The sequence below is a fragment of the Catharus ustulatus genome, chromosome Z (genome assembly GCF_009819885.2).
Source record: "Catharus ustulatus isolate bCatUst1 chromosome Z, bCatUst1.pri.v2, whole genome shotgun sequence".
NCBI lineage: Eukaryota > Metazoa > Chordata > Aves > Passeriformes > Turdidae > Catharus > Catharus ustulatus.
In genome coordinates, this window is record NC_046262.2 from 19724198 (window position 1) to 19868376 (window position 144179).

At 40.6% G+C, this 144179-nt stretch overlaps 1 protein-coding gene across 1 annotated transcript; it reads left to right on the forward strand.

Moving 5' to 3' along the window:
• Positions 1-3775: 3775 nt before the first annotated feature.
• On the forward strand, positions 3776-113860 carry ZSWIM6 (zinc finger SWIM-type containing 6). Its single transcript, XM_033085188.1, has 14 exons — positions 3776-4285; positions 66981-67337; positions 76283-76431; positions 76932-77082; positions 92056-92235; positions 93757-93933; positions 94227-94373; positions 96878-97024; positions 99151-99411; positions 103154-103289; positions 107747-107904; positions 108434-108597; positions 109648-109729; positions 111258-113860. Exons 1-14 carry the CDS (start codon positions 3778-3780, stop codon positions 112118-112120), a joined length of 3480 nt encoding a protein of 1159 aa, XP_032941079.1. The 5' UTR covers positions 3776-3777; the 3' UTR covers positions 112121-113860.
• Positions 113861-144179: the final 30319 nt, after the last annotated feature.

A 144179-nucleotide genomic window follows, 5' to 3' on the forward strand; every position in this document is an offset into this window, starting at 1 on the left:
CTTCAATGAGAAGTATTCACTCCTGATGAATGGTAGATGAAAAGGTGGATCTATGAGCTCTTCCACCTGCTTTTCTGTGGGATTTCTTTAGTGAATTAAAAAAGTTCTGCCCAGATCTGTAAAGAAGACTAAGTTGAGATAACTGACACAGCCCAATCTGCTTATTATGGACGATTTGTTGTTTGTTGCCCTTCTTCTCATTTTTCTTGGTTTTTAATTGTAAAGTTTCTCAACTATGATGTGAAGAATTCTTCCAGTGGCTTTAGTGTTATTTTTATTGCAGTAGGTGGCTAAGACATGGTAAAGAACAGCCACAACCCAATTTGGAAGAGTATTTTTTACTGACTTGCTAGATGCTTATTTCAAGCAGAAATACTGGTAGAACAGACAAGAAAAATTGCTTTGACATGTGAACAATCCCTACTTATGAATAAGTGATAGAGTAAAAAATAATTTTCCTCTCCTCTCATGCACATGTAATCATGAAGTTCTTTTTTTTTTCTATCGTGTATATATTTAATATCTCTGGTTTCAGAAATGGTGAGATGAAAGCCATATTAATAGTAAAAGAAAGTACTGCAAGCTCATCTCTGGTCTGGAGCATTCAGGCTCCCTAACACTTCCAAAATTCTGTAGGAGTTAAATTTATAAATCCAGCAGAACATTTATAAAACCTAAAATGAGAAACAAGAGAGTTAATATTCCAGCAAGCTATCTATGAATTTATGAAACTGGTATCTCAAGAGTAACTATTTTGTGAAGTCCATAGCCGGAAACACAAGCATCAGTTTAAACTAATTTCTTACACAGAAGGTGAGTTTCATAACACTGAAGGGAAAACCCCCTAACTCACAGTATATACAAAAAAAAAACAAACCCCAAAAACAACTGTGCAGAAAATAATTCTGCCCCTGTCTGCAGTTTAAGCTACAGTAATTTCACGAATACAAGCTGCAGCAATTTGACAAAAATTTTGGTGGAAACCCGGAAGTGCGGCTAATAGTCGGGTGCGGCTAATATATTAATAATTTTCTGACATTTACAACCCCAGACGTGCCAGCCAGAGTGCCGAGCCAAGCACCGGCCAGTAAAAGCCGGCATTCCGCGATTGTTACAGTGTTACCGTGTTGCCCTGGCTCCCTGCAGGCAGCACGGGGGGCGGGGAGAGAGGCAGGAGAGCTCTCTTCTTCCCTCCTCTGCCGCAGCCCGGGGGGGGGGGGGCGGGGGGCCGCGCCGCCATTGCCGCGGCTCTGGGAGCCGACGGGAGCCCTGCGCCGCCATTGCCGCGGCTCGGGGAGGAGGCGGGGTGCTTTGTCCGCGCCCGCCGCCGGCGCCACGGGCGCGGGAAAGCTCCGTCCCTGCCCGCCGCCGGTGCCACGGGCGCGGGAAAGCTCTGTCCCCGCCCGCCGCCGCTGCCGTAGGAGCGGGGGAAGCTCCGTCCCTGCCTACCACCGCGGGGCAGCGCCGATCCGGGGTGACCGAGCCCAGTGGCAGCGGCGGCCGGCCCCGAGCGGCAGCACCGTGCTGGGCCACCTGGCCCCGTCAGCGGCCCCTAGCGGGCCGAGCCTGCACAGCCTTAGCTCAGCCAGTAAACCCCGCCCTCCCGCGGTTCTGTTACTAATTGCACGCGGGTCCTCGCTGCGAACGACAGAGCGGCTTATATTCGGGTGTGGCTTATCTATGGACAAAAACCGAAATATTTGCCAACACCCAGAGATGCGGCTTATACTCAGTGCGGCTTGTATTCGTGAATTTACTGTACTTGGCTAGCAAGCATCTGTCATTTTCTTACTATGAGCAACTGGCAGCAAAAAAAGCAAAAAAACCCCAAAAAACCAAACACAAACGAACAAACAAACCTCAAACCACAAAACAAACACAAAAGCAAAAAAAAACCCAAAAAAACCCAACAAACAAAAAAAAAGACCCACCCAAAAACCCCAAAGACCATCTCCGCCAAAAAAGCACAACTCTATACCTAGATGTAAAAAAAAATTCTCTACCCGTGAAATTTTCAAATAGTGCTACTGTTTAGAAGCTTAAAAGCACACACACCCCCAGTTCTCCAATACGTGAAAATTCTAAACCATCTTAGGTTTCTGCCAATCTTCCTTTAAAAATCAGTCAGCGAGTCTGATAAGTTTCGTTCATTTTCCCACCCCCTTTTAATGGAAAATGCAGTTTCCGCAAAGCTTTTCAATCGCTTGACTACAAAAATAAGCTCCTGTTCCAGTCGGGGGTGGGGGTTGGTGGAAACGAAAAGGAGACGACAAAGTTTCGAGCCAAGGCAACGCTGTTTGCACCTCTGAGATCTCAGCCTGGCACGCTTGACATTCCCCCGCCGCATTCCCTGACGGAACCGCCTCCCGGCCGAGGGCAGGCTGCGCTGCATCATGGAAAATGTAGTCCGTCTGGGAAAACCAGCCGGCCGGAGGGAGCCGCTCCAATTACGGCTTCCACACGGCATGGCATGCGGGAGAAGGGCTGCTCGCCCGGCGAGTATGCGCTGCTTGCAACTACGAGCCGCCAGCAAACGCCGCTTGTAAGCTATACTTCCGAAATAAAAAAACCCGAAAGGTTTTAAATTTGGTTAATAAAAAAGGGTGATGCTGTACCGTGCCGCATCAAAGCGCAGTCCCGTTCCCGAGATGAGGAAGTGCCAGCTGCCGAGAGTGCCAGCTGCCGAGCAGCGCCCGCAGCCCGCACACAGCCGCTGTGCGCAGAGTGGGCTGGGTCCGCTCATCCCGGCCGCGCGCCGCTTCCATGCAGCATCTGGGGACCCTACGCATTTGCATAGTTGCATATATATATATATATATATATATATTTTTTTTTTTTTTTCCGTTGGAGGACACTTAATTTGAGGCGCCGGCACGGACACGAACAGCACGGTTTTTGAAGATCGCCGAAAACACCCTGACCCTCCGCTCTGTCACGACATCCTCACGACCCACCTGGGCAAACACGGGCCCTTCATCGCCGCCAACTGACTCACTGCGGGTCCGTGCCGCCCTGCCCTGCGTCCCGGTTCTCCCGGAGCGCTTCCAAGCCCCAACATCTGCAGAGCCAACCGGCTGCTGGCGCCGGGATGACGACCTTTACCGTACTACCTCTAATAGAAGGAAAACTAACTCCCACAAAACTCAACACCAACACATCTGGGGGCGTGCCTCACTCGTGTAGTTCAAAAGCTTGTTAAATGCAAGCACCTGGCTCCTGCTCAGAGGCGGACGGGAAGGGCCCGCTGCGGCCGGTCTCTGGAGCGGTAGTGCAGGTCTTTCCCCCGGCGCGGCCGCAGCCGATACCGCGCTTCCCGTCCGCGCGGCACGGCACGGCACGCCCCGCCCCTCCGGCTTTCCCGGCAGAGGTGACCGGGTTCAGGCCGCGGCGGCGCCCCGCCCCCGCATTCCATTCCCTATATGGTGGCAGAGCGGGGGGCGCCGCCGGCCACGCCCCCCCCGTTCGCACCACGCGCGCGAGGGCGCGCCCGGGCTTGCGCGCGTGACATCAGCTGGAGAAGAGGCTGGGAAGGCCGGGGGGCAGCGCGCGCCATCCTCCCCCCGCCCCCCTCCCCGCCGTTCTATTTACGTTTGTGACGCTGATTTGCATAAAGCCCCGCCCACCCGCAGCGGCGAGGCCCCCCCCGCGGCCCCGCCCTCATCGCCACATAAGGGCAGAGGGGGGCGTGTCCCCGGGGGCTCGCGGGCGCTCGCTGCCTTCCTGGAGCCGTTTATAGGGTACAGCCACTTCCGCTGTCGGCTTAGAAGCGGCGCGATCATGGCGGAGCGCGGTCAGCTCCCCCACCCCGCCAAGCGCCTCTGCTGCAGACCCGGCTATGGCTCGGGCTGCAGGCCGGGGCAGCGGGCGGGCGGCTCCGGGCCCGGCGGCGGCACGCTCTGCGCCGGACCCTCTTCCGCAGCTGCTGCCGCCGCCGCCCTGGGGCTGCTGCCGCTCGGCAAGACCCAGAGCCCCGAGTCCCTGCTGGACATCGCGGCTCGCAAGGTGGCGGAGAAGTGGCCCTTCCAGCGGGTGGAGGAGCGGTTCGAACGGATCCCGGAGCCGGTGCAGCGCAGGATCGTCTACTGGTCCTTCCCCCGCAGTGAGAGGGAGATCTGTATGTACTCCTCGTTCAACACCGGCGCCGAGGATCCCGCCGCCGGCCCCGGGGGCGCCGCCGCGCCTGGCGGGGCTATGGACGCCGCTGCCGCCGACGAGAACCGGCTGCCCTTCCGCAGGGGCATCGCTCTGCTCGACGGCGGCTGCGTCGATAACGTCCTGCAAGTCGGTGAGTCACCGGCCGGTTCCGCTCCCCGGCCAGGCCGCCGCCGCTCGGGGCCGCGGGTCTCCCCGTGCGTGTCACCCGCTTGCCGTCCCTCTCCGCTGCAGCTCCCCGCCTGCGGCCCGGCCCGTACGAGCCCTTCACTCCCTGGCTGAGCCGTGGGCCGGGCAACTTCCTCCGCCGGTCTCCTCCCCCTCGTGCCCGGGACGCGCAGTGGCTCCCTGGCTCCGTGACACGGACGCGGCTGCTGCCTGTCCCTTTAACTCGCAGCCCTGCACCGCGCCGTGCCCGCTCCCGGTAATCCAGCCTGTGTAATCCCGTTTGGCTCTGCCCCCTACCAGCGTCCACCCCCGGTAATCCGGGTCACCTCTTTTCCCCGAGCCACAATAGCGAGGAGATGCCGCCCCCCCCATCCCGAGGGGGACCGCCGGTGGAAATGAATCAGCAGAAGGGCGGCCGGCGGGGGAAGGAGGGGGGGTGGGATGCGCCGCCGTCCAAAATAAAGACATAAAAGCGGTGCGAGACCGTGGCAGCGGGAGTGCGGGGGGGATCCGCGAACAAAGGCATTTCTAGGGCAGCGGCGACGAGCCGGAGGGAGGGGGGCGATTCGCCCCGCCGGGGGTGGTATGGCGGGGGGGATTGCTTTAGGATGAGCGGCTTCGTGACAAGAGGGGGAAAGCAAAGCTCTTCCTCCTACTGGAACAATACCCCCCTCCTCTTCCTCATCCCCAACCCAGCCGCCTGCCGCTGTTCTTCACCCGCTGCAGGCTCCCTTGGTTAACTCCTCCCTGCCAGTGTTTAAAGGGCTGCAGAGGTGGGTATTCCCCCACTTTTCGGAGGCTGTCTGCCGGGGGCGGCTCCCCTTCCATTCCTTGAATGAAAGAGGAGCCGCCCCCGGCAGATAGTCCCCTCCGCCGGTGGTGATGCTCTTTGTGCAACCCGGCCACTTTGTTCTCATTTTCATGTTTATTTGCGTCTTTTTTTTTTTTTTTTTTTTCCCCCTCTCAGTTTTCTGTCGTTTCCCCTCCTCCTCCCCTGAAAAGGGGAAGACAGACAAAAGAGACTGCTGCTCGCCTTTTGTTGACGGCGGCGGCTCGGTGTGTGTGTGTTTGTGTGTGTAGGGCGCCGGGGTTCCCCCTTTCCCACTTCTCCAAAACCTCGGTGCTGCCTGGTGCGGGTTTGACTTGGCGGGCACCTTGCAAATGTGCCATCAGTATTTTTCCCGAAGGAAAGATGTGTCCCTGCTTTTAAGCTCAGTGCCCTTCTCTTCTACCTAAGAGGATTTTCTTTTCTCTTTTCTTTTCTTTTCTCTTTTCTTTTCTTTTCTCTTTTCTTTTCTTTTCTTTTCTCTTTTCTTTTTTCTTTTCTTTTCTCTTTTCTTTTCTTTTCTCTTTTCTTTTCTTTTTTCTTTTCTCTTTTCTTTTCTTTTCTCTTTTCTTTTCTTTTCTTTTCTCTTTTCTTTTCTTTTCTCTTTTCTCTTTTCTTTTCTCTTTTCTTTTTTCTTTTCTCTTTTCTCTTTTCTTTTCTTTTCTCTTTTCTTTTCTTTTCTCTTTTCTTTTCTTTTCTCTTTTCTTTTCTTTTCTCTTTTCTTTTCTTTTCTCTTTTCTTTTCTTTTCTCTTTTCTTTTCTTTTCTCTTTTCTTTTCTTTTCTCTTTTCTTTTTCCTTTCTCTTTTCTTTTCTTTTCTCTTTTCTTTTCTTTTCTCTTTTCTTTTCTTTTCTCTTTTCTTTTCTTTTCTCTTTTCTTTTCTTTTCTCTTTTCTTTTCTTTTCTCTTTTCTTTTCTTTTCTCTTTTCTTTTCTTTTCTCTTTTCTTTTCTTTTCTCTTTTCTTTTCTTTTCTCTTTTCTTTTCTTTTCTCTTTTCTTTTCTTTTCTCTTTTCTTTTCTTTTCTCTTTTCTTTTCTTTTCTCTTTTCTTTTCTTTTCTCTTTTCTTTTCTTTTCTCTTTTCTTTTCTTTTCTCTTTTCTTTTCTTTTCTCTTTTCTTTTCTTTTCTCTTTTCTTTTCTTTTCTCTTTTCTTTTCTTTTCTCTTTTCTTTTCTTTTCTCTTTTCTTTTCTTTTCTCTTTTCTTTTCTTTTCTCTTTTCTTTTCTTTTCTCTTTTCTTTTCTTTTCTCTTTTCTTTTCTCCAATTAACTTTCTTAAAATTTCATCTTTTTACTTTCTCTTTCCAGGGGATCTGAGGTGCATCTATGATTTCTCAAGACTGGCAAAACCAGAAGTAGGGCTTCTTTAGTTTGGTTGGCAGTGCTGAGATTTTTTTTTTTTCCCTTTTACTTGCACTTGATTCTGTTTGCAAGCGATTAGGAATGACAGGAGTGCACATAGGGAGGGTTTCTTGGCTGATTGCATTTAAGCCAGGAATTCACTGTGAAAGTAAAGCCAAGGGGCAATAAATAAAAAATGCAGTCTCCTCTAGGAGGCAGACACCCGGCATGGACTTTGCTTTGCTTGCTTTCAGCAGTGGAATAGGCCTCAGTGGGTAGTTGTGGAAAAAAAAAAAAAAAGTAACTTTTTGTGAGTCTTCAAAGGGAATAATGTTGGCAAGGGTCAGTATGAAGAAAGAAAATATACGTAAATATGACTTAAGCGTTGACTGCATTTTCTGGAACTTAAATGCATTTCAAACAAATATTATTCCTACTGCTGAAAATATATTTGCTTTGTTGTATTCTTCCCCCACTCCCCTCCCCAGCCTTAAACCTTACGTCAACTTCCTTTGAAATTCTGTGCAAAAATAATAGTGGAAACTAGTGTTATGAAAGATGTCAATTGTTTTGACGGGGCCTTTGGCGAGGATGTTGGGGAGGACTTGGGTGGGCTGTGTTCCTGCTGTAGGAAAGTTCTTGTGTAATTTGGGTAGGTAGCTGTGTCATTAAGACCGGATCTTGCTGACAAGATGTTCCTTGTGAAGCAGAAGAGTGCAACTGTTAAAGGCAATTCAGCTCTCAAGTGAGTTATGTTGGGCAGAGAATGGAATTGGTTCCATATAATACAGTTGAATATGTAGCATTGATGAAAACTTTGACTTAAGTTTGTGTAAGTGCATGTTTAGTGACTATATAAATGTGAACTTATGTTCTTTGCAGTATGAGTAATGGAAACTCTGTGAATGTTTACTGTTGAACTATGGAAAAGTCCAGTTATTGGACAAAATACATTTTATTACGTATCAGTTCTAACAGTCTTACTTGTAACCTGAAGGTTAACGATAAACCGAATACAGGACTTGATTTGAGAGATGCATAAATTTCAGTTCAGCGGTAGTTAAAGGGCACCATTTGCTTCTGAATTTTGCATGTTAAATTTTTTGGTCTAGCCCTGAATAAATATTCTGACATTTTTATCATGGTAAATAGTTTTAAAGAGGAAGATTGCACAAATCTTGTATCTTAAGGTTTGCTAAAAATCTTCATATGATCAGTGATACACACAAATAACATTCTTGGTAATCAGACAGTAGGATTGTCTGCTACCCTGTTCTGTAGTTTATTGGTGCTGTCCTAGCATAATAACTAGTAGTTTAAAAGACTTTTCTCCAAAGAAGGCTTCAAATTCAATTTGCTTCTAATTTATTGATAAATTTATATCTTTTTGATATGCTTCAAGTGGACATGGAGGTTTTTCTTTTTCAGTTTATTTTTAAAAAGCCAGAGAATGCAGGCTCCTAAGCAAACCTTCCCAGCTGCATAAAATGACTCTTTTACCATACTTGTGTTTAACTTATTTCAAACCAAGTATTTTTAGTAAAAATTACAGTCTAAACAAGAAAACACTTTGTGAGTAAATATAACAATCTGGAAGGAAAATTAGAAATTGACTATGTTTCATTTGGCCAAATATGTGAAGATGCCAGGAGCAGGCAGACAGTTTTACATGGCGAAGTGTATATTTGGTTTCTGAGGTTAGTCCTGAATTAGTGCACAGTACTGTATTGTCGTCACAGCTGTGGCTGTCAGGGTTAGGAAGAGGTGTGATCCCTCAATAGCACAGCTGACCTGGCGAGAGTCCTTAATGCAGCTATTCTAGGAGAAGAAATAAACCTCTATGCCTCTGCTGGTATGACTCTTGCTTGGGGAAAGACAGAGGTTGGCTGTAGTGCTGTAAAACTCAGCTTCAGTGCTGCAGCTGCAGCCACATTGAAAATTTTTTGGTGTGTCATACAAGTACTCCTACAGTATCCATGTCTGTTGGCAGCTTGAGGTAGGTTTGTCTTTGTTCTGTAGACCCTGCCTGCTCATAGGCCTCTCTTAAAAGAAGTTACAAGCCCTTTCCATGGTAGCATAAAGCTCTGTGGTAAGTCATGGCTTTTAGGTATGAATGGCAAGGGAATGAGTTGGAGGGAAGGGGCTCCTAGGGAAGGAAAATATAAAGACTTCATTGACTGGCACTTGCCACATCTCTAGAATATGATGTTAATATTATAAATAGAAAACTGCTGTGTCTGTGAAAGGAGGTTCATTTGCGGAGCATCGTTAGCTTGGAGCTGCAGGCTCATGTTTTGGAAGCCTCTCAGGGATACCTGATTGGGGGATGTAACCAAAATGTTTCTTGGAGAAAAGCAAAGTAAAATTTTTCTTTTGTTAAGTAGTGGTTGAAGACTGCTGATATTTCTTTATTTTTTTCTTAAGTTAAAGACTGGAGATTCGTTTTGCTTTCAATACCAGGAGAAATAATTTTTTCTCAGCAGAAGCAAGTGAAGGCTTTAGAAGACTGTATTGCTACCTGCATGTAATTCTGCTGGAATTTGTATTGTAGTCATCAGATTTCAAATCCTTTTAGTGGACAATGATTTAGATTTTGGTTCTTCCTTGCAATCTTTACTAAAAAAAAAACCCAAAACTTTCTGAAATTGCAAAGCAAGTAAAACAAGTGTAATTTTCTTTTGGGACTCAGTTATTTGAGGTGTACCATAAACCGTTGTTTTTTTTCTGTTGATAAAACCATACCGAGCAAAGCTAGCACAAATGTTATCCTCCGCTGTGAGTTGAACAACGACTTTTAGCAGATATGGTGATCCTCAGTGATGTGTGCAATATATGTAATTGATGAAACCTGTGGGACAGGTGTATTTTAGTAAAAGGGTTTACTTAATGAAACTAATACTACACTGTGTGACAAAATTGAAGCTGTTATTAGCGGCAATGCAGGCACTGTGTTTAGTGTTAAAATTTTTTTGACCTGTGATACCGAATTGTACTGGTATGTGTAGTGACGTTATACGAAGGGGAAAACGTGTTAAATTCTGCCTATTTGAAGAGGAGAATTTTGTGTGCTAACATGCTGAAAGAACAATCGTGTTCTTCTGCAGTGAGCTTAAGCTGGAGTTTGGTTAGGAATGTATGAATAAAACAAGTAATCCAGAATTTGTTACTACAATATTGTGGTATGGGCATAAACAAATGATGTCCGACTTTTTGCTGGACTTTTTTTGACATAGTTCCAAGACTAGCAGAGTCTTGTAAAAGTGCCTTAATTGATTCCAGTTTTAGTTTGCTTTAAGAAATAACTATTGATGTTTCCAAGTTCCAGAACAGAAATTAGTAAGCTAATTTTAAATGTTTCTTCCTGAAAGGGAGACATCTAATGCATTCCAGTTTCCTTGTTAGATTTGGAATGCGACACATTAATATGCATGGGGAATATGCAAGCTATTTTCTGTGTGTGTGCTCTGTCTAATACACTATCCTTGACCTTGAATAATTTATTTGGAAATCCTGAAAACTAAAATGAAGCTAAAGAAGTAAAAAAGCTGTCTTTCAAGACCAGATTGCTGAAGGTGGGGAAGTTTTGTAAATCAGCTCCTGCCTTTAATTCAGGCTTTCTAAAAATATCTAATCTGGTTTTCAAGAGAATGTAAGTATTTTAGAGTGGTTTCAAGATATGAAAATAAAATTTGTGTGTACCATGTTCCTATGTAGTTGTGAATAGTGGGATAAGTGTAATCGGACAATGTCAATACTGCTGTAAAAATGATTTATTTTTGAAGGAAAATAATTGCTGGTTACTTGCCATCACAATTTTTACAACAAGAAATCTTTTATACAGGAGTGTTGTATTTGGTTCACGTAACAAAATATTTTGTTGTTTTAGATCCGTTTTCGTTCCTTATTTTCTGTTTTCCCCTCAGTTTCAAGGCTTTCCTCTCTTCCAAGGAAACAATTTTCTTTTTCAAAGCTACCATTCCTTTCAGAAAGTGATTCCTTTTTTGTATATCGTCCAGTGTTTTGGTATGTAGCAATGTGTGAATTTGAGCCACTTGTCACACCAGCAATTGATGCCTGCATTTGCTCTCTATGCTACCTTCCAGTGGTGAACTATTAATTAAACATAAAATCTGTGTGTGAGGGTAGGCTGGTACTATTTAAAAGTCAGCATCAGACAAACTGGTTTCCTTAAAAATCATTAGCTAGTTGCTACATTTTACTGTATCATTTGATTTTATAAATGAACTTGTTAAAATCAAACCATTACTTGCAAGTCTGAAGTTCTAATTAAAAAAATTCAAGTGAAAAAATGTGCCACACTTTTATGTGCAGTCCTTACTGTTGAAGGATGAGCTATAGTAGATGGCATGCTCTAGGACAGGTATGCATGAGTTCAATTTAAGTGTTACCTACTGTCTAGGTAATCCAGTGCTGTCAAGATAAAGTCTGAGGTTTTGTAGTGTAAATATGAGTGCGAAGTTACAGTAGTATAGGAAAGCAGCTGACATTCCTTAGCTTGCTTTCTCTTTAGCTTATTTTCTCGAGGGGTTGGGTAGGAGAATTTACTGCATCTTTAAAAAAAAACCAAAAGCCAAGTCCAAAAAGGACCACACTATTTTAACTGACAGAAGCTATTCTAATTTATGAATATGCTGTCTGTGACATGAACTAATTTGAGATCTTAAAAAGCTTTCATGTGCAGCAAGGATACAGATTTAATGTGAATTCTGATTGCCTGGAATGCAGTCAGCCTGACAGCACGTGAATACTTGAGTGCTGTCCAACAACTGCACTTGTTCTGAGAGATCTGTCTCCTTGAACTTCCAGTTTTTCCTCTTGGTTTACTGTCCAAGATGATGTATGTAAAAAGTTCTCAGCTGGGTATGTGTGCAACCCTTGAAGTGGCTTCATAACCTTCTGTGACCTGGATCACTAGCGATGTTGGCTGGTGCTGCACACTGGTTTGCATTCTCCTTCCAGCTACATGCCAATTACCATGATTTATGTGATGGCCTTGCGGCACACTACCCTGCTGTCTCTGAAACAGCAACATGTGTCTAGTCTTTGTTGCCTTGGCTCTGCTGTGGAGGGCCAGAAAGTCTGGAAAAGCTGAGATATAAATCACCATCTTAAAATAGTTGTTTTCTGACTGAATTCTGCAAACGTGCAAACAGACGGAGGGAGTCAAGCCTTCTAATAGCAACTAGTGTAGGGAATTCCTTTGTGGTTAAGTCAGAACTGATAAAAAGCCTGCTGTAAGAGCTGAGTGGCCATACAAAAGACTTTTTTTGATGTGACACAATTCAGTATAGACTAAAGAGTCTCCTAATGTGGAATTTTTACCCACACTTTATTAAACACCTCTGAAAAGGGAAAACCAAATTCTCAAAGAGGGCAGATTTCTGCAGCATTTACATGTATTTTAAAGTAATTGTGATGCACGTATTATGTGCTTTTAAAATGAGTGTGATTTGTTATTTGTGGCTTTAAAGGTTATGCATTTATTTATTATTATTTTTCATTCTAAGCCTCCATTCTTCTTTGCAAGTGAGTGTATTTGACAGTCTTGAAATACCTGGAAGTTTTGCTTTGGAAATGCATGGGCGATGGCTGAGGAAGTCTGACACTAATTGGAAGGATACAGTAAAACCTGTCAGTAAGTTTAAATTTGCATTAGTAGAGTTAGCTGATCAGATAAATAGGAAGCTCATTTGTTGAATTAATGTTCTGAAAATTCAGGTGATTTACTTTTTATCATAGTATATTTAACAATCCACCTGTTTATGTAATTTATCTTCCATTGTTAATTGGTATCAGACTTTTAATATTTTGGCATCATTGGAAAAGTAATGGAAAATTACATAGAAATGGTGTAGTAAGATACTTCACACAAGTACCTGTTAATATGTTTTTATATATAACAATTGTCTTTGTTTATTTTTTCGAAAAAGTCAATTGCATTCAAATTATTGTTTTAAAGGCCTGAAAAATCAGCTGTTGCATAGCTGTATGACTTCTAAGAAACGAGACACTTTGTTGTATGTGTGCCAAGTTTTACTGCTAACTGGTTATTGACAGCCAGTAGTAATGCAGTGACAGTGCAGGAACTATGCAGGAATTGTGCAGCTGACTGCAATGTTTAATTTACACTGACTAATGGAATAAAAACCATTAGACCATCAAGGCATTTAAAATTGGATAAACCCATGTAGCGTGTGAGGCAAATGTACACCCTGTAACAGCGTAGAGGATCAAGTCTGCATGTATTCTAATTATTGAAATGTTTTTAAGCTTGTGTTAAAAGCTTGGCTTTAGGTTAAAGGCTTCAGCAGTAGCTCTCATTTGTTTCTGTATGCTTGGCATTTTACTCTCTTTTTTATGCTAGTGGTCTACCTTCTTTCTGCATAGCAGTGCTGCACTGTTTGTGCAAAGCCTAGTGGCAGCACAAACTTTCTAAACTCAAACACTTTAGCTTCTAGCTTACCTTTGTCAAAAGTGGCTTCTGAGCTTTATTATTAGTTTTTAACTTCTACATTCAGCTTCAGTATTTTGACTAGGCTGAAGTGCATGGAGCACTGATCCATATTCAGTGATTAATGATGGGATTGATAGTATGTTTGTCAGCACTATAAATAAATACTGGTAGCGTGGTCTTCAGAATTTCATATGCTTGACTGTTGCTCCTTTCTTCCACTTATGTGGAGCTGTGGCTATGAGAGGATAGCTGATAAAATCTGTGTTAAGAATTCATTACCAAATGCACTTAGAGATAACCTTTTTGGGATCTTCTGGATAATGTGAGGAAATCAGTTGAATGGAGAGCTGCGCTGTTGGTTGCGTCCACACCAGTTCCATCAGACTTTGCTTCTGCTGTTGGTGGAATCCAATGCAGTGTTTTGGGAGGGTGGAAAGTAGTCTTAGTGAAACACTCATTTGCTTATTTACAGAGCTGGATTTAGTGCTGTGCTTACTGGATTAAACATGGCTTGTTCTTCTTTAGGACAATTCTGCAGTCTACTGATTTTAAAAGTTCAAGAACAGGGAAAAGTCAGTAGTTTACATGAATGGTTTAATATATTAGCTCAAGAAAAAGGAAAAAACAGAACACTTTCATTCTGAAATACTGTTATTACTAGTGACAGCTGGGACAACTGGCTGTGCTGCTTCTGTGGTACATACAAAATGAGTCTCAGTTCTTCCATTGATTTAAATCATAAACTGAAACCTTGGAAACTGTCTACAATTAGTGGTCTTGGGGTTAAAATATCAAGTACATTATATTATGTTTCTGGATTTAGTGTGACTATATTACACGGAAGCCCAAAACTTCAATTTTGCTTCCTCCACAGAAGGGGGTAAGGATGTCATAAAATGCGCAGCTGTTTTTTATCTTTTTGTTAATGCAAACCATGATGTGAGAGGTGCATCATGCACCTTTCCTGGTCAAGTATGAATGCATGAAGTGATGGAGGTGACTTTAGCTCAATGTGCTGATGCATGAATAGCAGGCAGTGACTAGGACCGGGACCATGATGTTACAGATGCTGTGAAAGCCTGATGGGATAAGGAAGCCGAGAATATATTAGTCTTATGTATAAATTTTAGAAACAGCATGCCATTTAGTTTGCTGGAGTTTCAGGTGATCAGTTTTTAAATTGTCATGTATCCTGGCAGTAGTTTACAGGTTTGATTTCTAGATAATTTTGTAGATGATAAATGTGACTATTTGGTAGCAGGGAGCAAAGATGTGTTTGGGAGTAAACAAGAGTTTGTCTTATTGAATAATATTTACTTGAAGAGAAGAAAGGTGGTAAATGCTGAGTAAAATGCTTTATAGATGAGAAGCCAAGAAGAGAAGTGGGGAAGTGGTAGTAAGATAGAGGTCAAAGACCTCACTAGATACCTGATGAGGTATATTTAAGGAGGATGTAGTCTGAATGACGGCTCCCTTTATATACTCTACTTTTAATGGGTATTAGCAAAAGCATGGAAGCTGATTGATTTTTTCCTACAAAATAAAACACAGCTTTCAAGATGGAAAATAGGTTAGCAAACAGTAACTTAGCTGTTCTGTAGCTTTTGAAATTGTAAAATATTTTAAAGTTATGCAGTGGGTGTCCTCTCACTCTTTTCAACCTTTTGTTCCAGTTTCAGTTTTGTAAATAAGATGTATCTGGTGCACAAAGGTAATGCTCTGATTCTTCAGATAATGATGACTTTCTGTGTATTTGAAGGGTATTTGTTAGATTTGTTAGATTTTACTTTAGCAGAAGCTATTTTTGTTATGATGGAAGCTTGACCAGTGGTATAACAAAACCGTTGATTTCATCTTATACAACTGTTTGAAAAAGATTTTTTCATAGCATTAATTATTCATTGATTGAAATTGTAGAGTTAACTGAATTTGAGTCACTGTAAGCCATTTCTGAATTGTAGTTAAGTTCTTCTGAGCAGATATTAAATGGCTTAGTTTTAAAGCATTGTATATTGCAAAAAGAGACTTGTTTTCTTATTTTGGTCCCCTGCCCCCAGTAGCGAATATTTATGGTACCCAGATTTTTGAACAATAGATTTTTTTCCCCCTGGAATCTATGTATTGCAGTGACCTGGGATGGGAAGTGCAGACAAAGATCTGATGAAGGTGATACACAGCTTCATTGGACAATTCTTCAGACAAAAGTAGGAAGGGGAAGGAGGCAGACAACTGTCAGAATTGCTGCAGTGGTGATCAGGACTAGAGAAGTTTTTCCTGCTGATAAGAGGCCATATGGAAGACAAACCTAATAATGATATGGGTATAAGATAAATTGTGAAGACTAAAAGCATAGGACAAATGTGATCATTGTAATCTCAGTAACAAAGAGATCTGAAGTCATCTTGTACATAAAAGGAAGGACTTGTGTCTGCTCAGCAGGACAAGGAAGGGTGCTGCTGTTGTCAGAAAGCTGAATATTCCTTGTATGTAGAATATGCTGAAGAGAGCAAGATGTCAGTAAGATCAAAGCTGCTCCTTCCTGATAGTCAGAGTGTGAAATGATGGCTAGTGAAATAATAGAATGGATGAGTGGAAAGAGATGTGAATCATGGGCATGTGCTTCAGTGAATCCTGCCTGTTTTGAGGTCCATCTTCCCTTCCTTCATTGAATAACAAAAGGGAGTTAAGAAGTAGAGATCAAGTGTTGAGAAACATCTCAAAGGTGGAAGCAGAGTAAGATGACAGTGCAATGATTTTAGGAAGCTGTGATTTTAGGAAGTAAAAGCAGAAGCGTGAAGATCTGTAGAAGTCTAAAGTTCTGGGAGGGGAGTCAAAGTTTTCTGGAAGCGCTGAGCACTACAGGAACCTAAATCCAGAAGACATCACCACTGGGGACGATGGTGAGAGCCATCCCAGTGTGATGCACTGCACTGGAGGCAACCAGCACACAATGGCAGAACCACATTCCAGGCAAGGGCTTTGGTGTACTCAGTGACTTCGTTGTGGGAGAGAGGGTGATGTGGGACAAGGTGGTGGTGTGATATAATGAAAGCACCTCAGGCAAAAGTTAATGGGTGTGTGAGGTGGGAGAATCAGCAGCATTAGAGTGCAAGGACTGTATATTAGCCTGGCATGTGTATAGCTTGATTGGTAGGCATGGGGGGTTTTGTATAGCTGTTTTGCTCCGGGAGGTACAGCATGTCATGCGGGCTTTGTGAGGCAGTAAGTGTTGTGAGCCTGGGGATTGGGGTGTGTGGAGTTTGCATATGACGAAGTCAGTAGCAGATCCACTTGTACTGATGCTGGTTTAAAGTACCAGAAGCAGAGTGGGGATGCTGTATTTGTATGGTGGACTGGAGGTGGGACTGCTCCAGCAGGAGCCTGCAGTTTAGTCCTTCATCAGTAGCTAGGTACAAATAATGTGAGTCAGCGGCAGCATGTTCATTGCGGGCTGGAGGGACCTTTGACGGGCTTACTTTCTGCAGAACACACTGCCCTCACACCACACTCTGCATTGACCAGGTGCTCTTGCACAGGCAACAGCAACTTTGGTCAGCTGCCTTGTCAGGAGTGGGTGTATTTGCAAGCAGGGGGCTCTTGCAATGTTTGTGGGCAGTAGGTACTGTAGATGTCTAACAGTGATGTCCAGTGTGGTGGTGACAGCTCACAGGCTCTGATGTGGTGCAGCAGCACAGGGCCTCCACTGACTTGAAGGATGCATGCCAGCTGTTCAGAGGCTCTTGTGCCAGCCTGCAAAACTTGTGTAAATGTATACTGAATAAGGGCTATGATCGGTAGTTTCTAGTCTTTGTAAATATTGATTTCAAGCACAACTGCAGGCCTGATATCTGTCTTCTTTTAAGGCTAGTAACCTTATGTTGCCCGGCAAAGCTTATAAGTGACAAAAACCTTAAACTCTGGCGGAAATTGTAACTACATTTCCAGTTATTCCTTTTCTTAAGGAGGGGACATATTCTTGGTTGACCAAGCCTGCTGCCCTAAGGAAAACCACTGATAGGGAAACACAATGTGGCATTGAGCACAGGAATTCTCCAAGAGCCTGTTTCAGCAGGCTTACAATCTCTTGTCACCAGTGAACTCCTCCAAGGACAGGCTACAAAACAGGCCTATCAAAATAATTCTTTTCCATTGTGAAATACTTGTCATGAATATGGTAAATGAAAGAACTGACTCATTTGCTAAGCCATGACTCATTTACTTCTCTGTGCCTCATTGTGTAACTCTTAGAACAGAAAATGCACGTTGCTATGCTTATAAACTTGTATTTTGGAAAGGTTTTCTGTGATTGCCATTTGCGAACTTCACCTGCTGTGATGACCACTGTGTTATTCACGCTGAAGTTACGTGATTGCTTTAGGCTGGCTTACATGCAGACTGCTTCAAAGGAATACTGCAGTTCTCAAGCTTTCAGCTTGTGCCAGGGCTTGTGGAGCTGCATGGTGAGCCAGACGACTGGCCTGCTTACGAATTCACATTTCGCCTGGTCAGTTTTACCTGGTTTATTGGCCAAGGAAATGCTACTCTTGATGCAAGGGAGAGAAGATTGCAAAAGGGAGCACTGAGAAAGGTAGGGCTCCTTTCTGTGTCAGTCTCACTTTGACTGGCCTTAAGTGGATATGAAGCCATAACTGCTGCCTGGGTAAAGGAGATTGCTATGCTTGGGAGTTCACCTGTGGTGAAAGGCAGCCTGTTTGTTTCAGAACCATGAGGACAGGCTTTTCCCGAGCTCAGCATACATGAGTGTGCCAGATATGAGTGTGTTAGGCATATGAGCGAGCCATTTTCCATATCACTTAATGTGGTGTTGGTTTTCTTTTGTGGCACAAAACCTTGGCTAAGTGATGAGTCCCCCTCCCACACTCCAACAGTGGTTAAAACAAAGCCAGACAAATGTTTACTATAAGAGTATAGGCAAGGGGAAGGAAATACCTAGCCATTGAGTCCAATTGTGCAAATTCATTTCTGTATATATTTGCGTAGCTGTTGCAAAAGGTACTTTTTGCCTTCCAAATTCATACATTTCCTCTTCTTTTGTAGCAGAGTTGAACTTCAGCATACTTATAACATAGACTTTTGAAGTAATTTTTCTCTTTATTATGCTGTTATTTGGTGTCCAAATTGTGTGTTTTGTGTTTATTTTCATAGCTGTTGATCTATTTATTTTCATCATAGCTGTTGCTAAAGTAGAGTGTTCACAGCTTTTTGTGTGACTAGACCTGCTGAGCCAACATAACTAAGAATGAGAAGTCTTTTCTTTGGTTCTTCAACTTTGATCTGTTGCCACTCAAGTCACTGGAGGTTGCAGGGTTGTGGTAGTGTAGCAGAGACTTTAGGTATCTGGCATGGTCTTTTTTTACTTCAGTAATGCTTGAGAAAGAACTGATGGAGTGCAGCGTGGAGATTTCAAGCTGAGTTTGTAAGGCTGACTGGTAGATGAGAAAAAGCTTTACTGCTTGTAAAATAAGTGGTTTTGACATGGATTTACTGAGAGCCTGAAGTAGCTTTATGATGTTCAAGTATCATTAGTGCTTCCCCAAGCAGTATAATAATTGAGCAGAATGATGCTTTTGTATAACTTCCATAGTGTGGAAGCTAAATGACAGACAGCTGCTTTGGTAAGTGAGGTGTTTTTAGTGAAATGATCTGTTTTCAGGACTCAAAGTCAATGTGTGGTCTATTCCAGGTGGAACTAACTAATGCAGAGCATCATTTGCATGTAACTGGTGGAGGGAAGAAGTGTGTGAAAGCCTTGTTGCACACTTCGAAGTGCAGATGAGACCATTTTTAGGGCAGAAATGGATGGCTATACCATTGAGAATTTTTGTGGGACTTGACTGTCTGGGAGTGGGTGCTTTTGCTTTCTCAATTGCTTGCATGGTGAGAGATTTAAGATTATTAGTGGCTTACTTTTAACAGTACCCTTCTTCAGTGAGGAGGGATTCACTAGGCAGTTGCGGCTGTCAGACTGTTCACAGGCATTCATGAGCAAGACATGAGTTCCTTAAATTGTGCAAAGCTTAAGCAGAGCTCTTTAACTCTCTGGGTTGTCTCCTGGTAGAAGGGAACCTGCATAACCTCCAGCACTTCCAAACCTGTGCAGGTAATGTTCATTGTACATGTTTGTCTAGGCTGCTAAGCTGAACATTTCTTATTTGAGGAAAGTGAAGTTATGTAGTTTATATCTTTCCTGTTTTATAACTCCACTGCTAATGGTATAAGATTAGATGGTTATAAAATTAGATGTCTACTTTCTGTCATATCTTGTTTTAGGCTCATCAGAGATGTTTAATATGATACTTTGGAAGTTGACTATGACTTCTGCAAGCCAACTTTATTAGAGAAGTACCAGTTTGAACTTTTGTCTGCTCAGGAGAATGGAAAGCACTCAGGTGTATCAGTCTTTTAGTTTTTGTACCAATTAGGGTGGTTTCATGGTTGGCTTGTTTTTGACTCCTCCACATCCATTCCTACTTCTGCTTGGCTATTTTGAAGGTAAGTGCAGTCAGGGGAAATTGGCTGTTTAGAACAGGGTTTTGAGCTATACACAGTGCTGTTGCTCACATGAAACTGACAAATAGGAAGAGAACAATCCCCATGGGTAATGCTGGAGGTTCTTTATTAAACACTCAAATACAACAACAGTGTTAAATTTTGAGGCTTGGGTAGGTTATATTCAGCAGAATCCCAGGAAGAATGGGACCCAGGTGAGGGAAGAAGAGAGGAGCAGAGTTTGTAGACATCCTTTTCCTTGATGAAATTCTGAAGTTATTTCCTGTACTTTAATTTCTATATTTGCACAAATCCAAGATTGTAATTCATGTAATTCTAGAAATGTATTTTGTTAATTTTACTCATGGTTGAGTAGGTTTTATTTATAATCTGGGGAAAACTTTTTTTTGCATTTGTTTTACTGGAAACTCAAAATAGGGTTAAAAACCTGCAATTTTTATGTGCTGCAGTTGAGTGAGTCTCGGTAATTCTACTACGTGTAAAATTTACTTGGATTGATGTTTCTTCGTGGAGCAGGTTCAAGTGGATGTTCTCATCACAGCTCTTGGGTTAAATGAAAAGGAGTCTATCAGTAAATCCCTTGCACTTAGGTCTTTGCATACAGATTTGCTTGCAAGTTCAGAATTCTGTGGAACTGGTTCAGGAATCTTGACTCGCATTTGCCATCTTTGCCAAAGCCCTCCAGAAGCATTATGTAAATACCCTCACACCAGCTCTAGGTGAGAATGCTGCCTGTGGGTGTGCATTGCCGGAAGCTGCTGTGTTTCAGCAGCTCACTGTAATGTTCTCTCTTCAGACCTTCATCTTTTACCTTCCTGAAAGGACTAAAGTCCGTTGGGAGACTATCCACAGGGCAATTTCCATGGAACAATGAATGTGCTACCAGCTGTGTTTGAGCATAGTTTCTTCTGTTGCCTCAGTAGATGTGAAGTTATGCAAGGCTGTTTGACCTAATAGAGAAGTTTAAGACAACTCTTGGATTTTAAATTTGAACATATGAGGAGGGGCTCTTACTGGTTTCAGATTACTAGCATTTCTAAAGTTGTTTTGTGTAGTTTTGTCCCCTCAGGTGCCGTTCGAATTCTGGCTAAAGTTTTTGCTGGTTATGCTGTACAGATTGTAGGTGCAGTTTATCTAGTAGTCTCCCTAAATGTATTAATCTTTAAAGAAAAAATTATGTGCGAACTAGGAACTGAGAGTCAGGAAATTACTTTTAGCATGCAAGTTCTGCAAAATGCATCCCAGAAAAACTCAGTGTGCACAGTGATTTGATAAACTTCCATCAAGATTACTCTGTCACATGTCACAGGATGTAAGTACTGGATCTGTTCTAACTCACAGTACTTGTGAAGAAACAACAGGCACAAAATTAATTAGTCTGTGTCTCTGGGATGTGTCCTTTAGTATTATCGTTCCAAGAACAGCACAACACCGGGTAATAAAGAAAACAGAAAATGTTTTGTGCATAATCATTGAAACTTTTGCTATTGGGAGGCCTCAGAACATAAAGGTCATTCAAATCATATATGAAACTTGTTTTAGATAGGAGTGTCTGTTCTTGACTTAGACCCTTGTGAACACTTAATAAATTGAGACATTAAAAGCAGAGTGTCAGCTTTAGAAATACTGGCATCCCTCAATGAAGGAAATATATCTGCTGAATGATGAATTATGGTGAATATACAGGTACAGACTGTGTTTCTTACTGAGCTTTGTGATAATTTCAGTTCATTTGTCGTCCTTCCCCCTCCCATTTGATAATGAAGAGATGGAAAGACAAACCCAGACCTAAAGCAGTTTATTATGAAAAGACAGCTGCAATTTAACCCATCTATTTGTAAGTGGCACTGATCTCCAGAGATGCAATGGTTGTGAATATTTTGAAATCCTTCAGTTCTTAATTGCTAAAATCTTGAAATGTATTCCTGATTACTGCACACTTTTTTATCTCTCTGCATTCTGTTTATTATGAATACAATTTGACACATCTTTGTTAAGCCCATTTGTATAAAGAGAGTGAACTGAATGCAAAAGAAGAACCTGTGCTGATGACTGGAGACAGCTTCATTCAACCTGGTCACTTAGCAAAAAATCTGTTTCCTCAGAAGAGTGGATAAAGTATGTGTGCTGTATCTTGGTCATCCTTTGAGGTTATATGTGAAATGATATAGCACACTGGGAACTATACTGTAATTGGGAGGTTATTCAAGAGAGAAAAAAGTAAAACTGGTGAATGGAATTCGTGACTTTTCAAAAGTTCACTGAAAGTTACTAAGTTCTTGAGCATGCCTGAAAAGTAGGATAACTTAATTCTGTTGACAGTGTTCAGAGTTGATACACATCTACCCTGTTAGATTTATATCAGTTCACCTAGTCCACCTAAAATAGGAGCAAGACCTCTAGGAAAACCTTAATTAACCCTATGTGCTGCTGATGACTGTGTTACTCTTCTCATTTCATATTAGCAGTTAGCAGAGGGAGGCTTGCTATAAATTAGTGTTTTGAAGTTAATTGCATTTACTGTGCTGTCTGCACAAGCAGATTTTGAGGGCTTACAAGATTAGGTGTGAGAAGAAGGGGAAAAAGATCTTCTAGAATATATTTGAAATGGTTGTGGAGACTTTTGTGCATTGTAAATACAGGAACTACTTGCCAACTTTTGTTTTTTGCCAGTAGTAATAGGTTTTTCATACATCCACAACTGTTTATTGTATGAACAGCTGACAAAAACGCGTGCTTTCAGAGGTAAGGTGAACTGGCTTCTGGATAGAACAAAGACCTCTGTCAGAGTAGGAAAGACCTTCTTCCCCCACTCCCAGAACACAAATGTAAAGGCAGCTGGCGGCATGAGTGCAGATCAGAAACATATCTGGAAACTTAATTCCCCCAGCTGTGCCATTACTGAAGTGCAAGGATTTATTTTTGTTTTACTGTCTTTAAGGATTTTAATATTTAGCAAATAAAACTGTAGGCTTTTGTATGCTGCTTTTTGGGTTGTATAAAAAGCTTTAATGCACAGAGAATAATTGTTAAAAAGGGGAATGGACATGCTTGCACACATAGTGTGATTTGTCTTGTGGTGAGGAATGGGAGAGTCATTTGGGTTAAACTAGATTAAATAAACAAACTCTGTAGGTCCTCAAGCCCTTGGGTTTTCCTGAATTCAGCATTGTGTGGGAGTGTTATGGAAATACTCATTCAAAATAAGCAACCCCTGATGTTTGTAAACTGGTATCTGATGTACTTGCTTTTGTAATCTCCTTCCATAGACATGATACCACTTATTTTGCATATGTGTTATTGCTTGGATAACCTTGAAGGAATGCTGCTTGCCCCCTCCTAATTTTTCTGTGCCTAAACCATTACCACAAAGTCTTGATCTAGGTGTGTGACTGCTTCAGCTGTGGTGTTTAGTTTATTCCGCCTTCTCGTCCTCTAACTTGGCAACAGTGTTTGGAGAGAACTTAGTTGGGGAGAAATGCATTTTCTGCTTTAAAGGGTAGCTGCCACTAAATCAAATCGGGTTCTCCATGCAGATAGAAGAGGAATTTGAAAGCAGCAGAATGGTAACAAGAAGGCTGCCCAATTGCACTGTATGGGATAAAAGACATATAGCAGTGGCTTCCGCAGATGGACCAAAGTAGTGTTGTACTTTCATCTTGTTTGTTTGCTGAGAGTAAATTGCTTTTCCTTGAAGAACAAAATGAAAAAGTTTTTATCACAACCTTAAAAATTTATTGAAGAGCAAAATAAAGTTTTTATCACAACCTTCGTAATTGGCAAGCAGTTTTCTTTGTACTTTGATTTATAAACTGTTACGAATCTACCAGTCTGAAAAATTATAGAAGCTAGTTTCTTCTTTGTTTGAAGATCATTTCTAACATGCCATGCTACAATTTTTAAAATACATGCTATTGAATGCTTTGGAAGTCTTCTTTGAGGAAAAAAAGGTTTAAACTTAACTGAGTTGTGATCTCAAACAAAATAACTGATTCTTAATATTAAAACCAAAACCACTCAAATTCACTAATTAGAGTAAGTTATTATACTGTGTTAATTAAACTGCATTTTTTATCTTTTTCTATTCTGTCCCAGTCATGAAGTTTTAAAAGTGTTACGGTTCTCAGTTCTGTCTTGCACATAGAAGATGCTGAGCTTAGTTACAACAGACTTAAGTGTTTAGGCTGCTTTTTTACAGAGGACAAGTGTGTTCACTGAAAATAGAAAACAATTTAAAACTGGTTACAGCCACCACTTTTTAAGCTTCTTGCCTTGTTTTTCAGTCACTTTGCTTTGCAATTGTTCAACTGCATTGCTGTAAGGAGTAAAAGCTAGTAAGAATTTCAGATTCTTAAAGGGCATAGTAATGCATTTTTGAAAACTGTTTAGAGCAGTTCACTGACATGTACAGGGTTATCAAAGCACAGCAGGCGCAACACTAAATGAGACAGTGATTTGTACTATTCAAAATGTTCTGTGTTAGTGAGACAGCCAAGCTGACTTTTGACATAGGAAGATAATGGATGGCAATCGCTGATCACCCCCATAAGCCAAAATGACCTATCTCTAGTTGTAGACTTAACACTCTTTTGTTTCTGTTTTCTTTAATCTTGCTTGCGGCAAAACGTCAGCTACTTATGGCACTTTTTGGTTTATTCAGAACAGTATTTTTGAAACTCAAGGATCATTTTGGATTCTCTTTGGCTAGATGTTGGTATCATGATGTTCCCTTTCCTGCTTTTCTGACCCTCTCTCCAGATTATTGGTTTGTACTGTGTTCTTGATCTGCTGCTAATAAACAGTGGCATGAAGTTTCTTGTCCATGACCCTCACTGTTACAGTTTTTCATAACTCATGTGATTTGAAAGCTTTATTGGGTTTCTTTTTAGTTTGATGCTTAGATCAGGTTTTTTCCTTATTGCATTTTTTTATCGGATGTTTTTGCAATTTTGGATAAAAGGAAGAATCTACTAGTCTTGAAATGTGGTTCATTCAGTGAAGATCTGTGTGCAGTAAGGCTTACTGAAAGCTCTAGTTTGCTTTGGCAATTTGATTGTCTCTGTAGAAAGACTGGGGCTTGGTTGACATACACTGTGTCTATAGTGTGTCACTGGACATTGCTGCTACTGACATAGCTTTGGCTGCATCTGCAGTTGAAGAACGTGAAACCTTGCAGTGTTGATGGGTCTTAAATTGAGTTTGCAAGAATTCCATGTGCTGTAAGGCATATGTTACTAATGTGGAACATAGTCAAAGATGATTGTGCTTGCAAAACTTAAATCTACAGTAGTTTCATGAATACAAGCCACACCATTTTGACTAAAATTTTGCTGCCACACCAGAAATACGGCTTATACTCAGGAGCGGCTAATATGTGAATAATTTTCTGACATTTACAACCTCAGAAGTGCCAGCCAGGGTGCCGAGCCCGAGCACCTGCTAGTAAAAGCCGGCATTTTGTGATTGTTACAAATTGTTACTCTGGGTGGAGCCTGGCTCCCTGCAGGCAGCACGGGGGGTGGGGAGAGAGGCAGGAGAGCTCTCTCCTTCCCTCCTCTGCCGCAGCCCGGGGGAGAGACGGGGGTGCCCCGTGCCGCCATCGCCTCCGCCGCCGCGGGAGCTGGGGAGGCTCCATCCCTGTCTGTCACCACGGGGCAGCACCGGGCCAGGGCGAGAGAGCCCAGAGGCAGTGGCCGGCCACAAGCGGCCCCGCCAAGCGGCAGTGCCAGGCTGGGCCACCTGGCCCCGTTGGCAACCCCGAGCGGGCCGAGCCTGCACAGCCGGAGCCGAGCCAGTATACCCCGCCGTGCCGCCATTCTGTTACTATTTGGCAACTTTGTTGCACGCGGGTCCTCGCTGCGAACAACAGAGTGGCTTATACTCAGGTGCGACTTATTTATGGACAAAAACCAAAATGTTTGCCAACACCCAGAGATGCGGCTTATACTCAGTGCGGCTTGTATTCGTGAATGTACTGTAATTTTCAAAATGAGTGAAGTCAGACTTGTAGATATTTTGTACCGACGTTTGTGCACAAAGTGTACAGCACAGCAACAGTTTTGTAGCTAATAACTTTGCATGTTTGTATTTGTTTGCACTCAAATGTCTTTTAAAAACACAACAAAAACAGGTCCTCACTGCTTTCTTTTAAGAAATTATTGCTCCACAACGAATTAGATTCTTAAGCAAAAACACTACCTCTTTTCTTTTGAGCTTTTCAGTCTTTTGTCATTAGCTACTTGTCATTTTGTTTGCTGGCAGTTGAATTTAAGCTTTAGAATTTTTTGACAATTATCGATAGAGCTTAATCCTATTGTCTCCTTGTGTTGTGTTGTGGATGTTTTTGTGGGGTTTGTTTGTTTGTTTTGGTCTTTTTTTCTCTTTTTTAAATGACTAGGTGATAATTGAAAGTCTTTAGACTAGACTAATTTTAGAATTCTTTTTTTTTTTTTTTTGGCAGAATTAATCCAGGAAGAAAGATAGGTCTCTTTCTGCAATTTTGAACTCTCAGTCAAGGCTGAAGAATATTGACTAGCGTGCTTATGAAATTGTTAGGGAAATAAATGCAAGGTCTTAAGAAATCAGTAATTTTATCTGACTCCTTCCCAAGATTTCTGTCTAGTTTCAAGTCATAGCATGGCACACTGGTAAGGAAGTCACTATGACAGTAAAAAGTGTTTCCTTCTGCTCAGGAGGAACTTTGTGTTTTACTTGACGCTGTGGACAGGAGTGTGGTTCCATTTTCTTTATGCTCTCCCTTTAGGTATTTATACAAATTGATGAGAGCTCCCTGAGCCTTCTCTTCTCCAGGCTGACCAGTCTGATCCGTCACAGCCTGTTTTTTCTGTGTGAGGTGCTTCAGCTGCCCCATCACCTTTGTGGCCCTGTGCTGGACTCACTTGAGTAGGTCCATTTGAGGGAGACTGGCACTGGACCCAGCACTTAGGTGTGGCCTCAGTGGTGCTGAGCAGAGGGGGAGGATCACATTCCTTGAGCAGTTTTCAAGACTCCTCTTGCAGCCTAGGATACTGCTAGCTACCTTTGCTTCAAACAATCAAAAGAGAACATTTTAACTGGTTCTGGTTTCAGACTACCTTTAAACCTAAACAAAAGTGAAATAAAAACACTTAAAAAGCGGTCACAGCTCTGCATTTACCCTGCCAATGTAATTGGAACAATTTCCTTCTTAGCAGGAGTTAGTTTTCAAGCTTGAATTTTTAACACCAGCATTAGCACCATCCTCTTAGTGGATGGAGATCAGAATTGGTGCTGCTTTTATTTGTGAAGAGCTACAAAATTAATTAACGAATTGCATATTCTCTGTTAGCATAACATTTTCTTGCCACCAATTACAGCTGTTTCTATGATTTGTTTGGATTTCTTACTAGAACTTGGTTGCTTTAGTTCACACAGATAAGACTCTTGAGGCATGAGGGTACTCATGTAAGCTTTTCCTGGATTGCCTCTTTTTTCCACTTCTTTGATTCCTGCAGATTATCTTGAATAGAGCAAAGCGTGGGTAAAGAGGAATTAAGACTATCTCTTGGAGAAATTTTGGCTATTTATATCTTGTCTATGCAATAAAAACAACTTGCTTTGCTTTCTATTATGTGCTTTTAATAGGACAAGGAGAAAGTTCTATATTGTTTTACCTTCTGGTTTCGTTACTGGCCTCAGCTGAAATGGAAACAGTGGTGTAGGTGGAGAAAGCTATCAGTCAGGATCTGTTCCTTGCCCTTTCTTTCCTCTCATCTCCCTTTCACTAATAAATGTCAAGATAGCTCTGACTCTTGCAGAATGTAAATAAATGTTATGAGGAATCTCCTACGACTACGGGTTACCTAAACTCAAAAATTATAGCTGCAAAATGTGTGGCTGCTTTCTGACCAAATACTGAAAAATGTTTCAGTGTAGAACAGAGAAAATGCTGTGTAAGTAAAGTAGTTCGCAAGTCAATGATTATTTGCCCATAATAAGTATTATTTGTTCCAGGTTGAGTTTATCACAGTTAGAGAAAGTGACAAGAAAGAAAAATAGTTTCAAAATTACATTTGAAAAGTGAAATTATTTAAAGTTTGCTTTCTTAACAGCAAATCTTTATTGGAAGTGGCCCAGAGGGTCTTAGTTTTCAGTCTATGTGACTTCCATGTACAGCAGGACTTGGAGCGTAAGCAATTTCATCCAGTTGAAGGGATAACTAAATACCAACTCTATTGATGACTTTTTTCCCCTTTTATAATGAAAAGTTGGGTTTTCTGTTTGCAGTTCAACCTAGAAGCTTGTTTTCAAATGGAGCAGCAGACAGCTGATCTGTGCTCCCTTCTTCTCTTCCTTCCTGCTGTTTGAGAAGTCACTTTGGTTTGCCGAAGAGAAATAGTGCAATAGGGTTTAGAAAAATATAAAATGTTTGTTTCCTAAAGTTCAGGTTAGGGTGTGCTATTGTTCATATTGTTCTTGTGATAAACAGCTTTGTTCTTTCTGGTTTTTGATTATGCTTAAGAAATTCAGGTTGTGTTTCAAAAGTGTATGATTGGAAGTCCAGAAATAGGGATAAAATAGATACAGATATCACCTTGCAGTCAAAGTTTTAGTCCATTCTCTAAGAAGAAAATTTAAAGTGCAGTAATGACAGAGCATCACAGATGTTTGCAGGTAATTCCTCCAAAATTAAACAAAAAGAAGGAAGCAAGAACCTGTTCTGGAAATATGTAAGCAGTGAACTTATAACTCCAGTTTATGTGGTTGCTTTGTTTCTGAATTCTAATATATGCAAATCCTCATGTTTTAAAGTGGTCTTCCTTTCAGGGAACTTAGGCTTTATTTTCCACTGCCTGCCCCAACAATAAGGGTCTTACATCTTTGAATGTGGAAAGCCTCAAGCATGTTATGCCATTACCTAAGGATGAAATCATAGCTCCAACCTAATTGCCAAATGCTTGCTACTTTGTGGATGTATTAATTAGGTGGACCTGAACTTACTTGGAATCTGTAAAGCTGTAGCCTTCCTACTTGCTCTAGAAGACATAGTGAGCAGGTGGAGATAAACTTGAAGGAAAAGGTCATGCTGGAGATGGGATGGCTGACTCTAAGTGCTTTGTTTAGAATACACTGCAGAAATACTAATAGAAATAGATGCTGTGTTGATCTTGAATGTAATGCAAAGAATTCATGGTATTTAAAGATAAGTTCATATATTGTGCCAATCATTGAAGATGAAACTATGTAAAAATGTAAAATGCTTAGTGTGATGCTATACACAGGAAAGTATCTTAAGTACAGCAGAAGATTCATAATTATTACTGTAGTGACAAGTGAACTTTGTTCATTCATGTTCCCTTCATACTGTGAATGTGTTTAACAAAGTATTTGTTTCACCGATCCCATCAACATAAAATTTTGCCTTGCTTTTTCCTTAGTTTTTTTAATCCAGTTGTCAAAATTGTTAAGAAAATACCTCAGAACAAGACAGCTAGAGTGAATTAGATTCTTTCAAGTAAGAATTGGTTAGGGAGAGTATGGAGTTCTGCAAGTCCACACTGAAATTAAATAGTAATGGAATTTAAGGATTGGAGAGCATGAATTTAAATACCCAACCAAGGGAGGCAAGTGGATATTTTCAGTCTGAGAAACAAAGTTGTTTAGGTCTAAGAAACTTGGTTTGACAGGGCTATTTGTGAAAATGTCTGTAGAGTTTTTGGGGGTTTTTTGTTGTTTTTTTTTTCTTTTTCCCCTCCACTGACAAGTAAATTACCAACTAATAAAATTAATCATGGCTGCTTCTGTTCTAGTCCTGTGCCTCTCCAGCACACTATCTTTGTCACTAGAGAAAAGTATAATTGTGGCAATATTGGGGTATTTCAGATAATCTTTGGAAGTTCTGTACACTTTATGCAGTTTTGTGTATAAACATCTGTTTTGTCAAGGCTGTGGAAGGGTTATTGTCAGATGATGTAAGCAGGCAAATCAGTCTGTTGCTCTGGCTGCACGTGCTTCAGATAATTTTCTCTAAGAGTGGCAAGACAGGCTAGCTTCTTGCTTTTTCCTTTTTGGAAGCTTGGTGAGGTTGAGGCTTTGTTGAGCAGTTTTGTTTCTGTTCAACCAGAGCAGACTTTACAGCTCAGTCTTTACAGTCCCAGTCTTTACTTCATTATCTTTAGGTTAAGAAGTTATTTTGTCCATAGATTGGACCATGTCTCATGAAGCAGCTGGAATGAAGACGTATTTCTTTCCCAGTTCTCTCATCCTGTGTCAGGCACTGAAACTCCAGGAGAAACTGGTGTGTGTACATCAGTAGATTCTACCTAGACAATTCCACCTGGCAGGAAAGTGCCAAGACACTCTTGCTCTAGCCAATATCCTCCTAGAGACAGAAGGTGAAGTAACTTAGAGAAGTATTTTCCACCTTAGAAGTAGGTATCACTGTGGCCAAATATGTCACAGCAGTTAGTTAAATATTTTGGTTTCACCTATAAACCATTCATGTCTTCTCCTTTATAGTACTTAATAAACTTGTCCCTTCAATCAAAGGGCTTGGAACATGAGACATGGAGTGGATTCTCAGTAGGAGTTTTTGCATAGCTTTGGCTAAGATGTTATAATTTATGTTCTTACACACTGACATGAGTATGACACTGTGTAAATCTGAGGTCACTACTACCTTCTAATAAGACTTGAAAGGCTGCTCTTTGAAAAGTACTTCTAAAAAGTTGCATTCTCTGAAGTAACAGTGGTGAAGGCTTGAAGTAGAGAATTTTGAGTATCACATAATCCTTGAAAAATATGGTAGTTTAGGAAAACCAAGAAGCAAATTCTGCGTAAATGTTATTCATATTTCATTATTGCTAAATCCTTTGTATTAAAATATAGGATACTTTTCTCCAAGGAAGTTGGCTGTTTTGAGAAGGATGCTTCCTGGGGACCATTTATTCCCCTAGAGATCTTTGGTGAGAAGGTGACTTATACAAGGGTGGGTTGGTTTCTAGAAATCAGTTTTGCTTTCCCAGTTTTGTCTCTTGGGAAGCTTCAAGAGGCTTCCCAAGAGTTGCTGTTTTGAGGTGACTGAGGAAAGGTGGGTGGCTCCTAGTGTGCTTTGAACTTCACCTTCATATTCTCAGCAGGGCTGCCCTTTAACTGAGGGGCAAAATCAAACTCCCTGAGATAGACCTTGGTGCTGTTGTCATTAGCTTCAATGGTCCTTTCTGTTTTTAATGCCCTGTCCTTAACTTGGGACAAAATCCTTTAGTATGCCACAAATACTAATGATCCTTCTTTCCCACACTCTACCCCAGCATCCTGGAATGGAATTCTATTCTTGGTTATTAACTGAACATTGCCACTGTAGGTGGTTGTGTAGCTGTGATGCCATTCAACAAGTTTTGGATTTTACTATTGTCTCTTGTTTTTCTGTAATGTAGCTTTTCTTGGATAGCAAATGTTATCCATATTTTTGGCATTTATTACCCTGAACCATAATGAAATGCAGAGGTTGAAACTTGGTGTTTTTCACTTGAAGTTGCAAGAAGTAGAGTTGTGTATTCAGAACGCCTGTAGTCTGTGGAAGAGTTCCTGATCAGTACATGGTGGTGTCTTGTTAGCTGAAGGTAGTCATAAGAGTAAAAACTGTTTAGAGGCGGATGTTTCCTTGTCATGTGAGTGATTTAACTAACAGTTAGGTTCTGGGTTTTTTGCTTTGAAATGTGGTAGGGGGAGAATGAATGTTAGTGGGGTGTGTGTTTTCACCCACTGTCTTTATATGGAAGCAGTTGCACTTTTAGTTTAGCGGCTTTTACTTTGAAATCTACATTTTAAACTAGTGAAAAGCTTTAAAATGGCCAAGATAAATGTAATGATAAACATTTGCAAGTACACTTTACCACTGGCTGTGAGTCTCTGTGTATATTATATGATTCAGATTGTGGTTTCACTTATGTTTTTCTCAATGTCATTATAAGCTGGAGTTGCTCTCAGCTGCTTTGTTCCGTTTTTAGGTTAAGACAGAAGGCCTTAGGTGCTATTCCTTTACTTATGTAGAAGTGTTTTGGTTTGGCTTTGGTTTTGTGTCCTGGCATGGTGATGTGGATCAAGGAATATAACTAGTGAAACATGGTGAAGTTTTTGTCTTTTTTAAAAATTTGGGTGTTTTTTTTTTTTTTCTCCCTCATAGCAGAGTCCATTCATTTATCAGCTAAATGTCCATGTAAAACAACAGAGAGGAGTTTTGGTAAAACTTGATGAGACAGAATAGGAGCAAAAATACAGTAATTTCACGAATACAAGCCGCACCAATTTGACTAAGATTTTGCTCCTAAACCGGAAATGCGGCTAATACTCAGGAGCGGCTAATATGTGAATAATTTTCTGACATTTACAACCTCAGAAGTGTCAGCCAGAGTGCTGAGCCGCTGCGAAGTCGGCATTTTGTGATTGTTACAAATTGCTACTCTGTTGCACCGCGGGTGGAGCCTGGCTACCTGCAGGCAGCACGGGGGGCAGGGAGAGAGGCAGGAGAGCTCTTTCATTCCCTCCTCTGCCGTAGCCCGGGGGAGAGACGGGGGGACCCGGGCCGCCACTGCCGCGGCTCGGGGAGGCGGCGGGGGACCCGGACCGCCACTGCCGCGGCTCGGGGAGGCGGCGGGGGACCTGTCCCTGCCTGCCACCACAGGGCAGCGCCGGGCGGTGGTGACTGAGCCCAGTGGCAGCGGTGGCTGGCCCCCAGTGGCCCCGCCAAGCGGCAGCGCCGGGCTGGGCTACCTGGCCCTGTCAGCAGCCCCTAGCGGGCCGAGCCTGCACAGCCCGTGCTGAGCCAGTAAACCCTGCCCTGCCGCGGTTCTGTTAGTATTTGGCAACTTTGTTGCACGCGGGTCCTCGCTGCGAATGACAGAGCGGCTTATATTCAGGTGCGGCTTATTTATGGACAAAGAACGAAATATTTGCCAACACCCAGAGATGCGGCTTATACTCAGTGCGGTTTGTATTCGTGAATTTACTGTAAGTGTCAGTGGCTAATAGATCTTCTTTTTCCCTAATGCTGAAAGTAATGCACAATGTCACACCTGCAAGTGTGTTAACCTGAGCTACTATGGATTTCCTGATCCTAAACTGTTAATAAAACATTTTATTACCTTATTTCTTCTATCCTGTGCTTATGCTAAATCTTTGTCCAAGGAGAAGTGGGGCATCCCCTTTGTGTCTGGCTTACCCAGTTTTTCCCAGCCGGCTCTTAAATTGCATTTGGCCTGGCTAATGAAGCTTTTCTGAAAGACAGGGTGGAAGGAGGAAAAACTAACCATCTCCTACCACCCAAAACTAAGAGGAAGAATAGAAATACAGTAATTTCACGACCATAAGGTGCACCGGACTATAAGGCGCACCCCTGGGAGTTGGCAAATTTTGCAACTTTGTACATCATATAAGGCGCACTGGACTATAGGGCGCACTTTTTTTTGCAGCGAGGATCCACCCCCAGCTCCACCCGCGTGGTTGCTGGCTGGGGCCTCGCCTCCACCCGGATGCCGTGGCACCGTGGCCCCGCCTCCACCTGGCGGCCCTGCAGGCACCCAGCGGCCCCGGTCCTGCAGACACCCAGCAACCCTGGTCCCGCAGGCACCTGGAAGGCCTAGCCCTGCCTCCAGCCAGCAACCCCGGCCCCGCAGGCATCCGGCACCCGGCGACCCCGACCCCGCCAGCACCCAATGGCCCCAGCCCCATGGCCCTGTGTGCACCTGGCAGTCCCAGCCCCACGACCCCGTGGGCACCCGCAGTCCCGACCCTGCAGGCACCTGGCAGTCGTGACCCTGCTGGCTTCCCCCATGGCTCGCAGCTCTCACTTCCAGGTTTGCAAATTTCAGAACTTTGTCTATCATATAAGGCGCACCGACTATAAGGCGCACTTCTGGGTTTGGGGGAAAATTTTTGTCAAAAGGATGCGCCTTATAGTCGTGAAATTACTGTACTTGGTAGCTGAGTGCCCCTTTGCTTCAGGTGGCTCCTTCAGGGATTTGATTTAGCTGATGTAGTTCTGCATGTAAAAAAGACCATGTAAAAGCATTAGTGGACCAGCTTCTTGCTATTCCTGTTTTTTTGCTGGTAGGGAAAAAAAATGTATGCAGCTTTGTTTCCTGGAATATATTCAAGTTGGCTGTTCCCTCTGTAGTATCTGTCACTCCTTAGCAGAGTTCATGAAATAGCCTGATGCTTAAAGCTTTGATATGCCACAATGCAAGGTGGTAACATTTGATTGAAATCACTCAGTGTTTGCATACTTGACTATCCCTTGCAGGGTACCTGTAAAGGTAGGAAAGGGACAAGTTAAGGATTTTTCAAACTCCCGTTTTTTAGACCACTTATGAATGAAAATTGGTTTTCTAGATATGATCAAGAAGGAGATATTTTGAAAGTACAGAGCTCACAGGAGAGAACAATGTCTTATTCTGCAAAAATGAAATGCAAAATTTCACTTTGTTATTAAATAGAACTCAGAGTTGCCAGCTTTAAAAAAGGTACATTTTAGCAATGGAGCTTATCTTTAAAAATATTAGCAAGGCTAGTGATTTATTTTTAATGACAATAAAAATAGAAGCTATTTCTTGATTATAAGAGCTGCTTTAGTGTTTCTCTTTGGAGATGAGAATAAAGCTCCTAAAATTGAGGGTTTTAGAGATTTTAACTATACGATCTTTAAACTCTTGCTTCACTTCCTTGTTCATGTGTTGAGTTTTTTCTCTCTGGATTTCCTTTTCCATTGGAAGCTTTTTATAATTATACTTACCTGTCTTAAAAGAATGATTTGTTTAGACTTTAGTCATCATCTTTGGTGGATAGTAGAGGAGATGTCAGTAGATGACTAAATGGTTTTTTCAGTGCTTCAGTACACTGTCACTCCAGTATTTCCCATTAATCTCTGCCATTACTTACCTGTACTGCAGTCTCTACAGTATTTAATGTTTTGTCCACTTTGTGCAAGATTCCATGTAAACTCAGTCATAACACTGAAAAGCTTCTTCTTAAATTATGATGCAAAAATGGGCAGCAAAAAAAGTGAATGAGAACAAAGATGTGAACATGTGGTTTCTTTCAGAGAATAATAGGTAGTTAATAACAGTATTGTATAATTGGCAGCTAAAGTGTTCAAAATCATGATTAACGTCTTCTGAAATGAAAAGGTTTAAAAACGAATTGGAAAAGGTTTAGAAGATAATTTTGAAATGTCGGAGTTACTTGCTTCTTGTGATGCTTTAGGGGTTTGCAGTTTTCAAAAAATAGAAGCTTAAAACAATCCAAGGGGTAAAAAGCAGACAGAAGTTTGTTCTAAATGAGAGAAATGGCAAGTTGAAAACCATGATATATTTAGGTGTGTGATTATTTTAAGAAGACTTCTGAAGATAGTAGCAGGTGCCCATGTTAGTATCAAGATGTTCAGCTTTTTCAAGTGGTAAGCTAGTAGTGAAACAGAAATCTGGTGATACTAAATGGTGCTAGAATCAGTAATTTTCCTGCTTTCGAATTCCAGACAGCAGCCAGAAGCAGCACATGATATGGTTGGCTTCTCTGCTGATGACCTTTCTTGTGGGCTCCTGAGATAATTAAAATGGTGATATGGTAAAAGCCACCCAAAGGACGTTGTTTTCAATGATGCCACTGGCGTTAAGGAAATGTTTTAAACATGGTGAGAAGTTAAGCCTAAATGGATGATGTTTATCCTCTACTACATCCAAAAGTAATTGTTACTGCAATTTTGTGACACTTTGTAGTGTCTTAGCCTGTATTTTATCAGTAAAGATGATTTAGGGGCATTATTGTTACAGAAGAAACAAGGGAGGTTCATAAGGAGGTATTTTTAAGAGTTCATGCGAGTGTCACAAATGAAAACTTTAAACTAGGAAGATAGAAGCTTGGTGATGGAAATCCTATCAATGCTGCTGTCAGTTACCTTGTGGAATATTTTTGTCAGTTTTTGGAGTTGGTATTGTTAGGATGATTTTAGGAAGATTAATGTCTCAGTAAATCTGTGATTTGTATAATGCAGTTATATAATAGATCAGATACAGCAAGAGGACCTGTCCAACACAGTTGCCAATTAAATGTAAAAGATGTATAGAGCCCATATTTAAAGCAGAGACCAAATTTGTAATCGTCAAAAAACATTAAAGTCATGGCCCCAACAGCAAGTATTAAATCATCCCCTAGTATGCTCGAGTTTTGTGTTGTATATGCTGATAAAATCTTTCCTTAAAGTATGTATGTTATGGCAGTTACAGTAGCTATGGGGAACCTTTTATTCAAGTAAGTAACCTGGTGCTTTGAAGTGCATGGAATAAATCAGTTCAATGCCTTAGACACTGGTGTCATTTATGCATTCAGATAAAATACTTCTACCTATTGTAATTAGTTCCTCAATTTATCCAGCTTGCCACCACATGTAATCCGGGCAAGATTTATAAAACTGAATGTAAAAGGAATTGCAGAAGAGATAGGCATTTGTTAATATTTGAAATTCTTCAAACTAGCTATTAAAATTGTGTGTGCCACGTGTGTTGCAGTCTAATAACATTGTAAAGTTTTCCTACAAGTGGTGGTTACAGAAGCCTTTGAAAGGGACTCTTCTTGAAATCATGCTTTAGACTGCATACATGGCATGGAGGGGAGTGTGAGGCAGAGATCTTTTCACCCATCCTACCTGCTCATTCAATTTAGAAGCTCAGGTTGATACTATACTCTTTCAAATTAAAATGTAGCATGAAAGTACTGTGGCACAGAAGTCAGAGCTTTTTTTGTTTCGTTTTTAACTGTCCCTGAGCAATCTTGATCTGAGGAGTGCTGGATGAGATGGCTGTCTCCCTGTTCTGTTTTCTTAAATCAAGGAACTTTAAAAATCAGAACTTTTTCTGACTAAGAACATGAACATACATTTTAGAAAATATAATTTGTAATTAAAAAAAAATTAACTGTAAGCTTAGGAGTCCTTGCCAGTGCAGTACTTGTCCTTCTTCAGGAAGTATGTAGATTTTTTTCATCTGACATGGTAACAGGAATATGATTATTTACGTTGTAAATTACTCTGGAGAACTGGAAACAGCTGATGAAAACATCTGTGAAAAGGCTTCCTGTTTTTATATAAACAATTTTTGTGATGGTTGTACATTATTAGCAATCTATTTGCTGACCGAGTTAAAAACTACAGTTTTATTATCAGATTAGTTGATTTAGATGTGCAGTATTTGAAGTGCTATGGTACTGAGGTCGTGCTGACAGTCAGGAAAGACTTCGATACAGTATTTCTTAGGGTGACCACTACTTTAAAAAGAGTAACCCTTTCTGGGTAAGGCAGTGTGTACTGGACAGATGTTCACCTAAAAGAGCAAAACCCCTGTATGTTCTAGAAGAGTGTTTTTCCACGGCATGCTCTCTGAAAAACAGAGCTTAACTTTATCAGGTGGAATACAGATCTGAATAGGAGAACATGACAGGATACTAAATTTTGAATTCTTTATTTGGGGATTGTTGCGTGCTGTTAGTGATACTTGAGCTTGTCAGTGTTAAACTGGCTTGAGCCCTTGTGTTTAACTTCACTCTTAAAATGGCTTTTTAAAAAGAGGTTAAGGGACTTGCCATTATTCTTGGTCTTCCTTGCAGAACAGCTGGTCTGTGTTTGTGGGGGCGAGTTTGGGCAGCAATAATTCACGCATGTAATGGAGCTACAGTCTGGGACCAGAAGTCTAAAAATGGGTTGTTATCTTTAGAGAGTCCCAAAGCAGTGTGGGTGGAGTGGTGAGAAGGAATTTACTATACTGCCTTCACAACTCTAGAATTGGAGCCCTCTCAAAAGTAGCAAGGCTATGTGCATGGAAGGTGAAAACTATGGTATTGAGACCTACAGAAAACTTCCTTAATTTTCTTCAGAATTGTAGGGGTAATTGCAGAACATTTGCACAAAAGATACAGCAAGCTGTGATAACCACAGCTGTTTTTAGCCTCTTTTTCACCGCAGGTTTTAGACATATTTATTCTGAGCCTTCTCTCGGGCCACCTCAGTGTGACCTGGGTGCGTCTTTCCACGTTCTCCCTGTGCCCAGCTCCAGTTCAGACAGAGCCAGTGGTGCTCTCTCCGTTCTGTGCACGTGTGAATTAACCTACGCGACCGGCGGCACCTTCAGGCTTCGTATATATCGTGTATGAGAACGTGATTAGAACCAGAGCTGCTATAAATGCAGTGTCGTGCCTGGCTATCAGCGGGCGGGCTTGGGTAGAACCGGAGGAAATGAGGGCTGTGAGTGTTTCTGCCCAGTTTGTATCTGCTGGGCGGTGTTGTGGCTGGCTCCTCACTTTCCAGCCCGCGGTCCTGGGCAGGGACGGCGATTCCCCGGCCGGGACAGCCTCCCCGTTCTTGTCCTGGTGTGCCCGCCGAGCGGGGCGCGACCCCAGTGCCGCAGGGGTTAAGGGCGGCGGGCCCGCGGCATTATGTAAAGCCGTGAAGTAAAAAGGAAGTGCATTGCAAAATGCTGAGCTCAGTAGGCTGGCTCCCGGCCAAGCCCTCGGCTGCCTCGGCACAGCTGAGGGCTCGGTGCGCGCTCGCTGGCGGCGCGGCCCGCGGCGCTGTTGAGGAATGCCGCCGCCCGTGACGTCGCGGCCGCGGTTCAGCCGGGGGATAGGAGGGCGGGCCCGGCCGGCACGGGCTGCTGCGTAACGGGAGCGGCTGGGCTCGCACTCACGCACCCCGGCCCTTCGGTGCTTCGTGTTCAGTGCTGCCGGTGAGCCTGTGAAGAGCTCTGAGCCCTCGGCGCTCCAGCGTTAGGGGTTCTGGGAGGCGCTGTTGGCGCTGCTGCCCTGTCTGTGCTGTCCGCGTGTTTCACTATCAGCATAATTGGCAGTGTAGGTCAGTGGAACATTACTTAAATGTTTCTTTTATTAAAAGGATTTGGGGAGACTTGCTGGTTAGTGAAACTTCTGGGCTGCCTGGGTACTTGCTTAGCAGGTCCAGGCAGCTTTTTTGAAGCTGCTCTCTTGTTGGCTTTTTAAATTTTTTAAATTCAGCTTTTTGGGGTCTTCCTTTCTCTCCTGTGACCAATCTTGCTGGTAGTCTGGACTTTAAATCTGCAAAACTTCTGGGGCAGTGCTTCTCATCACAGGTCTCTGGTCAGTGTGCACTTGTCACATCAGTATAATGCTTTTATATAAGAGATATAGGTTGCAGGACTTTCCAGTATTTAAGTATAAATACATGATGGAATTTTAAAGCTAATAATTCTGTGAGGGAGAGGTGAGGTGGAAGAAAACTCCAAGAGAAATGAAGTTCCTCTCCCATTCCTCCTGTTCTGTTAATGATATTGCAGATATTGATGGCATTGGTATAGACCTGTTCCTGACAGAGCAACTTGTTTTTGCAGGGCAAGTCTAGTTCATGAAATTCACTGTCAAATGATAGTGGGGCCAAGTCTTAATCAGAGCCAAAAAACAGCAGAAGTACTAGTTTGGAAAACATTTTAAAATTCGATACATCATCTAGTGGTTGGTGTTTTAGGAGTCAGAAGTAGTAAGTTTTGTCTGTACTGTTGTGGTGTTGCATGACTCTGTGTGAGTCACTTTGCTTTGTGTGTGTTGCTTTCTCCACTGTCTTGTCTGTTGCAAATTATTATTAAATTTTATGACTACTGCTGGACAGTGCATACCACAGTGGTGCCTCAAGTTCTGTCTGGAGCATTAGGGCAGTAGTGACACAATGTGAGGAAGCCTCTGGGATGCCTCTGTGAATCAGACTAGCTTGTACCTCTCATCCCAGTGAGCACAATCTGGGATTTCCTCTTGAGCTATAAAATGACTAAGTCTAGTTAAATGCAACATAACCCATATAAAGCAGGAGTTTGGGTCTTTCAAGCTTTTTAAATATTGCAAACTATTTAATAGAAATAGCCTACACTGGATTTGACTCATAATGACCTGAGAGACTCATAATGGTTCTGCATTTCTGCAAAAAATAGGCACCAGATAAAGCTCAACGTATTACTTCTGAAATTCACTGTCAGAGGATTAATTTGATATGTGGAGATGGATTTTCCTAGAATGCCTATATAAGTTTTTAAAAATTTAAATCTATGAATTAACATAGCAGAAGCAATGTTGTTGTGTAGTTGGTTTTTATTTGTGTTACGGTATATCAGTTCCTCATATTTGATGTTTCACTTCTCTTCAGAACCTGTTTTTATGTTCACTACACATGTTCCCTGAAGTGTCTTGTCATCATGACTCATAATGAAAGAAACTTGGAGGCATTTCTGAGAGGCGTTTTTCCTCTAAAGAAGGGAAGTGAACCCAGTCCTGTATGCACTGAGAAATCCTGTGCATTTGCTGTAATTTTGGAAAAAAATCCAAAACAAAACCAAAAACAAATGACCCCCTCCACACAAACAGAAAATAAACCCCCCACAAACAAACACCAAACAAAAAAACCTTAAACCCACAAATAAGCCAATAAAATGAACCAACTAAAGCCCAGAACTATGAGAGGTACTGCAGCACTGGTGCCTTAGTGGCACACTTTTCCTTTTTCGGTCCACTGGCTGATGTACCAGAGCAGTATTGCCAGTTCAGTGCAATGTCAGTGTAGGTGTGCAGGAAGAAAATGGCAAAAGTCTTCTAAAAATCTAAGATCCTCTAGTAGCAACCCTCTTGCAATTATGGGCATTGTGTCACTCTGATAATGGGCAGAGAGTAGTAATCAAAAGAGATCAAATGTCCAGTAACTACCATCTATGTACTGACTGATTTCCCTGGATCCTTATTTCCTTGACAGTGTATGAAGTGCCATGTTAGGTTTTTTTTTCCTCTGTATCAGTTATTTTGTTAAAGGATGCTTGGGATGAATTTGCGTCCTTAAGTTTTAATACCTAAAGAAATTTGAAACTCTGCATGTTCTTGCCTTACTGCTTTCCTAGAGGCATTAACTAAAATGTAATTGACATACAGCTTCTACAGAAACTACTTTTGCAAGGGCTGTGATTAAGGCACCACATCTTACTCCCCTGCTTTTTCCCTGCTATATCAGTTATAGCTGAACCCAGAGAACTGACAGTAGAATACTCTCATAGCTGGCAGATAAATTAGGAATAATAAATTAGGCAGCTATTTGAATAGGTTAGAAAACAAACAGAAAACCCAACAGAAACAGTTACCTGAGTAAGTAACCAAAAGTGATTGTTCTTAAGTGGAGCAAAGGCATTTCTAATGGTTCTGAATGGAATCCTTTGCAGAAGGTGAATGTAGAAGTTTACCAAGTGTCTTCTACCCATGGTCCCTTCCGCTTTTTTTTTTTTCATGTGCCACGGTACAAAACTAGCTATTTTTCTGCAACTGTTTTTTAGTTTGCATGGAGTAGGGATGAAAATGCCCATTTAGCTTTAAAATATCAGAACGTTTTGGCTGGTTGGTGATCCCCCCCTCTCTCCTTTCTGGTTTTCTGAATTAGGAGAATGAAAATGTCACTTGATAATTGCCTTGATGGGGTTTGGATATGGTAGTGGTGACAAATGACCAACTTTTCTTTTTCATCCCATTTGCTGCGTGTCACTTCCTTTCCATTTCTCCTTCCCTAGATGGCAGCTTTCTCTTCAGGTCTGTCTGCCCAGCATCCCATGTTGTCCCTGTACCAGCATGTGAGCCATTGTGTGGGACAGAATTATTGGTGCCCTTTTCCAGGACATTCTGGGGGATTGAAGGAGTCTCGACTGAGCAGCAACAGGGAGCAACTGAATGTTAATGTCTCTGGAAACCCTACACAAAATGCCAACATACGGGTCAGAGAATTCTGTTGCGTGGTGTAGCCTTGATGCAAGTACAGTAATTTCACGACTCTAAGGCGCACCCTTTTGACTGAAATTTTTCCCCGAACCCGGAAGTGCACCTTATAGTCCAGTGTGCCTTATATGATGTACAAAGTTGTGACATTTGCCACCCCGGAAGTGTGAGCTGTGAGCTGTGGGGGGAGCTGGCAGTGCCGCGGCAGCTGGGTGGAGGCGGGCCCGGGGGCCCGCAGCACCGCTCCTGTCGGGTCCGGGCGGGCCCGGGGGGCAATGGCTGCTGGGTTGAGGCGAGGCCTTGGCCAGCAACCGCGCGGGGGGAACTGGGGGCGGAGCCTTGCCGCAAAAAAAAAGTGCGCTTTATAGTCCGGTGCACCTTATCTGATCTACAAAGTTGTGAAATTTGCCGACTCCCAGGGGGCGCATCTTATAGTCCGGTGCGCCTTATGGTCGTGAAATTACTGTAACTGGTTTGACTGTCATAATTCATGTACATTTTTCTCTTATTATTTGAGTAACATGAAATAACTATCCCCAAGGACCTGTGGCTAAGTATGTCAAAGGGCCATTTTCTCAAGCTTTAGTTGAAATGTCTTTGTGGTTTGAACTTTGAACTCTTACCTTTTTGATTTAAGCCTTGTTGTGAATCTTGTATCTTTTTAGTTTGAACTTTGATATGACTATGTTCTGCTTTTACCTTACTCTGTAAAATACAAACTGCATTTTATTGCCTTTAGTATGTAAACGGAACAGGTCATTGTACTATATTTTTAGTTTGCCTACCAAAGCAAGACATAGTTGGTGTGGCTGGGTTGTGGCTGGCCTGTTTTAGTAGTAGGCCCGAGGCAGAAAAAGCTGGATCCTTTAGATCCTTAGTTAGAAAGAGTCTTTACATCTTTAGTTAGAAAGCATTTGGTTATACCATGAAATATAACCTTGTGCTAGCATATCACAGAGCTGTTTGGTGGTAGCTGGCAAATTCTTGTAACAACACAGTGTGGTACTTGTGTCACAAGGATGCTGTAATAGTACCTAGAGATACAGTAGCGTTTGCATTTCTCTAGTGCTTTGAGATTTGTTGTGTCTCTAGGAGCAGACTGGAAGAGTACAGAAGTGGCTTCTTTGGAAGATTTCTCTTGAGGCTAGTTGAAATTACGCTTTTTGATGTGACAGTTTACTGCACGGATCCTTACAAATTACATGTTGTTGTAAAGCTAACTGAGATTAAAAATAAAAAGAAAAAGTACTCACAGGTTTTGGTATAGTTGCTTCTGCCTGTCTGGAATTACATGGTGCTTCTAGTAAGAATCTTTTAAAAACCAATTAGCTGCAAATTGAGTAATGTAGAAGTATGGTATGTATTTTTTTATGCAGATAATGGCACAAAAAGAATAAACAAAAACCAAAGTTTTTTTTGTTCAGAAAAAACTCTGTGAGTAACTATGTGATAATACTCTTTTCTGTGCACTGATGTTCCAACAAGTAACACAAAAAATAATCACAGAAGTGACGAAGCATCTTATTAGCAACTTTATGCAGGCTGCGTTTTCTTCTTTGCTTGCTGCTCTTTTTCCTGTTTTGGCAAAAAGCAGTGGCAGATACTTTTCACACTGACCGGTGGGAACATGAAGAAAATTTTGCCTTGACCTGCCTGTGTAAGGATGTGTTGTCTGAAATTTTTTGTTGCCTTCAAAACAGCAGCTGTGTTTTGTATTAACCAGTTTACATTTTTAAAGTGACTAGTGCCTAGCAGCATTCAGTTTTTGCTCCTACAGGTTACTCTGTCACAGAGTGTTTGCTGTCTGGTTATTATCTGAAGCAGCATTGTTAAAGATACTATGCAGTATCTGGGTTTCTCTGAGTCTTATGCTGGCTGGAAGTGAATTGTTAGATTTGGTAATGGATATTTCTGCTGGTCCTGAGTCTGAAAAAGTTCAACAGGTGGTTCTTTTTTGGCAGTAAGATTTGGACAATTTTGAATGATGGATGTTGGTTTGTTCTCCTTAAATAAAAATTACCCATTGAAGGAAGCGTTAAAACCCAATTCCCAGTGAATTCTGGGTGATACTTTTTGGCAAGCAGGGAAAAGTATCCCAGAGAGATTGACAATATAAACACTGCATGTGTGCTACCATGAGCTTCTTCTGTTTCCCCATGTCTTGGGTACAACTACGTTGGCACTGACTTTGTCAGCCACTGTTTTTCAGGCTGCTGGAGTTGAACTGGTGCTGCTAATTGTTGAGAAATTACTGTCAAAAATTCGTCTCTTTAGCCAGCAAGACCTCCATGTGGCAGGGAACATTATCTGCAGGTTGTTGTCCTGCTTCCATCTGCTGGGAAGGGGACGTGAATGCAAGATAGCCAGATAGGTTTTGGACAGCTGCAGAAAGCAAATAACGAGGTATGAGCTTTTGCTTAAGCTGTATCCAAAGGGCGTAATTTGAGTTCAGTAAGATTTTTTTTGTCAAGAGTATTTGTGGCTTTGTGAATGGCTCTTATAAGGTTTTTGCAGAAATGCAGTTCATAGTTTAGTCAATGCTAGTTGTGAAGAGTTGATGAAAACCATAGGTGCTTTCAGAGGTGGAAAGCCTGGTGTTAGAGAATCGGTCCCAAATACTTCCAGTTATCTAGTTTAAAACACATGGCATTTGTTTATTTTTAAAACAACCTCAACAGTTGTTATATAAATAATTGGATTTGTGTTATGAGTTCTGATGTAGTTTATTAAAGTCAGTACAAAGCATACTTAAAAGCTGTTTCTGCTGGTGGGGAGTTCATATTGTGGATATTGGAGCTTGTCGCTGAACGGGAGGGAGAAAATTGTATGTAATATACCAAAAATTATTCAGTAATTAAAAATAAGTTTTATTAGACACCATTTGACCTATTGTCTTAATTCTGACGTGTAATTAAGATGTACTCATCTTGTACTGATATAGATGTAAAGTCAATGCCTAATTTGCCTGAGGAGAAAGCTCTTTTTCCTTTGGAGGTCTGGCTGTGTATTTCCCTTTTCCCATTTCACATTTACTTCTCCCTCATGGTAAAGAAAAAATCATTAGCAATTTAGAGAGGACATGCAAATTGCAATTTTTAAATTCATGTCCTCAAATGTTAATTTGATGCTTTGAGGCATAAATGACCTTTTTAACCTGTCTAAACAAGGAATGAGCTGCTTTGTTCTAATACAACAGGCTGCTTTTCAGGGAGAATTTCTAAACAATTCTGACTCCCTGTTCTCAGCTACATTAAATTAAACTTTGTCGTTTGCTAAATTTGAATTTAGATATGTATGTGCTGTTGGAGAGACAGTGAGGGAATCTAGACAACCTGTGCAAATTTGGCTATGGATTTCACCTTGTGAAACCCAGGGCATGTGAATAATGCTTTCATCCACAGCTACCCCAGCTGGTATTACTTAGCACTGCAAAAGCAGTTAGGTGTGTGTCAGAAGCTGAGGGAAGGATTAAAAGGAGATTTACTCTTGTTTCAGCGCTAAGGAGAGAAGAAGGCAGGGGGCAGGGAGGAAGACAGATAAAACAACTACTCTTTCTTGAAACTTTTCATTTAAGTGTTTAGATTGCTGTATACACATTGAAAGTCATTTAAAAACTAAGTATAGAAGTTCCTTAACTTCTAGAGATTTTATTGAGACTGGAACTGTGATTAAGTGTAAACTGTACAAACAAGAAAAGCACTTGGAATATCAGTGACAATTCTGTCATTGTCAGTTTTACTAGATAAAAGAAATACAGAAAATGTCAATGTGGAAGATGTAAGGCAATATAAAAAATTAGATGCCTTTATCCAAGGTAATGTCTTTTCTTTTCTACCTCTATCTAGAAAGAAGATAAAGTTTGATACTTGAATAACAATCTGCCAGTTGTTTTTGTAACAACTGACAGTAATCTCGGAAGAATGAAATGTTTCTGAAGCAAGCACCACACTACAAGCTTTTTCTCTAGGACATAAGTAGAGTTAAGGTGGTTGTCTGGTGTTGCAGTTCTTATAGCTTGTCTCTTTTTGCTTATCCAGATTTTTTGCCTTTGCTAACAGTGATTTGCATCCAAAAAAAAGGTGTATCTAATGATTGAATTCTGCCTTCAGAAATTTAAATATGTCCTTTATTTGTTACTATTTTTTCCCATTACTTACCTGTTCAGAGTTTTCATGCTCTGCTGTATAACCTATATTGGCCTTGGCCTTGTTTATCTACAGCAGAAGCCTGCTGTAAGAGTCACAGACAGACATGACAATGCAGCACTTGTCATTTTCAAAGGCTCAGTAAGTGAGCAGTATCATAACATCTCAGGATCACATTGGTACTGTTCATTAATATCTGGTTGCCTGAATCTTTTGTGTTAGGTGTTATTTAATCATAGGGATGAAAAGTGTGTTATGAGAGTATTTGAGGACAGTTAATGTGGTTCCTTCATTTTTTAAGACCTTCTGAAAGCTGTTTTGTGTAAGATGAAAAGAAAATACTTACCTTGTTGCTTTCTTTCTTTGTCCTAGTAGACAGTTTGTATATAATCCTTAATAATAATGTTCCTGACACTTCAGGATCCATTCACAAAGGTATTTAACTTTGATAGACTCACTGGTTTCCATGCATATTGTGTTGTCTTACCATAAAATTGTGTAATACTAGGTTTTTTGGTTGCTTGTGGTTCATAGCTCTTTCCAGTTTGATCCCTAGCAAGAAGAATCTGTACTTATGGCCTGAAATTTTTTATAGAGAACTCAAGTCAGATCAGGTTGAAACTTGTCCTGATGCTGTACTTGTTTCAGTGAGATTGGACCATGTCACTTCTCAGATAACCTCAGTGCCTGTGATTTGAGAGAGAAAAAAAGTAAAAGCCTAGCTATTGCTTCTGAAAATCTTGCTTTTTTTTCTAAAATATCAACACGTAAGCAATTTATAGGTGAAGAAATACTGACCTCTGAGAGAGAACAGAGACTCTTCTATTATTAGAGTGTTTGTTAGATCAGCCTGCAGAGCAGTTCTGGGCTGTAAAGTGCCTGATCAATCTGCTGTATTCATTCAGATGTAGGAACAAGCTTTTATGACCACAAGGCATGTATGTACATGTGTATGCATGTACCAAACTGTACAGAGTTCCTGGTGGAACATTTGGGACAAAACCACCTAACTTATTGACATACATGTAGACAACTTTCTTAGTTATCCTATAGCTTATTAACTTTGCAGTTGATCTAGATTGCTGTCAGATAATATTTTGCTTGCACACAAATCCATGTGTTTTTTGCTTTAAATTGGTGCAACCATTTCAGTTCTAGTTAGGCATACTTTAAACAACTGCTACTCTTATATTTGGTTATTTCGGTACTGAACTGAATAAGTATGTGGGTGGAGCTTTAGGTGATGTTTGAAGCATGGCAGAACTTGGGAAAAAACCTTGCTGTAATTTCACTATATTGGCTTTTATCCAGCCAAAACCTGTCTACTCTCTGAGGCCACAGCCTTTATTTAAACATTGAATTCTGCCTTATACCTTATATAAGATATCCAAAAAGTAAACTGCTGAAAATGCTTCTTCACCTGTTTGGCCTTGAGTGTTTTGTGCTGCCTTGATAATTCAGTCACAAAGAACCCTAGGTTTATGGCTTCCAGGCCTGATTAATATAATGCATTGTAATTAAAAAAACCTACAGGCTCTTTTCCAATTCAGATATTCCCGCTGCTCCCAGGACTTCCCCAGATTTCATAGTGCATTGTTTCAGATTAGCCATAATTTAAATACTTGTTTTGTTGACTATGACCTGGACACTGGGAAGAGTCCCTGGAATAAATCAAAGCCTTCAGCATAGTTTTTGCATCTCTTTGAGAAGGCTCTGTGATTTGCTATGTACTCTAAGAATGATCGAAGGTACTACTATGACATTATTTTCATGTTGTATTTCTGTAGCATTGGTACTTACCCAGAATGGAATTAATACAAGATAATACAAGATAAACTACTTATTTGCTTTCCACATGTTCTTCAGTGACTGTTGCTTCTAGATGGTGAGAGTGCCGGTGGGAAATGAGTTGGTAAAGAGTGTTAAAGCACTGAAATGGAAAATACAGCAAAACACAAAGCTACCTATATTTAATTCTTCTGGGTACAATGGTAATTGGCTTGATTAAATAGTTTTAGAGTTTTCCATTTTAAAAGGTGAATTACCAAATGACATTACTTAATTTTTTTGACTACAACTGCTGTAGAAGTGTGTGCACAGCCACTGTTTTGGTAAACAAAGCCTAGTAGCCAGATGGCAGTAATATTTAAAAAGTTGAGTGATACAGTTTGGGAAGCATCCAACTGGAATATACTGTGTTTTGCTAGGTACCTTAGATTTAGTGCGCAGTGAAACACTTTAAATGTGTTATCGCTGCAGTGGCTTGAAAGAACACATAGACTATTATGTAGAATACAAATAATGCTTATTAAACTTTCACTTGATTCATTCAGATAGGTGATCCAAACTGCTGTCAGACTGTATTTACTTATACATAAACAAATGTGTTTGTGCTCTAAATGAGTAGAACTATTCCAAACCTAGTTATGCATATTTTAAACAACTGTTAAATACTATGTTTCAAATAATGTCTGGGTTTGTGAAGACTTAAATTTTTAATATGTCCTTTCCTCAGTCATACTCTGTTTCATTTTCCTACTTGAAGGGTTGAGACTTGGTATATGTGGGTGGTTGATGTATGACTGGAGAACTGCTCTTGAGAGAAGATGATATGCAGGTTATAAATGCTTAGGGTAGCTTGTTGTTCTTTTTGTATTTTTAATCTATTGGGTAATTGTTTACCATGATGTATTTAAGCAGTCATCTTAGTGGTTTTGTCTAGTTTCTAAAAGTAAGTTATAGACTGGAAGGTTCTTGGCATCAACTTAGACGCAGTCAGACTTACTGGGAGATAATGAATGGGATTTAGTTCTTTATGTTCTTTCCTGTATGGAAAAACACAATCCTTGGATTATTAAGTAGCAAATTAACTTTTCTAAGACATGAAGTAAGTATCATGAATAAATGGTGGCAGATTTTCTTCTTTTTTAAAAGTGGGATAGGTCTTCCTGCCAGGCTGCCTGTCTCTTTCCCCTCCCTTCCCTTCTGTTTGATGTGGGAAAAGTCTGCATTGTGGAACAGTCGAAGCAAACAGGCCACACACCCCCCGCCCCCCATCCTGTCTAGACTGTTTCTCTAGACTGCCTGTTCCTCATGCGCTGCTCTTCTTTGGGGTAGACATTACTCACAGGTTGTGCTGCTCTGTCCTCCACGAGCAGCAGTGTGGGCTCCTCTCCTCTCTTTGTTAGCTAGTCCACCTTCTGCTATCTTAGACATCCTTCATCTGAGGTGGGTCAGTCTGCCCTTCAAACTGTTTCCAACCAGACTTCTGCTTCTCAGAGTACACCAAACAGGAAGTATTTTTTTGGCAGCTGCAGCCTGATGCCTGTCCGGGCCTAGGGGCACAGGCATTCCTTCAGTATAGTTGTCAGCCTGCCTATGGCTTAGCCCACTCTGCTGTGGAGCCTTCTCACCATCATTTCTCAACAGGATGCTGTGCAATCCATGACAGAAGAAATACATCCCTCTGCCCAGCCCACCCTCTGCAGAGGATTTTTGTGGATTATGAGTTGAAATAATACACTGTTAACAAACTCACTCTAGTGTGTTAGCTTTTTCTCTGCCCTTTGAGGTGGTAGTGACTAATGGTGTGCAGCATCCAAATGTTGGAATGAGAGGCTTTCTTTCAGCAAAGCCTTTTGAGTTCTGAGGAAAAGAAAGCAAAACAAACTTTGTAATGTCATTGAGGGAACAGGTACTTAATGATATTGCGGTGATTTTCTTGTTCACCCTTAAAACACAGTAGAAGGAAAGATGTTTTCTTACTGGAGAACTTCAGGAGTTCTGAATTCAAACTAATATTCTCTCTTTATTAGGGCTTTTCTTTCTACTTGCTTAAAGTACAGTAATTTCACGACTATAAGGTGCACCGGAGTATAAGGCGCACCCCTGGGTATCGGCAAATTTCCGAACTTTGTCCATAGATAAGGTGCATCTGACTATAAGGTGCACTTTTTTTTTGCAGCGAGGATCTGCGCACAACAAAGTAACAAATTAGTAATGGAATCGCACCATCGTGGGTTTACTGGCAGGTGCTCAGTTTGCAAACATTTTTCACAGATTGGCATAGCCTTTAAGCACAACCCCAGGCACGCTCCCTGTGCCACTGACCCCAGCACTCCCACTCGCCTCCGGCGCCGGCTGATGCAGCTCAGCCGCCGCAGCCGCTGCCCCCGCTCATGGCTCGCACTTCTGGGTCGGCAAATTTTTGAACTTTGTCCGTATATAAGGTGCTCTGGGGTATAAGGCGCACTTCCAGGTTTCGATCAGAATTTTAGTCAAAAGGGTGCGCCTTATAGTCGTGAAATTACTGTAATTATATTAGGTAAAGAGATTGGCTAAGTAGTGTGTTTTCAGGTCAGTGTAGTGCTGATTTCAGTATTATCTCTGAAAGAATGATGGTAACTGGTTTAGTATAGTAGTATTTGTTTCAACCTGGTCAGATTGTAGAGCGTTTTAAAAGTATTAGTTTCTTTAATTAACTGCCATTTCATTATAGCAGTAGATCCTATGAATGCCCTTAGAAATACTTTGACTGTGAAAATGAGATCATACGGAAATTCCTTGTGTAAATGTGGTAAACAATTAGGTTGCAGGGACAGCTAGAGGAGAAACAAAATCCCTGAAACTCGACTGAAAGCAGAAATAATGCTTGTGGCTTTTCTACTATTCATTTATTTGGAACACAGATGGAAGGGAAAATATAAAGATTACTTCTCTTAATATCCTGGACAAATGGAAAAGTTGTTTTTCTTGTTCAGCATGTTTCCAGAAATTTAAAGGGTGGTTTCTTTACCTGTCTTGTTTCTCATGGTCTAGAAGGTTTGTAATTTGCATTGGCCTCATGTAAAAAGTAAACATCACCTTTCAAAACAAATAGTTCAGATGGTGACATGCTTACTCTTAAAAAGCAAATGAATTCTTTGTCTAACCAGTTTTATGACTGGCAGTCATTTTAAAATCGTGGTAAATTTTTCTGTGCCAAAATATAATAGGTCCATTTTCTGCTTTATGAATTCTGTGTAACTGAATTAAAAAAAAAGTCAATCTTTTTTAAAGGTGTCTTGGTTCTGCTTCATTATTTTGATATTTAAATTGTTTCTCTTCATGTGGACTACATGGGGGTTGTCTTTTGTTAAATATGCTTGTGGTGGAAGGAATAGGTTTTGTTGTTTTTGTTTGTTCTGAATCTGGCATAACTTGAGAAATTACTTTGCTCACCATCATGTGCTTTATAAATGTCAAACTTTGATGGTCCTTCCTCACTGATAGGAGAATCATTGCCTCATTTTGTGGGTTGATGGATGGGTTGTTTGAACAGCTTACTGCTTTAAAGAGAAAAACTTTGTATATTCCAGTAGCAGCAAACACACACACAGAATGAAAATATTTTTATTACTTTGTATAATGTCTGAAGTAGACCCAAAATGTAGAAGATTATCTGAGAATTTTCCCGTTGTCTGGTTGCATGCAAGCTCTGCATGTGTGCATGTAATGAGCAGATGTTGGACTTTCTATCTGGCGCTCCTCCCAGGTACCGTCTTCTCTTCTATATTTATTCTCGTCAGCAGAGCATTGCAGGCAGCAACCTGTGTCAGCCTCCTGATATCTTTATGCTCTCAAGAATTGTGGTGATACTTAATTCTACAAAATTCTCAGGCAGAGCTGGAGTTGTGCATCAGAGCAGCCTTCCTGTGTATTACGTGGGTCAAAAGACCCAGCACACTGGAGTCCTTTTTATCCTTAGGAATGAAACTTGTCTACTTTGTAAATACAGCAGAATTAGGGAAGCGTTGGGCATCCTTTCATATTGAAACAATAAGCTATTTGACAACTGAATGCTGACAGCAGAAAGGAGCTTACTGGCCAGACAGAGCCTCAGTCTAGTCATGACTGTCTCTGCCACTCTGTACCTCTGTACTACTCATCTATAGATTTTTTTGGTCTGAAGACAAATTCTAGAACAAATGTCTACCTGCATAACTGTAAACGCTGGTGAGCTAGTTGAGCTTACTTTAGCTCAGAATAAGAATCTCCTTTGCTTTGAATTTATTTTCGTCTTCCAACAGAGAGAAGATTATCACTTCCTCAAAATCAGATTTAAAGTAGTATTTCCCAGAGGACATCACTTCAGTTTTGCAGAGTAGATTTATTTCCTGTACTTTGGTTGCTTTGGGGGTATGTAATTCAAGTTGAAATCTGAGCTGGAAGCCATAGATACTAGTGTTACTGCCTTCTACACTAGATGGACACTCATTTTGCCACCTGGAATAACAGAGTTCATAATAATTTTTCCTGAATTAGGTGTAGGGGAGGATTGATGAGATTGGTTTAAGATGATGTTTGGCCTAGGAGCACACTGAAGTTTTTACTGTAGGGCATGAAATGCCTCACTTGTTGGTCCCACATTTGACTCTGAAACTAGTTTAAAATTTCTTTTTTTTATTTTCTCTGAGGTTGTTTGGCAAAATGATTAAAACTGCATGTGATGGAATTTTTTGTTACTTCTTAGAATGTCTTACAGTAGAAAGAACAAAATCTGTTGCAAAGGCCACTGCTCTGAGTATTCATATTCATAGTGACAAGAATAGTGTGGAGTACATATCTAACCAGTTGTCAAGATATGATTCCCTTTCCAGTTCCCTTTGTATTAGAACAATGGAAAACTATGGCCTGGGGAGTGACACCCAGGAAATAAACTAAATTATGTTAGTAGTGCAGGGTGGAAGCTTGTCTCACCCCAAGTCATGGAGGTTTTTGGTCTCAAGTAGTCTACAAGCTGCTTGTTTGGGGCTCTGTTACAAGGAACACCAGGGAGAAGACCTAATAAAAAAAAAGTACAATGTTTTTCAAATGGAGTAGGGCTACTTACAAGCATGTAATATCTGAACAAACAGGCAGTGAACAGGCAGCATGTAATTCTGCATGTTATGCAGTGGCATTAAATATACATATGAGTAAGTTAGCAGATGCTATAGTTGCAAAATTAAAATACCGGTCTTTAGCAGCAGGGTACTGCTCTGTGTGAGACTCCTTCACATGTAATGAATAGCTAATTTCAGCTCGATAGTCCATGAGAGACCGGAGGGGACTGGGGAGGGGTAGAGTGTTCCAGCAGCCCTAACCAGCAGGATGTGCTGAGATGTGCTTTTAATGGAGCAACATTTCTGAGCTCCTGGGGGTAAATTCATAAAGAAGGATGCTGTTATGGTTTAGCCTTAGCTGCCAACTAAGCCCCACACAGCCACAGCTACCAGCTCACTTGCTCCCTGTGGGACAGGGGAAGAGAATCAAAAGAAGGAAAGTGAGAAAACTTGTGAATTCCAGCACAGACAGTTTAGGTAAAGCAAGAGTCAAACACATAAGCTAAGCAAAACAAGGAGTTCATTTACCACTTCCCATGGGCAGGCACATGTTCAGCTATCTCCAGGGAAGCAGGACTAAATCACATGTAAATGTGGCTTGGGCAGACAAACACTATCACTCCAAATAGCTCCTCCTTCCTTTTTGTTTTTATGTACTGAGCGTCATGTCATATGGGATGGGATATCCTTATACTCAGTGGGGGTCAGCTGTCCTGGCTGTGTCCCTTCACAGCTATTTGTGCCCCTCAGTATCCCTGCTGGTGGGATGGGGTGAGGAGCAGAGAAGGCGTTGACCCTGTGTGACCACTACTTAGCAGCAGCTAAAACATCCCTGTGTTATTAGCACTGTTCCCAGTGCAAATCCAAAATGATATCTCATGCTGGTCCAATTCTCTTAGGAAAATTAACTGTACCAAACCAGCACAGATGCTCAGCTGTTTGTATTCAGCTTGAGGAATTGTTGTGGCAGAGGGACAAGTGGGCATGTGAAGTATGTATTGCAGGGATGAGATGGTGATTGGTTTAGGTGCCTCATCAGGGATATAGATATCTTCTTGTCTTCTGCTTCTTTTCATGTGTGCAACCAGCAGATAAACTAAAACCGAGCAAACACATACAGGAGAACTGACACTGAAAAACTGAGCAATGAATTCCCTCATCCCTCTTTCAGAGCATGGGAGAATGCTGTTTGATTTGATTAATGTAGGATACAGATTGAAAGATTCAGCTAGCACTTATGCAGCTCATGAGGTTTGTCGTGTGAGAGGTGAAAACCAGGAGTTTTCTTTCTGAGAAGCAGGATTTTTGTGCTGTGTAAGCAGAGGCCAACAAGCTGAGTATTCCAGGTTCATTGCTGACGTTGTTACATGTTTTTATGTAAGGGGCCTTACTTTTTATGTTTATTTTGCTAAGACCACGGTACTGACACTCTTAAACTAAATTTTTAGGTTTGATTCTTTGTCACTGTAAGAGAGACCGGAATTTGACTGTTTTATTTTTGTTTCTCTTATTGTGATGCAGAACTACTTCAAGTAGTAGTAAGTCTCTCAATCCAAGCATATTAAGCAACACTGAAAACTAATTCAGAAGTAATCTTGTCAGTGTCTTGCTATTTAAATGCACTGTGACACTACAACCTTAGGTGACAGTGGTGTTGTGTAATAAACTAATACCTCACTGAATTCAGTCTTACTTTAGTCTAAGGTAGAAAATAATCTTTAATTTGGTGATAATATCAACAATTAATGGTAAAGGCCCAGTTCCTGTTCAGCTTTTCTGACACTTTCTGTCTTTACTTGCATCTGCTTCACAGTCCACATAGACGTGATTTTCTTCAAGAACTTGGAATGGTCTTTCTTTTTTCCCCCCTTCTGATTATATTTAGGTAGGTTATGATAACAGTTAAGAGCATAAATAGAGTATTTCATTATTGCAAAAGGTGGCCCTGTAGCATGAGACTTGCATTTAGTACCCCTACAAGAACAGTGTCTGGTTTGAGATAAGTAAAATCAACACACAGCATTGAGTCACAAAATTATTCAGCACTGTTCTTGTCTTATGTTTTGGGTTTCATGTTCCATCAGCAAGTCCAACTCTTCACTACTTTAGTAAGCAACTAGAGCTAACAAAATGAACCATTAACCACACCTCCACAAGTACACCGCCTGGCAGCTTATGACAAATGGAAATACTTGTAGTCTAGATAGGTTATCAGAAACTGAGGTCCAGGAAAAACTTAGCCCTAGGAAAATGTGGAGGTGTCATGAAAGCAGCTCGTTACTTGGCTTACTGGTAGACACACTTCCTATTTTCTCGGTTACTTTGTTTTTATGTCTCCCTGAATTGTGCTATAAAAGTGAAATAAGTTGTAGTGGTGGTGTAACTTTTTCTCTGTTGAAAGGTTGTTCTAAGGTGTTCCTTGGTTTGTCAGTGAGAGTTAAGAATGTTAGGTGTTACCAGACATGCTTTTTTTGTGTCAGTCTGGTCATTTATGTATTATCAATACCTGTTCTTCATGCTGAAATACAATATGCAGAATTCCAGTAACTTGCATGCATGTTACAAGCTGATGTGCTATATAGAACCTTTGATTAACAGTCAGAATAAGTATAACTTTTTAAGTTTGAGGGCCACAGGTTAGATACTACTGAAAAGCTTCTTGGCTTTTGACAGGAAGAGTGGTATGCCTTGCTAATTCAAGGAGGAGTTGTGTGTAGCTTTAGAGGAGGGGTTAGGCTTCTCAATTTTTTCTTAAATAAAATTGCTTACTAGTCTTCCTTGTATTGTTTGAGGAGCTGCCATGTGCTCTGAATGCGCTCACATTCACTTAGAATGTACGAAGGGCTTCACCACTGCACACACCTACCTTTACTTGTTCCAAGTCCTTGATGTGCACAAAGCTTCCATGCTTCCCCACCACCCCTCACCCTTTGAGCTAGCACACACTTGCATTTTATAAATATGAACAGATATATGAGAAACTTACACTCAAAATTGTTGTTGCTTTTGGAAATCTGTTTTTCTTATGTGAAGTCTGTTCATTCTTTGTCCAATGTCTGGAGAAAGGTGGTGAATGTTAGTATGGAAGAATACTGCTATGACAAGACTTGCCAGCCAGCTTTGGCATTGGGGTGTGCTTGCATGGTTTCTGTATCTTGATTTGATTTTATTGAATAATAATTGAAATTGATTCATTGGAGAGAAATGGATTAGGATTAACCTAGCAACAGTATGGAAAAACTGTGGACCACAAGAACCTGATTTCCTACAGGATGTCAGCTGTGTGTGTTTAGGCTGTGTGCCAGTATTATCAAGGATGTTCTGGTTTGTAATACAAGTGACCTTTTCTGACCTTTTCCTTAAAACACTTATATTGTTATCACAGTAGTATTTTTGGGATTCCAGGCCTCATTTGTGACTCTACTGCAGTTGGCCCTCAAGATCTGAAAAAGAAAAAAAGAAAAAATAGAAAATGCTTCCACCATCAGTGTTGACTTCAGCCATGGAAGGGTGACTCACTTGTAATATTGGTGGATTTTCAGACTTCAGTTCTGGAACTCTTTCAACATTATGGTTTTCATGGCTTTTTCTCTCTTGTTTTGTCAGGAAACACTGTTGTACTTCATTATTTTTGCTGGAATCCTTTGTAATACTCTGGTGACCAGAGGAAGTTGCTGAAAACATTGTCTTGTAAAATTTATAGTCCAAAATGAACTGAGCCGTTCCAAAAATCCTACTTAGTGACTGTTCTATTCACACTGAAGAGTCTATTTTCTATTTTCACCTCTGCTTTGATGATGGATAAAATAGCAGTTCAGTGAACAGCCTGACTCCTGCAGTAATCATCAGCATTTTTTTTTAAAAAATGAAGCAATAAAACATTGTGAATGTTTGTCATTATGTATATTTAGTATACAACTGCGAGAGTAGAATCATGACCATAAAGAAAGGGTTTCCCTTACATTCTGTGACTTTTAGGGCCATTTTTCATTTGGCACAAATGCAACATTGAGCTATTTTTTCCCCTCCCCTTTTTAAACAAAAGAAAATTATTTATTCCACAGTTAGTAATGGAAATGGGAGTGGTAGTTTCCTCTTTTAGCAAAGTATAACATTTCCTGATGGAAGGTCAGTTTAGATTCAAAATTGCATTGGCTTGTGCTTTTTCATAGCCTAGATTTGAACTGTTTGAATGCAGTTTTAAATTATTCAATTGGTTAAATGTTTTCTGTTATTGGAGTGACCTAAGTACAGTAGTTTCACGAATACAAGCCGCACGGATTATAAGCCGCACCCCCGGTGCCTCGACAATGTTGCTGTCTTTGTCAATAGATAAGCCGCACCCCGAATATTAGCCGCACTTTCGTTCGTCGCGAGAATCCGTGCGCAGCTTTCACAAACTGGCCAATTAGTAACAGGATCGCGGCATAGCGGGCTTTACTGGCTCGGGGCGGGGCCAGGCAGGCTCAGCCCGCTCATGGTTGCTGACGGGGCCGGCCGGGTGGTACTGCAGCCGCCGCCGGGCTCACTGGCCCCCCTCTCCCGTCAGCACTGCCCCGCCGCTGCGTTAACGTACTCGCCCTGCCGGCGGGCCAGCCGCTGCCGCCGCTGGCAGGCATGCCGGCCGCGTCGCCGCTGCGTTCAGGTACTCGCCCTGCCGGCGGGCCAGGCACTGCCGCCGCTGGCAGGCATGCCGGCCGTGTCGCCGCTGCGTTCACGTACTCGCCCTGCCGGCGGGCCAGGCACTGCCGCCACTGGCAGGCATGCCGGCCGCGTCGCCGCTGCGTTAACGTAGTCGCTCTGCCGGCGGGCCAGGCACTGCCGCCGCCGGCAGGCATGCCGGCCGCCTCACCGCTGCGTTAACGTAGTCGCCCTGCCGGCGGGCCAGGCACTGCCGCCGCCGGCAGGCATGCCGGCCGCCTCGCCGCTGCGTTAACGTAGTCGCCCTGCCGGCGGGCCAGGCACTGCCGCCGCTGGCAGGCATGCCGGCCGCGTCGCCGCTGCGTTCACGTACTCGCCCTGCCGGTGGGCCAGCCGCTGCCGCCGCCGCCAGGCTCGCCGGCCGCCCCCTCCCATCTGCACCGCCGCCGCGTTTCCTCGCCCTGACCGGCACTGCAGGCCCCCGCACCGCCGGGCTCCCCCACGCTGCTGGCCCCGATTCTACTGGGCTTCCCCTGCTGCCAGGCAGCCCCACCCGCCGGCCTTCCTGCTTCTGCCATGCTCCCCTGCACTGCTAGCCCCAGTTCTCCCGGGCTCCCCCGCCCTGCTGGCCCGGGCTCTGCCGCCCCCCCTGCCCCGCCCTGCTGGCTCAGGCTCTGCCGCCCGCCCCCCACACTGCTGGCCCCGCCTCTGCCAGGCTTTCCCACCTCTGCCGGGGCCGACCGGGCTCCAGCTTGGCTTGGGGCTGCCGCGGGCTCTCACTTCCGTGTTGGCAACTTTTAGAATTTTGTTAATGTATTAGCCGCCCCGGAATATTGGCCGCACTTCCGGGTTTCCACCAAAATTTTGGTCAAATTGGTGCGGCTTGTATTCGTGAAATTACTGTTTTACTGCAGGATGCCTGTGTTTCAGACTTACTAACTATAAGTATGGCTGTGGAAATCCAGGCACACTTTCCAGGAAGGAGTAATTTTGTAATATTTCAAAAATTTCTTTCCAGATTTACATCAGTGCTTGCTGTCATCTTCCTTTTTAGGATTTTATCTATTTCCAGTTAAAAAATACAAATTTGGTTAAATCTTTACCAAACGGGTAAGAACAAATATCAGTTTTTCCTAATGATTAAGCACTGAGTCAAACAGGGTGTAATTTTCACGGTTTTCCATCTTACTTTCCCACGTCCTTTGCTGAGGTTTGTGCTGCTCTGTGGCCTCTGTTAGTTGAATTCAGTTTGTCCTTGAAAAGCCATGTAGACAAGTACTGCTAATTAGTTTTACTAATTAGGATGAACACTAACTTCATACAATGAAATGGAGCTGATACAGCTTAACATAAGCAAAGAACACGTGGTAAAAGCAGTAAAGAGTGTGGATAAGGCAGAGATGCTGTTGAACTGGGATGGGAATTAAAAAAAAAAGGAAAAAGTGGTTAGGCTGGGCTTGTCCTCTTTCTCCCCGTTTTGAATGAGTAGGTCTTGCTGAAGGTTTTCTTCAGTTTGAGGTAATTTAATTTCTGTAATTTTCTTTTGATGGAGACCGGTGGTTTGTAGTTGAAGATAAACCTTAGCTGTTGACATATGATACCAAAAACTTTTGCTCTTAGCAATAAAGCAGTAAATAACAACTTTTAAAAACCAATCACATTCTATCTATTTGACAGACAAGGCATCTTCTGAGTTGCTCAAAATATCTGATAGTCTCTGGATATTTACCTTTTTGAATGCAGGACCAGCCTATTTCTGGTATGGCTTTAAGGATATTTTAATGGGAAGTTTAGTCTACTTAGCTTTGTTGCTCTAACTTTGCAGTCACTTTCTCATATATGATATTTTACTTATGCTCTAGCAAGGCATAATAGTTTCTCTCTGCAAACGTGATTAAAATCCAAAGTTGTAGTAAAAGCTGAAATGCTATCACCTTGGGAGACGGATTCCTTGTGCTATGGGAGAAATCTCTGCTGCCTGATGGCTGCAGGAAAGATGTCAGCTTTTCTCCATCCCAGCAGGAGTGAATTCCTCTTCTAAAGGTAGGAGCACATATCTTTGCTCTTAGGCACTCTTATTCTCGAGGTGCAACTCCCTGTAGACTGTTGGCACATCTTCCCATCTCAAGCTTTTGTTTCCCTTTGCAATAAACATGGGCCTGTGAAGTTTGCCAGCAGAGTGAAGGCTTATTTATCAAAATTTAAATGTTAATTAGTAATATCTCCTAACCTCTTGTTTCTAGCCTTTGTTATGGAAAGATGTAAGCTTAAGTGTGATGCGGGCTTGCATTTATATTTTATTAAAATTTACCTATAAACATTTGAATGTGCATTAACTAGATGATGTGGACATCATGGTATGTTAAAAGCTTACACTTCTTGCAACTTTCTTGAGTGCTAGTTACCCTTTTGTTCTTCTCACTTTAAAATTAAATTTATTTCCAGTTTTTATTCAGCATCAGCGTAGTTTTGATGACTGTGATTTCACAGTTTTGCTGTAGCAAGCTGCTGTATGGCAGATCCAGGCAGTTCCCCTCACCTCAGCTAAACTCCTTCAGAAGTTTGAGGATAACAATATTCCATGCATTGTAAATCACAAAATGTTAATTTGCCCACATTTTACATTTATTCATGATTTACATTCTTGTTTTTGTAAATGACTGTCACATGATCTCTCTGGATTATATTATTGGGAAAAATGTCGCAAATATAAATAAATCTGCTGTATTATGGTTTCTCACAGTAAACTGTACTTAGCTATCTATCAGCTTGGAGGTTTCCAGGCCCACACTGAGATTTTTTTGTTTTGTTTGCTGGTGCTCTCAGGATATGTGGTACTGAGAGAGGAGCTACTAAAATTGTGGCATAGAGGAACATAGTTTGTTTCAGACTGATGCCCTTTGAAAACAAAACAACATGGCAAAACTGGAAAACAATACCAAAAAAAAGGCAAACAACAAACGAACAAAAAAGCTAGATTTGTATACCTGAGAGAGGGTGACCTGCAGCCATGACACAAGCTAGACTTTGTGACTTCACAAGACTATCAGCATTCACAGTTTTAATGATTCTTGACAGAAGAGATTTGTCTGCTTCATCTCTGCTTCTGCTTTGTGAACCATAAGCATCATTTGCCACAACATCCTAGATCACAGTTTGAGCATCACTGTGCCAGAGTAAAGCCCTGTTACTGCTGTCTGGAAAACACCACTCTAAATGTATCTCTTTCTTATACCAAGATTTTGCTGCTTTTCCTTTGTCTGCAAAGCCTCATGCTACAAACATTTAAAATGGGCTTGACTATATCTGTATTAAATTAGCTGAAGTGCAGACAACTTTCAGGTTTTGCAGAGATGTGATCTGAAGCTGTGAGCGGTGCTGATGAGAATGCAGTTCTGTGATTTGTATGGTGACCTTGTGGGGTGAGTTGCAAGTGGTTTAACCACAGGGATAGCAGTGAAACCTTGAGGGACCCTTCAGGCCGCAGTGTTCATTTGGTATAGGTTTTGTTCCAGACAGCGTGAGGTGCTGCAGTCTGCATCTGTCGTAAACCAGTCCAGATCTGATACAGCTGTTGGGCAGTGGAAGGCATTTTCCTGTGTTATTTGTTGTTTGCATAGCCTTTCCTTCTTTTTAGGGAATAGTCATCTGGATGGATTTGTCCATTGTCATCCATGACTCCTGCTTGGACTGCAGTGATATGTGGCTGCTTTTGAGCTGCAGACATATGATCAGACTTGGCTTGGGCGGTTAGCGGAGGCCTTTTTCTGACGGACGTAATGAGTTGACCAGTTGTCAGACTTGAAGGTTTGGGCTGGAAGATCTGGAAGACTGGTATTTTTAAATGCAACTGTTGCACTCAGTGTTCTGACAAATAAATCTTGATGTTCAAGTCACTAGGCTGCCTCTGTTGCAGTGCGCGTGTTCTTGGAACTGTGCCAGTGCTAGTGAACGTTCAAGGTGTCATTGTCCTGCGTGCCTGGACTTAATGCTGCTTCCACTGTCTTGCTTGCAAAATAGGAAATTTTGAAATTGATTGAAAAATTTGAAATACCAAATCGTGACTTACCTTTATGAAAGGGAGGTGTAAAATCCAGGTGTTTAGTTGAGACGCTCTGTTAGTGTTTGGGTGCAGAGGTAATACTAATTTTATTACAGGTGGCAATGATGTCAAAACGCAAGTTTGTCTATTCCCTATGCATTGATCAGAAACAGTAAGCATCTTATGTACTACTCTTAATTTCTTTTCGAACTCTTTAATATCTTTGTAGTGGCATGTTTAAGATACAATGGATGAATATTTTTTATTTTAAATCAATGTTTTCTCTGTTTTGTGAAGAGGTTGTTAAAATTAGCTTTAGGCTAAGGTAGCATGCAAAGTTTTGACTTCATAATAATTTCAAAGGGTATTGTTGATCTGTCCTTAATTTTTCCAAAGTTCATACAGAGTTGAACATTGGATGCTACTTTACCATTGCAAAGGAAAACCACTTTTAAAAAGACAAAATTTGAATGAGCTAAACATGGTTTAGACTTTTGCTTGTGTTGGGGAAAAGCTGTAACCACTGATCTAAGTATGAAAAATTTAGCTAATGGGCATGGTTGGAAACTACTTTCCAGAAGCATTTCTGTCTGTTGCTGTTAGGTAGATGAGATGAAACAGAGGTGTTTACACTTTACACAGTGATTATATGTTTGCCAGGTAATATAGTAGTCTAAATAAATGCTGGGTAGTAGGCCTCCAAGTTATTTTAAAGATTGTTGAAGACAGAGTACAATTCTGATAACTAATGTAAAGTTATATGCAGGGGCAATACCTGCATAGGTCTTGCTGAATTACCCTGCTTCCAGATCAAGCTCTTCCATTTTTTTTCCCAGTAATAACTTAATCTTCTGGCCTCCTCTATGAAAATAAAGCAGTTCTTGTGTGTTCCTGACTAGCAAACAGTATTTATACATGGCAAAAGAGTCAGTTAATTAAAGAGAACATTAATTTCTAAATACAGCTAATAGTATACTTCCTGATTTTAAGAGAATTTGTACATAGTGGGTGAAGCATGAACAGTGTTCTCAAAAGGCACATGACAGAAAGCTAATCAAGAGCACCATTTTTTAAGCTTTGGGGCATTACTGTAATCCAATTCTGACATTTTTTGTATTTTCTGTTAAAGATAAACAATATCCAGTGGTGACGTGTGGATGTGTTTCAAGCAAATCCTTCAACTGCAGGTGCACCAAAATGTAAAATAATTTTGCTGTTGTTGTTGTTTTGGTTTTTTTGTGGTTTTTTTTTTTTAGCCACTGGAATTGTTGACTGAACACACACAGACACCACACACTCCCAGCATTTTACATGGCTACAGTAATTTCATGATTATAAGCCGCACTGACTATAAGCCGCATCTCTGCGTGTCAGCAACTTTTCATTCTTTGTCCATACATAAGCTGCGCCTGATTATAAGCTGCACATTACAATACAGAGTGTGCTAAAAGGTATCTTTTCTATCACCATCTGTTGAGAGTGGGGGCAGTGATCCTTATCTCCATGGGAAATATTATCTGCTAATGGGCCATCCATTGAAATGAGGCAGGGCATTGTTCTTTATCTTTTCACAACCCATCCTTCTTCCAGCGAGTCATTTTCTGCTAATGGCCCATTGAGTCCCACTGTGTGAATGATAAAATTACTTCATCCCATTGGAAGTTGCTCCAGCCAGGGAGAAGAGCCCAACATTTCTTACCAAAATAAAAACAGAGGTTTTGGGACACTAAGGTAGCCCCTTTCTCCACTGGACTCCAGAGGAAAATCGGATTTCTCCACATCACCACTGGACCTCCACAGGGAAACTGCACCTTCTGCAGGAGCACTGCTCCAACTGAATCACATCTGTCAGTGCAGGAGGATGCAGCCACCATTTAATGGGACTGCTGCCAACACCCTGCCTGACGGGGTATCAGGTTGTACTCTGACTTTGTCAGGGTTTGGAGTTTGTTCCTTTGTAGTACTGTATTTCTATTTTAATTTCCCTAGAAAAGAACTGTTATTCCTAATTCTCATATTTTTGCCTGAAAGCCCCTTGATTTCAAAATTAGAATAATTTGGAGGGGGTTTACATTCTCCATTTCAAAGAGAAGCTCCTGCCTTTCTCAGCAGACACCTGTCCTCCAAACTAAAACAGCAACTCTTTGTTCTTTGTCCATATATAAGCCGCACCTGATTATAAGCCGCACTTCGGGTTCGGACCAAAATTTTAGTCAAAATGGTATGGCTTATAATCGTGAAATTACTGTTGATAGTACTTGTTCATTTTGGTCTGTATGTTTTTAAAATGCCTCTTTGGACTTGGACTCATTGAAGATGGTGCTTTTTAACACTGACATTAGAGATGACTGCTCCTGAGATGTCATTAATGATGATTATTTGGTGCAGTAACTTTGCTACTTATCCTATCACGTAGTGAAACTCACTATTTCAAAATTTGCTTCTGACTTGAGTAACTGAAAGCCCACCTGCTGCTGCTTTTCCACATACCACTGTTTTTTTTCTATTCTTTAGTGTGTTATAGTTTGAACTTGCTTTCATTTTACTCTAAAGTGTTAATTTTTTTTTTTTTTTTTTTTTTGTTATGACAGGCATATATCTTTGTGCTGGCAAATATTACATTGTAATAGTGTGAATTTCCAATTACCAGGTGTCTTTAAAGCCCCAGAATATTTTTAGTCAACAGATTGAATGCTGTCTAGCAGATTTTGGCAAAAGTTGTTTTGTAAAAATCACAGACTTTTAAATACTTTCTTCCTGATGGCACTTTGGCATAGTTCCCTTCCAAATGTATGACAGCTGAGAACACTGTTTTATTGGCTATTAAATAACATTTGAGATTTGTTTGAAGTGTGTATCCAACAGAAGCAAAGTAATATTGTAAAAGAGCTTTATTTTATATATTGTCATAATGCTTCAACTGCTTCTCTAAACATATTTTTGCAGAATGCAAAGCCTCTGTGTGTTGGATGTGTCAGCCAAGCTTGAGTGACTGATCATGTGCTGTTTTGAGAGCAGTAAAACATTTCAAACTGCTACCACTAAAGGAAAAGGTGAAACGTGCCTGTTCTATAAATAGCTTCTGTAGGCAGTAGTGAACGCACTTTTCTGCGAGTAACTCACTCTTTCATTGTGTTTAGCTAATAATGAATCAGCACTTTAACTAAAAACTGAAATATCATTGTTCTTGGAGTAGTTTGGAATATATTTGGATAAATATTTCTAGCAAAGGTTCTGGAACTTTAGGTAAAAGAGAAATTTTCCCTTTGAAGGGAACTACTTGTTTAGGGTGAGGGCATCTAAGTTTTAGGGAGACCTTTTCTGTACCTTTGCACCTGTTAGTGAAATGTAATTTTCTTCAGGTCCCTACATAGGTGATTTTTATCTTTTTGCAGGAGCATGTAACATCTTGCTTCTTGACAGGCTTTAAGTTACTGCTGGTGAACACTTCCTAGCAAAGCACAGTGCTGAATCAACATTTTACCTGCTCCAAACTTTCCATACTTTAGTAGGAGACTATTAGATGGTTAGGTTAAAAAAACAAAAGAGAAAGAAAGCTATGGGTTCAGTACTCTGCGGTGTTAAGCGTCAGTGGTGATGATGTTATTTAATTTCTGATGGGTTAAATTACAACAGCCTTACCAGTGCTTCTGAGTTGAATTGTTTTTTCTGATATGGTTAACACTTTTTAAAGGTCATATTTGCTAAGAACAATTTTTTTCTTTAAAAATGCGAACAGATAAAGAGGAGGAAAACAATGTTTCATAATTAGGATACATATCCTGGTGTGTTCTACCTCTTTAGCCTGCAAGAACAGCAGGTTAAGTAAGATGACTGTATTAGTGCTGTCACTGTTAGACCAGTATCTATGTTTCTAAATGTTTTAAATTTTGGTGCTTGTACCATGAATTCTTCATAAAAAGCCCTTAGTGGAGAGGGAGCCATGACCTGTGTTGGTATCTGAGCAGTGCAGGCATTTAAGAGCAGGCCTGCTCTTAACGCAGTGTTTCTAGAGACCTTCATGTTTCGATGAGGGTTTTAACTTTTTTTGAATGCTTGAACAATTTATTGAAAAATTGAAAGCGATAATATTGTTAGAGTAGCTCATTGGTGTGTTTTATTATTACTTTGCATCAGTTTAATGGAAAAGCTATCATTGGGTGGTTTTCTACTGTAATTAATAGGAGTTAAGGTATTTACAAAAATAGGAAGGAGTAGCATCAGGCACTTTCTGTGTTCAAGTGTTAGACTTTTCCTCAGCTCGTGGGCTACAGATGGGATTTTTTTAATGTATGCTTCACAGGAAAGTGGAAATAAAATAATCTCACATGCAGTTTCTTTGCCACTATCAGTCCAGCTTTCAGTTACTGGGAATGAGCTAGAGTTAGATAGAGTTGGTTAAACTTTAACAAAGCCCTTCTGTTTGAGAGGAGCCACTCAAAGGAGCATGCTATGACTACTTAAAAACCAAAAGGAAAGACAGAGGAAGGAGCTCATGATGTGAGGGGCACTTACACTCACTTTCTGTCAACAAGGGGTGAGTGGGAGCAAGAATACTGCTTGAACATGGTCTTGTTCATCCACTGCCTTTCCTCTCTGTGCACTTTATACTGACTGCCTCTTCAACCTTGACTCCTAACTACCTGGGAGACATCCCATTGCAAAGTCATTGTTAGTGTGTGCATATGACCTTCTTCAGGGTGGAGTATGAATGTACTGCAGTGATGCTGACTGCATAATCTGCTCTGAAACCTAAAGCTTAAACAAATGGAAAAAATTAACTTTTCCTTTTTGTTTCCTGTGAGATGAAGAGCTTTTTAAAAATTATTTGGGATACAGCATTTTGGAGTAGTTATGTATATATTGCTTCCCCCTCTCCTCCCATGTCTGTGCTTCATGTGATAACGTTACCTGTAGTACCCTTCTTTGCTATTTCAAGAACATTAGATGAATTTACGACATTGGGGGAGTGTGGGTTTATATCGTTTCTGTTGTATTTGTTGTATAATGCCTTACTTGCATCTATTTTATGTACTCTCCAAATCTAATGCTGGTATGGCATATGAAATTCAGTTTCATTGCCCTGTATCTGCATCTCTGATTTAATGCTTGAGCTGAAATAAATGTAAAATTGAAAAGAAACTCCCTTATCCTGCTGTTCAGTGGTAAAGCAAATCTGAGCCTTCATGTTGGACAGATGGGTGCGTTTAGGTTGAATCTTCATCATTTGAGATCTTGTGCTGTGCTGGCACATGGTATATTTGCTGAGGGAAACATCTGGCTTAGGGTACTCCATGTCTTCTTACAGTACATGCAGACCTAGCTCTTTTGCCTTGTGCTTTATATTATACTGATTGAAACATAGGACCATAATGCAGACTCCATATGCATCTGGAACAGTGCATATGTGTCTTGTCACAAAAGTGTTACAAGTCTGACATACTGTGTGTTGGTAACTGCAGCAGTTTCCATGTCCAAAATGCTGCGCAAACATAGCTGTTCTGCTGGATCACTTAGGGGACAGTGAGCTTTAGCATGAGGTCGGTGGTGGGAGAGGTGAAAGCAAAGAGGATATGTGACTTGTCAGAGTCATTTGAAACCAGGACCTGAGCTCATGCCACTAGAGTGCACTACTTCCTTCTCACTTATTGAGAGAATGCTTAAGTTTGCTGGTAGGTGCTGCAGGCTTTCTGGTGGGGGGCGTTTAGAAAATTGCTGCCCATTTACTGTTTCATGTTGGTCTTGATGGGACACTGTTCTGCTTCTGCAGCTGTCATTTACCAAGTGCTGTCAAACTTCTGTGAATGTTGTGGAGTGGCAGTGGGCTTGTAAACTAATTTTTTACTCTCCTTTTGATTTTATTGGATATGAAAGAAGTATGGATGGAAGAAAGGATTAATCATATTTGTAATTAAAACAAGTTCTTTGAGATGTATGATTTTCCTTAACAAAACTTTCTTGATAATGATAAACAGTATTTTACATATATCATTAAGTTCTCTTTTTCCCTGCACAGGTTTCCACTTGAGTGGTACAGTAACAGAGCCTGCAATGCAATCGGAGCCAGAAACTGTTTGCAATGTAGCTATCAGCTTTGATCGTTGCAAGATTACCTCAGTGACCTGTAGCTGTGGAAACAAGGACATATTTTATTGTGCCCACGTTGTGGCACTCTCTTTGTACCGGATCCGCAAGCCTGATCAGGTCAAACTGCATCTTCCCATTTCAGAGACACTCTTTCAAATGAACAGAGACCAACTACAAAAATTTGTGCAGTATTTGATCACAGTACACCACACAGAAGTTTTGCCAACTGCTCAAAAATTAGCAGATGAAATTCTTTCTCAGAATTCAGAAATCAATCAAGTCCATGGTGAGTTTGATACTTGTCCTTCCTTTTGTTTCATTTCCTCATAGGTTTTGAGCAGTTTTTGTACATTCAGGACTGTGACCTGCCTAGTTGTCTTCCATGCTGAATTATTCTCTGATGCAATGGTGTTTACTGAAGAGGATTCTTCTATTGAACCTTCATTTTAAGATAATTATAAAACAGTGCACTTTGGAATAGAGAAAAGAACTAATAAGCAATGAGCTTAAAGTCTTCAGCAGTTCAATTAATAAGTGGCCTACTTTGCTTCATGCTTGTATTTTCCAGCTAGTAAAAACTGAGTAGTGGTGTTCTTTGTGTAGCCATATTGCTTAACAAAACTCTTTTGCCAGCTTACCAGCTTACCAGTTGTGTCTTATTTTGTTCTTTGTACTAGTTTTCTGACACTTTGATTGTGGAATTTTGTTTTAATGGCAAAACGTAAAAGCAAGTAGGTGTTACTGTTTTTTCATTCATTAAATATAGTTCTATTAAGCTTTGGGTTTTGGTTTATATATGATATCAGAAAAAACATAAACTGTATTTCGATACTTTTTTCCTGTAGGTGCTGCAGCAGTTACAGCATAGCAAAGGTCTTGGTCTTTCCTGCTTTCAGCTGCACATGATTTTAGAGCCTTTTTCTTTTTTTGCTGTGAGCAACCTGTGTTTGTTAAAGGGTGCTGGGTTTAACTTGAGGCTTCTGACATGGCTTTTTTTGTGGACCCTGCTGAACTGAGAGTGGGTAGTTGTGGGTTTAAGGTGACACAGCTAGTTTATTACAGTCCTATTTTTCTCTAAGGTCACCTGATAGAAATGTCCTCTCGAGTGGCCACAGCTGTATAAGGGCACCTTTAGGGGAGAAGAATAAGTTACCTAATATCTAAAATTTTTTTAAATTTTTTTTTTTTATTGACAGGAACGTGTCTTTTGTTAAGTGTTTGGACCGTTACCATTAGACAAAGAATTTGCAATACAAACAGAACCAAGATGCTTAATATTAAGATAAAGAAAACCATGTGTGTGTTGCAGTGCAGGCATAAAAACCAAATCTTTTTAATAAAAGGATTTATCTTCAGCTTAAACTTCTTCTTTGGGCTTCTGTGACCCTAACAGGCCCAAAAGGGTGATGCTGCAAGAAAGTGAATTTCAGAAGCAGTGGTCTTTTTTGACACTGGGGGCTGTGGGGATGTGGCCAGAGGCAAGGCAGTTGCTGTACTTGTTGAATGTAGTGATGACAGTGGAAGTGAAACTCAGGGAGAGTCAAGGCATTAAGCAATAGAGGAACATGCTCAGCTGTTACGAGCTAAAAGCATGTATCGTATGAGAGGTATTAACCACCTGAGCATTAGTGAGCTAAGTGGGTAAGGAAGAATTAGGGTAAGAGAGAGGTGCAGAAGATGCAGTCAAGAGTGATTAGAAGAGGGGAAGGCAGGGGTGGAACATGAAGGACGGGTGTTTTAAATGTTTTTTAAAAGGTTTTTATTTCCTTTTCCAAGTTGATGATCAGTTATGACATTTCACAATGAATTTGAGTAAGTTAGTTTTAAATTATTCACAAAACTGAAATGTTTCTTACATATGTTGCTGTCTTCCTAGTGAGATTGCAGCATGTCTTTGACTGTCACTATTTTCTACTAAAATACCAAAAACCAAAGTAGAAAACCCAGGCGGCATAAGAAAATAAACTGCTATTACCAAAGGAGGCTGGGTTATGAAAGACTTTATCGTTTCCTGCATTCTTCTCAGACTCACATAAAGCCATGGTCGGAATTTCTTTTCATGTTCACAATACTAAAAAATTATGTTGTTCTTTTGAGGAAAAAATGAGCTCTTCTGCAGAGAAGTGTTCTTCTGGGATTCATACCGTAATTCTGTTCTTTTGATCTTTAATCAAATTCCTTAGATTAAAAATAATAACAGTAACAAAAAACTGCTATGGAAGATAATCAAAAGAAGTGTTTCTCAGCCTAATATCATAGGGTGATTACTGTAAGATCACCATTTACTCTATCATATTTCCTGTGCTGCAGATGTTGAGTTTGTAGTGCAAAACTGTCTTGTAGATCTGTCTTGCTTTGAATAGTTTTACCTTACTGAACTGATGTTGGAAGAGAAATTATGTTGAATTCTACTTTAAGGCATAGATAAGTGAGACTAGGTAGAGTCTTGAAGGAGTCTAGGTAGTCTCTTGAGGAGACCTGGCACAGAAACACCTGAAACAGCTTTGATAAGAGAAATTCTGAATCTGGAGTTGGATGAGGAAATTCTTTCAGTATTGCCTAGAGGTAGTTTAATTTCAGTGTTGTTCTATATATGACTTCTACTTTCTTTTTTCCTGTGGTCACTGTACTAGTTTTAAGTTTCATCTATTTTCAATGATATGCAAAAAAAGTCAGCCCTTGAATAGTATTTATTTGTATGGAATGGTCTGGAACTTGGAAGAGCTTTGGCCACAGTTGTCTTGTCTTCCTGGCTCTTGAGAAAGATGATTAGATGGAACATCAGTGCTCTCCTTTAAACAAAAAGCTAATTGGATAGTGGTTCATCTGCTCAAAACTGTGTTGTGCAGCATTCAGTGAATGTCTTTGGCCACCTCTCAAGAGGTTACTGGGGGAGTTAGTGAAGTGACTTATATTGACTCAGGTTTATTACAACCAGTGCCTTTGAGTTTCTTGGTTCATGACTGAGCCTTGCTGCAGGAAGAAATAAGAGGTTGCTGTTACAACCACAGGAATGTGTTGGCTAGCTGGCAACTTCTTGAGGAAGGACAAGTGATTTATTGGGAATATTTTTCTGTATTTGCCATGCTGTTTGCACTTGGTGGTGATTACAAGAGTGCTTTTCATATTTTTAGATCATGAAAGCACCTCTAATTTTTGAGAAGATATTGTGTTCTGATTTTCTCATATGACACTATTACAGCTGTTCATGTTCCTGATGATCTCAGACTGGAGTATTGTGGTGTGTGATCCATACAGAAGACAACTGAATGTATTAATACTGATACCCTCCTTGGTGTTTGTACTACAGAACTGCTGGCTTCACATTGGATTTTGATTTGGGTATGCTCTTACAGGAAGCTGGATGTAGCTTTGGGTCCTGCTTAGCTTAGGCTTTTTTCCTCCCTGTAAATTTCTTTAGCATTGTAGCAGAGAAAGTGTAGTCTAGGAAGAGAGCAGTTAGGATGACAACAGTTTGTCAACTGGATTCATCATCTTAGAGCTTCCTTTTCATAGGTATGAAACTTTCTCTTTGGTAAATTGGTTGTAAGGCCAAACTGTGTTCATGAAAATTTGAATAGAAATAGCAAAGTAACTGCGGGGTGTGTGGAGAGAGAGGGGAAGGTCTGTTTCCATATTTATCTCATATTAGCATTGGTTTTTTATTATGTGCATAGTAAAAAAAAGCTCGACTAGTGTTCGTATAAGGACAACCTGGCAAACCTATTTAATTTTTGCCTTTTAAGCTATACTGTTTCTTTTCCTGAGTGTTTACTGCTGCTAATGCAGTCTCTGCTCTTGGAGGATCTACGTGGATTTCTCTAGACTTTCTGCCATTCTGTGATTCTCCAGCTCACAATAAAAGGTACTTGCTAGTACAGACCCACATACAGATGAACTCAAATGTAAGTGGGAGGATCTGTTAGGAAGCAGTGGAAATACATTCATCTTCTGAAAAGCACAGGCACCTTGTTTCTCTACTTTTTATGCATTTGTGCAGACAAGGTACCTCCTCAGCAAATGTTAATTTGTAATGTATATTAGCAGTACTGAAGGAGGCATTCAAGAAGAAAAGCATCTGCCAAAAAAATCTTTCAAAGAAAATTTCAGAATATTTGATAACGTTTTTGTAACTTTTAAATTCAAACGGGCAGTCTGGAGGTACAGGTTAATATGTGTTTAGATGTACATGATGTATTTAACTGGAATGATGGGGGCTTTAGTGGAAAATTACGGAGTAGGGTAGTGCTGTACACCTGAGTACAATGTATTGCTGATCTGCTTGTAAAAAGAATGTGTAATGTTCAAGAAGATAAGTTATTTTTAAAATTATGGAGTCCTTCATGACTCTGCCTAAAGTGAAAAATTGATTGAGAGTCTAATTACAAAAGAAGAATGCAGAAAATGGCAGGTGGATTTCCTTTCAAGAAGAATGAAAGTGAAGTGCTTCATTGCTTAGTATGAGAATTGTTTGATGAGCCAGATGTGGAAAGGAAGTAAGAGTAGCCAAAATGAGAGAAATTTTAAAAACCCAAGTAAAAGTAAGTAAGCAGTAGAATGTGGTGGGGGGTTTTTTGGGTTTTTTTTTTGTTTTGTTTTGGTTTGGTTTTTTTAGAAAAAAAAGGTAGCTGCCAAGTAACATGAAAAAATTATTTATTAAATGAATATTTTTAGGAAAGTTTTTTTTCAGATACACTAAGCATAAATATAAAATTTGTTACACAGAGAATAGGGAGATTTTGTTAAGACATGGAAAATAAATAACTGAAGTATGCTTGACTATACCAATAAAGTTGTACTATCTGCCATGCACAAGTAAGTTTTGAAACTTAATGCTATATGATTATGTGGATTTTCGTGACGTGTGGGTTTTAGCAGGAGGAGTTACATCTTGTTAGTAGATAGCATGTTTGGCTGTATGTACAGAGGGAATGTAGAATTTTTCGAAGTTAAAAGACTTGTTGGGATTTTTATTAACCTTCCTCAGCAACTTAGCATAGCCTGTCCTGTCTTTGTTTTATCACTGACAGCTTCATAGCATTTGCTGTTTTCTTTTGTTGCTGTGAGCTGTGGAACAGGTGATAAATAGTTCACCCAAAAGTCCTGAAGTTATGTGACTTGTGTCTAAACTTGGAATCGTTTGGGGAATCAAAGGCATGATAATAGTTTGAATCATTATTTTCATGATCTTTGGTTTTATGTAATTATTGTATAGAATAATTTAAGCATACTAATTTTTTTAAATCAATCACTATTCTGTTATGAATCAGCATTATAGCAGCATTGGTTTCTAGCTGGGTTTCTTTCATTCGATCTTCACATAGTACTCATTAAGTCATGTTTTCTATTTGTGATAATTTTTCCGTATCTTCTTGATGACATTTATTTCATAAAATGTAACTGATCTAAAATTCATTTGTATGCTTAAATTAACGGCAATTTTATTAGAAAGTTCAAGAAAATATCAGTGGGGATGGCTACGAGTGAATAATTTGGCATGGTTTTATCTGAAGTCAACTCTTGTGATACTTCAGAAATAAGGATCAGGGAAGCAGTTTGCCTTGTTTTATCCAAATCACCCTGTTGATCTGCACCTGAGTAGCTGGCAGTACAAGAACTTTAGTCCATTTTTAGTCATTTCTCCCCGCTTGCTTCTATTTTGTAAGGTTAAGTTCTCCATTTACGGCACCAGTTCTTGATTGTGGTTGCTCATTTTGAAAGCAGTTGCTTTGAAATTGCTATGTAAACTTACAAAGTGTTTCTTTTTAAATGCTTCTGCTTCTTAGAACTTGGGAGTTAATTATATTTAACGTACAACCTGCTGTGACCTTAAATATAAAAAGTTGCTACCCTGTTTTCAAATACTCTTAGGTGTTCAGTGTCACAAACAGTTGTGCACAATATTCTTGCTTTGACTGCTGAGATTGCAGTTTAGTAATTGTAATAAAAGAACATAAGTGTATATGGCTGTGTCTGTATACTGGTTATAAATACTTTATTTATTGTATTTAACTGTATGTACATGATGTAAAGTGTATTTCAAAGACCAGTCATGGGAGAAGTTTAAAAAGCCAGAGGCTGGAGAGAAGGAGATTAATATATTAGTTTTGGGTCTGTAAACTGACACAATTTAATTGCAGGTTTTAATATTAGTATAATTATACAATACTTTTCACTTTCATAGTTTCAATGTGAGCTCATTTATCCTCATGACATCTCCCTAAAGCACGTGAGTAACACTTATCCTCAGGTTAGAAGCAGAAAACAGGATTTAGGCTTGGTACCAAACTGCCCTGCAGAGTTTAAATTCAGGGTAGGTAGCCCGTGTTTCTCTTTCCTGTCTGCAGCCAAACTGTCCTTCTGCCAAAGCCTTTGCTGGTGCCCGTTCAGGGTCGTGCTGCGCCCTGAGTGGAGCTACTGCCTTAGGGCTGAACCTTTGGCTCTACCTGTTCAGTGTTGAGCCTGAGCCTTCCTGTCAGCTGCTGCTAGGGCTTCTCATGGCCCCTAAGGCAACTTCCTCCTCTTGCTCGTTCATGTTTTCAGAAGAGAAGTACCAGTGCAGAAATCCCATCTGTGATCTATTTGAGTGGGAGAGGAAACAAGCTAGATCGATCACCTGACTGTGGGTGAACCTAGTGAGAGAGATGTTGAAGATGGTCATATCTTGACCCCAAAACAAGAAGGATGGGCAGCAGATGCTGAGGCTTCTCCAGCAGCATCAGTACAATGGCTGGCTGCTGCCTCAGTGGGAAGGTGGCTGGACTTGGGACTGATCAGACACAGTGTCCCCATGCCACAGCTATTGCTAAAGACTGCAACAGGTGCTGCTTATATGTACACTGAAATTTCTTTAGAATTAAAAACTTTTATCATACTGAATGTTGCCCATATAAGATCTTGTAAGAAAAAAATCATTCTGAATTAGTGAATCTGTTTACTGTGCTGTAAAGCACTGTAGAGCTTAGACCCTTGGCTTGGCATCTTCAGTTTTTACAGTCGTCTGACCTAATCACTTGCAAGTAACATGGTGTGAGTGTAGTGATACTGTGCTCCTGGTTAAGATATATTTGGGATTGTACTGGCAGGAGTAGCCTTGGTTATCCTGTTGGCACTGGGTAGCAGGCATACTTATTTTTGTAAAGGAAACCTCTTGTTAAAGAATCCATAGTAGCTGTATTGCTTTTTTCACCTTGTAATGCAAAATGACAGGTGAGCATTTGATAAAGTGTAAACAGTTGCAGAAGGATTTTTTTTTCACCCTCTAAATAGGGAAGCTTAGCTGAGGAATATTAGGCTATTTTAAATTCAGTTTGAATGTAACCATACCAAGATTATTTGAAGATAAATCTCAATTGAAGTAAGGAACAAATATAAGTGTATTTTGTATACTGTTGCTTTTCTATAGCTCCTCTTCACCATCTTTTTGTTTCAGAGCAATGAAATCTTTAAACTATTTGCAAGGTGATACTGCAAACCTGGGTCTGTGCAACAGCTGCACTGCTTATTCTTGTGGCTTGATTTTCCTTTTTATCTTGCTTTTTGCAACGAAAGACTTAATCAGTATGTGTTTCATGTAGCTGACAGAATTGAAATGAATTTAAACGAATACATTAAAGATCGAAGCATTTGCAGAAAAGCAGGTTTTCATTCCATGGGTTTTGTGCTGTCTTGAGTTTGCTTCCTGTCTTCTGAGACACTGTTGTGTTCCTGTGGAAGGCAGGAGAGTTCATTCACACCTGCAAAGACACAATTTCTTATTAATGAAATATATATGTGTGTATATATTCAGCATTGTTCCCAGCTTTAGGCTCTGAAATTGGAGGCAGTTTAGAAAGTTGATGAGCTGCAACATATTTTTGTTTACTGCCACAGCAATTTGTAGATAAGACATCCCTCTGACCCTCTGGAACTTCTGTTTGTATTTTCATTGAATAAAGAGTTCAGCATTTCCTGTCACCACTTAAAAGCTTCACCTTCATGGCAGAGCTGCAAGCGTGAAATGAAGGCTGGAATCAATGGGATTTTTTCATATGTATCATAGTTTTGTAACTATTTTGGGTTTTCAGGATTTCTATGAAAAAACTGCATTTAAGCAATTGATGCTTGAACTTTTAAGAAATGGATGTCATTTTCCTTCCCTGGCAGTACTTTGCTTTTCTACAGAGATAGCATGGACACAGGTTTAAAGGAGAGAGATTGTGTAACATGATTCAATTTCTATAACATTTTTGTGAAATGTAATAGAGGTTATGCTGTTGTGATAAGTTCAAAATAAAAAATGTTAAGTCAACTTGACTCTTAGCCATGATTTATCATGCCCTACCTTGACCTGAGTCCAGTGCTCTATCTAGATAAGTGCTTTTCAGTGGGAGGTGCAGGGTTCTTCAGAAAAGTATAGTTTACTACATGGTGCAAGAACTTGGTTTAGTTAACTTTGTCATTCTTTAAGAGAGGGAAAATCACTAGTCTGATCTGCAAAAGCTGTGTTTTGGCAGTCTGTGGCCAAATTAGTAGTGGATATGAATCTAGCTAGTCATTTCAGTTGACACTGGGCTAATCAAGTAGAGTTGCTCTAAGTTGACTCTGTGCAGATGACATTGCCTATGTAAAAATGCTATCTCTGAAAGCAGCATGATCTTAAGTATCTGTAGCTATTATTTATGATGGAAATGCCTTAAGTGCTTTAAGACTTTGGATTTGTTTGGGGATTTTTTTACTCTTTGTTTAGCTTTGCAGAGCCATCACAGCTCAGAGACACCAAGGTGATGATTCTCCTCATGTTCATCAATAGCAGCGCTCACTAGCAGTCACTTAAACCTGAGCAAGATTGCTGAAGGTACAGGAATTACACAGGTGTTTTGGGGAGAGTGGTTTTAACATCACAGTGGTAGAAATATAATTCAAAGTCTTAATTTTTCTTCTAAAATCATTCTGGTATAGCTGCTCAGATGGGAAGAAAAACTCTCACCTTGATTCTAATGTTTTGTTAGAGAAAATAATATTATGTATTTAAATGCCTTTTCATAGTGCTAAAGACTATGCCATTTCTAAGTGCTTAAGATACTGAGGAGAAATTTAAGTCTATTTCAAAGATTACTTAGATTAAAATCAAGGCATCCAAAACAGGAGAAGACACAAATCCAGAAACATCTGCAGTAGTCCTCTCCCCTGGACTCAAGAACCTCTGTGCTTCATATAGAACATAATGATTTCTTTTCTTGCTGTTTGCAGGTGCTCCTGACCCAACAGCAGGTGCTAGCATAGATGATGAAAATTGCTGGCATTTGGATGAGGAACAAGTCCAAGAACAGGTTAAACTCTTCCTTTCCCAGGGTGGATACCATGGATCAGGGAAGCAGCTCAATTTGCTTTTTGCAAAGGTGTGTTGAGTACTCTAAACCTTTTTTCTCTCCCCTGTTTTCCAAGCCAGTCTGTAGTTGCTTGCGTCTTGCTCAAAGTTCTAGAGTCTGCTGTTCTAAAATAACAAGGCCCTGGGAATACAACAGCAACTTGATAATGAGTTGTACAGCAGTGGACTACAATTCTGCTGTCTCTTGATCAGTAACATTTCAAGCATCAGTTTTGCTGTTCTATTTTCTTCCCACCCCCAAAATGTTGGAAAACCTTACAGCAGTTTGTATAATGCACCTGTGGATTGTTGGTGGAAAAATTCTCTGAAGAATTGTAATTGGATACTGAACCCAAAATCTTGTTAAAAAATGGGAAGGCAGACTTATTTTTTCTACTTAAAATTTTCTCATCACACATATAAATCACATTTCTAACTTAACAGAAGGGAAATATTTAACACAGCAGCATATTGTCTGTACTGTGATTTCTTTGCTTTTTTCAAGTTTGTATTAAAAGACTCATTTCCTAGGTGCGAGAGATGCTAAAAATGAGAGATTCAAATGGAGCTCGCATGTTGACGTTGATAACAGAACAGTTCATGGCTGACCCCCGTCTGTCGCTTTGGAGACAACAAGGAACTACAATGACTGACAAGTATAGGCAGCTCTGGGATGAACTGGGTAAATTCAGACTCACTTAGGTGTTCATATGTATAACAAAGAACAATTGCATATTTGGAGTTGAGAAAAACTTCTATTGTGGTTCTAGGCTCAGCAAATTAGAGTTTTCTGCAGTTTGCTTTATTCAGTTAAATTTGGGTGAAATTGAATTTCTGATCTACAGCATGAGACAGCTGAAGAAGAAGGAACATGGTGTGAAAGAAGTACATTTCAAACACATTTTAAGTACTAGAGGATCTAGAAATAATAAAGCAAAAAGTAGAAATGTAGCTACACAGCTGAGGTGAAATATATAAGCCTCTAGTGCTAAGCTGGAAAGGTGCGGAAGAAACCAATTCACAATTACAGAAGTCAATTACTGAGTAAGAAAGGAGATGAAATACAGAGGACTAACAATTGACATTGCCTTACAGGAAAGGTTACCTATATGACTTTGTACCATTAAGAGAATAACACGCTGGAATGGGAAAGGAATATTTGAACTGATGAGGTCTGAGGACACCTGCCTGTAAAGTTTTCAGGAGCACACTTAAGCAATTTTGAAAAACTACAGAAGTTTTCAAATTCTACTAGCATTTCATCATAGAATCATAAAATGATTTTGATGGGAAAGGACCTTAGACATCATCTAGTTCCAACTCCCCTGCCATGGGCAGGTACAATTTTCACTACACCAGTTTGCTCATAGCTTCATCCAACCTGGCTTTGAAACATGTCAAGGGAAGGGTGGGCAGATGGTTCCAGTGCTTCACACCCTCACAGTAAAATTTTTTTTCCTAATACCTAATCTAAACCTTCTAACTTTCAGTGTAAAACCACTTTGTCTGATCACTGCATGCCTTGTAAAAGTCCCTCTTCAGCCTTCTTGTAGTTCCCGTTTAGGTACTGGAAGGTGCTCTATGGTCTACCCAGAGCCTTCTCTTCTTCAGGCTGAGTAAACCCAAGCTCTCTCAGCCTTTCCTTGTTATGGTTGGGGCTCTGTCCCTCTAGTTACCTCTTTGGCCCTTCTCTGAACCTTCTCCAACAGATCCATGTCTTTCCTGTGCTGGGACCCCAGGGCTGGATGCAGCACTGCAGATGAGGTCTCAGCAGAGCAGAGGGGCAGAATCCCCTCCCTGCCCTGCTGTCCACACTGCTCTGGGTGCAGCCTGGACACGTTTGGCTCTCTGGGCTGAGAGTGCCATGTCTGGGTCATGTCCAGCCTCTCACCCTCTGGTACCACCGAGTCCTTCTGGGCAGGGCTGCTCTCAATCCCTCCCAGCCTCAGCCTGTATTAAGGGTGTTATCTGAAGGGAAAATCTATACAACTTGAATGTGAATGTCAACTGTATTTAAAGATGGTGAGGTGAGAGATAAGATGTAAAGTAGCCACAAGTGATACTTTCCTAGATATAAAGTACTATTACAAACTACTAATTAGTAGCAAGTGTGTGGAAGATTAAAGACAACCTGAACTGATACAACACCTGAGGCTAGTCCTGCACTCTTATAACTTTGCAGAGCTAGCCTGAGATGGTATCATGTAGAACAGGATTAAGATATAACAAGGCCTTTTTCCCAGGGGTTTCCTTCTTTTATTTCTTCATGCTGGATCCAGGGGACAAAGAGGAAGTTTCTCAAGGTCTGGGGTCTTTTCTAGTGTCAGGAAAAGGGGAGGGGAAACTTGGCTTCCTGCCAGTAGGGTAACAGAAGGCATACAGGGACAGTCCATAGAGTTACAGGGGTCACAGGAATTAAGGGACATACCATTCTTAATACGTCTTGGGTACAGGGTTACAACACTGAACTTTTTAAAGTATAGTGGTAAATCTTAATTCCTCTGAAAGGTAATTCACTGAATGTATGAGTGAAGGGATTAACATGTCTATCTCAGCACTGCAAACCTTATCACAGGTGTCTTGTCCTAAAGCAAGCTGAAGACACACATAGTCTAAATAGAATTGCATTGTGATTCATGGAATTTGGAGTAGAAACCTGTGTTCCCATCTAGAAAGACATTTCAAGTCTAGATAGACTTAAAGAAGTCTGTTTTGATGTGCTCTGGTTAATATGGCTATGCCTGACTTACAGTGCAGAAAACGTAAACATTTAACAACAAACAAACAAAAGTTTGCAGATTGTCCCATGAGACATTACGTAAGTAATGGAAAGAAGACAACAAATATCATTATGCTCTTAATGTAATTTAAAGGTCCAAAATCAAACTAAGTGAAGTCAAATCCAAATATTAGTAACATGCTTCATTTAGAAAAGAAGTGTTGATTACAAAACTTAACTCTTGCACTCTTATGTGTCAAAAATGGCCAATCATTCAAATGACTGAATCACATACTAACTGGTGGGATAAGATTGGATATGACCTGTATAGCAAAAACTATACTCATTCTGATTGAAGCATTCGGCTAATAAACTGCTAATTATCTAGTTCAGCTTACAGACTTCTTTGAGCAAAATCCTTAATATCATAGCAGGACTCTGTTGGAGTCTAGAAACAACTGCTAGTTCAACAGCCAGTTTTATGATCCCTTGACTTGTTTTTTGCCAAAAATAACAGTTTTTACCAAGCAAGGCAAATGCCTGGCTGGGCATACATGGAACAAAATCATATCCCATCATAATGGAAACTGGAGGGTCTTATGCTTCGTTGCATATGTGGGTTGAATTGGTAGGTGGTGGGAGAGGTAGAAATTTCTTCTTATTTGTTACCTGTAGCAATCTTGCCACATGCTGTCAATAAACAAAAGAGCTTTTAAAATTTTTGTAGTCGCTCCTATTGTTTCATCAGTCTTGTATTAGCATAATTTTCTGGACAGGACCTGTCTGAAGGTAGAGGAGGTGGAATCTATCTGCCTACAGCATGAAATAGCAATTAATTCAGGATTAATTGAATTTAGTTTGCCTCTATTTAATCAGAATTCTAGATGTCACTCCCAAAAAGCAGCCTTACTACTACCTGAGCTGCTATGTTTGTGGTCTGTGGCAGATTGTATTGTTTCAGTCCTGAACTGCTCTGACACCTCTTAAGAATATCAAAATATGTTGATCTTGTACCGTAGTTTCAGCTGCAGATACATTTCAGTTGCACCAGGTGAGCAGTAAGCAAAGGATAGAACTTGACTTGGTTCTTCTGTCTCCAGATAGTTTTTATGTTTCTAATTTGTCTGTTTCTTCTCCCCACTGGTTCCTTGCACTGGTGCATAGCAAGTTCCCTCCAAAATGCTGTTGATTATGTGAATCTCTCTAGATTAACTTCTGCCTGATGTGAAGGCTACAAGCTTCTGCAGTGTTTTTGCTAGGATTTTGCTTTGCTTGAGTTTCCCTGTTCTTGCATTAAACATCACTTTTTCCATGTGAAACTTGCATCTAAAAAAAAAAAATTTAAAAAGTGAATGTACAAAAAGTTCAGTAGATTTTCAGAGAGACCAGAGTTACAAGAGCAGACTGCAGAGGGGAAAAGCAGGGTGGCCACAGCAACACATAATCTGTTCTAGTAGAAGTAATTTAGACACTGGGTTTAAAGAAGTCGTTGTTATCATTTGTGTTGGCTTGTTATATTCTTGGATGTCAGAGAACCAAAACATCAGTGGAGGGAATGAGACATGGACCTCTGAGTATTTATCATTTTTTATTTCCTGTTCAGAGTAATCTGGGAAAGGCATATGTGTATGTCTTTTAAAAACAATTTTTAACTATACTCGCGTTTATGTCCCAGGTAGGGAGCAACTTCTTGTAGTTAGTGAGAATCTTAGGGCATAACAATAAGTAAATATAGGCTATGCAATATAAGTCTCTCTTGCCTTGGTATGCTTTCTGCCAACTGCTAGGCATATGGCCACTTTGTCAGTTCCTTCTTGGCATAGACTTTTTAAGCATACTTAAATAACTTCAGCTTTGCCCCTTGACTGGGTCATTTGAGCCTTTCATTAGAATTTAAGTGATGCTTTCTGCCTGGCATTGGGTATTGGCAAAGGTATTGGAAGGACACACTGAGCTTTGATCACAGTTCCTGTTCAAGTTTGTGGGAAATTGATGATTTCAGTAGAAGTCAGATTGGGTTTGAATGTTTGAAGGCACTGATTTAAAAACAACAGCAAAACCCCACACACCTAAAATTAAAATGAAAAACCCCCTGAAACTAAAACCACTGAAACTTCCACTCAAGACCCCCAAATAAAACACTTTAGGTCTAAGCATGAATCTGGCAATATTTTAGTACAAAGTCCTAATTTCTCCAGCAACTTAGGATTCAAAAGTATTATGTTAACAAAAAGAACCTTCCACATAACTAGGCAGTTGTTTTGTAAAATATCTAGATAGGAAGTAGGAATATAACTGCCTAGCAGATTCAGCTGTTCAACATCCAGGAATGGGGTAAGCTATGTACTACTTACAGAACGGCAGAGGAAAACTATTGGAAAGGTTACAAGTCAGAGCTCTAAGGCTTGCTCAGATACTTACCAAACTAGGAGAATTTAGATGGAATTTCAGGGATACACTTGTGATCACTTCCAACTTGCTACAGTAATACATGAATTCCACTTTGCAGTCTATAAAGTGGAGTTGGAATTCTTCACATTGCTGTTTAAATAGTATCCCAGTATGTAAATTTCACATGCTGATCTTTAGGTGTTTGACTTGAGGCAACTATGGTTGAGGAGTTTGGGATGTCATAATGATTATTTATCTGAGGCCCCTTGGTTTGCCTTTTAATTAAATTGCATTGGTAAAATGGGGGTGGACATGGAAATGCACGGAAAATACCTGCTGATGCCTGTTGAAATGAGATCTCTGATTTGAAGGAAAGGTCAGTTAGCTTCTTCATAGTCTAGAGGGAAAAAAACAGACTGTACTCTTAGTAGATGAGGAAGTCTTTAATACTCATCCATGAAAAATAAAGTAAAAGTTGCTTGTTCTTACAAAAATGAAAAGATTTCCCTAAAAAAGGGGGGAGAAATTGACTTTGTACCCCAGACCAGGGATTATGATGTGAAGCTCTGCTTTGGAATTAAATGTTGAGTGCTGCCAGATGCCAGACGCTGGGAAGAGAGTATTTTGTTGGCAAATGGAATCTGCAAGTTAATTGGTGTTTTCTGCAGGCTTCTGGCTGTGAAATGAAATTGGAAGCCCTTTAGCCACACGGATAATACAGGACCTGAATACAAATGTCACATGTCAGCATGAGGGCCCACTGTGAAACAATAGAGTTCCCACTCGAACACTGTGCCATTACAGATCATTTAAATATAGGGATTGCGTTTAAACTAAAACCCCCATTTGCCTCTTACTGCAATTTAACAGCCCTCTTTGCAAAAGCTAAATGACAAATTAAATGAAAAAAGTGCCCACATTTTTAAAGCTGTAATGCAAAACAACTTTTTATTGCTTCTCATGTGCCATAAGTGAATCATTATACTTGTCAACACTAAACCAGGTCATAATTGGAGCAGTTACTGTTATCAAAGTAGGGGTGCTCTTGCGACAGCTTAATAAAGCTGCAACTCTTAAATTAAATCTCAGATGCTTAATCTGAGGAAAGCAGACAAATAGAAGAATCTTAGACAAGTATCTAGTTCTTGGTAGAATGATGGAGCCCAATACCTTGTCAACATATAGATTACAGAATCAGATTTTTTTTCCTGTGAACTATCTTTTTAAGTATCTTCATATCCTATTGCTTGTCTTCATGGTGAAGAAACTTTGCATAATTTGCATGTTTCAAAACAAACATTTATAGTAGATTTCCTCCATTTTGATATTTAAGAACTCCTAAAGTGGGGGGAGTTGGGTTTAAGTCGAGGATTAGTTTGTTATGAAGTAGAAATGTGGTTGTGTCCCAAGATATCCTTGGGCAGTGAACAGAATTGGTGAATGTGTTCTGGTTTTGCATCACACTGTTCCAGGTCTCTCTTTGTCATCTTATTTTATGAGAAGAACTTAAATAGTACTCTCTATGTTCAGCTGGGTACCTTCCACAATTTAATGCATTATCTCCTCTCTACCTCAACCACCTATTGGAATCTCAATTTTTTAAGTGTAGGAACCTCTTATGGTATTGAAATGAGCCTTAATTCACTTAATAAAGCTCTTTCCAGTGACATTCTTACAATCCTTTCTGTTATATACTAAATATATACTAGCATATTAAGTGGACTATTGCTATAAGGGAATTTCGTGAGTGGATAACCTGATTTTGCTGTAGTAGTTCTAAACGTCTTAGGTTTTCACTAGTACTTTGCTCTGTTGTATATCACTTTTTAATGTTGGGTCAGACTATAGTAGTCTGTTTTGATTTCATGCTTATTGGTATTTTGATCATTTTCTGAATTAGAATGATGTAGTTTTGTGTTAAAAGTTAAATTAAAATACCATTTTACAAGGTCACATGATACAGAGAAATAGTGCAATATAATTTCTGATAGATCATGCCTGGAATTTTATTAGTAACACTTTGTTCCTCATCTAAAGCTTAATTCTAAATGTTGAAGTTAGGAAAGGAATCATAGACTAATTAAGAGAGATTTTAGTTGCTATGAGCAAACTAACAATCAAGTGTTAAATAATGTCTTTTTTTTTAATTCAGAAACCTGATAAAAATTCATAGTCATCTCTAGAAAACAGCAAGTTAGATTCTTTTAACCTTAACTGAATGAAGCTATTTTCTATCTGTATTTCTGTCTCAGGCATTCCTTCCCTTTGCAGTTAGAGACAAACTTGTATGAGTGGGACATGCCAGCTGTTCTGAACAGATTATCTGTGCTTGCTGCTTAAGTGGAGGGGAAAAAAGAACAAAAGCAGCTATGGTTGTTGCTGGTATGCCCCTAGAAAAATTCCTTCCTGGTGCCAGATTTGAAGGTTACTTCAGGGTTGCCATGAAAAAAGGTATAGATAAAGTTAAGTATTCATTACAGTTTTGGTCCTCTAGTACCATATTTCTGGACCTCTATATTTCATGCAATCCCTTTTTAGGGTCAACCATGTAGCAGAGACATTCACGTTTCCCCATATTTTAGGGGTTTTATGAAACAGCACAGCAAGACTCTAAATCTGAAATTTGACTGCTAAGTTTATATGCATACGGTCTATATTGTTGAATATCCCTACTTGTAATTGCATCATGTCTTGCCTTAAAGCTAATGAAAGTACCCATGCCCTGCACTTGTAGAAAATAAAGTTAACTTCAAATTTATAGATTAGTCAGTTGCACAAATGGCATTTCTGACCTTGAAATGAAAACTGTAGGAAGCCTTGTATTTGAAAGGAGGTTGAATGCACCGTTTCCCTCGGTATTTCATCATGAGAGACTTTCTAGGTAAAGTGGTATCTTACACATATTTGTGTCTTACACTGTATCATATCCAGCATGCTGCCTTTACTTAAGTAGTGATTACATTAATATTGTTTAGTCTCAGCTGTCATGGCCGTATGAAATGCATGTACCCTCAGGTCATGCACTTAAAGTTACACCTGCTTTTTCAGGGAACAAGCTGTTAATTTATGTCACTGTCTTTGAATGATTTCTGTGGGAGGTGCTAAATTAGCAGTAGGTCAGAATTAGCATCACAAGACAGTTTCGCTGTTCTAAGACCTGAGTTACAGATGACAAATGAAATTGCAGTCATGGCCCTACAGTTCTTGGTTAATGCTGTCACCTTCATTTCCTCAGTGAATGAAGCAAGGCTGCTGTTTGGCAAAGATGGATTTTGTCCACCTTCTCTGGGGATCTTTTCCTTCTTCCATTACTGATATTGCTGTAATATTGTTTGAAATGAGGGTGTGTATGAGGCCAGAGTATGACAGTAAAAATGTTGGTTTTAGGTAATTTCACAGAATATTCTGAGTTGGAAGGGACCCAGAAGGATCATTGAATCCAGCTCATGAGTGAATGGCCCATATGGGGATCAAACCCACAGCTTTGTGTTGTTAGCACCCTGTTCTAACCAACTGAGCTAATCCTGTGGCATTTATCAGATTTCAGAAATAATGGTCATAGTAATTACCTTTAGTGTGTCAGCATAACTTGAGGGGTTTACTTTTAATGCCATACAGAAAGTTGCATATCTGTTTTGTTCAATTAGATGGAAAGTACTTCAGATTTTTTGTAAGTTCCCACATTAAAACAGTTGTTTTTGTGTGATGTTGAACTGTTTTACTTATAAATGTCCTTAAAAATGTTGTGTATTGAAGCTGATACACAATTCATTGCAACCCTAACTGTGTAATCATGTCTGGAAAGATAAAGGACAGAGTTTTACTATAAGCCAAGTTGATAATTAGTGTTATTTTTTCTGTCCTCTCACTCTATGTTTCATACTTCAGTAACATTAGGCTGCCATTGAATTTTCCTATGCTATTTCTAGTAAATACCATAGCTAGAGAGAAGTGATTGATTCATGGGGAGGAATTACTTCACCAATTTTCAGAGAACCTGTGGTTCAGCCTTGTGCTATTTTCCTTTTTTTTTTTTTTTTGTCTTGAATGAATCTGGGGAAAAAAACCTCAAAAACTGAAAGTGAGAGGTGCAAGAATATCAGTCTCATCAGGTGTGTCAAATCAAGACAAAGGAAATCCTTTATAATTTATTATATAGATAAAAATTTTATAGGGAAGTTTCTTGTATTAGAAGTTGTAATTGAGGTAAACTGTTTTTGTAAAAACTCTGCAATTATGTTTGGACTGGAAGATAAAAGTGACTTGGGAAACAAAAGTGTAGGTAGGAATTAAAACTAGATAATCAGAATGTATTCCTTTGGTCAGTTATAGTGCATTATTTATGTTCTGTGAGAATAGCTGTGGTAATTGTAATTCCTAGTATACAAGGGAGTGTTTGCACTTGCTCTGCTTTTGTGCCTTTTTTTTTTTTTTTTGTAAAGGAGAGGTATTTTCATCTCTGTGTTTTATTTACAGCTTGTTTTGTTGGAGAAATATCTCCTGTTTTGCCTCTTCCTGAAAAAATTGTGAGGGTAATTCATTCATTTAAAAGATAAATTTATATGGAAATAGCTTAATGCATTTATAGTTATAGTCGCATCAACTTTTCTGAAAATTCTTGAGGTCTCTGAAGGTAGACTGTGAGTGCTAAGAGTATATTGCTAGATAAAGTAATATCTGATACATATTTTGGTCAGGAGCATACTTTGTTTTTACCACCTAGCTGTAAATATTTGCAAATAGTTAAAATTGTGAAGAATTATATTAAGATAAAGGACTATATTTGTACTATATATGTTATTATTAGCAGTGCTTTTGCCTTCAGTGGATTGATTGTAAACTAATGATTAAACAGTTTTTTAAATATGAAGGAAGTTATCAGTGAGGATCATTTGTAGGTTCTTTATATTTTCCTTTAACTTTGTAGACTAATAGCCCCTATCATGATAAAGTGGTTAGGTTATGTACTATAGGTGTGTAGAGGGTATCTAATGAACACATGACTGATGCTTAATGTTCTCATGGGGAGATCACTGTCCACTGACACACTGTAAACTGCGCCTTTCAAGCAAATTCCTGTTCTTTGAAAACCTTTGAAACCCTTTGTATGGTAAAGTGTCTGCAGAAATGCAGGAATTTTTAAAGCATACTTGAGAGGTCATAACCCAGAACAACAGGCTCATGCAAAATGTCAGAAGTGTGTGGTTGTTCCTTTTCTGTTGTGCTAAAAGTTGAAAACAGAGGTTTGTAGTTACTTGACACAGAAATCAGACCATGTGGTTGCTGATAGCTTAGAATAGAATTTCAATATGTAAATACCTGTTTCAGCCAAATGCACATGTGCCGTTAACCCTTACATCAGCAGCAGGCAGCAAGAAAGGGGAAATTAAGGAATTAAGCGTTTTATTTTGTCTCTGTTTTATACTTTCCCTGTCTGAAGTGCATGCTTGGAGGTTAGCCTGCAGAAGGACAGTGATTCCTTTATGCTATTGGTGCTGCAGGTAATCTATTCCATTAATCAGCCAGCTAGTGTGAAATGCATGGGGAGTGATTATACTATCATACGCAATACAATCAGCATGAAGCGCTTGTCAAGACCAATACATCAAAGTTTAATTCGGTAACAGAATGAATTAGAGCAAAATGAAGCACTCTGTTCTCCCAGAAACACAGCACCCATAGAAAACCTCTTTTTCTGAAGGCTAAACATTGAAACCAGAATGCATTAAGGAATTTTTGTGAATAAAATTGCAACTTGGGTGCGCCTGAGTACTGAGAGTAGTTTTCCTTGATGTTCTCATTGAAAAGGAAACAGTCCTGAAGCGCTTTGCCTATCTTTACTGTTCTGTAAAAGCAACTGTTTAATTGGAGCAGTCTCCAGTGGGACTTGTGATTATGCTTTGTTCTGGTGGAGATCTCTCCATGCCTGGAGAAGGGCAGCAGTTTTACCAGTTATTCTGAAGGCACTTGTCCTTCTCATTTAGAAGCAATAAATACCACACAGTACCTTCTTTGAGGTTTCCAAGTGGCTGTCCCAGTGAAACTGGGTATGTGTTTAAAATACAGATGTAAACCACTTTAAACTCCTTTGCAGACACTTGTACTTCAAAGTGTTCATAGGTTCTGTCTGCTGGTATTGTTTTTCTTCTGGCACTTTCAATGCTGGAAGATTATGCTTTTGTAATAGAATTAATTAGTCTCAAGTGGCAAGTTTGCAGCAGGTGCAGAAACTGTTTTGTCTCTTGGGCAGAGGGAATGATCTTGATTACCTGTCTCTGTTTTCTTTGATATGGTCAAATGCTACTCCTGTAGTTTATTTTGTAAGATATAGTTGTGCATTAATGGAAAGGGCAAAGAAGTGTTACAGCACCTGTTTCTTGAATATTTTAATTTTGGAAATGCACTGTTTAATCTAAAGTAAATGAAACATAAAATTTCAAAGCCTGTGCTGAGTCTCAGCCATTGATTACACAGATATGAATGAGGAAATGCTGACTGAAGCTCAGCTGTACAGCAGCCCTGACAAGATAGCATGTTTTTAGGAAAAACAGAGTGTAATTAAACAGATGAACAGAACTGTATGCTGGGTCATCAGTAATGATTAGTGTCCTAGGACCCCCCTAAAATTGTTTCTGTTACCACCTTCCCATTTACTGGGGCAAGAGTAAAATACAGTGGGGTTTATGAAAAGTGAGCCATGCTTAATCTCTTGGGAGAGTTTATACACATCCGTTGTACTTCCTTTAGCTTCATAGATACACGTGCACACAGGATGTGTAGTGATCCCACTGTTCTATACTACCTCTACTTTTACAGTGTATTACTACTCTTAATGTTTTTCAGTTTGCATATTTAAATCCTGATCAATGTAAATGCATACTGCCCCTCTCTACCCCATAAATTCAAAGGATTCTTGATGTCTCCAGAGAATCATGGAAATACTGATAGTCTCTTGTTTGCGCAAGGAAGGCCTGCATGTTAATTTTTCCTTTTTTTGTTTTTTTGGTGGTGTGATGAACACTAAAAAGGAGTAATAACTATGCATTTTCAAAAGGAGATGTGTCTGAACCAAAGGTGTGTTTTGGCAAAGCTGCCTTTTTTCTGGTCAAGAGAATAGTGTTGAATCAAAATAGGCAATTTCTCACTGCAGTGTGACAGCTCAAATACCCTTTCCCTTGTGAAATTAGGGAAATTGTGTTGCAACGTGTCATATTTTCCAGTTATTTTCTGGGGAAAACTTCTTGTATACTGAATTGTGATTGTTTTGCCACTGTACTGTGAGGAGTTTTGTATTGAAAAGACACAGGTTAGAATCCAGAGATTGAAACAAGAACTTCATTTGTGTTTTAGTGGCAGGCAGTTTGGGATGGGGAGAAGATGTGTCAGCCTGCTGAGAACCAGCATGGAAAGAAATCTGGGGAAAAGGAGATAGGAAGGAGAGAGAGCTTTGTTAGAGAAAAAAAGCAGTTTGTAAACACAAATATTTTCTCTGGGGTTTTGGTGTCTCTTTTTAAAAAATTATTTAATGAGTCTTATGTTCATATTGTAGTTTGCATTGGTGACATCATTAAATGTAATCAAACATGTAAACTGAAGAATGTTAGGAATTGTATTTTGGAATATGTTCCAATTTCTTCAGAGCATAAACTGTTACCAACTGGAAATTGATCCTGATACCTTTCTTGCAAATTGCGAGTAGCTGTCCTTCGTTTTTTCCATAGGCCCCTCTGTAGTAAAGGGTAAACATGACCACCAGTTTCCCCAAATGGGAGCCATCAAGTGGAAATAGAGACTCTCTTGTTTGAGACTAGGGTACGCCTTCAGGTTGGTGGTGACATTTAAGGGCTAGCTCGAGGGGGCTTCCACGGAGCAGCATCAGAGTGAAATAGGAATATCCTCCGGGCTCTGCCACTTGGCCTGTGATAAAGTCTGGGCACAAGTGAACATTTTCCTCAGACTTTTTAGCGTGAAAAGCAGGGCAGGAATCAGTGAATTGAAATAGCTAGAATGAAACAGATATCAGGGGAGGGGGAGGCTGTTTAGAGAGCAGAAGTAGGAAGAAATATGAATGGAGGTAAATGCACACACTTGGGGCAGGGAGGGAGAGAGGGAAGAATGAAAAAAACCACACACATACAAAAAAATTTCACTAAAATCCAAACTAACCAAAAATACCTAGAAATCCAACTAGATTGGAGAGTGTGGAGTCATTGGTATTATGAATCCTTCCTCCAGATGGTAGGCTTTGTAGCACTACAGGAGCTCTTTCTGTTCCCTTTTCTTCTGGTGGAGTAATTTTGTCTCACACTCCTATTCTGCGGGGTAGCAACAGCCATCAAAACTGATTGAGATCTTAGATGTGCATGCAACTTTCTTTGAAGTCATAGGGAGCAGTTGTGGGTTCTATAGAAATTTCAGGTGGTTTGTGAGGGGGTTATTGGAAATACACTCATTCTTTACGTGAAATTTGCCTGAGTTTCAGAGACAGTGACTGCTAACAGTTTAATGTTGTTATCCTTGACATAGCTTCCCACATGAAACCACAGATGTTTTTAAAGAATTTTGGTACTTGGGTTGTCTTTGTCCTCTCCTACCTCATACATGTACCACATGTGTAGTGGAGCTTCCTTATGAGGCTGGTGAATTTTCTTGCCTCTGATGATGTTTTTCAGATGTGGAGAAAGAAAAAAAGCCACTTACTTTGTAGGGGCATGGTGCAACACAGTGGTGTGTGTTCTGCCTTGATGGATGATTGAAATACTTACTAAATGGGTTTAAGATATTCCACTTTGCATTTGCTTCAGTTTGAAAACACTGGGAATCTGGTCACAAAGTATTACATTGGTGGGTTGTTGGGGGATTTTGGTTTGTTTTTTGGTTTTTTTTTTTTTTTTTTGGTTGGTTGGTTATTTGGGTTTTTTGGATGTTGTTTTGGGGGTTTTTTTGGTAGATGCTGAGAGGTGTAGTGTAATGCCTTCAAGTGATACTTGATTTTGAAAATGAATAAGCAAGCCCACAACTGTTCTCCAAGGCTTTCCCATGTGCTGCATCTTGTGTTTTGTTTTGCAGATTTCAATAAATGTAGTCATTCTGTCTTGAGCAGTACTGAATCATTGATGCTTAATAAGAAGAACCAGTTATAATTTTTTGGAGACTGAAGTGTGCTGGCAAGTGTGTCTAAAGAAAATGGTAGAATTTGATTTTAAGAGAAGTTTCTAAAAGTGGTATTGGCCTTATTCACCCCCTTTGCAAGTTTCAGACACTCACCTGAACCCAGAACACTTGTTGTACTCTGTCAACTGTGCAATAATAAACTGCAATGATTTAGTGTCTCTATGGTGTTCTGAATAGTAGTGTACCATGTTTTGGTTTTCAGATTTTTTTTGATACTGCTTCCCCTGTTAGTCTTGAACAGCAGGAACTTATCTTAAGAATCATGTTGTGTTTCCATTGACTTCTATGCTGTGGCCTACCTGAGCTACTTTAAGAATGAATGTAATGTGATCCCTGTGCCCTGGGTATCAATTTTGCACTTTTAGTTAGCAAAAGAATCCCAGAATGTGAGAGTTTTGTTGTCCCAGAAGAACTAGCTGCATTTTTATTCTTTGGATTGTTTCCAGCCTGTCATGAACATTGTGTAGTCTTAAGCATATTCTTGCGATCTCTTTTAGGGTATAAGGCACATAGAGAGCAAATGAACTGTTGCTAAACAGTACTTTCACATGTCTTCCTGCTTCTGTCAAAGTTCAAGCTGGTGAAAGGGCAGCTGATTTAGACAAAAACCTTTCCATTTGAAAATTGCTGCTAGACACCCAGATATATTTATGGCGGCTGTGCTGTGTGGTCTCAGGCAACAGTTTCTGAAGTGGTAGTATGTGTGATATGTCAGCACAAATTAGCCTTCCCTTAGAACTCCCTAAACAGGAAATTCAAAATAAATTTTCTAGAGTAAATTGCCATAAAAATGTCTTACTCCTATCACACTGTACAAAACTAGTGTTTACTGGTTATCTGAGACCCAGATGTATTTGGTAAGAATTACATGAGTACTTCTGATGGGTTCTGAGTATGAAAGTATATGTTTAGAAAATACTAATGTATTTCTTTGATTCCTGTAATGTGAAGCTGAAAAATACAGTTCTCATTAATATAAAGCAACATTCACTTCTGATACAAGAATTAGAAGAAAACTTGATCAATGTAACTTCTGTAACATTATGTGAATTCATTTTTGCCTTTGACTGATGTTCCTGTCTGATGAGTCATACACTGGGAACTCTGGATTTCTAATACAAAAGACCTACTAATGCCTTTTAATTGAGAAGGCAGGCTTGGTGCCATCTCCCAGCTGCTTCCAGGCCGCCACCTGCCCAGCCCCAGGTGCCTGTGTCAGCAATTCAGTCTGCATGGTGTTAAGTGTACCTGGGAAGCAAGAAGTTTAGCGTTTGAGTATAGAAAAAGTGTATGCTGTACAAGTTTGCAATTAGTCATTGGCTGCCGTATTTTTAATAGAAAACATAATTTAGCAATTTTTTTTAAAATCAGGTGCTCTGTGGATGTGTATAGTCTTAAATCCCCACTGCAAGTTGGAGCAGAAGTCCAGCTGGCTAAAACAGCTGAAAAAATGGAACAGTGTGGATGTTTGTCCCTGGGAAGATGGAAACCATGGAAACGAGCTGCCCAATTTAACCAATGCTTTGCCTCAGGGTGCAAATGCTAACCAAGGTGAGCCTAAACATATGCACTGACTACAACATACAATATAACTTCTATCTTATACACTCTGGCCTTGCAGAATTCAGCACTCTTTCCTGGGGCAAGGAACTTTCTTGTTGAGAACTGACCAGCCAAAATCAATTGTACTAATACTATCTTTGCAGAAGAACAAATAGGTGTTTTTTAATTATACTGGAGCTATAACATTTTTAGAGCAGGTATTTGTGTTTTGTTAGGTCTTCTAACTCTTCACTTGGTGCTTCTGAATATTGTTGCATGAAAATTGGTCCTTGAAGTATGTTGTGTAAAAGCCTGTTGTTTCTTTGCTTGACTATAATCTAGTATTTCTTCTGGTATTTTATTTTATTTGCTGTTACAAAGCTTTGATAACTGTTTAAAGAGAGATCTGTTTAAACTACATTAAACCTGTATGTGGGAAACTAAAGCATCTGTCTGTGGGATGTGCTCTGTATGTGCCATCTGAATTACTAGGTGTGTAGAGGGGACAGCTGCAATGCTGCTGTCTTGGAGGAAGTGTCTTTTTCACTCAATATCATGCTCTCTAATCCAAAATGTGATTACCAAATCTGACAGAAGCTTTGTACAGTCCTCTTCAAACAAAGATGACTGCTAATAACTAGGCAAAGTGCAGGGTGTTTTAGCAGGTAAAACTGCTCATAATCCTCAAACAAACATGTCTGTAATGATACATACCGCATACAATTGCAATAATGTTAAAGTTAAATTTCTTTGTAGGTGCACTTAGGTTTTTTCTTGTTTCTTTTTCTTGGAAGATCACCTGTGAAGGAAAAAAACCTGGTTCATTATTAAATTTCCCAGCTAGCCAGGAAGATAAGTTCTTTCAGCAAATGACCCCTTACAGAGGTATTTTGCTTACTCACCAGGTTCAGATCAACCTTGATAACTCTGACATGGTTTCTGAACATTGATAGTGCTATGTCACTAAAAAAATTTTGCCATAGGAAGATGTCCAGTAAGGATTATGTCACTCTCATGGCTTCAGCACCTCACTTTATTAATAGTATTTGTATATGTTCTTGATAAACAAAATAATACAAGTGCTGAAAGTTAGTGGCTCTTTTCAGAAAGGAAAACTACAAATCATCTCTGCAGTTTAACCCTCCTTCATTCTGACAACTGTGGATCTAAGGAGAGACATTGGGGATGCTTGAGTGCCATATACTTCCTGGTTTGTACGTGCTATTGAATGTCCTTCACCTCTACTTCTCTGTGCAAAGTCCTGTCTGCCATCAGACAAAACCAGCCATGCTGGTTTCTAGATCTCTCTCTGAATGCAAGATAAATAAATAGCACACACTTCGTCTGAGCGCTTGGGTAATAATAGGATGTGAAATGTCATCTGCAGTTTGCTTGGTGGAGAGGGGGGCAAGGCAGACAGCCATTGGCTAGGGTTGGTGAATAGGCACAAGACAGAAATACTGTGAATGACTGATTCACGTATGAATGAGTAAAACCTGATGCAGCTTTCTAAACCTGTGAAAATGACAGATTCATCGAACAGGCCACATCGGACAGTGTTTACTCGAGCTATTGAGGCGTGCGATCTGCACTGGCAGGACAGTCACTTACAGCACATTATCAGCAGTGACCTATACACCAACTACTGTTACCATGACGACACTGAAAACTTGCTCTTTGACTCTCAGGGGTGGCCCCTCTGGCACGGTAAGTGGCTAAACCGGAAAGATGTTTCCATGACTTGGTGCTTTGTTCATTTTCTATGACTTTATTTTGAGGGGGGTGGTGGTGGGGAGGTGGATGAAAAGCCTGGCAAAAAGAACAGAGGCTCCCTTGAAATGTTGGCTCAGAAGTAGTCCTTTAAGTCTCTCTTGCATAGTTTTAAAAATAAAACAAAACAGAAAAAATTGAAACAAAAAAGCCCTTTTGAGTAACCTAGCAGAACAGGCCATTGCATTTATGAAGGCATTGCTATTCTTCAGTTATTTTTTCTGTTTTAGAACATGTTCCTACAGCCTGCGCTAGGGTGGATGCATTACGATCTCATGGATACCCACGAGAAGCACTGAGGCTAGCAATAGCTATTGTTAATACACTAAGGAGGCAGCAGCAAAAACAGCTGGAAATGTTCCGCACTCAGAAGAAAGGTAAATGCGGGTAAGAGGAGGGCAAAGGACATGCAAGTTCACAGTAACACCAAGAAGTTGGCAAGAGGAAACTGGTTAAGAAACTAAAGTGAAAGATATGACTTTTAACTCTTCAGTATGGATAGTGGTAATGTCGCATTCTGGAGTCAGAGGTTTCCTGTGAACTGTGTTGTGAGCTGTGCAGGGCTCTTACCAGTCTCCTCCAATATATATGGCATGATAGGGCCTTTATTCCAATCAGAGGTTTTGGTTACACTATGACAGTAGTCACCCTGTTTACAAGTTTTTGACAGAACTTTGCATTTGGCATGTCAGATGTTTAAGTTTTTTTCTCCGATCTCAAATTTTGCTGAACTTTATATTCTGAAGTGTCAGGCTGAAGAGGATAACAATGAGGCAAAGCATGTACTACAAAAATTCACCAAATTTGGTAGTGTGTTCCGAGAGAGTACCTTACAATGCTTAACATTTTATTTTCTCTGCATAGAGTGGGATTGAGTTTTTGTATTAGCTCTTCTCTGTTATTCTAAACTGTATGTATCCTCATGTAATGTAGTCAGAAATACCACTGTGAAATCCTATGTGTAAATTTTTTAAGTGTGTGTTCAGATGTTTTTCAAGAAATGAGCCTTTAGAAGACAAGATATGCACCTAGCTGAAAAAAATTCAGCTGCAGTTCCTATGTACCTCTGTACTGTTTTCCCACAGAACCAAGAAGTAGGCATGTTTTTTGAGCACTGCTGTAAGAAGGGAGGTGCCTGTGTCAGTGTATGTACCACTGGCAGGTGTGAGGAGTCTGTTGCAAGTATGCTGGTTGTTAACAGTGCTTCTTTTCATTCCCAGTTGCTACTGCAGCATGTAGATATTCAGTACCTCTGTTAAATTCCCTTCCTTGTGAGCAATTTCTGTAGCTATCACTTAATATTCTATTATCATTTAAAAAGAGTGCATGAAATGTGATCCATCCTGCCCTGAAACAAAGTAGTTTGTTGCTTCTGTGTTGTCACTCACTGCTTTTTTTATTTTTTAATCTCATGGGGAATTTTTTAAAGACTCTCTTTTATACCATAAAATGTGCTAGTCTCTATAACCAGAGGCAAACTGCAGCTAACCCAGTTTAACCCAGCTTTAGGCTTTTGTTCAGCAAACACCCCATGATTCTGCTTAGCTTTATTCATGTAACTGATCTGACGTCTGTGGAGCCACTTGTGTGATTTTAAGTTAAATGTCTCTAATGGGATGACTGAAGCCTTTACTTGGCATGACACAAGAGAAGGTCATAAGTAGGTACAACAGAATAAGTAGAACACAGTGAATCTGTAAGAAGTCACCCTGATGAATCCTTCTTGGTAATGTTCCTTACTTCTATCTGTTGTCTTCAGTATGTGCTATTTGTTAGAAATTCAATTATTTACTTGGGTTTTTTCATATTACATACCAGTGGATTCTTTAAAAAAACCTCTACCATCATGACAGTGTGTCTGTGTTTCATTTTGCAACCTCACATATTTAAATAGGAGGAAGCAGGACTTAAAAGTTTCATGTATATGGTTACTCAGATATATGGCACTTTGTGAATAAGAGAGAATGAAGAGAGGTACAGGTTAGTGTGTGACAGGCAGAGAAGCAGAGTAGCCACAATGGCTGTACAGTTTTTAAAGGGATGTCAGTAATGCATTTGATCTCCCATAGTTAATTTGTGTCTGTATGTGTAGGAGGAAAAAGGTGTCAAAGGAGCGTTGTTGCCGTATGATGTGGATTTGGGGAATCGCTAATACCTGTTACCACAATCACTCTTCCTCCAATTTATTGCACTTAACATTTTTTTCTGTATTCCAACTGGGTAATGGGTAAGGGCTACAGGAAAATATTGATGAAGGTATTTGTGGACTAAAATCTTAAAATTACCAAAAATACACTTGATATTATTAAAGGACAGTTTTTCTTGTATACTTCAATTAAACATTTGATTCTTTTTTTTTTTTTTCAAGTAACCATCATACTGAGTTTAGTGTGCAAAGAGAGAGAGAGGTGCTGGATAAGCTCATAGTTTATGAAATTGGAACATATTTTAGAATATTTTTATTTATTTCAGTTCCATCCGGTTAACTTAAAAATGTAAAAAGGGTACTTTTTTCTGACTGAGGAAATTATAGTAAATATTTTACCAAAAAAATCGTTGTTCAAGTAGACATTCTCAGAAAGAGTTCTAGTAGTATCAAGGAAGAGATTTCAAAAGAGATTGCCGTTGAAATTTTTGATCCATAATACACTTTGCTAGTGTCTTAAAAGGTTGGCTTCCTTTCTTTCTCTTTTCTTATTCCTCATTTGCATATTCACCCTCAAAGATTACTATTTTCTCTTTCTCTGCAGAAGCTACTGGAAATACTTTGAATTTGTACTAAAGGCATTTTAAGCAGTTTTACTGGTGTAATTGTTTTGATGGGCTAACATGGGCTCTCTTTTTCCCTCCCTCCCTCCTCTTTGTGTGTTTTCTGCCACAGAACTTCTCCACAGGGGAGTAACCTCAATAACGAATCTTGAAGGCTGGGTGGGACACCCTTTGGACCCCATTGGCACCCTTTTTGGTAGCCTGATGGAAGCCTGCAGGGTGGATGATGATAGCTTTCATGGATTCTCTGATTTCACAGGTAAGATCAAGCAAATGCAGAAGTCTAGAACATTTCTTCATTTACTGGAGGTATTTTTTGTGTCTTGCCTTTTTGAATCAGTTTCAAAGTCACTGTTTCTATAGTATAAGAACTCACGTTTGCATACCTTAGGGAAACAAAAGGGGGAGAAAACATTTAAACTAAAAAAGCACTTAAAAGTTACCAGTTACTAATTTTTGAAGAAAATTCCATATTTCACATTTGAAGTGAAACTCAATACAACTTCATAGCAGCAGTCTTCTCCACATACATTTCTCTGACCTCTTTCAGAGAAATTGCAGGAAATAACAGCATCACAGAGTTAAGTTTGGAAGGCACCTCTGGGGATCATCTATTCCACCTGATCTGCTTGTAGCAGAGTCTCCTAGAGCACCACATTGCTTAGGTCTGTGTCCATTTGGGTTTTGAATAACTTCAGGAGTGAAGACTGTACAATCTTCCAGGGCAGCCTGCTGCAGTGTTCAACCACCCTCATAGTTAAAAAGTGTTTTCTTATGCTCAGATGGAATTTCCTGTATTTCAGTTTGTGCCCATTGCCTCTTGTCCTGTCACAGGATACCACTGAGAAGAATCTGCCACTGTCTTCTTTACATTCTCCCATCAGATATTTATACATTTTGGTAAGATCCTCCTGAGCCCTCTCTTTTCCAGGCTAAATAATCCCACCTCTCTACTCTCATTATATGAGAGATGCTGCAGTCCCTTAATCATCTTTGTGTTCCTACACTAGATCTCCTGCAGCATGCCCATCTGCTGGGGAGCCCACAGCTGGACACAGCACTCCAGATATGGGCTCACCTCCCACAACCTGCTGACAACACCCCTAAATACAGCCCTGGATGTTACTGGATTTCTTAGCTACAGTTTACATAATGTTCCAAAACAATGATAAAACACCAAGTCAGTAACACATAGTCTATAAACGGTAAAAGTTGGAAAGTAGTGTTGCTCTACCAATACATGATTTAGGATAGGGATAGGATACAGCCATTTCAATTTCAGTATTTGCTCCCCAGGATTTTAACTGATTAATTCCTTATTCTCAGTCTCTTTCTACCTTTGGGGTAGCTTCTTAACACCACTAATGTGGACAGAAACTGGATTCATTACTTCAGCTGAAGATCTTTTATATACACATGCACAATCTTCCTGGGGCTTTGCCTCAGAACTACTTTTATTCATTTAGATTGTCTTCAATAAATTTCTACTCTCTTACCCACCAGTTCTGGAAAAACTTTCAATTAAAAAATTTAGAAATCAGATTCTCTGTTGTTACTAAAAAAACAAAATAATCCCATGAAATAAAAATACTGTGCTGAAAAGTAACTTCCTTTTGCACACACATACGTGATCTTCCAAGTGCATTTAGCCTTTCCATTTGTTGCAGTTGCCCATCTCCTTATATCTGACAATGACAACTTTTTGTTCTCTAATTAGAATGTAAAATGCTACAAGCTGGAATAGTATTTTGTTGTATGTTGTGTCTGTGAAGGGCAAATGAATTGGTAGCACTCTTTAAAGCAGTTTATGGTTGGCCTGTGTGGAATTTGCTTGTAATTGTTGGTAAAAGTAGGACTTCTAAGGTTAACAATATGTGTTTTTATCATACATAAGTGTAACAAATTAAAAGCCTGAAAAGAGTGCTAGCAAACAGAGGTGTGGAGTTCCTGGGCCTACTGTATGTGCATAATTCTAATTGCTTCAGCTGACATCTACATAGGTGTAAAAGCACTTTCCCCTTCCTCTTGCACAACAGGGCTTTAAGGAAATACAAAAATGGGTAGGGAAAGAAACTGGAATGGATCTTGCAATTTTGGCATCATTAACACAAAGCTGGAGGAACTGCCTTTTTTTAAATTATGCAACTTAAAAATTTTTACTTGAGTAGATTATTTAAAACCAAATTCTTTTTGTGTACTTCTGCTATGTGGAATCAGATGATGCATTTTAGATTGGAGTGCTGTATTTTGAGTCTAGCTAATAATTGACATAATTTAAAAAAATTAATACTAACAGTGGAGGCTTTTGTGTATGTGGCATTGTAGGAAGATTATGGGTTAAAATGGTTTGCTGATGTGTTTTCCTTCGTATGTCACCCCTTACAGAGAACCTGGGGCAATGCAAATCTCTGGAGTACCAGCACCTGCCTGCACACAAGTTCTTAGAAGAAGGGGAATCTTACTTAACGCTGGCTGTGGAAGTAGCATTGATAGGGCTGGGGCAGCAGCGAATAATGCCAGACGGCTTATATGCACAAGAGAAGGTTTGTCGAAATGAAGAGCAGCTCATTTCTAAGCTACAGGAAATTGAATTGGATGATACTCTGGTGAAGATTTTTCGAAAACAAGCAGTCTTCCTATTAGAAGGTAGCTGAATACAGATGCTAACTGCTTCTCTAAACTGTCTCCACTTAGACAAGCGTGCAGAACTAGTGTTCCAGTAGAAAATGCCTTACATGCTTCAGATGGTTTTTTTGCAGACTCCATGAAAGGTTTTATTAAGTCTCCTGTAAAAATTCACATACTTTAGATATCACATGACTGTAGAGATAAGGCATATACAGACCTATAAACCTTGTGTTTTTGTTCTGAATACATTTTCTTCTTTACATTTGTTGCGTGTCACAATGTCTGATTATACACTCCAGGCTAACTATTACATAATACAGACATGAGGTATCAACAACTCCCAGATACCAAAATTCTGAGTATTCCTTGTATCCTGCAAAAGGAACTATACTGGCAGCTTTATAAATGTATGAAGATTTTGACCACTGTGCCCAAGTGAAGAGCTCAGAAAATTCACATGTAATTGCTGAGGCTGAAATGTTGCAACATTTTATTTGTGAAAATAAAGAAAACTACTTGCCTTTGAAGTTTATGTAACAGGTGGAAATTAAAGAAAATTACTTGCCTTTGAAGTTTATATCACAGGGGGAAATTAAAATATTTGGTCAAATATTGTGGCTTCAGGTCTGGTCTTGTGCCTAAGTTAAGACCATGACACACAATTTGTGTTTTGGAATTAGGCAGTGTTGAAATAAAATCTGTACTTGCAAATGTGTACTTTTGCCTTAACTTTTAAAAAGACTTAACATGTAGCACTTAAGCATCACATTCAGAGAGTGATGTCATGGATTCCAGGATTGTCTTTATGGTTTTTTTTCTTTTTGAATGGAAGAAAATTTGTTCTGGGGAGTAAATTAGCCAAAGGCATAGTCCAAATTTTGAGTGCATGTACATGGCTTGCAGGGGAGTGTGGTACTGCCCTAGGTAATTTATGAAATTGTTACACAACAGTCAAGTTTTGCTCTATTTTTGTGACATATTAGTCTTCTAAAACTTTGTCTTTTATGGAAGAGGTACAGTAGGCTGCTTAGGGTTCTCAGCTTTAAGGCACTGTTTTTGCCTAGATGTGAAACTGCAGAGAAGTTGCAACACAGGGAAAGTTTCCATCGTGGTGTTTCTGTACTGCTACTTTATGGCCTTTGGACAAGAAGAGCTAGTGTCTAGATCTAGCTATTAACATACAGGATTCCTCTGCATTATAAAATCAATTTGCTGCATCTGTTTACTGGTAAGGATGCTTTATGAGGAAAAGGCAGGATTTCTCTGACATACTCGAATAGTTTAGTTTACTACTTTGATCACTGAAATTGTTTTAATGATCTCTTAGAGTAGTAAAGAATTGGTCATAGCAGGAAGTCTGCTAATAAAACTGTCTAAAAAACTGCCATTGTGAGCAATGTGTAGCAGTTGTCTTGCATTAGTGTGTGATGAGAAATCTGGCTTTCTTGCAGTAGTTTCAGTTTTCTCCACGTTAGGCAGAAACTGCCAGCATGGAAGAAAAGCTGTGCAGTGAGGTAAGGTGCTAATCCCACCAGTTGGGAGTTTCTAGTTGAAATTCTTTGGATACAATGAAGAAAACTTAATCCGATATTAAGCTGATTTTTATGCTGTTGATGCAAATTAATGCATGTTGTATGTAGCTGCCATTTGAGTGTGTGAGAAAGCAGAATGTAAGACTGTTTTGAAAGAGCTGTTCTGATTTTTTGCTTGACTTGTAATTTAATGGCACAATATATTTTCACATAAATGCTTTGCCATGTATTCTTTGTGTCCTGACCGAGTTTCTGACTGGAACACCAACTGGCAAATATTCATGAAATGGTTTCTTTCATTCAAGAGATGCCAGGTAGATTTGAATAACTTTCCAATGATTATGACATACACTGCCACCTAGTAAATCTTCACTGACATTTCCTTTGCAGTCAGCTCTGGTCTTTAAAACTGACCACCTATGTCTAGTGATTTATATCTTTGCATATTGTGCTACGGCAGAAGTCACAAACTTTGCTGAAACAGAAGTGAACTCACACAGCCAGCCATCCTTCTGTCCTTCCATCCTTCCAAGTGTGATAGGTTAGAGTCTTATAGAAGTAGTAGCTTCTGGGACTGCTGGGTGCTATCTATGCAATAATTGTCCAGTAATATTTAATACAAGATTTTTATTCTGTGTCTTGTAGCATTTAATGCCTGAACCTCTTGTCACTAAGGTTAGAAGACTGTTTTACACAGTTTTCCTGTTAACAGGAATAACAGTCTTAAGTGTGCAGGGAAAATGGAAAAATAGGATTCATATGCACTGTGAACATTTGAAACTCAGCATGTAAATAGTTGCATTTAACTTTGTTGTAGTTGCCTGCCGTGATGCTGCTGTTATCCAGTTGAGATCTACACCTTACTAAGAGAGAAAAATCCGTTGCCCCAGTAGTAGGGATAGTTTTCACATAAATAAAATAGAATTTTTTAAATCATGTGGATATGCTGGACTAACAGCTAGCTTTGGTGCATGATCTGACCTCATGTTCACTGTCATATAATTGTTCAGGTTGGAAAAGACTAATAATGTCAATGAGGCCTGCCACTACTGTGTTCACCATTAAACCATGTCCCTAAGTGACACATCCACACTTAATTTGAACACTTTCAATGACAGTGATTGCACCACTGCCCTGGGCAGCCTATTCCAATGCCTAACCACCCTTTCTGTTAAGAAGGTTTTCCTGATATCCAGTCTAAACCTTGTCTGGCACAATCTGAAGCCATTTCCTTTCATCCTGTCTCTGTTTGCCTGGAGCTTTTCAGGCTGTTGTAGAGCTATAAGGTCTCCCCTGAGCCTCCTTTTCTCCAGGACAAACACCCCCAGCTCCCTCAGCTGCTCCTCTCAGGACTGGTGCTCCAGACCCTGCCCCAGCTCCGTTGCCCTTCTCTGGACTCACTCCAGCCCCTCAGTGTCTTTCTTGCACTGAGGGCCCAGAACTGGACACAGCACTCGAGGTGTGGCCTCAGCAGTGCCCAGGACAGGGGGACAATCCCTGCCCTGGTCCCGTTGATCCAAGCCAGGATGCAATTGGCCTTCTTGGCCACCTGAGTACACTCTGGCTCATGGCGCCAGCACCCTGAGGTCCTTTTCCACTGAGCAGCTTTCCAGTTACTCTCTCTTCAGCCTGTGGAGCTGCATGGGCAGGACTTGGGACTTGGGTCATGACCACATCCAGACCAAAGGGTTATTTAAATGCCAGTGTTAGGTGAGACATTTGAGGGATCAGGTGCTGCTGTGGTGATTGGTCATGTAATTTCAATTAAAGATATGCATTTTTCTATGGTCATATTTTTTTTCCTGGTGAATTTGTGATAAAACAGTGGCACACCGACAGGATGCATGTGTTATTGATGTGCATAGTATAACTGTGTGGAGGCCGAGCTAAGATTATGGCTTTCTTCTTTTGCATACCAGGCTTTCTGAATGAACCCCATGAAGTATTGTTACCATTCTGTCATTTGTATAAGCACTGGTAGTGTGCTTAGTATTACACAATTTGCAGTCTGTCTTGTTTTCCTAAATAATACATAGTATTTAATGTAACTGTAACACATTGTGTATATGTGATGCATTATCTATATCACTGAAAATAGCAATGTAACTGCACCTTTTGTGCAGCAGACTCTGTCTTTGAATACCACTTTTAGCTGAAGGTATACTGAATGCTTTTAAAGGTTCAGAAGTTGGGGTTTGCAGTTTGTAAAGACTTTCTCTTTCCTGCAGGTGGACCATATAGTGGCTTAGGTGAAGTCATTCATCGAGAGAGTGTTCCAATGCACACATTTGCCAAGTATCTCTTCACCTCTCTCCTACCTCATGATGCTGAATTGGCATACAAAACTGCACTGAGAGCCATGCGGTACGTATTCATGAGATGTCTAAAACAAGCACAAGTAGTGGATGTGGAAAGGGGGAAAAGGTTTGCTACTCAAGACCTAGTCTCTTTTCCTAAAATACTCATTTTTCCATTCAAGGAGGTAGTGGTTCTGTAATTTCTAAAAGTAAATGGTATCTGTGGTAACTTATTATAATAATTTATAGATGTCCAATTAATGTTTATTTAGACTTGTAAAGCAGGATTTTCTGTTTCAAATACTTCTAGAATCCCACACCTGAGGTACAGGATTTTGTGTTATTTCGCACATGCGTTATCCCACCCATGTGGTTGTGTGTGATGGTATTGGTAATTAAATAAGAGGTGTTTCACCACAAGTCTCAGGATTGTTTGCTGCTTAGGCTGCTCAGCGGTCCAATTTGTTTCACTTGCCTTCTTTATAAATTGACCCTCAACAATAGATTTGAGTGATGTGATCAGAGCCTGTACATTTTTTAGTGCTTCATAACATCTTAGCCTCTTTCTGGGTGAATATTGGGATCTAAATGGAGTACGTCCAATGACAACAAAATGTCTGGTTTGCATTCCATTTGTCTTCAGTAATGAGGAAAAAGATGTTTCTCAGGCAGCGTTCACTGTATGCTGTCTCGGTCTCAGGGCAGATCAGATTGGTAATGATATCTCAGAAAAGACTTCTGAATGAGTTTTCAAGGACTTAAATGATAAGTGATAAAACTGTTTTCCACATAGAATGCAGGGAAGAAAGTGGTCCCTTCTGAATTGTCTGCTCACTATTCAAGAACCTAGTAGTTTGTGGTTGACAATGAATAGCCACCGCTACTAAGAGTAGTCAAGTCTTAAGGTTATAAAAAAGAAAAAATGTTGAGCTTTCCTGGTCATTATCACCAAACATGATTGAACAGTGTTTGAAGGATGTCCTATCCACATGAAGAGTATTTAGCTTCATCAAATAGGTTATGTCTGTATGGTTTGGAGGTGTTTATTCTGGAGCTACTCTCTCCAAAAACCTAAATAGGGAGAAAATAATGCCTGTGTTCAAAGTACTAAATGGGAGGCCCTGCATAAGAACAAAATACAACTGTCAGTTTAAGCCAAAGGTCTACTTAGTTTGTTGGGTATTTTCCTGCGACCAAGAGTATCTAGTAATGGATGTTATGGGAAGAGTCTAAAAAATGTGAGGAGTGACCTTGCATACTTGCTGGTTACAATTAGCGTTTTAGGAAGTAGATTGAGAAGACAAGTACATTACTGATGAACTATTGAGAGCGCTCAAATGTATAATCAGAAAGCTACCGGAACTACTTTAGTTTGCTAGTCTTCTTTTATCTCAAGGTAAGTACATCAATAATTGATTATATCAGAACGGGAAGATAGTACAAAATTTGGTACATGAGAGGTTTTTTGTTAGTTTTGTTTTGTTTTTTGTTGTTTGGTTGATTTGGATGTTTTTGGTTTGGTTTTGGGGGGTTTTTTTGAGGGGAAAAAAGTTAATTATTGTATAAAACATAATTGTGTCTTATATTTATTTTCAGTTACTACCTTAAAGTATTTCTCAAGAGGTAGTTTGTATGGATTTTTCCTCCTTAAACTAAACTATTGAAATTATCCTCCAAGGCCGGAGTAGTCATCCACCAGCAGCTTTCCTGACTGCCTCAGTGAACATGGAGTCAATATGCAGTTTCATTTGAACAAGGATTTGCCCAGAAACCAGTCATAACTGAAAATTTATTTTCTGGAAGTGTTCTTTCTCAGCTAGAAAAACAAGTGAGACACTGAAAGATCCAAATGATGAAATCTCCAGTTAGTCTTGGATAGCTCCACCCTCATTTGCTGTAAAGCTGTCATCTCAACCAAGGAAATTACTTCTTAAATAGACCAGTGTAAAAAAGAATTGTCTTTTTGTTTCCATCTGGTAAAATCACAGGAGATTTCAGTGCAATCAAGGCTGTTTTCCCTCCATAGCCATTTTTTCATCACTTTATAAGATAGATGAAAATTCAGCCCTAGACAGTAATCATTTTTTTTGTAGTTTGATATTTGGCACTCTTCAGAAATGTGGACTAGTGTCTTGAACTGTGGTAATGGCAGATTTAGACACTTCCATGTCTGTCTGCATTCTTCTGCACTTCTTAAATTCTCCTGAAGAAGGACAATCATTCTTTACATTCACACCAAAATGTTAGTTCAGTGAATAAAGGACTCCCAATACAAACCAAATAAAATAGTAATGTAATATTGCCTTGAGGGGACAAGAATAAAGCCAGACATGAAGAGTGAATGTCTTGTCTCATGGCTGAGAGGTTGAATGGATCAGAAGATGGAAACTTGAGCACCTTGTCTTCTATGGGAGGGAGAAAGTAGCTGTGGAAAAGACAGAAATCCCATGTGGAAGTTAGTAAAGGTGCTGCATGGAAGTCTCTACAGCTGCTTATGCTTTTAGAAGTGAAGTGTATTTCTTTTCTCACATTTATTAAAGAAGTTAATTTCCCAAGATCCCAGCTAGTTGCTCTTTAGAAGAAGAAGGAAATGTTTACTGTCAGTCTGCATGCAAGTCAATTTCTCATGGTGTCAGCTCAGGAGTATTTAACCTCTCTCTATTCAAAACCACCTGTTGCTGTGTAATTTTTTGAGTCCTATTTTAATGTATGGGACACTTAATATGAAATAAATGGAAACTTACACCACAAAGCCTTTCATGTATGCACCTCAGGTCTGCAAGGACAGAGTTGTGCAGTGCTTGATGGTCACTTCTATCTACAGTTTTCTGCTTGCAGCACTGAAACATATGGAGCATAGCCTTGGAGAATGTGCATCTGCAGTGACCTGATTAACTGCTTACTTGGAGTCTGAACTTGAATATTTGGCTTAGTTTGGCTTGATCCCTTGTTAAACTTGAATTTCAGCGAAGCTTTGGGAGCTGGATGTTAATGGTGATGTTTAATCACAAGGTAGCTTTGCTAAAACCTAACTAATTGATGTTTCAAAGGGGGGAAAAGTGTTAAGAATGCTAAATCTACTTGTGCTTTTCTGGTGTTCCCTAACCTTGCCAAAACTGTGTGAAAGTCACCAACAGAGCCAAAGAGCACAAAAGCTGGCAGTGAAATTCAAAGTGACAAAAGATTTCTCCAAAAGAGCCTTTCTGTCATGCTTTTTGTCTATTTACTGTTACTCATAACCTACTAATCCTTTCCTTCACTTAATAGTTAGGATCTTTTCTGTTTATTGAAGCTATCTTATAATGCATCTCTGCAACCTCATTCTATGGTAGGAAAAAGTCAGCTTTAGAATATGTTTACCAAGAGGTGTCTTAGTGCTGCTAGAGAATAGATTTGACTTGATACAATGGATTTTTCATATTTTCATGCACTTACACTTGTGTGAAAGTTATTTAGGTGTGTGTTATGTTTTCATGTTCTTACTAGATGCCTTCCCGCATATTCAAAATTACCTTTCTCAGTGAATTTTTATATATATTACTGTACTATATAATTATTGTACTAATATATCATATGCTTCAGGAATCAAAAAAACAAAACCTGATGGAACTTAAATCCATCTTAATGCACAAAAAAAACCCCCAAACTTACTCCACAGCTGCTTACAGAACTTAGGTATTTATTTAAGCATAAGAGACTGTAACTTACATTTAAATAGGCTTATTCTATAAGCAGTAGTCTGTCCCTGAAACACACCATGCATTGGATTTTCACTGCTCAGTAGTTGCAATTCTGTTGACAAAAGAGATGCAACTTCCTTGATTTTCACAGAGCACTTCCTTCTAGCAAATCTCAAGGGTATGAAAGCTGGTAGGAGCAGGCCTCAGATACTAAGTGACATTAAGATGCTAAGCACTAGATAAGCTTTTCTTCTGGATATTGTCTTATTATTATTTCTTTAACCATTCATATGCTGAAACTATGTCTAACTGTATTGAAAAGAAAGCCTGTTTTTGTTCACTCCTACTTTTTGTACTAACATTTATAGAGGATTTGGTGTACTGCCTGTATCTAGTGTATTGCAAGGGCAGTAAGGTTAAGTCTTTGCTGTGGCCTGTCATTTGGATTGTAGTAGTCAACAGCACATTAATTTGAATTTTTTAAGTATGAATGCTCCTTGTTGGATAATACTGTTGTTGATTGATGAATACTTGATGAGAAAATGGAATCTGAAAATAATTTTAAAAGAAACTTCTCTGTCACTGCTGTTTGGGACCCTACCGTTGGACTACGGTACATTATAAAATATTGGTAGGTTTAAAATGCCTATTCATGTAGGAGAGTTTGACAAATGGACTTTTGACATTCCCCAAGAAGAGAAGTGGTTTTGCAATTTATTTTTTTTCTGTAACTGAAAAAGCATATTTCATAGACAATAACAAGTATTCTTGCAGTTTTAGTTCAGCTTGTGAGCAACCAAATGTAATAGTGGTTTAATGAAAGAGGATTTTTTCCTTCTTTCAGGTTGCTGGTACTGGAATCCACGGCTCCTTCTGGAGACCTGTCGCGCCCTCACCACATTGCATCCGTTGTTCCAAACCGGTATCCCCGCTGGTTCACTCTAAGTCATATCGAATCCCAGCAGTGTGAGCTGGCATCGACCATGCTAACAGCAGCCAAAGGTACAGCGCTGTCACTTATGTACTCAACTAAATGTGTGCTTTTAATAATGCAGGGGTAAACCAATCATAAAACTTGTGTTTAGGAGTCTGGATCACAGTCTGGAAGCACTTTGAAATGGGTACAACAAACTGAACTGGCTTAAATCTGTCATGTAATTTTCTAGCAAAGTAGTTAATTTAGTTAGCTGGTAGCTAGATGAACTTGGTATGAGGCTGATGAGACAGCTTTTTGTTCTCCTCACATGTGGCATTGACTATGAGACATGGAAGTGGACAAGTCAGTTCTAAAATTCACAAATCAGAGTGACTTTTGGCCCTGCACTGCACTAACACCTTCAGACAGAGGAGTTTGTGGTCTCTTTTATCTTTCATTCGTATGTTGATTTAATTATATAAGGTTTCTAAAAACAGAGTTTGTATGTAATTGAAGCATCCTACTATTGCATAGTAATTTCAGGTTCAGTTATAATGGATCTCTGGGTGGTTTGGGAGCTTTTTCCATTTTGGTGATCCTGTTCACACTTTGCAGGTGATGTTCGGAGACTAGAAACAGTGTTAGAATCCATCCAGAAAAATATCCACTCCTCATCACACATCTTCAAACTTGCCCAGGATGCATTTAAAATAGCAACACTCATGGACAGCTTGCCAGACATAACTCTTCTGAAAGTTTCTCTGGAGTTGGGTCTTCAGGTATTTCCCTCATTTGTTGTTATTATAATAGAAGGAAATTTGATGCAGTGTTGGTACATGTAGCTTTTAAGTGCAAGGAAAGGATACTGTCTTCGGGCTCCATCTCGACTTGTTTTTGAGTTCTGTTTTCTAGTACAAGGCTTAGTGTACTGGTAAACATAGATCAAGACACTGCACAACCTTTTTGTGCCATTCAGGTGGAAGGTAGAACTGGCATTTGCTGGCTGCACTCTTCCGTTCAGAGGTGAGAGAGTCTGGTGTGTTCAGGATTATGTGTAGGACTAACTAGAAAGTAAAATTGCTTTACTTGCTAGAAATCCACTGTATTTCTGCATGGTCTTCAGGCATTTCTTCCTTTTCTTTCTCTTCCTTTCTCCTAAATGAGAGCTGGTACATGCCTGTTGAAAGCCAAGGTCAACCTTAATAACTGATTGCTAAGGCAGAGCATGTTGACAACAGCCCTCTCACTTCCATCAAAATACTATACTCCACAAGCTGTGGTATAATCAGATGCATCTGAGTGTGCTCAAGGTGTACAAATACTGCAATCAGTTTTCAGGCTCTAAGGAGAGACATTGCAAGTTAAAAGGAGACAGCCAAGTAGTAATATTATGTGATACTTTTGAATCTTAAGAGTTTATGTGGTTCATTTCAACAAAAATAAATATCTCCATCCCTCTTCAGGGCATTCTTTAAAAAAATATGCAAAGACACAAACTATTTATTACTTTGCTTCAGTCAATAAACACTTCTATGGAAAGGATATTTTCCCAATTGCTTCTCATTCTGAAGAATAGTACTTTTTTGGGGGGGATAGGGTTTTTCCTTGCCCCTTGAAGGATCTGCAGGAATTACTCTCTGTATGCTGTTCAAAAATATCTGAACAGTGTTTTTCAAATTGTGTGACATTATCAGCTGGAAATGGAGTGGAGAGAGCAAGAGGCTGCCATCTTTAACTCCAGTGTGTTTGATCACTTTAAAATTCCTATCTGTTTGTCTATGACCTTGGTTTGCAATTTAATTTTTATTTTGTTTGTCTTCTTTTAACAGGTGATGCGGATGACGCTGTCGACGCTGAATTGGCGACGACGGGAAATGGTGAGATGGTTGGTAACATGTGCAACCGAAGTAGGTATGTTCTGAAATGTTTCTCTTGTCAGCTACTCTTATGGGGCTTGATCTTCCTTGTCAAGACCCAAGTTCTGCAAATGCCTCCCACTTCATTTCATCTCTAAAATTCCTTTGGTGGAAACACATTATTGCAGTGGTTAGTGGGTGTTTTTATACACAAAGTAAATGAGACAGTAGTTGTGTAATGCAGTGTGACTTCTTTCCCCCATAATGTGGAGGTGTGCATAACCTATGGGAAGTACCCATGTGTAAATATGCAATACCCAAAATGCTCAATACAGAAGTGGGAGAACAGTTCTCTCTCAAGTAGCATGTTTGGATCATTTTTGGGCTTTGCCATAGATGTCCTGCATGTCTTCATGAGGCATCCCATAAACCTGCTGTGTTAAGATTTACCATTTTCAAAATGAGGATACAGGGTCTGAAAATGAAGATGAGTGCCTTAAAAGCTGTATAGCTGTTAAAAAATAAAAAATCAGCAATGTTAATGGGAACAACCTAAGTATTTATGATAATGGAGGCATTTTAATTGTCATTAAAGGTATTTCTGGAGAACATGTTTTTCTGTTGCATTTCTTCGTATATCTGAGTTGGATTGTATTGCACAGATGCTTCTTGAGTTTCAGAACTTCTGAGGATTTCTGCTGCTTATTCTCTGAATTAATTTATTCTTTGCTTTATGCTTAGCTGGGCATATATTGTTGTCAATAGCATGGAGAAATAGAGCTTACCTTTGTATGCCCTCATCCAGAAAGTGGTTTGTGTCTGCAAATTTTCATGCAATGCTCTTGTTTTATTGCTTTTATATCTTTGCTAAGATAATTTTTGCTGAGGTTATTGTACAGATATTAATGCCTGAGTATTATTTTGTGCAGTTGCATCTCAGCAAATATAATACTGGGTTTAAAATTGCTCTGAATTGGTTTACATATTCTAATAGAAGTGTCCCATAAAGAACCTATAGAAAATACTCTTGAGACTTAATCAACACAGTAAAGAATCAATATGGTAATGCTAGGAATCTGTTTATTTAAATGAAGATACTGTGTTCTCTGGCTATGCTGGTTTGCTGCAAATGAGTGAAGGGGTGCATGGGAAGCATAAGAGTCCTGCAGAGAAAGTGAAGACCTCTGTGTGTGATTTAGGTGGGCTCAAAAATGTGTGTAAGCTGCCTCTAGCAATAAGGCACTTCAGTTAACTCTTATGTTCAGTTTGTGGAACCCATCCGTCAGTGTTTCCTCTGCCTGCCAAAAACACTGGGAATACAGTGGCACTGAGAAATACACTATCAATTGTTCATATTGCTCATTGTAATTTCCCTAGTAAGGATCTTGATGATCATATATTTAAGAGTTTGATTGCTTTAAGGTGTGCTTAATAAGTTCTGCTAAGGTATGCCGTGCTGTCTGTGAGCTCTTCTTACTGGGATGTACTGGTAACCTCTTTGTGGGAAGTATAATCTCATGCTGAACATCTCTATCTGCTAAGTTTTTTATCAGTTGTGGCTAATTCTTTCTATCTCTCCCCAGGTGTTTATGCACTGGATAGTATCATGCAAAACTGGTTTACACTTTTCACTCCAACAGAAGCCACTAGTATTGTTGCTACAACAGTGATGTCCAATAGCACCATCGTCCGTCTGCATCTGGACTGCCATCAGCAGGAGAAGCTGGCCAGCAGTGCTAGGACGCTTGCTCTACAGTGTGCCATGAAGGATCCTCAAAACTGTGCCCTTTCTGCACTGACCCTATGTGAAAAGGATCACATAGCTTTTGAGACTGCTTACCAAATTGTTCTAGATGCTGCTACAGCTGGCATGAGCTACTCGCAGCTTTTTACCATAGCACGATACATGGAGCACCGGGGTTACCCCATGCGGGCCTACAAGCTGGCCACTTTGGCCATGACACATCTCAACCTGAGTTACAATCAGGACACACACCCTGCCATTAATGACGTTCTGTGGGCATGTGCGCTCAGCCACTCCCTTGGGAAAAATGAGCTAGCAGCTATAATACCTCTGGTGGTCAAAAGCGTCAAGTGTGCAACAGTACTGTCGGACATTTTGCGTAGGTGTACTTTGACCACTCCTGGGATGGTGGGACTTCATGGAAGGAGGAACTCTGGTAAGCTCATGTCACTGGACAAAGCCCCTTTACGGCAACTCTTGGATGCCACAATCGGAGCTTACATTAATACAACTCATTCACGTCTCACTCACATCAGCCCACGACACTATAGTGAGTTTATAGAGTTCCTCAGCAAGGCACGAGAGACCTTCCTAATGGCTCATGATGGTCACATCCAGTTTACACAGTTTATTGACAACCTAAAACAAATCTACAAAGGCAAAAAGAAACTGATGATGCTGGTTCGTGAACGGTTTGGTTGATGAAAAGGAGTGGATGGGGATTGGGGGGGAGGGGTGATTTGTTTTTACTTGAGCCTGCCTTTGTATCCTTTTTAACTTAAAGAAACAGAGCCACACCGGTATTATATTATATGTGTATAGTTATATTGAGTTTGCAGACTAAACTGTCATGTTGTGAAAGTTTGTGTGTTTAATTTTCTTTTCTTTTTTTCTGTTTTGTATGAGAGAGAGGTTAAAAAAGGTTTGGTTTACACTGAGTATATGTTGTCAAGTGGCAAAAGCCCACATTGCTCTCCTGTTCTTTCTGTATATGTTCACAGCCTCAAAAACAAACATATATTGCAATGGCTTTAAAAACCAAACAAAACACCTCCATCCTGTGATAAGTACCTCGAATGGATTCAGCTTTACTCCTTTGTAACTCATCCTTACATTTCAGCATATTTAAACAAACCAACAAATGAAATACTAATAGTTAAAAGGCTGACCACGTGGCTTTGCAGTGCTGTTCATCCAGAAGCATGGCACACTATGCTTGTGCATGTGGAAACTTAGCGACTGTCAACATACATTCTCAGGGATTTATCAAAAAAATTAAAAAAAGAATGAGAGCATTTATTGTACTGTATATATATTATAGTATATGTCTGAATATTGAAAAATATAACATTAACTAATTTATAAAAAAATCTATGTAATGCAAAATACTTGAAGCTGCAGTAGCTTGGTTTTAAACAAAAAAAAACCTATCAGAAGGACTAAAGTGCGCCTTGCTTCAGGGTTGGCTCAGGTGGTGAACTATATGCTGGGCATCTATGCAGAGCCACCTTTTGGATTGCATGGTTGGACTGATACCTATTGGGGAAAATTTTATATATATATATTTATACAACCTGTGTATACATATATATGTATACACACATACACACATGCTTGTAACAGGCACTATAGTAAAGAGGGACAACAAAAAATACACAGCCAGAGCAGCAAGCCTTAGCATTAAGAATACAGTATGCCAGAATTGGGGTTTGTGCCTCCTAGCCTAGAAGACTTAAAGAATATCCTTTTTGACACAAAACGCAAAATGTTTTCCAAAATTATTGACATGATACGTTACGCCTTTGCAGTGAGCTAATAATAAGCTAACCTTTGTGCACAAATAACATATATATATTATATATATATATTCTGCATAGGTATTTTGACTTTGTGCAGGACAGAAAGTTGTGTAGGTATGACTGTTCTACTTTTCATTTTGTTTTTTTAATATATTTTATTTTCTCTAGAATTACTCAAACAAAAGCAGCCTTCTATCTTGCCTTGTCTTAATGCTTTAAAATAACCAAACTGGAGATCTAACTACCAAACTGTTCATTATATTATTAAGTACCAACTTTGGTTACAGTATAGTGTCTTTACTTTAGCTGATGGTTCTGTATCCTTGTGCTTTTTAAAGCAGTTTTTATGTTTTGGTGCAAAAGTTGTCCAGTGTCTCTTGTTCCCTTCATTAGAGAACATGCTAGAGGTATGTTTGTAGGTATTTTTGTTTAGAAAAACTATTTCATGCTCTCCATTTTATTTATTATAATAGGTAAAAAGGTTGTACTTCATCACCCATGTAAACATGCTCATGAAGTTGAAAGTAATTAAGATTTGATACACTGATATCAATTTATTTATGTAACTAAATCACTGTTTTATAAACTTGTTAATGATCAACAATTTTTTTGTTTTGATTAAAATTAGTTTTTTGAAAGTTGATTCTGCCTCCTTTAATGATGTCTGTTACTGGAATTGAATTGTGTTCATAGATCATTAATACCCATCTAACGATTTCACTGCAGTGTGGTGGTATGCAATATGACCACTAAGTCCAGGAAATAAATGTTGTGTTCCTTAAAATCTGCTGAGGAATGGTAGTGTTTACAGCTGCTGGTGGAAGAAAACTTGGTACTTCAGAGAAGGGGCCAAATGCTGCCTGTGTCTGAAGAGGTGTGTCCTGTACATCAGTGAGCCTTGATATACCATCTTGATAGGATTCTGGAGTGTGCATGGGTGTGTTTCCACTCTGGATTATTTGGGTGACCATGAGAGTTGAGATGTGCTACAGATGTATTCAAGGACAATTCTTCCTGTTCATCAATAGACTTTTCTAAAGTGTTTTGTGTATTTTGATGAATGTAGCTCTTTCCACACAGCATGAAGTTCTTGCTCATCAGCTGAGAGCTGATATTTCTGGTTTTGGAGCCTTTATGCCATAGGAATTGTTTGAATTTTCTAGCCCTTGAAGAATAATGGAGTGTGACAAGGTTGGAAATTGAAGAGCAGCTTTCTGCTTTACCATCATTTAATAATCTTAAAAATGTTACTTGATGTCGTATTTGATCTGATCACCTTCAATTCCTTTTTTTTTAGTATCTCCAACTGAAAAGAGAATTAGTATGCAGCAAGCAACTAACAGAGATACCAGTGTAACCATGAATTCTCACAGTGAGGCTTGCATCACTGAAGATTAAGAAGGAAAAGGTCTGAATCTTTGTACAACTTGTCATGTAAAATATGAGTCTTTTACCAAGATTTACTAACAGCTGAGATGTCCTGACGTAATGGTGCTAACATTCTGTGACATTTTGTGACTTCAATTCCTTCCAAGTATTGAATTCTCATTGCATTTTTGGTTCATTGCTATGAATTATCTGTCATGGGCAGTAGCACAGGGAGGAAAAGAGAACTCCATTCTGTAATAGGGTTTGCATGGTTGGTTTCATTTGTGGTTGTTTTAGTTGGGTTTTTTCCTAATTTTACAAATTATGCCACAGTAAGGATAATTCTGGATTATGTAGATTGCAAAACTGAAGCCTCTTTGAAGACCAGGCGATAAAATTAGTTGCAGTCATGGTATTTGTCACCTGGTTTGGACAAGCAGATGGCTGCTTCTTGCAGAACTGATGGAATTCTATTTGGCTTATTTTCATGAATGAGTAAAATCTCTTCAGTGCCTGCGCTGCTGTGCAGTGCAGTTTATACCACCTTACAAGGCCTCAAGGACTAACAGAGGCATGGCCAGTCTCTCTAGTAAAGTTGTCTCAATATGTTCTGCCCTTGGTTTGTGACGGTAGGAGGAATCCACCAAAAAAAGAAAAGCCTGAGGGCTTTTGCTAAAGGCTTGAAAGTCATTCTTTAATATTTCTTTAGTGTTCTGTCAAATTTGTTCAAGCTTTTCCTTTCAGCTTCGGTTTTGGTTTTTTTTAGCAATTCAGATTTTCGTGTAAGTGGGTATAAGTAACAAGTGCAGCAAAACTAGGGTGCTGCTTACACAGAAATTTTGTCTTCTGAGATGTAGTTAAAGTGAATTTGCAGTAATTTTTTTTCACTGAGATGCCTTCAATTTCATAAAAATGATGATTTTTTTTTCTGAAAAATCATACGACCTTCCATTTCTGCTTTAAAAACAAAAGTTCTAGGGGTTCCTCTGATTTTAATGGAGGATGTTATTTGGAAAAATAGCAGTATAGCTGATACCTTTACCTGAATGCAGAAGTACAATACCCTCAGATATCTTCTTGCTCTGCAGTTTTGGCTAAAGTATTCACAGACAATTATTTTTCCACTATTTTAAATGCTTGCCCCAGTTAAAGTATATACTTTGTGCAAGGATAAGTGGGGAAACAAGGAACATAAACCACATTGTTTTGCCAGACCCTTGCCTTGCAGCAGGGAAGACTATACTGAATGTGAAATGAAAAACTTTGTAAGAATCCTAATTGGAGAGACGGCAAAGAGTCAGATACTGCTTTACCTGTGGGAAGAGGTTGCTGGGATCTGCCTCCTGTGAGGAGGTGTACACTGCATACTGTACATGGTGGGATAATTCTTGCCTCTGCTAACACCCTGGGCAGTGAGCATCAAGTGGCACCTACCTGTCAGCTGAAATGTTTGAAATCCATATTTATGCTGCTGTTTGTATCCCTGCTTTTACTAAAAATAGAGAATTGTGTGCTCTGAGAAAAAAATCTGTCTTAAAAAGAAAATTACATCAGCTACTGTATTTGCAGGCAACTCGAAGGTCATAGGCTCTAAGATTTCTTTTGAGTTATTTTGATTACAAAGCACAAGATATTTCTGAAGCCATCCTTGACTAACTTCTATAGCTCTTTAGGTAGAGAACAATAATGACTGGGAGGTACCACAGTCATGAAGCCACCCAATGAGTAATTTTTTACTGAGTTTTGTAACAAGTGAATTTCATTGTTGGGATTTTTTTCTTCCTCTTTAGCCTTTGTCCTTTTGCATATGTAATTGAAAGAGCTGTGTATTTTGAAAAAAAATGTTTACATGAAAGGTGATGTACTTGTGGTCTGATGATGTAAAATGAGCAATAGAGTTGGTAACCATGGTCCACAGTGTTGGAAGAATCTGTGGAGCAGTGAATGGGAAGGGTGAGCTGATGCAGGGGCTGGTGAGCTCACTGAGGCCTAAGGGAGTGGCCACAGCTGATGTGCAAAACCAGCACTGTCTGCCTTTCCACCACTCTGACCTTGGAATTGTTTGTCTCACCACAGGGAAGTCTTGGTTTGATGTGTCAGGCATCAAAGGCACATCACTGTTCACAGAAGAATTCTGGAAAGTCAAAAAATGGATGAGTGTGGTTAAGGACAGAGCTAAATATTCCTCTGGTGAAGCTGCTGGAATTACATCAAGGCTAATGTTGGCAGACACTTTTGGAAGCCTGTTACTTGTAAGAGAAAAAGTAGCTGGAGAAGTAGTGCCAAATCTGCTTGGTCAGTGGGCAGGAAAAATCATTTGGGGTTTGTGGTCTTCATTTCCAGACAATCTATCTTGCATTAAGCAGCATAATGTCTACTTGTAACACTGTATTGCCCAGCTTTTCCAATGCCCAGGCAAGAATCCGGCAGATAGCCACTCATCTCTTATCAAATGGTGCCTCTGAAGTGTTCTGTTGCCTCTGAGAAGGCAGGGTGTGGGACAAAGGCTGGGCTTGCTTGGGCCAGTATCTTGAGGAACCCTGATCAGCACAACCAGACCAATTCAGGAGGCCAAGGTTGCAACAGGGAAAATTACATGAAATGCTTTCCCAGCACGATCCCATTTGTAAAAGTCTTAACAGCAGTTTGTCACTTAAAAGAATGGGAATTGTGGGTTCTGAAGAAAACATGATCCCTTTGTGCCTCTAATTGACATTTCAAATGTGCTTAGTAGATCAGTAAATTATTTAAAACATCCCAAATAAACCCCAAAGTGTTGACTTGTTCCTGAAATGAACAAATGGATTTGGAGAGGAATGTTACCATACTCATCCTCTGCCTGTTGCACTATGAACATGAAGGTATGAAAGGCAGCTCTTACTAACACTGTTGTGACAACCATCACCCCTCTCCAGCTGATTTTGGTGGGAGAGAGGTAAGGAGGTATTTTTGTGTGGTGTTTTCTTTCCTTAGTTTAAAACCTTTTTCACTCTAGCCACCTGATGACTGATTCCAGGTATGGTATAGGTGCCACATGGAAAGACTGCGTAGTTAGTCAGGATGTGTTTGCTGCAACAATTCTCTGTGTCAGTATAAATGTCTGACCAAGTGCATACTTCTTCCTCCAGCAGCCTGCAATTTTTACATCTTTCTGGAGGTTATCTCCACTTTTATCATGCTGCAAATTCTGGGGACTTTTAGTTTTGAAAAATGAGCCTCTCCAAGTATTCTTGAAAATCTGGAGTCTAATTTTAAAATACTATGTGCTACAAGGCCTTTGGCTTGGTTGCTACTTAGAAATTTAGCAGGTCTTGCATATTCTTTGTCTAAATTATACAATAAGAAACTGAGAAGCTTAATAGTTTGGAAATTTTAATGTGAGATGATACCAAAATACTGAAAAAGAACCTTAAGCATTGCCTTATGGAGTGATGATTTTAGAGGGAGACTGTACTCAAGAGTTTTCATCTGCTCTGAACCTCTCAGAGCAAATTTTGTGGGAAGTCCATGTGAGAAAAACTTAATTCTTACATGATGGCTTTGGTTTCACAGTCTGCATTTTCCCAGCTATCACTAGATTCTCCATCTGAGGTGATCCAGGACTTTTTCATTATCTAAGCAATTCCCTTTTTTTTAAATCTCACCAATCTCATGGTACATACAATGTTAAACCACGTTCCTCTTGCAACTGCTGGACTGCAAGTAGAGTTTGTGCAGATTGGGTTCAGTTTGACTTTGAAGGGAAACGTTGAGCCTAAAACTGGTAGGTTACTGCACCTCAGAGGGAATTAGAGGCTGTATGTGGTGTCCTCATTTGTGGAAGAAGCGGCCACTTCTCATGAGGAAGCAATGTGGCACAGTCAGAGATTGATGTAATTCATTTTGTGAGCATTTAGACCTCCTTGCACAGCAAATGCAACCAATAAAAGCCAGAAGCTAAAAAGCATTTTTTTAAGGCAGTAATTTGCAACATTTGGTCTTTCATCAGAAAGAATAAAGTCAAGGAAACAGTAATTACTGACAAGAATTGGAAGTGCATCTATCACTAAGCATATGCACTGCCTAGGCACAAATTCTCTACTCCTAGAAAAGTTCAGGCAAACCAGAGAGGATGATTTTGTCTTTTAGTTGCCAGTTGTTTAGCACCCGAATGCAGTTTATTGAGTGTGTGTGGGAGATCTAATTGGATGAACTAAAATGGCACTGACTCTGTTGAGCCCAGTATGAAAAGGCTAGTTTATGCACCTGTTTGTGCTCCTGAAGTGGAGAATATGTTTCTGGCACACTTGCCACACTGGCAATCACACTGGGCTATCTCATTGCTCACCCTGCATTACTTAGAGTACATCTAGGTTATCTATTACCAGCAGCAATCCCAAACCTCTGTTTTCTGGTGAAAGGAAGTAAAATGAAAGACATTTCTAGCATTTGTACAGGTATGTGAGAAGTGCAGCTGCATTGAGGGTTCTGAGCAGAAGCCTGAGCCTTAGAATCTGCTGAGTTCAGGACCTGAATTTGCCACTAATTTCACAGTGGTTTTGTTTTTGCTGCCACTCAAGTGTGCACTTACAGGTGACCGTGTTCAGCAGAGACAAATGTGGACTCACCTCATGGTGTGGGGACAATGTATGTGTATATGTGGGTGTGAAAGCCCAAACATGGCTATTATCCATGGACCAAAGCTCTTCCTCAGATGTTGCAGTTGGGTGAAGGTTTTGTGGAACAATGCATGCCATTTGAGTTGGCTAGCTGATATACATATCTGTGAACATTCTGCAAGGATGGGCCAGAGGGCAGCAGGGGGAACAAAACAAGGAGTCAGCATATTTGTTTCTGTCCTTATGTCTTGGTAAACCATGGCCCTCGGTAGCCCTGGAGAAACTGCTTCCTTCTTTTCACTAGTACTAATTGCTTCTCCACTGTACACATGGTGGTAAGGATTCAGGCAGGTTGAGCCCTGTGCATGGCATGTGACTGACAGAGATCACATATCTTCCTTACAGCCTCCCTGTGTTGGGTCCTCCCATCCCATCCATGAGCCTGACTGACTGCTGCCTTTGTTTGGAGCTAATGCTCTTCTGTGCAGCTCTTGGCTTTGTGCAGATGTTGCAACTTGCCAGCAGTTCTGGCAAGTTGCTGTATGTAAGAACTGGGAATAATTAAAATACTTACTGAATTGCAATGCTGTGTATTTGTGGTTAATTTCAGAAATTACAGAGTTTTGGAATTCTGCTGTAAAGAATATTCCTTGCCTAGTGTAATGTATCCTTGATGTCTGGCTTTTCCAAACAGTGGTGGTTTTCAGCTTGCTACATTTATTTAATGTTCACCAGCATAACTGCAGAGCCCTCTTCATCTTACAGAAAGCATGTACAAGACACAGATCTCTGGAAGTTGTAATTCAAGACTAAATACATTTGTTCTTTAGGTTTTCCACAAATTCTTGCACTGTATACTGGACAGGTAGAATGGCAGGGATCCCTAACATGAAGACCAGAAGTAAGGTGGGAATTGTCTTTGGATTTAGGTCTGTTTTAGTAAGATATGGGATCTTACAGCTGAGCTTCTGTGTGTGAATAGTCACGGTGAGGTCAGTGGTTAACTTCCATAAAGTACTCACTATTGAGAGAGTTTAGTGGAGTGCACAGCCTGTTCCTTCAGCTGCTGATGGGAGCCTGTGCAAAGTGTGTCACTTTAGAGGACTGTCGAGTTATTAATTGGTCTGGGTCTTCAAAGAGACAAGAGCAGTAGCTGGTTAAAGCCGTTTATTGCATGAATGCATCAGTCTCGAAGGCAGAGGTCAGAATATTGAAGTCCATGTTAAAGCTTTCTGGCATGGAGTCCCAAGCAGAAGCAGCAGCAGCCCCCTGGCATTTCTTCTTCTTCTACTCTTCTGTTCTCTTTGTGTTCTTCTGTCTCTTCTCCTTCTTCCATGTGTGGTGGTGGTGTTCTCTTACCCCAATACAGGAGTTTTTTATTCATAACTTATCCAAACAGCTAAAAACATGAATCTAAAACATTCTTTTTATACCTATCAGAACTTAATTCTTAAAGTACGAAAGTAATGTCAATTCTTACACATAATTTATGTATATAGTTTTATCTATTCACGTAAATGGTTCTATCTGTTCTATCTAGAAAATGTAAGCAATATTCCTTCTATGTTTTCATTATGTCTGAGGCTAAGTTTCTGAACTTTTAACTAGGCTTTCGGCTGCATGAACTTTAACTAGACTTTAGGGCTTTTTACTCTTAATGCACTTTAAATATATTCTTACTTCAATACAACTAACACACTTCTACATCATGTCTATGTGGTTTAATATATTTTAATAAAATATAAAAACATAATATATAAATATTATTAATTCAATCCCTGCATTCTTCTCTCTCTCTGAGGGACCCAGAGAGGCTTCTACTTTATACACTCCAACAGGGGACATCTGCCCAGAGCTGCTGGGGTGATTCCCACATCCACCCCTTTCTGCAGAGCTCTACCGATGGACCCTGGGAGGAGCCTGTCCTGATGCCCTTGTGAGACACAGCACATCTCAGAAACGGGCTGGAGGGAGTATGCCAGGGAAGCTGGAGAGGGAACCTCCAAGCTTTCTTAAGTGGAGAAACTTTTCTTTTTATTTCCCTTGTTTTCATTATAACAGCTTAAAATAAAAAACAGAATAGGAGTGAAAAATAAAACAAAATTGCTTTTTCAGCAGCTCTGTTTCACTCACTGATGTTCTGCAAATGTATCAAAGCTCTTCTCAGCCAAATGCTTAAAAAAACCTCCTATTTAAAGGTAGCTGTTTTAAGTGCCTGCTAAAGTAGGTTTTCAGACTACTGTTTGCACACTTAGCAAATAGCTCACTACAAGCCTGCTGCGGAAATATGCATGGGGAGGAAAAGGGAGATTCCCTAGCAGTAATGTTAGAGCCCTGGGAAGAAGTGGTAAGTGTCTAGCAGCAGCTGCTTTTGAAGTTTGTCAAACAAATTACAACTGACTACAGCATGAGAGCCGTGAAAGTAAAGAGCTATGTCAGAGGCTGAAGACAAATCATTCTTTTAATTTAGATACTTTTGGGCTACAGAACTGCATAAAAGGTTAGGATGCCACCATTGGTTTAGGTATGTGGGTGCATGCACACTTTTAAGTCCTGATACAGAAACAAAAGAGTTGTGTCTGTCCCTGCGAGTTCTTTATGTTTATAGCTGAGTTACAAAACACTTGAAAGCAGAGGGTTATAATGAACATTTATTGCATTTACATGTTGATGCTAACAAGCACCACCATAAAGGGTTTAAACATCTGTCTTTTTCTGGAAGAGGATATACTGGCTTCTACCTGAAGTGAATTCATTCCTGTTCTTCAAACCAATTGAATCTTCAGTGTCATCTAAGAAACCCTGAGTGTTGTCTGACACTTCAGTTGGTACCACTGTTTAGCAGAGTAAAGTATATCAAAGTCTTCGATATCTAAAAGCTTGTACAATTGCAATATGGAAATCACAGCCCTTTTCAGAATATGTGATTTTTCCTATGTGTGTGTGATACAGTGCATATTTTTTACAGCTTCTTCCCTACTTTTTATGTCCTGAAATAAATCCAAGTATGTAGCAACTATTCCAGTTCTTTGTGTTCCTGGTGCAATTATTACACCTGCTTCTGTTAAAATTCCTTCCATGATAAACTTAGCTTCTAGTCATTACTGCGTCTTACTGATTTTCTTACAGATTTCAGTGGCCTTCTGACTTTCTTAAAGGCAACAATAGACATTTCACACTGACTGTAGATAGTACCTTTCACCCAAGCTGTTGTGAGTACTTTAGGAGTGGATCCTTCTCTTTTGCTAGCAAGCTGCGGCCAGCTTGGGACTGGAGCAGAAAAGCTTTGCAGCATTTTGCAACTGCTCAGGGACATCAAGCTCGTCTGTCACACTTGAGATGGCAAAGCAGATCTGTAGCCCCGATGAAGTGATGCAGTTTGGACTTGAGCTGTGATCCCAGGGGATAACATACTCACTCTGCAAAGCAGCACAAGCAGCAAACAGCAGCATTAAACACAGGATTGCTGCTATTTTGTTGGACATGGCTGAGTCTGTCCTGGGGTCACTACCACAGTCTGTCCCTTCTTTTGCAGGACATGTAGAAACAATGTATGTTTTTCAGTGGCTGGTTGTTGTGCTTCCTTGTTGTTCACCACGGAACACGGTGTTTTGTGTCACAGAGTCTCCTGGTGTGTGCCAGCAGCCCACTGCAGCCTGCTGCCCCAAGTGAACCATGTGGGATGAAACTATGTCGCCTGTAGGGTGAAAAATATGCCTGAAGAGGCTTAGAGACAAGGCAGGGAGTGTTCATGGTCAGACTCTGGAACCACACTTTCATAGGGAAATAAAAAGGGGACCATGTTGCTGCGGGGTGAGATGCTTAACCAGCTACTGATGGAAAGGAAGATACTGAAGAAATGCTTTCAAAATGAAAAAAGGGGGTTTAGATTAGAAATTAGGGAAAAAATGTGGGGGTGGTGAGGCACTAGAACAGGCTGCACAGGGAAGGTGTGGATGCCCTATTCCAGGAAGTGTTCAAAACCAGAGCAACCTCTGGTTTATTTGAAGTGTCCTTGCCCACAGCGGGGCACTTGAAACCATATGATCTTCAAGGCCCCCTTCCAAACCACACCATTTAAAAAATAATTAAAATAGAAAATCCCGGTGATAGAGAAAATCAGGTGACTTATCTGTATCTTCTGAGCTGCAGTGTGATCAGTGATTTTTACAACTGGGGCAGTAGAAAACAGTCTGATATAAGATGGACTGCTTTCCCCTCTGATGGAGGTGCAGTATCACACAATTCCTTTCATATCTTTAGCAAATCTCTCCTGCCAACCTACCAGAAACTTCCTAATTTTCAGCAGGCCCCAGAAGGCTCTGCTGAGTGTCTTGACGGGCAGATTGGGGAACAAAGCCACCTTCAGAACCTCAGGCCAAGGACACGAGCTGCAAGCTGGGACAGCACAGAACAGGGCAAGATGAACTTGGGTGCCCTCAGTTCACGGCCATGGCAGGTTTATCCTTTCAATAAGCCAGACAGGGGCTCAGCTGCACTACTTCTAGTTACGATTTTGCATCTATGTGCATGAGGAATGCCTTGGTGTGAACATTAGGTGAGAACAGTAGTCTGGAGCATAACCTTAGTCTTTGCAAAGTCACCATCTTCCTAAAAGTCTGCAGTTCATGAAAGGGGATCTAATAATATTTCTTCTCCAAAAGGGCACCAGAACATTTAACTCAAAATCCTGAAGCTCTACGATCTTATTTATTAGGTTTTCCTTCCAAAAACATTGAAGTTTTTTAGGTTTCCCTCTAACCTGCCTTCCTTCTGCACCAGTTCCAGTGAAAGATGATTTTCTCAGGTTAGGACCCTATTCTTCACTATAATGGTATCCCAAGGGGGACTCACAGCACGTAACTCAGGTGAAAACGAAAAGCAAACTCGGTGCAATGTGTTCAGTCTTTACGTATGGCTGTACTTTTGTGAATAGTGGGAGTTTACTTCAGTAAACTTCAGAACTGAAAATAATGATGAGAAATGTACTCTTTTGTTTTAGACTAATTGCAAATACAGCAGTGGTGTGTGTTACCCAAATAAATCACTCATTGCAAGCTGCTTTGTGGCTTCCTGTAATAATTAATACTACCTGAAGTGAAATTGTCAGGTAAATGTATTTATTACATTGGTGTCTAAAGACCAAAGTATGGCCCATATCTCCTTGAATCACCTATCCTTCAGGGCAGGTATTGGAAAGAAAAATTCTCCTATTTAAAACTATATAGCACTTCCCTGGTGGCACCTTTTGTTCCTGAGCCTGTTACCTTTTCAAGGAACAAGAATGGCTTCAGCTGGGCAGTATATTCTGGCTAATCAGTCTATGTCTTCATTGCACAGATAGTATCAATATGTCAGCATATGGACCTCAGATATAAATTGCAATAATAATTTATGTAGCATTTGGAAGGAAAATTAGTTAATATGTTTGTAATACTTTTGAGTTTGATTACTGTCTTTCACAGAATAAAACAAAATTGGAGGAATCAGGGACAGCAGGTTGCTTGGCTTTCTGACACAGCTAGAGAAAACCAACTTTATCTGAATTGCATTGCTGTTAGCACTAGGCTTGCTATCCATGCATTTTGGTTCCTCAACAGTGGGACAATGGATGAGCTGGATCCTATTATTAACTTGTCTCAAAGTACCATGTAAAATTAATAAGTAGAGAGAAAAAGTGCTTTCAGATCTTGAGAGAATTAAAGAGTGTCAGAGAGAACATGGACTTAAATATGTAATGGGAAGTAATCTGCATTCAGGGATTTCTGTAATAAAGATAATGGAATCTTGAAATGCAAGAGGGTCAGTGAGCTTTTGTTTTGATCTTATCTGCTCTGTAGAAACTGCTCTAATGATGGATATAGTTACAAAACATTGGTATCCTATCATGTTTGCAACACGACTCAGGTAATATTGATAGGAATGACCTCTGCCTTGACCACATTCACAGACTGTGGCCCTCTGAGGTCTATTGTTAAAATGCAGATTGGGAGTTCAGTTTAAACATAGTTAAGTGATGCTTCTGATGAAGCTGTACTGAGTGACTAGTTGGTCTTCCAAACCATTTTCTTCTAGGATGACATTACAATAAATTGTCTCAAATATGACCCAGCTGGGGTAATTTCTTCAGCTGATTTTGACCATGTACCTTTCCAGAAAAGACAAGTTTAATCTCTTTTTCCCAAACTACGGCAATTTTTATGCTCCTCTCAGCTTGTAGCAGAACTGACTGTGGGAATTGAGCACCATCTTCTAGAAAGGCAAAATAATGCCATGGTTTGCTTTGTAGAGACTTTTAAATTAGCTTTATTTAATCATGTGGTTTGCTTTATTTTGTTTTTCCAGAGTAGCCCCCTGCAATCTACAGGACACAGCAGAAGGCAGCCAGTCAGGGCAAACTTCAGTCTCAGCTTTGGGAATTTCCCTGGCTTGAGTCCTGACAGGAGTCTTCCAAGTGACAGCAAGATTGAGACCTGAGAGAAGCACCTTGGCTTCTAAAGAGGCTGGCTGGAATGGAAATATTCCCTCATCCTGAACTCTGTTGGCAAATTTCTTACAGGTGAAGCAAATTTCTTGCAGGTTATATTTAGTACTAAATATAGCATTGTAAACCAGAAACCTGGGAGAACTGAGGAATCTTGTCTGTTCACTCAAAACATTTTAAAGTCTGTTGACCTGAAACATGTATTGTTATTCCTCATTCAAAAGTTTTCTAGTTAAAGTCATGTGCAGAAGAGACTGTTCCCAACAGCTATCCACACAGGAGCCTCTACTTTTCCTGAAGAGCACTACAGAGGCTGCCCTTAGTGATAATATCTGACCCAGGTGGTGGCAGATTGGAGGATGCTATAGGTTATTTAATGCCCTTTTTGTGAAGCATAATCAGTTCCTAGGTGATCCTTCAGCAGTATCTTTTTTTAAGATAGAGAACCATCAGTGTGACCTTCAGCTCGTAAGTGTGGGAACATAGGTTGAAAGGACAGTCCAGAAGGAAAGCTCTCCTGATGAATTACACCTTTACTGGTTACTGAGGAGTGGAAACATCTGTGCCTGCCCAATGAGTTTGGGTGTTACAAAAGAGTGGGTTAGCTGGCCACAAGTTGCAGTTTGAGACCCAGAGTCTGCTGGAGTTTGGGATGGAGTCTGCTGGCTGTGCTGTGAGGAGGTAAGGGATGTGTTGTTGTGCAAGGGCCAGATGAGGTAAGAAGATGTTTGTGTAAGGGACAGATTAGGGTTTAGCCAGTCATGCAGAAAGGAGAGAAGGAGTCAGAGCTGTGTGGAGCTGGCTGTAAGAAAAGGAGTCAATACTGTCTGAAGCTGCCTATGAGGGAAGGAGTCAGGGCTGTCTGAAAGAAGTACACTGAAAGAAGGGATGAAAAGTCTTCTAATAAAGGACTGGTGGTGATGCCAGTCCTGTCCACCTTGACATAACTGCAACACATAAGAGTTTCCAGGATGAGACAAAGGGGTGTGTCTCATTTGAAGGTGTTATGCTCAAGATCTTACAGGGAAAGGTGGCTGATGGCATCCAAGAGATTCCTCCCACAGCAGGAAGTCAAAAGAAGAGCCATGTTCAAAAACCCCTAGGCCATGTTTTAGGGGAATGTGTAGTTCTGCCTTGTTATACTGATTCATGGGTGATGTGAACTGTGCACAGAAAGACCAAAGCCAACACAGGCTGTTGAAACTTGTATTAGGACTGGGGCAGTCTTACTGGCTTAGTAACTCATTCTTGCACGATAGCTTCCACTGAGTGCATGAGAACAAATAACTCCTCTCTTTGATTGTATTCATGTGTGTCTTCAGTTATTCCAGCCAGTCCTATCCAAAACACAAGGAGCTCCTCCACTGATGTTCTTTTAATACGCAGCATGAGTAAAAATACTTCATTTATAATTGCCAGATAGCAGACACCTGTCTTTCAAACTACACATTAAGGAACATAGAAAGTTCCTTTGGAATGGAAACTGTAAGCTTCCCTCTCTCCAAATTATTACAGTTTTGAAATTAAGGGGGTCTCAGGCAACAATATGAGAATATGAATAACAGTTTTTTACTAACATATGTAAATTAAAAAAACCTACAACTTAATAGGAAAATTTGAAAAAATAAAATGTAGTAGTATAAAGACACTGACAAAGTCAGAATACAACCTGACACCCTGTGAGGGTGTTGGTAGCAGTTGGATTAAATGGTGGCTGCAGTTCTCCTGCAGTGACAGATGTGGTTCTGTTGAAGCAGTGATCCTATAGGAGGGTGCAGTTTTCCTCTGAAAGTCCAATGTAGATGAGTCTGGTCTTCCTCTGGAATTCAGTGGAAAAAGGCTGCTCTGATGCCCCAAATCTCAGATTTTATCTAGGTAGGAAATTCTTGGCTTCCTCTCCTGGGTGGAGCATCTCCCAATGGGATGATGTAATTTTTTCAGTCATGCAGTGGGACTCTGTGGCCCATTAACAGAAGATACCTTCCTGGAAGGATGGGTTGTGGAAAAGATACAGAACACAGCTACACCTGGTTTTAACAGAGGATAGTAGAATATATACTTTTGGTTGCTTCTTACATTGCAACCTAAGACACATAGCTTGCAACTATTTTGAATTATTGAATATTTGCACTAGCTTTATTTAGCTTGAAATTATAGTCTTCAGCAGAAACTACCAACAAAGTGGTCTTGCTCTATGCTTATTCATATGACTGCTTTGGTCCCTAACTTCAACAGAACATTCAAATGGGGAAGAAAAACCACTACATTCACAGTTAAAGAGCAGAATACAATATGTGTTGCACTGAAACAGAATGATCTTCATGTGTGAAATCTGAGAGAATCATGGTCATTGTGCAGGGCATATGCAGAAAAACAGACCAAATGCAGAAGTTGGAATCACTGGAGAGCTACATAGGAATTTGGAGTGGGGGGAAAAAACTAAACAATGTGTATTATTCATCGTTTGTCATTTGCAGTCGAGGAAATGGAATGCCTCCAACACATCTGAAGGTGTTCATGATTTATTTGAAGTAGTGAAAGAACTATAAAGCCAAATAGTAATATAACCCCCTGGTGATGTGTTGCTAGTCTTTTACGTAGCATTAGAGCCACTATACATAGTTGTACTAAGATAAAAATCCTGGCAAATACTTGGCATTAAATGCTTGTGATGTGAAACTCTTCATTCTTTGAAGTCAAGAGATGCTAGTCTTGCCCAGCACTATAACACTAAGAACTTCTGCCTTTATTTGAAAATCATTCCAATTCTTTTGCTCTACACCCATCCTCTTTTTATTGGCGATGCCCCAGATGATGACTAGTGTTAGCCACAGCACCTTGGCTTTGTGGGCCTGTTGTTGCAGCACAAGAGCCCCTTTAATTGAGCATTGTGAGGTTTGCTTTTGACCTGAGAGAATACTGCCATCATTCCCTTTCAGTAGCCACTACAAGGAGAAGCATCCCATTGAAACTGGCCAGATGGAACAAAGTATTCAAGTAGTCATTGTGGAAATGTAGTGATCCAGTTTGAGTAGTTGTTTTCCAACTATTACCTATCAACTCAATTTCTGTGTGTAAGCCTATATAAGCAAACATGTACCTTTTTCTGAGAACAGAAAATACTCCTGAGAGGCAGCATCACTTTAAGAAATTTTAAGTATGCAGTCATTCATGCCTGGACTTGATCCTGTTCAACCTGACATTTGTGGCATGAACACTCACTGTATTCTTTCTCCTGCTGCATTGCAGGTTACTTGCTCTTTTGTAGACCAGGAATTCCATGTGTTAGAGCATGGATGGAAAAAAGAAGATGAAGATTTAAAGAAAACTAAACCAAGAATTCACCTGTCATAGTTCTAAACCCCAGAAAGAACAGGCTCTCCAAGTATGCTTGCTATGGGTTTTTAAATAGCACTCAAGCCACTGAGAATAGCTGGGCTCAAACAAAAGTAGATGTCACTGGAGAGGCAGTTTGAGGCTGTATATTAAAACTACTCCAAAATTCAGTTCAATCAAGAAACTGCACACAGCATGTAATGTGGAATAGTGCTGTGAGGAGAACAAGAACTGCATGTCACTGTGACCAGGGTTAGACTCAGGTTTTGTGAGAGATGTTTTTTTTCATCCTCTTGCAGTTTAAACACGAAGTTTCTTTATCCTTTAAATGTCTCTTTCTCATACATACAAGCACGTATCATTAGTAAATATTAGAGCTTGCCATGGCACCATCATTATTTTTCTCCCTATACTACATTTTAGCAGCTAGCTTCAGGAAAGAGGGTGTACACTTCACCTGGCTTTAGACACAATAGTTCCAAACTCCTGCACAGTTCATGGTGCTAGGTTTCCACTCCAGCAGTTTGGCCATACAAATCACCAACCATTTAAGCAGAATTCACACACAGCTTGGCAATGCTGCTCATAGCCTAGAGTGAGCACAGCTGAAGCTCAGGCATGCCTAGTGAGTTATTCCTATGCATGCTGCAGGGCATGCACATCTGTGTTTTGCAATGTGTGCAACCAACTAGCCCAAATGACAGCTAAAATGTTCCCTTTTATCCATTGCCACTGAAGTCTCTGCCACCCTTCACAAGTGACACAGAATCTATTAAAATAAATTTTCTGTGAGGATAGTATAATGGCCTGGCTTGTCTACTCTCATTTTTTCTCTAATTTTTTCCTTTCCCAGGTAACAGGTGCTTGCAATGAAGTATGATGACTTCTCAGGCGCACATCCTCTGTGCACAGTATTTAACATGATTCACATGAAGTTACATTGTTCATTATATTCTTTTTAGTTTCTCAAGAGTTGAGGTATCTTTCATTATACGTTGCTGAAAGCAGGATAGCCCCTAGCCTTCCTGCCAAAAGAGCTGATGTTTCTAAATGGGTCCAAGCTTCCCTTTTCTTGCTCAGCTGGTTTTGCTGTTGTTGTGCTGGAGTTAGTAATTGTGATGCAGTTGCTTGCTGATTTCACTACCCTGGTCCCTTATGGGCTATACGCCACATACATTGCGTTTCATGCATCCTAAAGATTTCCTAGGACAGAAAAGCCCCAGAAGGTTTCTGCAGAGACTCTGAATGAAAACATAGATGAAAGTACAAAAGCAGGATTGAGAGTGAAAAGAGTGAAAGCACTCATTTAAACTCGTGGAAATAAACATTTACAGCTTTTCTGACCTTTTCCTATATCTCAAGCCCTTCATCAAGTTCACTGTGATTTAAAATTTAGAGCAATGCTTCCTTTAGGCTGTTACATTGAAGTCCAGATGTGAGTGAATTTTCAGACTCATATTTTCCACCAACTTCCATATTCTTAACCTGCAGGCAATTGCGAGAAGGTTGGCTGCACTTGGCTATTCATTGATCCCATGCAGGGACACTTTGTATGCAATGGCAGATGGATGATGTAGTTTCCCCATTACTGCTTTGAAGTAGAGAATTTACTAACAATTTTTTGAGACCCTGCTTTTGGCATGTTTCATTCTAGTCTTAACTTTCCAGGGTATTTTCTTATTTACTTTACTGAAATACTATCCACACATAGGAAAACTAAATGTTTCTCACTGCCTAAAATTTATACTTCTTCTGCAATATTAAATATTCTGCATCTGTTCTTCACTTAGACTGCAGACCTGTATCACAGCGACTTGCACAGAATCCCTTAGCAAGAGTGATGCAAATAGGATTTTGGCAAACCAACTTTGAATTTAGTTAAGAAGATAGGACAGAATTTAGGAGTATAATTTTGGAGGAACAGCTCACATAGCTGCAGGCCCAGTGACAGGAGTGAGCATGTTTTCATGCTGTAGCCCTTCTGCTTTGTGTTAGCAGGGAGTCTCCCCCAGCCTGACTAGCAACACTGTTTTGCATTACTGGGCTACTGTGCTTTTGCAGCCCCAGCTCAAACTCAATTCTCTGTTTCTACTCAGCAATTTCCTTTCCAGATCCTTCCCATCTTCCTGCTGAAATTTTATTCAGAGCTCTGTAGTGGGTTTAATGCTGGCCAAATACCAGGGCACCCACTAGAATTATTTTACTCATTTCCTGCTGTGAGATATGGATTAGGAGGAAGGCAAAATAGGCTCAAGACTTTAAAGGTTAAAAAGAAAACTTTATTAACAGAACTGAAAAAAAACAAACAAAAAAAAAAACCAGAATAAACCTTCAGAATATTTCTCCTCTTGTCCTTCCCAATGACAATGTAAAAGAGATAAAACTTGGAACTTTCAAACTTTCAGTCAGTTTATCACCTCTAGAATAGTCTTTCTTCAGTTTACTTAGGAAGAGGAGTCTCTCTCACCATGCCATGGAGACTTCTCCACAAGAAACAGCTCTCTTGTGACTTCAATGTCACAGCGAGTCAGGAAAATCTGTTAGCAGTGTCAAAGTCACTCCCATGCCTTTCAGTTTTCCCACAGCTGCTTTTGTGGGTATGTCAAGTTATGGGGTACTATTTTAAGGATAAGCTGTTCTAGCATAAATACAAAAGTTCTCTTATCCTGGTGGGCAAGCAAGCTTTTGCCCTTCTTTTCCCTGGGGTAAAGTTTCTCATCTCTCTCTGTTCAAGCTTTTGATTGGATTACAGCTACTACAACATCTGCTTTGCTATGAACACTTGGCTGCCACAGGCCAGTTCAACACTGGTGCTTCTGCTCACAGCTGTGGCTAGAATGCAACATCACCCTATGCATTCCCTGAGTTACAGGGAAAAAACCCGAAAGTCTGATGTACCAATTATATCTTCCCCATAGCCTCACACAAAAATTTCAGCCCAAGACTAAGGCATCTCCTCAATCCTCTCCTGTCTACAATTTGGCTCCTTCTTCACTGACCTCAGTGTCCCATGTTGTTTTCTCTATGTATCTTCACCCTTTTCCTGATTAGGGAGAGAATTAGTGTTCACAGGTTTATTTGTTCGCAAGCTTTATCAATTGAAACAATTTTTATAGAGTTCTGCAGCATTGAAAGGTTGATCTTGTCCAGGCTCTGCAGTTGAGGAATTGCTGTGTCTCTTGCTGCTGACCATGTGGTCCATACCGTCACTGTGAGAGTTCACTGGCTGCCCGTGCCACCCCTGCCTTTCCTTCATGTGGTGCACAAGGAAAAAAGAAAAAAAACCTGCTGGCACTGCTTTTGTCCTTCTGTCCTCAGCATAGCTCGTTAGAAGTGGCTAAGCAAGCCAAGTCCCTTGCGAGTCATGCTGAGATAGCTGCGCAGCACTGCTCCACTCTTTCCGGTGTCGGCTGCGCAGTGCCAACCACAGACTGAACCAACAGCAGCCACTCCTGGCTTGGTCGCTCCTGGCCTCAGGGCCACCCCCAGCGCTGGTCCTGGAGCAAACGAAGTTCCTTTGCGAGTCATGGTCAGATAGCCGTGGCCATGTGGCGCTGCTCCAGCCACGCTGATTTCAGCAGAGCAGTCCTGGCCGTGTGGCCACTGCTGGTCTCAGGGCTGGTCCCAGCGCTGGCTGTGCTATCTGGCCCACTCCTGGCACTGGTCCTGGCCGTGTAGTTGCTCACAGCATTGGGATAATCCTGGTGGCATGGCCTGGTGGCAGCAGAAATCTCAGCCGAGCCATGTGCCGATCTGGCTATGCAGGGCTGGCCTGGTTGGTGCCACAGCAGAGCCCAGCCAGGCTCAGCCCACACGGAGCTGGGTCAGCCAGTTACCTGTTCAAAGGCTGGAAACCAAGAGCTCCTGTCGTGCTTGCCCATTCTTAAATGTGTTTTCATAGAGGTGAAAGCACTTTTAAGTGGTTTAACCAGGTGTCAGCCTTAAAACCTAGCCAGCTGATTGGTTAAGCAGATGTCAATCTTCCAAACTAGGCAGTTGATTGGTTCTGCCATGTCCCCACAGGGAACCACTTCTGCAGGTCATGGACTCCCTCCCCAGTCAAGAACCAAACCTATGTTAAACTGCTACAAGCTCATACTTCTAATACCTCAAAGATGTACAGTAATTTCACGACTATAAGGCGCACCCTTTTGACTAAATTTTTTCCCTGAAACCGGAAGTGCGCCTATTAGTCCGGTGCACCTTATCTGATGGACAAAGTTGCGAAATTTGCCAACCGGAAGTGCGAGCCGCAATGGAGGGGTGGTGCCGCGGGAGCGCTGAGTCGCGAGGGGAGATGGGAGCGGGTGGCCATAGCCGGCAGGAGCCAAGAGGGGAGGGAGGGAGCCAATGCCGGCCCTGGCCCGGGCAGAACAAGAAGCTGGGCGGCGCCACCATGGGCGCGGGGGGAATGAGAAGCCGGGCAGTGCCGGCCCTGGCCCGGGCGAGGGGGAAACGAGAACCCGGGCGGCCCTGGCCCGGGCGCGGAGGGAACAAGAAGTGCGAACCTGCAACAGCCCCAAGCAGAGCCTGCCCGGCAGCGGCATCGAAGCGGCGGCGGCGAAGCCCCTGCGACCGCCAAAAGACGGTGCCGGCTGAACCACTGTGGCCCCCGAAAAGTGGCGGCGGCGAAGCGGCAGCGGGGGGGAAGCCCCTGTGGCCGCCGAAAAGTGGTGGTGGCAAAGTGGCGGCAGGGAAGCCCCCGCGGCTGCCGAATCGCGGCGCCGGCAGAGCCTCCGCGTCCGCCGAGAAGCGGCGACAAGTAGCACATACCCAGGGATGCGGAGAGAAGCGGTGCGGCCACAGGGAAACAACGGGAAGCGACGCCGCCACCGGCCGCAGGGAAGCCAGGACGCAGCGCGGTCACGTGGTGGGAACCGGGTGCCATGAACCGGGCCAGCCGGCGCCGGGGGCGGGCGGGAGTGCCGGGACCCGCTGCACGGGGAGGGCGCCTGGGGGGCTGCATTTAAAGGCTACACCGATCTTTGAAAAATGTTTGCAAATTGAGCACCTACCAGCAACTCGTTACTTTGTTGCACGCCGCGCGACTCCTCGCTGCAAAAAAAAAGTGCGCCTTATAGTCTGGTGCGCCTTATATGATCTACAAAGTTGCGAAATGTGCCAGCTCCTGGGGGATGCACCTTAGAGTCCGGTGCGCCTTATGGTCGTGAAATTACTGTAATTATTGTGTCTGCAGTGTCATTCATAGACTAGACAGCTGTGCTGCATATTCTTCAGTGACCATCAAGCCTTAGGCCCATCTCAGGCCTGTTGGCTGTTTGCCTAAGGCTGTGAACTCTGCTCCTGTTCTTAGGTGATACTCAGGACTGAGGAAACCAGAGGTACACCCTGAACTCATTTGTGTATGCCATTAAAAGGCATACAGTAGTATGTTTATTATTGTTAATAATAACGGGTAATATAATGTAACAGGTTTACTTGGGTTTTTTTAGTCTAATCTTATTTTCTCATAAGTGTAGAAGCACATATGGTTGAACATCTGTCCACAAAAAGCAGAAATACAGACTCTTAAGACATCAAGGCAGGAAAACAGTTAATGGATTCTTCAAATGGCCATGCTACTTAGCATTAAGAACTTCAACCTCAAATCTGTGACCTGAGACCCACCACCCCTCTGCTCTCTGAATGTTTCAGGGGAAGGAAGTTTGTGGGTTGGTGTTGCCTCTTGACCCTTCCTGCAACTTCATCATTACCGGAAAATCACACTGAATCACTCTGCTGGTGCCTCTTGCACATCCTGTGTTTCTTTAGACTTCCCAATTCCCTTTCTTTCTCTTTCCACCTCCTCAGCATTGCACAAGCTATTCTGAGGTTGCACTTCCTACTGCACACTGTCCTGCTGTTAGGCCACGCTATACCCTGGGATTTCTCTCCTTGCCCGTAGTCAGCAGTCTTTGCTGGAGCTCAGCTGAACACTAGCCTGAGCTATAAAATTATGTAGCAACACAGGAAACTTTCCAAAATCAGGCACATTTTTAGACCCTTTGAATTTCATATGAGAATGAATCATAGAAAGAGTCGTTTTCTTCTCATGCTGAATAGGGAACTGCATTAAAATTGCAAAGGAAAATTACTTGTAAAGCAACTTTATTTGTTTCATGTTAAGGCAGCCACTGCAAGCTTTTTTAACTCCCTCTCTACCTTTTTTGCCTAATTTTGGGAAAAGGACAAAATTCTCCTTCCCCCACTCCCTCCAAAGAAATCTTGTTTTGAGGTTGAATTAAACATTTTAATCCACTGTGAATGCTCCCTTACTAAAAGTCAGATTAATTGTTTTAGGTAGGTAACAAAAAGCATCTTCTCAGTGTCACCAGTGAACTGACTGAATCCATAATTCACACAGCTCAAGGGAAAGGCCTGCTTTGAGTCCAGGAGTAGAATAATTGACTTCTGCACTTGACTTCAGTGACCCTTAGAGAGAGAGGACATTTGAGTCAGCTACAGCCCGGTGACATTGTCAAGCGCCCAGTCAGCCATGCTGGGGGCACAGGTGTCGTTGGCAGTGCATGTTCACATCCAGATCTTAAGCTCTGCCACAACAGCCTCTAATTTCTGTGCCCAGGGGGAGATGAGTTGTGAGTGTGTTGTTCTTTCCCTGAAGTGATGATCACTACTCAGCTTCCAGTGCCACCAATTCTGTGAGCAAATGACCCAAGGTAGCTCATCTGAACCAGGCCTGCTATTTGAAACCTGTGTTCAGTTATTAGGCTGGAGCCTGCTGCTTCACTTCCAAATTTTATTAATTTCAGTGTATATTGTTGTTGGTTGTGCTTCTCAGTAGCTAGCAGGTTTTCTGCTACAGATGGGAAATGGGGACATACAAGGATCTGTCTTCAAGTGAAAGCCTTGAGGGACCTGAACCTGGGACTTGGCACTTTTGTTTTGAAACCAAGTGCAGGTGGCAATTTAAAAGCATCTGTGCACAGGGTTGTGTTCCAGGACTTTTCTCAGTGAAGGGAAGCAAAGTGGCTGGAACTTGCAGTTCCTTAAGCAGCTCCTTAGTGCTGATATCCCCAAGTAAGCAGGAGAGCACGCAGGCCTGGATTCATATTTGCATTTTAATGTTGACACAAAATACATCTCAATGCCAGCAAACAAGAAGGAGGAGGAGGAGGAATGTGCTCCAGGTAATTCATTTGAGCATCCTAGGAGAGTGGCAAGTGGCTGGGTGGGATTCCTCCAGCTGAAGGGAGACCTGGGCTCTGTTTGTAATGTCACTGGCTTCTCCAGCAGAAGTTATGTAAGTTGTGATTGTCCCATTGTTCCCAGCCCCTGGAGAAGGGATTTCTTCCATCATCTCCAAGGCAGAATGAGAATTTCGGGATGTTTCCTTTGCCCTTCACTCCCCATTTTTGGTGGGACACTCATCTGAAAGGGGTCCTCAGCCAGAGCAACAGCTCCTGCCTAGTGGCAGCCCTGGAGAAGGAAATCAGCTACTACCACGCTTACATTACACTAAGATTTTAGGGTCTGTACAAAAAGCAGTTAAATTTTGTAAAATGTGAATGATTTTGTAAAGCACATATTTAATTGAGGATGTCCAGCTTATTGTCCTGGTTCTTGGGAGATAAGGGAGGGCAACATGGCCAGGAACGACTCATCTCATCACCTCTGAGGAAGAAAGAAGTCAAGTTGAACCTTTCTCTACAGGACACTTCCCATTCTTCTGAAGGACAATAAGCAAAGAGAAATCCAAAGTGCAAATGGGAAGATGTTAGCCAAAATGAAGCTGCAAATGGGAAGATATTAGCCAAAATGAAGCAGGAAAAAAAAAGATGGAGAAAAACACAGAGGCAGAAGGAAGGACTAACTGCCATAAACCAAAGGTGTGACTGTGAAAAGAAACCCACCCAATGAGAGAGGGAGGGACACTCTGTGGAAAGGAAATCTCTGTGGATATGGATTTGCTGCAAGGGCAAATCACTGAGTAGCTCTGCTCCTCTGACAGCACCTTCTGCTGCACAATGTTATTCTCATGTTCAATATTTATTGTTCAGTGGATACTACAGGTGAAGGTAGACAATGGAAAATATTTGTGGGTTATTCAAGTTCTTCCGTTACTCAAGACAGAAAAACTCACACCATACTGTACCTTGTAATTCAAGACAGAAAAACTCATACCATATTGTACCTTGTAGTTCAAATGAGTCAAGCACACTTGGAGAAAAAATGTAGATGTTTTTAAATATCTCATTCTCTCTGTCACTGTTTCATAGTTGGATGTTTTGAGTAACACAGCACAGGATATAGTGCAAAAATAATAATTTTTTGAGGCTAAATCCCTGGTACCTACAAAATCAATAACTTTTATAAGAAACATGGAATCTTGAACAGGGTTTGGGCTTTGTCACATTCCACTGTTTTGTTGCCTTTTTATGATAAAAATGTACCCATGAAATATTGCTTATACTTCTCCCCCTCTTTATAACTTTTACCTTCACAACTTCTCCCTGGCATTTCCTCACCTTTAGCTTTTCTGTTTCTATAGCAGCTCTGGAAGTTCTTCCCCCTCCTTTCAGAAAGGTATGTGTTGCAAAGTTAACCTTACTTTTTCACTGGAAATGTGAAAGATGATTTCATACCTTTCCTTGTCCCTGACCTTGAAGTCTTCCTGTCTCCTTCACTCAGAACCACAGCACACACAGAGCTGGAGGGAGGCAAGGTTCCTATCAGGTCTTCTGAGGCCCCACAATGTCCTGCACTTCTCCTCTGCTGTCAAGGAGAGTCACATGAGAATTATTTCCAGAAGAGTGAAGTGATTGAAAATAGAACCAAGGGGCCAGATACAGAGCTTGGGACTTTTGTATAGGCCATGCATTATCTAAAAATCTAGGTGTGCCTCATGGGCAGGCTGTTTCAGAGTCAAAATAGGACCGTTTGTTCAATGGGAAGGGTAACACCGCTCCAAATTTCCTACACTGGCTAAGCAGCAGTCAGGAGTCAATTGGCGAGAGATATTAAGCCAGATATCCTCCTACCTCCTCCTCCTGAATCAGAACTGTACCCTGGCTGTTCTACATCCCCACAGGACACAGAGTATAGCGGCCTCCTTTGTGCTGGGGTGAGCAGGTCTTGCTGCTTGGAAGCTGTTTTTCACCATGCCAGTGCTACCCTCTGCCACTGTCTCCTTGCTGCAGCTCAGAGGGTTTCTACAGAAAGGGGCCTTGGGTCTAGGTGTCTCACCAGACAGGTTACCAGGCTACAAAATCAGATTTTCTTGAGTTTTAGTGGTTTAGGTAGTTTGATTTTTTTTGTTTGGTTGTTGATTGGTTGGATTTGGGTTTGTTTTGTTGGCTGGGTTTTGTTTGGTTAGGGTTTTTTCCCTTCTTTGCTCTGTTAAGGTGTTTTTTGCTGTTTGGGTTTTTTTTTTTTTGGTTTTTTGTTGCCAGTCCTCACCTTCAGGAAACTTATAATTTTGACTCATAAGAGGAAAACTTTCAAAGTTTTAGGTAAAGGATCTCCCTATCTGGAAGACTCAAATGGGGACAAATGGACCTGCAGGAACTGCAGGGACGTGACTGCATTGCCTTCAGGCTGAAAGGGAAGCTGCACCCACAGTTCCATTTCCTGGGTAAAGCATTCTGCCACTAGGCTAAGAGCTGACTTTATTTATTTACCAACAACTGCAGTTTTGTTTCACATTTTCTCTTAAGAATGTGCAAAGGAATTGGAAATGTTATAGGTATTGGTAGAATGCATGGGACTGATTATTCTCATTTTTAAAACATGCAACTTGAAAATGCTTCTTGGTCTGGGAATAAAAAATTCTATTTGACTTTGGTGACCAATCACACAGGCCAGCTATTGAACAAGTAGTAGTTGTGGCATGGCATCCACAAGTAAATACACAGTCTGCAAGATGTTCCCATGCATTATTCAGTGAATAATTCTAAATAATGAAAACACTGAAATCTGTGTGCAGATGTAATATGAGAGACCAAATTAAATGTGTTACTTAATAGAATAAGCTGACCCAGCTCTAGTGGAGACCAGCACCAGCTATTCAGAGACCTGTAGGTCTATGTAAGATGAATTTATTGTGTGCTAGCAGCAGTAATCCAAGTCCAGCAATCACTAGTGGATGGTAGCTTTCATTCACAGAGATGAGGCAGATACCAGAATACACAAGCTTCACCCACAGGCTACCTTCACTGTAGAGTCACATTCTGAGTGATTTCCATTTTCCAGGTCGGATTCTTGGAGCTGCCTGCAGTAGGCTGGGAACCTGTTGGCATGGCACCCGCCTGGTGTCTGCAGCACGTGGTGACCCTGGTGGCAGCTGCTGGGCTATGGGCACTCACACTCCACTGGGCCCCCTTCACACTACCTTTGTGTGTACACCAGCCTTGAGTTACAGCAAAATACAGATTCTAATCTAAATCAATTCTTACGGACAGTTATAGGTGCTTACATGTACATCTCTGCATGCATTGGTGATTTGAGCTGTAGCACATATTTAAATACTGCAGAGCAATAACTCTTTCATCCCTTCAGGCACCCCTCAAAGTAATCATATGAAAAAATCCCCTTGAGCCATTGAGGCAAAAATAAATCATGACCAACACCTTCTTGGAATTTTATTTGCCATATTATGATCTAGAGGAGAGGGGCTAAAGCTCACAGCTGTTGTAGAAAATTTCCCTGTTGTTTTCAAAACATTCCCACTGGATGCAAGACAAAACTTCAGGAAAGTTACTAAAGGGCATTGGGCAATAACAGCAGATTTAGATGTAAACAAGAAAAACTAGACCCTGGTAAGATGTTTGGCAAGCCATAACTTGTCATAAAGTTAAATATAGGTAAGTGAATTGAAGTAAAAAGCCGCACGTATTTTTATTTATTTCTTGATGCATTGTTAATTTTGTCCATGCAGGCAGTATATTGCTGGTTTGCAATTAAGACTTAGCAGTGGAAAAAAGAACAATAACAAGAAATTGAATCAGTCATTTGTTTGAAAATAAGACAAAAGCAACAGTATGGAGAGAAAGGAAGGAACTTGCGAAAGATCTACTTGCTGTTTTATTTTCAACATTCAGCTCCTTAGCTTTAATAGTGCTTAAAATACCCAGTCACAAGTCTGGACTCTAAAGGAAAACACACAATGTTTTCTGATGATTGAGAGATTTATTCTAAAGGCACCACAGGAAAAGAATGTCTTGGAGGTTCAGGAGGTTTGAAATGGTGTACAAGAACTCAGAGTGAAATTGATCTAAAACATGCAGTAAATGGATTTACAAGTCTTATTGACTACCCTGCTGAGTTACTGCTTCCAAAAAGCTCTGAACTGCAAGTCTGTAATAAAGGTTTTCCTTTCAGATATTCAGCCTGCATGATCTCCTGGCATTCAGCATTGATATAGGCTTTTTTTTTTTTTGTTTGTTTGTTTTTTTTTTGTTGATGCAGTTTTTGTTTTCTCAGGTTTTGGTGATCTGAAATTGTAGGTATTTTGAAGTATTCAGATTATTTTTATGAAAGCCCTTGAACTGTTGGGATATTGTAGCATGAAGCACACTTTATTTTACTTGGGTTGTTACAGAGCTCCAAAAAACTGTGTGGCTGCGTATCTGTTAGGCTTTATTCAAAACACTTCAGAAATCTGGATCAGGTTGTGTTATTACTAGAACCACAGAGTCGGATGGGAAAAACTGGATGATTTTGTTCCCCTTCCCTCTAACCTTCAACTTTTTCCTGCTGTAAGAAGGTATGTTTGTTATCTGAATGTGTGTTGTCACAGGCTACAGTGCCATGCAGTCACCATGGGATCTTTTACACCCATGCCTGCAAAAGGCATGTCAAAATGAAGAATCGTGTGCCTAGTGGTTCGATGAAGAAGCCATGTCTGTAAATCGTATTTTGATTTGCATTATAGAGTAGGTGTGACCTTCACTTGAGGTTTGGTACTGAACTTGTTCTGGCCAGTAATGTCTCTTATTTGAGAAGCTATAGCTGAAGGGAGTTTGGGTTTTTATGGAGGGAGAAAGGTGTCTGAGGGGAAGAGCTTGGACTTTTGGAAAAACCTATGCTACTGCCTTTAACTGTAGGGCTTTAAGACTGTTGTTGTCCCAAGAGTCTGGGCCAGAGCTCCCATGGCCAGTTCTGGAAAATTCTCAGCTGCTCTGTCACTAAAAACATGAACAGCACGGATACCTCTTAAAAAACATGGTATCCTGAGTGGCTCTGGAAGTTGTCCTTGCTTGGAGAAATTCAGCCTGGAACTGAACAGAAATAAACCAGCAAACTCTGAGGAAGAAATACAGAAAGGATGTATGAGTCTTCTAGAAAAATGCAAAGAAATATCCCATACCCCTATCCTTAAAGTTTGTTTCCTAACCAAAACAGTTATTTTGCAAACTCTCTCCATGGGAGAGATGAATAATTTTAAGTTGAGAAGAAAAATAAAATTTAGAGTAATTCCAGTTTATTTAGGAGAAATTACAAAGGCATGGTCTATCCTTTCTTTGTGCTTTCAAAATGGAGAAAGACTGGCAGAGTTCAAGGCTCAGCAGAATTTTACCAGCATTTTATCTTGTTGAAGGACAGCTATTATTGAAATTATGAAAGTACAGTAATTTCACGAATACAAGCCGCAGCAATTTGACCAACATTTTGGTGGAAACCCGGAAGTGCAGCTAATACTCGGGGGCAGCTAATATGTGAATAATTTTCTGACATTTACAACCCCAGGCATGCCAGCCAGGGCGCCGAGCCAAGCACCTGCCAGTAAAAGCCGGCATTTCGCGATTGTTACAAAGTGTTACTCTGTTGCCCTGGCTCCCTGTAGGCAGCACGGGGGGCGGGGAGAGAGGTAGGAGAGCTCTCTTCTTCCCTCCTCTGCCGCAGCCCGGGGGAGAGACGGGGGGGCCCTGCGCTGCCATTGCCACGGCTCTGGGAGGAGGGGGGACCCCGCGCTGCCATTGCCGCGGCTTGGGGAGCCGACGGGGGCCCCGCGCCGCCATTGCCACGGCTCGGGGAGGAGGTGGGGGGGGCTCTTCCCCCGCCCTCCACCGCTGTGGCGGGAGCAGGGGGTGCTCCGTGCCCGGCTGGCGCCGCAGCGTGAGTGGGGCACGCTCTCCGTGCCTGGCCGGCGCCGCGGCGGGAGCGGGGCGGGGCAAGCGAACCCAGAGGCGGCGACCAGCCCCGAGCGGCAGCACCGGGCTGGGCCACCTGGCCCTGTCAGCAGCCCCTAGCGGGCCGAGCCTGCACAGCCTTAGTTGAGCCAGTAAACTCCCCGCCATGCCGCGGTTCTGTTAGTATTTGGCACCTTTGTTGCACGCGGGTCCTCGCTGCGAACGACAGAGTGGCTTATATTCAGGTGCAGCTTATTTATGGACAAAGAATGAAATATTTGCCAACACCCAGAGATGTGGCTTATACTCAGTGCGGCTTGTATTCGTGAATTTACTGTAATTCTCTCAGGATTAACAATGGAAATATGAGACTAGATATGGAATCCTTAATATCAACTCTCCAAAATTCTACTTTCATTTTCAAAAGCATGTTTTTTAACCAGACAGACATCAAAACAAGGTGTAAAAAGAACACAGAAATGTCTGTTTTCTAAAAGACAGAAGTTGTGAAGAGAATCTCTCCCTTTTGTAACTTTTCTATCTTCTAGTTCAAAATAGCTATGATATTTTGGGAAGAAGGGAATACAAAAGCAAATTTCAAAACAATGCATTATTTCATTGTGGGATTTTTAATCTGAAGCAATTAACACTTTTTATCTCTATTTTTTCTTAGCAACATCCTTTTCCTCACCAGGAAGTTATCACTGTCAAATTTGGAACAGGCTAGCCTCCTTCCCACGGGTGTTTCTTCAGTGCATCTCTAGCTTTGATGATACCTGTAATGACTTGGACTAATTTCAAAATCATTGGATAAAGCAAGCAGAGTGACTGAAAAACCTGAGGGCTCTAACTAGGTTAGCTGTGAACCTCACTGTTCACCCAGGTTTGAGTTTCATGTTGCTGTGGCATCCTGCTGGCTATACCCAAGCCAAGCTGCTGTCAGACTGCTGTGCCCACAGGTGGCTGCAGGAGCAGCTGGTCTCAGCGCTGATTGCCACAATAATATCCCTGCAGTGTTGGCACACCTCTAAGGCAAGATATTTCCCTCACCACAATCCAGACTTGCAGTTTGAAGAGAGATCTCTGCAAAGCTGTTATTGCAGAGTACTAGTTTCCAAAGATTTGTTATCAGCAGTGTGGGAACAGCATCTTGAACAAATTTAGATGAAGATAAGAAAAATATTTCCGGCCTGTGAAAGAATAATAATATGCCAAGAACGTGTACGAAGGCCATAATTTGGTGTTTTTCAGCTCCAAATGGTAAGGAACAGCCCTGCATAGTCAGAGGAGGATGTAACTGCTCTAAGTGAATTAGCTTGATCTCTGCTTTTTGAAGTCTGTATTGTGTTTATGAGATACCTAGGAACACATTGGTATTAATGTAACTCTGTATGTGAATAGATTGTGAAGGTGTGTGGGCTGATGCAAGCACGCCTTGTTTTGAATGCTATTCTACACCCTTGCATGGCGGCTCACATGATGGGGAAAGGCTGGTGGCACACATGTTCAGATTTTTTTCAGCCAGAAAGAGGCATCAGCAGCTTTCCTTTCCATTCCTTCCCCCTGTGGCTGCACTGGGCCTCCTGTGTTACTGGTGGTATGCTCACCTTCATGGATGTTTCAAACTGGGGAACTGGATACAGTCTCATACTGTGCAGGGCAGGGGGAAGGGGCAACAGACAGAGAACAAAAAGAGAAATTAAATCCCCCCTGGCGCCAGGGTAAATCTCTGCCTGGAATACGGTCCAGTACAAAGCTCTTCTGGAGCAATTTTGGGCATGCAGATAGACCACGTCAGCTGTTTCTTGATTACAAGCTGTGAGCATGCTCTTGCCTGCGGACTACATGAAGCAACTCCTTCCTGAGCTGGGAGAGAGACTCATGTATATTTGCCCTGGAGTAAGGACATCCCCATGGGTGGCTACCCAGAGCAGCTGACAGCATCTTGTTTGTACTCATCTCAGCTTAGCCTGTGATAAGGTCTTTGTGAGCTGTGTGCATGAAGATACTAAGAAGAAAACGGCTTGTTTAAGAATTAAATATCAGCTTTCTTTTTCAGGAGGAAAGGGGATTTCCTGTTTTGCATTC

Excerpts from the sequence above, each read along its gene's own strand:
- ZSWIM6 (XM_033085188.1), top strand. The coding sequence starts at position 3,778 with ATGGCGGAGCGCGGTCAGCTCCCCCACCCCGCCAAGCGCCTCTGCTGC. Across the intron at positions 4,286-66,980 it reads CGATAACGTCCTGCAAGTCG|GTTTCCACTTGAGTGGTACA; the intron begins GTGAGTCACCGG and ends TTCCCTGCACAG. Across the intron at positions 94,374-96,877 it reads GTTCCGCACTCAGAAGAAAG|AACTTCTCCACAGGGGAGTA; the intron begins GTAAATGCGGGT and ends TTTCTGCCACAG.